Source organism: Daucus carota, chromosome 6 (assembly GCF_001625215.2).
Source record: "Daucus carota subsp. sativus chromosome 6, DH1 v3.0, whole genome shotgun sequence".
NCBI classification, from domain to species: domain Eukaryota; kingdom Viridiplantae; phylum Streptophyta; class Magnoliopsida; order Apiales; family Apiaceae; genus Daucus; species Daucus carota.
Genome location: NC_030386.2, coordinates 15,809,741 through 15,936,090, shown reverse-complemented (window position 1 = coordinate 15,936,090; position 126,350 = coordinate 15,809,741). Strand labels below are relative to the sequence as shown.

Below are 126,350 nucleotides of genomic sequence, written 5' to 3'. Positions count from 1 at the left end.
GCTGTGGAATTATCTTATATAATGATTCTGGATTTATGAAACTTATGAAATTATGTAAAATACTTGATCCATTAGCTTGTGTGATTGGTTATCTTGCTGGGCTTGTATAGCTCATTACTTACAAACTTTCAGGTGCCTAGCTTTTGGAATCGAGAGGGAATTGGCTTAGTTTGCTCCAAAGATTTGAATTTGCATAATTCTAGTATAGAGTTGTGTCACTTTATTTGAGATTATGTCAGACTATGATTTCTTTGATTTTAATTGTAATGTCGCTGCATTTGAATTTTATCATGTTAAATGACATTTGAGATTTGAGATTTAGCATTTGAGTATTGATTATTTGATTTAAAAAGTTGGGTCGTTACAGTTGCATCTGATGTTAATATTAAAGAAATTATGATATTGTTTTTTCTAAAAAGTAAATTGAACTCTTGATACCTTTTCATACGGAAATGCTAGCGGCCAAATTGATGCTGGTTTGAATTGCACGCAGTTATATTGAATTTTTTAGAATTCTTTTTGAAATATAATTTGAGACGCGGTTTGATATAGGAGGAATAAATGAGTCATATTTATGGTTAAAAACTTGTAGGCTGTAGCACTGTGTTAATCCTTACATACTTTTTAGCTAGATAAAATGTTGTTTCAGAAACTAAATATAAATGTCAATAATATTTTATAAACTAATGTACTGTGATATTTTCATTAACAGAATAATTTAGAACACAGTAGGCCTGTGCAAAGAGATTCGAGAATGGTTCCTTTCGATGTATGGGATATACCCGGAACCTTTGATATGGATATGGGATCAATAAAAGTCAAGCCAAGGCCCACATGTTTTCCATTGTATTTCAAACAATGTTCAAAAAATCTTCAATTTAATCGATTAATCCCCGATTAATCTTCTGCAAGATCGGTCACTGATCCGTTTTTTAAAATCCTATTAATCTTTATATATATTTCCCGATTAAAGTATATATGATAAATTATTAAAATTAAAATACTATATTAATTTAATTATGAATAATTATAGAGTTTATGAATATAGTATATATATTAGTTACTAAATAGCTAATATAATAATAAATAAATATTAAATAAAATTTTAATATTAAAATAAATCTGATTTTCACTCCGTTAATCCTTCCGATTGATCTCCGATTTCCGATTAATCTTTAAATCGGTAGCTCAACCGATTAGTCCCGATTCCCGATTTCTGTAACACTGATTTCAAACAATAATTAAATAATTATCTTATAAAATGATAGAATGCAACACAAACAACAATAATTAACTTATTATTCTCCGTATTTATATACTGCGCCATTTTCTACGTGTGTAAAAATTAATTATCCCTTTTTGCGCACTTAAAAATTTATTTATATAACGAATATCGAATTATGCAGCATGCGACATATTTCAGCCGGGGCATGTCACGAGATCAGTATGGATATGGGTCAGGGTCAGTTGACAAGTGCAAGAAGAATCGGCTGACAAATTACAAAGGGCGTGTTCGGGCAATTTTTATAATATAAGATAATTCTTTTTAAAATATATTTTTATAATTCTTTTAAATATAAATGTTAAGAAATTGTATTCGATATTTAACAAATAAATAAGATTTCAGCCGGGGCATGTCACGAGATCAGCATGGATATGGGTCAGGGTCAGTTGACAAGTGCAAGAAGAATCGGCTGACAAATTACAAAGGGCGTGTTCGGGCAATTTTTTATAATATAAGATAATTCTTTTTAAAATATATTTTTATAATTCTTTTAAATATAAATGTTAAGAAATTTTATTCGATATTTAACAAATAAATAAGTGTTTGTTTCAACAAAAAAAATCTATAATTTTTTCAAAAAATAAATCCTTATATTTAAAAAAGAGCTTATTACACTTTGTAACCTCACACTTTGGCTGATTAGCAAATCAGACCTCACACTTTGAAATGTGACAGTTTGTAACCCTAAGTTTCATTTAGCTTTCGGTTTATAACCCTGCCCACACATCCGTTAAAAACAGCTGTTAACTTTAACTGTTTAAGAGGTAACAATGTGTGTATTAATTTCTAACAGCTACTTTACACCACGTGATCCCACAAAATTTATGTATCATATTTGAAAATTATTTCTGAACACACACAACGATGTAAAACAATTTAAAATAATTTTTAAAATACGTATTTAGATTTAGAATCTGAAAATTTATTTATTTTTACATAAACGATGTAACTTATTTCAAAATTTTAAAATAAATACATATTCTAAAAATTATTTTTAATTTAACATAAATTATTGTGTGTGTTCAAAAATAATTTTAAAATATAATACATAAATTTTGAGAAGTCACAGGGGGTAAAGTAGCTGTTTGAAACTAATATACACACTGTTACCTCTCAAACAGTTAAAGTTAACGGTTGTTTTTAACGGATGTGTGGGCCAGGGTTACAAACCGAAAGCTAAATGAAACTTAAGGTTACAAACTGTCACGTTTCAAAGTGTGGGGTCTGATTTGCTAATCATCCAAAATATGAAGTTACAAAGTGCAAAAAGCTCTTTAAAAAATAACGTTAAATAACTAATTGTTATAAATAATATATTTATGTGGATGTCCTTTGGCTTTTCACTAGCCAAACCTTTGGCTTTTCACTAGCTAGTCATGTGGTTTACTTATAACTGATTTTGTAATCTTATATAAAGGACATGTGTGTAACACATATGATATATACAATGATATCTTCTCCTTTCTCTCTTTTCTAGCTCTCTCAACTTTCTCTTTACATATATTATTACATAACACGTTATCAGCACGATCCACTTTTTCATTTTGTTGTATGTTGAACGACTCACTCTTATGCTTTGTTTGTTAGACTACTCTCCTGCTTTATTCAACAAAGATCTTATTGTCTCACTTTATTCATCAAGTAAGTACACTTCTTATAGTTTACTTTGCTTCGCTTGCAATATGATCATCTTTACGTGTTTATTATGTGTCTGATTCTTGTAAATTTCGTATTTGATTCATTATCCATCAGAATTTATTGAGCTTAAACTCGTTGTAAAGGTCTTTTGATCATCTACAATTTTTCTTTTTCGCGTATTTCTAAAATCTGCGTATAAGTATGTCAAAATCTGCATTTTGTGTAATCTGATTATATGAGCTAAGTTGATTTACTATCACTTCTAAAATTCATAGTAAATTGAATATTTGTCCAAATATTATGAGCAATACCATTCTGGAAACCTCTTTTCGATATCTACGTTTTGTCTTTACATTCCATTATCATATTCTGTGATTTCGATATCTTAAATATCAAAATACTATCATAATCAGGAGCTGATTCTGCATCTACAGTCCACAAATATTTGTTTTCTGAATTCGTTACTTGTTCGTTTTTAACAAGCCTTACCATTCTGTAAAGGTCTCGGAATATCCTACGTTTTTCGTGTTTTATACTTTTCCAGATAAAATGATCTTCATAGAGTAAATTGGTATCTTTGAAACTGGTCAGTTTTGACTTTATCATAATTCTATGACTTTATCATAGAGTAAATTGATACTCTTAAAATTATGATATTGGATTAATATGTTTTGAGATTATTTTTGATAATGTATCAAGTATGATGACTCTCATTTGTGATCTCCTACATTATTTTATATTTGCCAAATAGGATATAAAGCAAGTTTAGATTGTATGCTTGTAATCAATTTGATGCAAAATGAATCCAAAAAATTATTAGTCATAACTCATAAGTTACTCTTCAATCCAAGAGTCCTGCCTAGTGATCAATAGATAATAAGTTGTCCTAATAATTAAAAGTCATTATCTACTTCAAAATGAGATCTGAATTGATACTAAGCTTAATTATCATAATAAGCAGATTGTGCATACTAATTAGTGGCATAGCTAATATCTTTATGAGGAATGCAAAAATTCTCTATCATTCTTATTTATGTAAATCATGTGTGACTTAATATCTTTATATGATATCTTGGTCAATGATAAAATCACTACGTGCCTTTGTGATTTTTTAAACTTAGGATTTTTAAAAGTGATTTTTATCCCACTTGAGCTAAATGATGTTGGTATTATCTACAACACCTATTTGACGTTGTTTTTAATAGATTGAGTATATGATTGCAACCAGAAGTTGCACGAAATAACAACCATAAGTTGTCTCTATATAATAAAATTAGTTTATTTTTTATCACACATTTTTATATGTTTAAATTTCTGAAGATGAAAGATGTCAACAGAGTATATATAATATGTTTAAACACTTGATTACATTCCATAAGAATGATATAGCAGTATAATATTCAATTTATGAGTTTATCCTAAATGATATAATACCCCTGAAGGATGGTTCTATATAAAGAATAGCATAATATTTGGATATAATAGATTTTAATTGAATAAATATTATATTGTATCCCGCAGATACAATATTATGAAATTGATGAAATATTTGGGTTGTTAAGTTCATGAGTTGATATCGTGACTAAATGTGGCTTACTAAATTTATTGATGAAAGGATTATGAATTGCAACAAATGATATCGTACCATAATGTGACAGTATTAGAAAATCAGAGGATATCAACCCTGATAGTAGCAATGGTCATGACATTACAAATACTTTAAGTCATATTCTTATTATGAGTATAAGAAATATTTCTCTCGATTGATATAAAGATGACTAGTATCAATACTTCGTATCTAAAATGAGTCATCCAAAGGGGAGGATTATGTAGGATGTCTCATTATAATTTTTCTAAATATAAGACTCGGGAAGAGAAAGTATAAATCTCCGGAAGAGCATATATAAGGCTCCTGAAGAGCATGCACAAGGCTCTCGAAGGGCATATATATTTATCTACTCTCTTAAGTAAATTTTACTCCAGAAGAGCATGTATAGCATTCATGCAATTATACTCTCCCAAGAAAATTGAAGAATGAAATTTAATATGATTATCGCATTGAGATATCAAGTGCCTTTAAATATTGAGTCTAATTCATTGCACTAAAAGTAATTTGGAGAAAAATTCTCCACTAATTTATAATAAGCATAACTGAAATTGATTTTGAAGTAAACCAGAAGTTTACTTATAAGGTTATAGTTTGGCCTGACTAGCTAAGCCATCTTAATGATAAAGATGCGAATAGTAATTAATATTTTATATGGACTTTTGTTGAAGAGCCTGTGGATTTTGAAATAAACCAGAAGTTTTTTCTTCTCAGTGATATATGTATTATTTATAGGCAAAATTGATCACCAGCAAAAATATAGTTGTGATTTTTCATCTTTGAGAATGAATAGATGAAGATATGACATGAGTTATAAATATCTTATTATTGAATAGTGAGATATGTGAAAAATATATGAAGTTATTATTAACTTGCATCCTAAAGTATGCAAGATTCGTTATTTGGAATATATGCTTATAATGCTGGTGAATCTCATAATGACTATTATCTCGTCCATAATAATTGTTGAGTATTTTGTATCACATATTTATCGATTCGCATCATATAAACAATTGTTCTTAATCTTCCCCCATCATAAATAAATTATTTGGTCATCATAGATTTTCCACCACGTTAGTAAGATCGATTCATATATTACATATGACTGCATTTGGAATCATCAATATGTATTTGTTATGACTTGATTTAATGAGTTGTTTTCTCAAAATCAGGGGAGAAAATAAATAGCCGGTGAAAATAGAAATATAAGAATGAATTATCATTGCCCCATCTTGATCCTCAAAATAAAAAATATGAACCAGAAGTTCATCAGATAATTCATTTTGATGACCAAAAATAGTGACTATGACACAAACACCGGCTACATATGCTCCTATGATATTAATGTAGAAGAAGGACAACCTTAAGATATTACTATGTCTAAATAACTCCTGAAGCGCGATAGGCAAGTTGGTTCCATATATATATCTTATACCAAAAAAGGTGAAAAGGAGCAATAATTGATGATGGCTGGATTGAGAAATCAATAATTTTTGAAGGATCTCCGGAAGAGATTATAGATATGACATTGAAGGATCTCCGGAAGAGATTATGGACATGAGAAATTAGAGAAAATAAAAGTAATGAAAACTATTAAGATCTCGATATACTATGTCTTGTCCAGAATAAAGTGGAATCATAAATCGAATCGATGTCGATGATATTTATAAAACTTGAGGTTATTGATAACAATGAGGATCATGAAGCAGAATCTGTTAGAAAATATTGATATAATTGGCCAAAGAATAAAGGATATAATTGAGGCAATTATAAAGAAAGATTATTTGGATCAGTAGTCCTCTCACACCTGAAGTTGTGAAAATAGTGCGCCCTACGAATCATTATCTCATAAAAATAGAGAAATATTTGAAATTGCAGTTAACACACCTAAAGGTGTCAAGTCAGTGGGATATGAATGATTTTTGTGTGAAAACAAAATGAAGTTTTAATAAATAAATAAATTATTATGTGAAACTCAAATATTTGTATGATGACCTTGTATTGGTCATGAAGAGTAAAGGTATTTGTGGTGGAAATAATTATTTGATTGTGAAATAGTCCCGCAATATGTGAAGGTTCGATTTAAGTTTTATACGACCTACTTGACAATAATCTATCTAGAAGGATCTTAATTGCTAGAATCAGTATAACATACTCTCGAGAACTACACCCTCTCAAATGGAACAGGGATTCGGACCGGCAGTCCAACACAAAATTATTTTGACAAATACATGTTATCATTATATATCAAATTATAGGAGACAACTCATAAAGTCTCTGGACAGAGCAGATGAAAACTAGAATGTGTTTCTAGTTAACATTGAATTGAGTTACACCTGATTAAAATACTATATGTGATAAAATGTTTCTTGGTGTATATATTGGAAGAAGAATTGCTCTTGGATGAATGATATATTGTCATATGTGAATCCCACAAGGATTATAAATACACGATAGTACACTAACTTTTGTGAACACTTAAAAGAAATTCTCGGTCCTGAATTACTGTATCTAAGTAAACTACAACATGTTTTATCATACACGTTTTGACATAATTATAAATTTATTAAAAGCGGGTTTTCCGCTTTTGATTAGTATTCATTGCTAAGTAATTGCTCGCTCTAAAGGCGTGTGAATACTGAGAATTTATTCAATCTCCACTAATCTATCTCATAAGGGTTTTAAGTTAATTTTGCAGGAGCAAAGTCCTCATTTCAATTATGATAACGGTGGATCAAAATTGAATAAATTATATTAGAGTTTTTCTTTTGGTATAAAATGAGTTTTTGCAGGAACTTCTTCCACAAAATTTTGACTTCGGCAATCTAAGATGGCTAAAGCTGGAGAAACAATGTAGCATGACAAGGATGAGAACTCCACTAACTATATATATGAAAGCTCCACTGACTGCTTATGATAGCTACAAAACACAATGAAGGCACTTTTAACATATATTTGAGAAGTTCTGGAACAGAGGAGCTCATCAACTCAAAGATATTATTTGATATAATCATGAGGGGAAGCAAATGCACGCTGCACTCTTTTTTCCTTATCCTTGATTTTTCCCACTGGGTTTTCCTGGAAAGGTTTTTAACGAGGCAGCATCACGTGCACATTATGAAATAAAATATTTTGTTTCTTCGCTTGGTTTTTCAACCACAAGGTTTTTCCAAGAAGGCTATAACGAGACATTATTTCGTTTGACGGACATCCAAGGGGGAGTGTTATAAATAATATATATATATATATATATATGGATGTCCTTTGGCTTTTCACTAGCCAAACCTTTGGCTTTTCACTAGCTAGTCCTTTGGTTTACTTATAACTGATTTTGTAATCTTATATAAAGTACATGTGTGTAACACATATGATATATACAATGATATCTTCTCCTTTCTCTCTATTCTAGCTCTCTCAACTTTCTCTTTACATATAGAGTTCATTATAGTTTGTAACCTCTAGGATTGCTCCAAACGCACTTAAGATCATGAACTATCAAACGTGACATAATGCACCCTGAACTTTACAAACCCGTGCAAGTTGTAACCCATAGTCACTATTCCGTCTAAATATGCCATTAACTTTGACTGTTTGAGAGGTAACAGTGTGTATATTAGTTTCTAACAGCTACTTTACCTCTTGTGACCCCTCAAAAATTATGTATTATATTTTGAAATTATTTCTGAACACACACAACGATGTAAAAAAATTTAAAATAAGTTTAAAAATATGTATCTAGATTTAGAATCTGAAAATTTATTATTATTTTTACATAAACGATATAACTTATTTTAAAATTTTAAAATAAAAACATATTTTAAAAATTATTTTAATATTTTTTACATCGTTGTGTGTGTTCAGAAATAATTTCAAAATATAATACATAAACTTTGAGGGGTCACAAAAGATAAAGTAGCTGTTAGAAACTAATATACACATTGTTACCTCTCAAACAGTTAAAGTTAACGGTATATTTGGACGGAATAGTGACTATGGGTTACAACTTGCACGGGAATGTAAAGTTCAGGGTGCATTATGTCACGTTTGATAGTTGAGGATCTTAAGTGCGTTTGGAGCAATTATTGGGGTTACAAACTGTAATTAACTCTTACATATATTATAACATAACACTAATCATATATGTTTTGTATAAGTAAAAGGAAATACTTAAAGTAGGTGGAAGTGTGGTGCACTTTGCTAAACGAAAACGAAACAGAGAAGAATTTGCAAACCGAGCATAATACATTCCGTATTATAGGCGAATCTCCTCTTTTCCAAAAAAGCAGCTAACTTTAACCAATAAAAGCTGTATATGCACGTGTTTGAAACCGATTTTGCTTTTCAACTATCAAAAAAAATCTTAAATTGTCCCGCATTTCGTTAGTTAAAGACATTAGAGCAAGTCCAGTAGGGTGTAGGGTACCTATATGATGTCCTAAACTCACATTTAGGTAATGTGTCAAAAAAATGCACTCCAACGCTATCCTAGTATTATCTAGATCACTAGCACTAATTTTAATTCTCCCAGCTATTACCTATTTATAGGTAACTCCTAACCATTATCTATTTAAAATTTATGAATAAAATAAGCATCTCTCTCTTTCTTTCATTGTCTATTCTCTCCTTTTTCCCCTTCTCTCTCAAATTTATTATTAAAATAATCTTAGGAGAACAAATATAGGGATTACTATTGGAGTTAGACATTAAAAATAAATTACCTAAATCACTACCTATTGGACTTGCTCTTAGACAACTAATCTAGCCTTCGCTCAGGGATGCTTTCAAACAGGAACGTCTCATCTATATTACAAAGTACAGGAGTCAGCGGCGAGCGGTTTGAATCTCGTCAAATATAAGATATATTTAAAATAACATTTGACAATGTTATGACACAACAATGTTCATATCTTTTAGCAATCAACATAGATTGCTTGTACAGTTAAGGTATAGCCTTGCACAGTCCCTAACAACCTGCAAACTACAAACGTGAGATTCTCTTCATTTTATTCCAATTTCGAAAAGTGGCTCCAACAAGATTTATGTCTTTCCATAGCATCATCTCGGCGCAAGACTTGAGCAATCCTATGATTACAGAGTTTGCGCTGTAGTTCGGTGAACACTGCTCTCCTTTGCAAGCTATTACACTTCCGATATCTCTGGCCAGACTTGTTGCTCTGCATTTGTATTTTAATTTTACGTGTTTGTGCTTGAAGTTATTCACATTCACATAGCCTTCTTGGCCTTGTTCCTAGAATGTGCTTGGTTACATTTAATGTAACGAAAAAATGCCATCACTTGACAAATTAAACTGAAACAAGGCTCCATTGATTCTACGTTTAAGGTGTCGTTTGAATCATGACATCTATGTGCTGATAATAACAATTAGAATGAAATTCTATCAATATTATGTATTAAAATTACATTCACATTCTCTGTTCCGTAGGAAACTTATGATCCAAACGACCTCTGTGCTACTTTTGTGAGTCTTTGGATCCAAGGAGATCACTGAAATAGATTTTCATGTAATTTTATGCATTATTCCGATTTCCGAGGGAAGCTTATCTATCTTGAGCCATGGCCCATGAGGTCGCCAGCCACATGCATTCAATAAGTATCATTACTGATTTATTGGGCTAGGCCCAATAAGTATAACTTAAGTTATCCACTGATACAGCCCAAGTTCAAATTGCTGGCTTCTTTATCTGGCAGGTGGACAGTGGGGAGCACGTGCAATAACGTGGTTCTCCCGCAGAAATTTGTTAGACAAAGAAGCAACACGTAATGATCATCACACCAGTCGTGGCTTTGTCTGACTAACAATGAGGATTTGGTAAGAAATCCTCTATACTTTTACTATTCCATGTTACAATTGTTCTCTTTCCATCTCTTTTTTTGTCCACACGGAGTATGGAGAAGAACAAACGTTATCTTCCTCCCCCATCTCTTTTGGTCCGCACAAAGTACAAACAGCATAGATGGCAAAATAATCTGATTCGAATAGCCAATACGAAATTTGAAATTTTGGATTTATCAAAAATCTGATTATTATTTTTTTTACTTGGAATTTCAATATGAATCTAATTTTTAAACTCAAAAATATTTAGAATTGGATTTGAATATTAGATATATTGATTCGAATTCTGAAACCCAAAAAATACCCGAATATAATATTATATATATGTAATATTATAAATATATATAATTTTAAAAATTATATATATAACTTTATATATTACACATTATATTAAATTATATATTATATACTTATATATTATTTTATATCTAGACATTATACAATATATTATCCTATAATTTTTAGAACATATATTCATCTTTTAGCTAAAAATTGACTAATAATAATATTAAATTATCGTATAATTTAAATGGGTGATACGATGAACAAAACATTTTCTAGTGAAAAATAATGTTAATCGGGTTGATTCTTAAAATATTAGTTATAAATATATAAACCAAACTTATATTGTGGTATATGGTTGAAGTTGAAACAATAAAATTAATCTCCTTTTAGTGCTTTATGTTACGTGTTCGATTCCAAGTGCTTGTAATATTTATAATTATAAATATTTTCAGATTTCGAGTTCAGGTTTCGGAAATCCGATCCAAAAAATTTGAGTTTCGGATATAACCCGAATCCGATTCGAAATTTATTGGATCGGGTTCGAGTATTTTTCGTGTTTGGATCAAATTTGAGTATGGATAAAAATTTTGAGTTTGGATATGAATTTTGTTACCCTCAACCCAATCCAACCCGATTGTCATCTTAATGTCGTTTTCTCTAACTTAATTGTTAAGGTATAAAAAAAGGGTATTTCTAGTGTGTGCCGGCACACATTATACACCAAATTTGATGAGATTGGTGGATTTTAATTGGTGGACTTGGTGTAAATGCAGGAGGGCCATCTTTATTTATGATTAGATGGCCAATAAGAATGCACCAAACTCATAAACTCATAGAATTTAGTGTCTATTGTGTGCCCATGGGCACACCATAGAAAAACCGATAAAAAAATTGTCTTCTTACGTAAACATATAAGCATGCATGCGTGGAAATGAAGAGTTACAATAATATTAATAAATAAATTAGGAAGCCAATGATATCTTTTACTTTATTTATATATAATATAAAAAAATGATTTGAAATTAATTAGAAAAACATATTATCATATATTAATATTAATATTAGAAAAATATTTATAGATAGTTAATAAAAATACTTATCATTTATACTATCATTTTGTAATATAAAAAATATTGTGAAAAATAAAATAAAATAAAATAAAATCAATTAGTTAATATAATCTAATAAAATTTTAGTTTACTAATATTAAAATACTAACAAAACAATAAATTTTAAATCACGTAGTCGTCCGTGTTTCATAGGTTAGTACTCCCTCTATCATATTTAATTTCTACGTTAATATTTGGCACGTTTTTTAAGATTCTTTTAAAATATATTTTTGTAATAGTTTTAAAATTTTCTTTTTCTAAAAAAATGTTTAATGTTTAAACTTTATTCAAAATAAAAAATAGAAAAAATATTATGAAACTATACTTTAGAGAACTCCTAAAATGCGTACAGCGAACGTGGATTAGGACAGAAGTAGTACTGTATGTAGGGCCTGTTTGTTTCGTAGAAACAGATGCTGCTTCTGAGTTTTGCTTTCTTGCCCAGTTTGTTTAAATATGTAGAAACATTTTTAAAAAATTGAGAATGTTATTTTTTTTCCTTAACATTTTATTAACTTATGTACTTCCCACTTCTACTCCACTTCTTTAGTTTAAATGAGAATTCACTTTTTTTTAAGTTAACTCAAAAGGCCCAATAATAACAGAGACCAGACGATTGGGTATATTAGTAACTTTCTTTACCGGAAAAGAAGCCAAATGGAGTGTCCGCTTTACCGTTGTTTTCGTGAAAACGCCGCAGTGGTAGGGTAGGTTAGGGAGGACACTTCCGCTTAATATCACCTTTCCCCCTATTTCGTTGCTTATTATTTGAACTTATCCCCAAAATTTATACTTCTAATAAAGAGCAGCATAAATTAGGAGTACTACATAAAAGCGGTGTTCTAAAAATCCCCGATTTAACTGATTAATCCCCGATTAATCTCCTACAAGGTCGGCCACCGATCCGATTTCTAAAATCCGATTAATCCTTATATATATTTCTTAATTAAATTATATATGATAAATTATTAGAATTAAAATACCATATTACTTTACATATGAGTAATTATAAAGTTTATAAATATAGTAAATATATTATTTACTAAATATTTAATATAATAATAACTAAATATTAAGTAATATTTTAATATTAAAATAAATCCGATTTTCACACCGATTAATCCTTCTAATTAATCCTCGATTTTCGATTAATCCCTGCATCAGTAGCTCAGCCGATTCGGTACGATTCCCGATTTCTGTAAGATAAAAATCGTATGCAACTGGACACAATTACGACGAAGTGAGTGGACCCCAAATAAGGCGAGGCCGCGAGGAGGGTAATTGTAATATTTAATTGATTAATTTGGGGATCCGTAAACATGTCACAATTTATCAATCTCCCGGGTGCCATGCGTCCTCTTTGAAAATTAAACATCAGAGGACTAAATTAGATGTTTTGATTAGTGATTGAAATAAATTTTTTGATTAAGAGATTGAATTAACAATTTTTTATAAAATTATTTGAGAAATAACTCTTTTATTAGTTTTTTTATGATACATAACAAACTTCTAACCCAAACAACTCTTCGAAATTAACTTTTTAAAAATTAATTTTTCTGAGTCTGAGCCTTTATTTCAATCCGCTATCTATCAAATACAAATATTAACAGATTGAAATAGTCAATCTTTAAAACATCTAAACTACCCCAAATTTCTTATTGCTACCTCTATCTCAACAATTTATTTAGAGTTTCTTTTTTTTTGGGATGTCTTATATAATTCTTAACATTTCAAAACTTACCAAAAATAGTCAATAAGTCCCAGCACTGCCTCAATTTTCTTCACTTTTCACACTGCTTTTACTCTATTATTATTCTTTTATGCATTAAAAATTAATGCGTCACACCACTTCACCCACTTTTTCTCTCTTTTTTCACTATTTTATACATATATTTCTTAACACCCTAAATCAAATAAAAACAATGTGAACCCTTTTTATTAACCTTAATATATTTTACCGAATTATACACTTTTTTTTCTCTCTCACGCACTTTTTCGATATCCATGTTAGATCGAAACATTAATAGTCGGATTACCCGACATTAAAAAATCTCCAGTTACTTAGTTATTTGAGTTTTAAATTGTAAAGAAGATGGGCGATGAATTCTAACATTATTTCATTGATTTCTTAAATCATTATGATCTAATTCATCCATTATTTATTTTCAGTTAACCTCCCTCCTCTATTTAACTCGAACTTTTTTATATATGTATTGGGAATAAACATTTTCTTAATATTCTATAATAATAATAATATCATTTTTAATGAGAAAAGATTATATAAGAAATGAATATTAAAAATGTTATTGAAGATTAGAATAATTATTGATATTTGGAGTTAACAAGATCCCATATTTCATATTAAATTTAAGAAATAAACCTAAATATTATTGTTAGGAGTTGGTCCGGTAAATTCAAAGTAAAACAAGTCCTCTCTGTATTTCTCCAAAAGTCTAACATACCAGGAGGAGACAGCACTAGCTTACTCCAGCATCCACGTTCACCTAAGTGCCCTTTCTCCTGGCTATGATTATGAGCAATATTCTATACTATTAGAGTATATAGACATTATGCGTAGAGTGTATAAATATGAATCATTCTAGTAAGGTTGCTTGTACTCGGCGTGCCAATTATTCTCCTCTCTTTATATTCTGAACGTGGAATGTGCTTGCGAGGCTCAACAATGCATATGGCAGTCATGATATGGGGAGTCGCATGCATGTTTTCTGAGGTTTCAGTGATTGTATGCGCAAGTACTTTGCTTACTTTCCGTCTACGTCAAATATATGTGAAATTTCACTGGAACTTGGCAGAGATCGAGTAAACAGTCGATATGACAAAATTTATTAGAACATTATTTGAATAGAATATTTTATTATAGTGAAAGTCTTTTTTTCATATTATCCATTAATTCATGACATGTTAGACATATTTATAGTTAAAAATTCGGCGTGTTTGAAAGTATGACCAATCCTATAGAAATCCTTAATTAAATAATATAGAGATTATGAAAAAAAAGACCAACTCCAATATAGCAATATAGCATTCCTCTTCACCCAACTCCAATATAGCATTACTCTTGTCCCCACTTTCCAGAGGCTTGTATCAAGATTTTACATAATTTATTATTATATTTTTTTGAAATAAAATATAGATTAATAATAAAAAGTTATACAACATCTACACCGATGATGGAATGGAACAAACCATGTAAGAGCATATTCAAGAGACTCTTCATTTAGGCTCTTAACTTGAAATTTGAGGAGGATAAGCAAAAAATTTGCTTCAAAAAACTCTTAGTGACTCTTAAATCACTAAAAGCCTTTTATTTCTCTCTCATCTGTCCTCAAAGTTAAGAGCCATCACATAACTCTTAACTTATTTTTCACAATAAAATTTTTTTTCCCTTCAATTCACCTCCACTTAAATTTGTTATAGTAGAGCCCAATATGAATAAAATATGAAATTGAAAAGAGATATAGAGTGTATCGTTGGAGTTTACACTCTTAGGGGGTGTTTGGTTTATGGTTAATGAGCCCGGTTAACGGGAATCGGAACCGTAATCCCATGACAAGTGTTTGGATTAGTTATTTGGTGCTATGGAATCGGAACCCCAATCCTCTTAGGTGGTTAAATCATACCCTTCGTGCCCCTTGGTTTACCATACCATTCTCATTCCCATTAAACCCCATTCTCGATTCTCATTCTCAACCTTAATCCAAACGCCCCCTTAACTTTATATTAAATTACTAAAAGTCACATGTTTATATTATATTTAGGAGCCAACTAAGAGGTTTTTGGAGATGCTCTAAATAATAGCTGTCTGTTATCATCAAAAGACAGTAAAATGATTTTTTTAAAAATAATGTATATATAAATACATATACCCACTTCACGCATCCTCGTTAAATTATTATTACACTTTTCATCATGTTTTGATGAGGTTATCGCTGAGCTATCACTGTACTATCAACTATAAGGAATTTTATGATCAAGATCCTGCTTACAATCAAGAAACGAAAACAAAACTCTTACCAAGAAGAGAAAATATCTAAAAATATAAATAAAAATTAAAATAAAAGCAAACTGAAAATAATTGAAAATAAAAGAAATTATATCTAATAGTCGAAATCACGATATAAGTGATTAACTCTGTAATCTGATAAGTCCCATTTGAATAAAAAAAAAAAAAAAGTAAACCGAACTAATCAAAAGGATAGAATCATTCACCAAAGAGGAAGTATATTGAAGGAAACAAAATAAACAAAAAAAAAAAATTAGAGTTTTTAATCGGATAAAATTGATGAAAACGTCGGCTATGAAATTTAAGAGGAAAGCGACACCGAAAAAAAAGAGTCGAAAGGCTTCCTAGACGGTTAGTGTTACTGGTACTATTCTTTGATTCTCTATATAATTTCTTGATAACAATGTTAGTATGTTACACTCATTAATATTTATCATCGTACTCAAAATAATACATTATATTATAATAATTTGGAATAATAATTATATAATATTTTTAAGATGTAATCAATAAACATAGTCAGTATTATTAAAGCATAATATTTTACAGCATAATGTCATATATGTCTAATTAATGAATCATCTATAATCAACATTGTTCGAGACGTTTTAAGAATATTCAGGCAGAGTAGAGGTTTGTAAATTTTGTTGGTTTGAGTCTGTCATTGAGATTTGAAATTTTCTAAATTATTCCCTAATTAGAGGTTGAAATTTCATATCATGATTAACTCATTTTCATACTTTTATTTTAATGCTCGTCGAATCGAATTTGAGGAGGAAAGTTACTATCTACACGGATTACATGATCAGAATTTGATCAAAGTAATAAAATCACCGGCCAGGAGGGTAATTATTTTTGGCCACCGGGTGGGATTCGTGGTCAACTTAAGCGTTGAGACAGTTTGGATTTTTGATACATGTACAAGGTATAAGTTAAGTGTGACGTGCTGAGAGGGAAAGTAACACATTTGTAAATGGAGTCCATTAGCTTAATTAGTGCCATCAGCAGCATGCTTGTAGGTTTGGACTTTCAGTGATTGTCCCTCAGGTTGGTCCATGAGTTCAGTTTTAGGTTGGGAAAATATCAAAATCCTCGCAAAATAAATCATAGATTAAGATAACATGACGTATGTATTTTTATCATTAGAGCAAGGTTTAATATATTTGCCTCTGCGGTCAAGAGTTTGAATTTTATAAAGAAACTAGCGTAGAAACCCGTGCAAGGCACCGGTCTCTGATTTAAAATCACATTCTAAATTTGTTATTTAATTTATTTAACAAATTTAAATTTTGATACTTTTTTATTTTTGAAATATATATTTATTAATTCATCTATTTTTTTTAATATATTTTTGTACTTGAAAAATGTAAATGATGCCAGATGTGAAATTATTGACAAAATTTATATATCGGTTAGACAAAAAAAGCTTGATGGTGTTCGACATGAGAAAATTAAACTTATATTTAATATCATATGTTACATCCACTTATGCTCTTTTTATTCAAGTGGTCGGACTATTTATTAATTTTAGATTGAAAATGAACATAAAGTTTTTATAATCGAATAATAATCAAATTCTCTTTCAAGTTGAGTGGACATTTTAAAATCATATAAGTGACATATTTCATCATGCACGTTAAGATATATTCATACACTCTTTTAAAGACGTTCTTGCGATCTTTGAAGAAGGATATTTCTAGTATCGATAATAGGCTTTTTACCAATGCTTCTACGCTGATCACGTTCTCTTTAATATCCACATCCTATTTATGAAAAAAAAAAAATTGTGCTCTTAGGGACAATTTTTATATTCTGTGTTATGAAGGTAATCGTACATGTCTTGTCCCTAACTTTTGACCAATATCGAAATGACATCTTCGATTTTCCTATGTTTGAAGATTTTAGACTTTTTAGTTGAAAAAAGAAGAAGAAGAAGAATGAAATTAGGACCGTAAACAAACACAAATGTTTGTCAGGAACTCGACTCGACTCGGTTCATTGTCGAGTTCAAACAACAAAAACTGTTCGTTAAGGAATTTGAGTAGAGTTTTATTATTGTGTAAATTCAAACTCAACCTTTAAACTCGTACTCGAGTTGGTTATTGATAAAAATAAATAATTTTTATTATATCTTTTTATATTTTTCTTGTACACTTTTTCCTTGCGATATTGGGTAATATTATATTGGAATTCATTTAATAAGTTTTTTTAAATTAATAATGTTAAATCAAAATTCTAGACGAATCAAAACTAAAAAAATAAAATAAAATATTGAAATTGTTTGAGGTGTTCACAAGTGATTCAAACTTGACTCATTTCGCATAAAACTTAAACTCAAACAACATAAGTCTAATAACAAAAATAACAAACTTAACTTCACAATTGAATTTACATCTATTATTTATATGTAATGTCATAATAAAAATTAAACTAATTTATATTATTTGAAAATTCTTACAACAAATAAAATTATAATATGATAAATAATGTGCATTTACGTAACAAAACATATTATATATATATATATAATAAAATCAAATTATATTATTCAATAATAATAATAATTAATATAAATACAATATATATTATGAGAGTGCTGTCTGATTTTAACAATCCCATAACAATAATATTTAATCTATTTTTAACAATAATCATAAAATATTATCATATTTATTATTTTTTTGTTAAATAAAGATATAACAATAATTTTCTATAGGTTACGTTTACCCATAGTCCTCTTTTAATATATAAAAGTAGGATAACCGTAATATTATTTAAAAGTTATAATAAAATCAAAAGCATCTTAAAAGATTTACTGATTTATTAAGTTATGATCTTGCATTAAATTCTCGAGGATAGAGGTTTGAATGCTCACTACAATAAAATTAATCAATTTTTGCATTTATGATAAAATGGTGGCATTTTTGTTTTTTTTGTTGAATAAGGATATGTTAGTCATTTCACAGCCATTTTATTGGCTCTTTTTGCCCCTTGTTCTCTTTTAATATATAGAAGTAGATAAATAAATAACATTACTCGTAGATATACTTGATTTATTTTGTTTAAACTCGTTTGAGTATCGCAGGGGTGAACTAACTCAGAATTATTTATTATGCAAATCAGGAGTAAACTCAACTCGAATTATTTATTAGCAAATCAGGTTTTATCAGAATTTTAATTTTACATATTTAAGTAAAGAGTTTAATTGTAAAACTCGAATCCGAATTCGTATTTATATGTAAAACTCGAGTTCATCGGTTAAAATTGGGGTTTTATATCAAACTGCCACCCATTGCGTCAAAATATCTCACTTGACTCACACATCTCAGCGGAGACTTATTTAAGTCACTATAACCAATTATATCTCATTTTACTCACATCACTATTCATACCTCTTTATTTAATCATTTATTAAAAATCAACCGTTTGTTTTTTTTTATTACAAAACCACTTCGAGAATTTCATAATTATCTCCAGTATTTATCAAAATAATTTGGGAATTTCAATCGCAACATAGCTATGTAGTTAAAAATATATATAGCTATAAATATATATATTTGTGTGATCACTCTAGTTGTGCTGCTTTAGAAATTCCCAAATTATTTTGATAAATACCTCAGACAATTATAAACGTACTCGAAGTGGTTTCGTATTAAAAAAACAAACGGTTGATATTTAATAAATGATTAAGTAAAGAGTTACGAATAGTGATATGAGTAAAATGATATATATATTTGGTTTATAATGGCTTAAATAAGTTTATGATGAAATGTGTGGATCAAATGAGATATTTTAACGCAACAGGCGGATAGTTTGATATAAAACCCGTTAAAATTGTACTACCTCCGTCCCAATCAATTCTATACAGTTTCCTTTTTGGGACGTCCCATCATTTCTATACATTCTAAATATGGTAACTTTTAATAATATAAAACACTATTACACCCACTTCTTTCTTCCACTATTTTCATTCTATAATAATATAAACACTATTACACCCACTATTTTCCTCCACTAACTCAAATCTATCATTAAATATGAATGGGTTTCACCACTTTACTCACTTTTCATCTCAATTTACTCATTTTTTACACTTTTTCTTAGTGCTTGTTTGGTTGATATTAATTGCGGAAGTGTAAGTTCCTTGGAATTTTAAATACAAAACATAGGAAGTTATTGACCTAGACTCTCCTTGGTAACTTGCACTTCCTGTGGGAAGTTAAAACCTATCTATCAACCAAACACAAATTTTAACTTCCCATTTATTATAATTTTCATAGTAATTTCAAATTTGAGAGGGAGAACTTTTCACTCTAATCACTTAATCGTGAGGCCTCTTTATGAAATAGAGTAGAAAATTGGGGCAGGAATTACTTTTTCCAAACGAGAACTTTCCGATTTAAACAAACTTCTTTAACACAAATTGCTATAACTTGTAGGTCTTGACAAAGTAAATGACCGGCAAGGGCATTTACGGCTACAACTTTAATTCCATTAAAGAGTATTCAGTAGTGTATAGACTATAGACATACTGCATTGACGCATTTTTTAATGTCCAAACGGCGAGTCTCATTATACAGACGTGAATGTAGAGTTCCAGTAGTAACCCCCTCTCTCCCTCCTTTCCATCCCTCTCTCTCCTGTGCATCTCTTTCTCTCTTCCCTCTCTCCTGTGCATCTCTCTCCCATCTCTCTCCTGTGCATCTCTCTCCCCCGGCGCCGATCAACTTCACACTGCAAGTGTTTGTTAAACAACTCCATACTTGATCTGGTAAATGCTTATCTAATTGCTCTTACAATGACTATTTTGTTATATATTCTCTCTCTCTGCTAGATAAAAGTATATATGTTCTTACAATGTGTACAAGACATTCTCAGATATACTGACAACTTTCTTTCTTACATATGTTTGTGTTTATTTGTTAGAAATAGATCTTGTAATATCTCTTATTTATTTAATTTAATTTTTATCTTTTTCAGACACTAAACAAAACAACAGGATTATAAATTCTTTTGGTTGAACTGGTGTACAAATTGCCTCTGAATGGACTGGATGCTTGGATAGTATAAATATTTTAGAAAGCGAAAAAAAGGACAGGGAGATGAAAGCCTTGTCATCAGGTCTGATAATCGGGGTATCGATAGGAGTTGTGATTGGTGTGCTTTTGGCAATATGTGCATTTTTCTGCTTTAGGATCCATAGTAAACGTTCCCAGATTGGAAACAGTAGTTCTCGCCGTGCTGCTACTCTTCCAATTCGAACAAATGGTGCTGATTCTTGCACTGTTTTATCCGACTCGTCTTTTGGAACAGCTGATTCGCCTAAAATTTCTGTGAATAATAATGGCATGTCTTCTTGGCTTGGAGGGCTTAAAAAGGCTAATGTGCTTTCTGCTTCGGGGATATTGGAGTACTCTTACAAGTATGTTTGCGATTTCGCCTGGTTTTTGATTATGTATGGTTTATCTGGATCAGGTGGTTTTGTAGGATGCAAGTAATTGATTTGGGATCTGTTAGGGAATTTGGTCTAGTTGTGCTCATAAATATAAGTTATGTGATTTTTACTGTGAATTTCGTGATGTGGATCAGGGATTTGCAGAAAGCGACATGTAATTTTACAGCTTTGATTGGCCAAGGGGCATTTGGTCCTGTTTACAAAGCTCAAATGTCAACTGGTGAGGTTGTTGCTGTTAAAATGCTTGCAACTGATTCTAAGCAAGGGGAAAAAGAGTTCCACACGGAGGTAATGGTGTTTTAGTAAAGGGCTTTAACTCATCTTCCTATTCTATATCACAAACCCCTGTAGATCAATTCGGTATCTGATTTGTTGTTTTGGTTTCTGATTCACAACTTTCTCAGACTGGTCTTTTTCAAATATCAATCATAGTTCTCTTAGCTAGTTTAAAAATTGTAGACATACTAGCTAAAAAAAATTTGTGGACATAACTATAGAGTAACATAGAAGCATGTACATGTTCTAATATAATGCAATGTTCTAACAATCTAACTAGCGTCTTGAAATTTGCTCAATTCACGTGATATGTACTTGTACAGTATTTTTTCATTACAACTGTTTCACCTGATCTCTTGCATTAAACCCTTTGTTCATCTATATTTCTTTCTAGGTTATATTATTGGGGAGACTACATCACAGAAACCTTGTCAATTTGATTGGATACTGTGCAGAAAAGGGGCAACATATGCTAATATATGTCTACATGAGTAAGGGTAGCCTGGCTTCTCACTTGTATGGTAAGCTACTTGCGAATTTTTTCAATATACTGTGGCATAGAAATGTCATAATATCCTTTTAGGTTTAAGGTGATATACATTTATATGTGCACTATTACTATTAAATGAGAGTTGCAATCTACAAGTTAGGTTTCCGTTTGAATTTAGCTATTATGATTTAACTTCATGTTTAGCGTTTAATTACAAGCATCTAGGTAAATTTTGTAATCCTCATTTTTCCATTTAAGAAGTCGTTTTTTTGGCAAGACTGCGATAGATTAATGTTCAATACTGCACGAGGGTTTTGCTTGACTCTTTATAAGTAAGGTTTTTCGTGCTTTAGGTGAGAAGCATGAACCATTAAGCTGGAATCTGAGGGTCCAAATTGCTCTGGACGTGGCAAGGGGGGTGGAGTATCTTCATGATGGGGTAAGCTCACTGTTTTTTACTGCTGAGTGCTTTAGAGGGAGGGAGGTTGTAGTATGAAATTATGTTTTGGTCCTATTTAATCTCCCTTTGAAATAATACAGGCAGTTCCTTCCGTGATACACCGGGATATCAAATCTTCCAATATCTTGTTGGATCAGTCCATGGGAGCCAGGGTATCGTAAATTCGCAATGTTTTGCCTTTCAAAGGGGACTTATAAGTCCCCTACTGCATTGTAATTTATGTCTTAATGTCTATAATGATTACTCATTTAACTGTCTACATAGGTAGCTGATTTTGGACTTTCAAGGGAAGATATGATAAACAGACATGCATCGAATGTACGTGGAACTTTTGGATATCTAGATCCAGAATATATATCATCTCGGACGTTCACCAAAAAGAGTGATGTTTACAGTTTTGGAGTATTACTCTTTGAACTTATTGCAGGAAGGAATCCACAACAGGGTTTAATGGAGTACGTTGAGCTTGTAAGCCCCCCTCTTTCATCATCATCATTGACAATTTTCTTATATAAAAATTTATATGTCATCATACGGAGACATACTCCACGACTCAGTGTTGACTTTAAGGACTTCTTCCTTCCTCTAAACTGCATTTTTGCCTTTTCTGCGATATTAGGGATTTGATTTGGCTGTTAATAAATCGTGTTTAGTTTCAAAGGAGTGGGTTAGTTCTATAGTTACAAAAAATTATAGTTGTCTGATTAACATTGATTTATGATGATGGACAGGCGGCAATGAACACTGACGGGAAAGTTGGGTGGGAGGAAATAGTTGATCCTAATCTTGGTGGGAAGTTTGATGATCAAGAACTGAACGATGTGGCGGCTCTTGCATATAAATGTGTTAACGCTGTATCTAAGAAACGGCCGTCAATGAGGGACAATGTTCAGGTTCTTTCACGGATTCTCAAACATAGGCATGGGAGAAATCATCTCAAACATTCATTATCCACTGCTGCCGATGAGCTTACAATCAATATGGACCAGTTAGAAAGTAGGAGTAAATTGACCCAACACCAACGAGATGAGTCTATGGACAGCAGCATAGCTGACTCTTGTGAACTCTAACGACAGTTTTTTCTCAATTGTTTATTATTTTTTTCCTTTGTTTTTGTTTTCCCTGTAATATATTCCCGGCTTTATAGGAAGTAGAAACACTTCATATCTTAATCATCCCGAGTTTGGATTTATGACAAGATGGGAGTTGGTTGAGTGTATCTTCTCATTCTAGTGTAATATTACAAATATCTGCTATTCCTCTTGCATTTGCTGTTATGTATCCTCCAGATTCTATGAATTTGTACATCACTAATTTCAAACGAGGCAAAACAACAATTTTCAGCCCCTTCCATCTTTGAGAATGGTAATTTGCCACAAAGATCTGGCTTTCTTACAGGTTGTAACTAGGCCTGTCAACGGATCGGGTTCGGATCGGCCTAAATCCATATCCATATCCATTTATTTTATCCATTTATTTTATCGGGACCAGATTCGCAGCTACTTGCCCTAATATGGATAGGGAGTTTTTAACAATATTTCCACCAAAAATTTACATTAATTAGATTACAAGTAAAATAGAGCTGCAACACCTTAGAAATCAGGAGTATAATTTTGCAACAATCAGTCAAGTAGTTAATAAAAACGAAACGGCTCTCCGGTCATACTCAACATCTAAATAATTTTCAATCTTGATTCCAAAAAAAAAAGTCTCGATTGCACTAAAAATGTTTAAACAAAACAGTATAAGCAACTTAAAAGTAATTACATAGCAGGACCTAGCGGAACTGCATGAAGAAGCTAACCTACATGCTACAGCAGCTGACTAATGTTAAAAATGATATTCCGAAAGAACTTCGATTTGGAAATATCATTAAAACATTTCCTTTCAAAATTTCAGGTTTTGCAGATCACCACAAAACAGGGAAGAAGAGCTCTGGGATTCAGCAAATAAAGTTCTTCGATATTAGAATGAAGACCAACCTTACCAGCCAACGAATCAAATCCCGACTGACCAGCTATATCTTGGATGTTCTCTAAAGGTTTGTGTACCCTCCCAGCTATAACTCTGCAAACTATCAAGGCTTTCCTCACGGTGTGATCATTTACATTAATTTCTATTGATTCCAAAGCTCTTTGACTGGTGGATGTCGTGAAAACACCTATTCCACCCTTGAATTCTCTTTTGCTGGATGATCCGTTTCTTATTATTCGACAAACGCAGCATTTGTCAGCTAAGCATAGACTGGTGCAGCCATTTATGCCAAGTGAGCATGCCACGGTTGTGCCGTAAAACCTCAAAAGTTCATTACCGTCTGCAATACAGCGAGGATGTTTTGTTTGGAGTTTGCTAGCCTGGATCTTTACCATTTCCCTATATTCTTCAAAGCGAGCCAGCATTTTTTGCATGTTGTGAACTTTCAATACCTTCTCAATTCGGCCACAATGATTTTCGGTCTTTAACCAGCTTGACCGGCAAATTATTTCTACAATTTTCCTAGATGAGTCTCCCTCCACAAGTTCAGTAACTGTGTAATAAAACATTTTGTAAGAATCCATCTTACTAAAACAATCTCAATTTATGACTTTTCATAATTATAATAATGAGCATCAAACAACATAGTAAAAAGATAAAGTGGTCATCCACTAAGCATAAGTAATCAAGAAACTACCTTTTGTATCTTCAAAAGCAAAAAGTGATAAAGATTATCATTTCAAAAATCAAATTTTAGGAGGCAATACCTTGTTTTTTCGACAGATAAGGTACTTCTGCATAACTTTCTCAAACAAATTCCAATATACAAAGAGCAGCTCCAAAGCAATTTACAATCATTTCAGTCTATATAGAGGTCAGGTCCTTTAAAGAACAATTGATTTGTAAAATGAAGAAAAACCAAAACAGATATACCTAGAAATTTAATTTAAATTCAACACAAACTCAAAGTAAAAATTGCTATCAATAATCAACCTAACTAATAAAGCCAACTGTGCACAAATTTAATACAAGTGAAGAACGAAATTTAAAATGCAAAATGAGGAATAAGGAATGTATACCAGCATGCTTTGACATATGATGAGCTTCAAGAGCTTTCCATTGCCCAAACACCTCTCCACACTTATGACATGTCATTGAGGATGTCAAACCATTAGTATCCGTCTCGACAAACGGCCTAGCTTTCACAGAATTCCCATGTCCGCCCCTCGAATTCAAAACCCCTCTTCTAGACCCTTCCAGTGCAGACAATCTTGGAGGGGTTGCTGTTGAGTTCCTGAATGAAGGATTAAAATTCTGCATTCCATGATGCCCTCCAGGCCCTGGCGTCCCTGGCCTTAAAGAACCAACACCACCATCATTACCAGCATCTTCTAGAACCCCACCAAACCCACTGATCTTAAGCTCAAATCTTGAATTACTCAAAATCACTTCATGGCTCATGGGGTTCACAAATTCACTACTCCCAATGGATCTTGGACTACAATTAACAGGATTTTCAGAGTGCAATTTACTCCCATGAATAACATCCTTAAGATTAGAAATAGACCTAGAACACCCTGATCTTCTTGATTTCTTAGTGAAAATGTTGCTTAATTCTCTCTTAGGTTTTGGTACATGAACATCAGTTGCCTCTTTGCAATGCAAAGATCTCTTCAAATTAAACCACACTGTCAGCATCTTCAAACAGAAAACCCCTTAAATAAAAATCAAAACTTTCTCAGAAATCAAAAGCTCCTTTACACAACCTTTCTGAAAAAGCACTTCCATCAAGCTAAAAGTGGTTGATATATATACTAAAGTTAAAAGCATGTGAGAATAAATGCAGCATAAAGAATGATATCTGAGATTTTAAAAAGATTACCAAATAAGTATAGGCAATCCATCAAGATTATAAATGTAGTTGCAAGATTTTGCTGAGGTGGTTGGGGGGTGAGAGTGAGAGTTGAGAGAGATGAATTCAAATTATTAATGTGGAATTTAAGAAAATGACAATTTTAAGAGAATGACAAGTGAGACAAGTAAACTGACCACTTCTCTTTTCCTCAAAAAAACATGTCCAGTTCTTGTTGCATTCATTGATTTATTTTTTTTCTTTGATATATATTTATGGTCAGTTGGTCACCGTAGATATAATTTTTAAGTTAATTTTGAAATCCCAAGTGTGTCATTATCTCAATATACGAGAATCAGTGTTACAGAAATCAGAAATCGGACTTTATCGGTTGAACTACCGATTCAGGGATTAATTGAAAATCGGGGATTAATCGGAAGGATTAATCGGAGTGAAAATCGGATTTATTTAATATTAAAATATTATTTAATATTGAGTTATTATTATAGCTATTTAGTAACTAATATATTTACTATATTCATAAACTCTATAATTATTCATATTTAAAGTGATATAGTATTTTAATTTTAATAATTTATCATATATAGTTCGATTAAGAAATATATACAAGGATTAATCGGATATCATAAATGAAATCAGTGGCCAACCGGAATTAATTGGTTAAATCGGGAATTTTTAGAACACTGATGAGAACAAATATTTGTAAAGGAATTCCTTTTAATTATTTTCAGAGCAATTGTGTTAGGATTGTTACTGCAGGTGTGTAAATTTAATACAAATAGTTCAAAAATAGGATAATAATAACTACTCTCTATTTTTTTACATTTATTGTATTGAAACGTGGATTTCACACGTATTTATGAGTTTTATACACGATTTGTCCGGTGTGTGCTCTTGTGCACATACTCTCTCTGCTCCATAATATAGGTCGTTTGATTTTTCACACGTAACTTTAGATGCTTTGACCACATAGCAAATATTAATATTTTTGTAATTTTCTTTTTCTAAATGAAAATATAAATGTATATTTTTATTTTGGAAAAAAAATTACAAAAATATTAATATTTGTTATGTGGTCAAAGCATTTAAAATTACGTGTGAAAAGTCAAACAATCTATATTATGGACCAGAGGGAATACTAAGCACAAAATTTTTATAGGTTTGGAACATTTTGATTGGTGGGATTGTTATATATAAAGAGTTGTTGCTAAATGCAATAAAATTTTACATTATTAAGAAACAAGTACAAATCAAAATTAATCAAATTTGTGGATGAATCAAATTACTTGTATGATTAAACTTTTTGTTTTTTGCCAAGAAGAAAATGAGTTTCATTCATTAATCAAATCATTCATCAAAATATTGATGAACTCCGGATGTGCTTGCATGATTAAACTTAAATTATTTAAACTCGGAATATGAGTTTGTTTGTTTTCGGCCCTGTCTGTCAATAGAAAAGCAAACTCACTTGCTCTAATTAATGCTCTAATTAATGCTTAGGAAAACATCAAAAACACTCCGTAAAGGATAGATACTACCACTTGATAAGTTTCAATAATGCGTACATAAAATCCAACTTAAATTAAAGACCACTCCGCTTCTTTTCTGTTTAAATGTTCAATTCATATGAAGTTGTACATCAGTACATCACACTGCCTGCGTATTTTATATCCGTGATTGAGATGAGACAGAATTGGCATAGTCTCTTACAGGGCTGGCCACGTGGTTCTTTGTTATTTTTTGTCTTAGAAAAATATTATAATTAAATTAAAAATAAGTCGGCCACCATTTTTAGTGGGGCAGGTCTGAATTCTCCTAGTTAAGAAATCAAAATTTTAGTGGTAAGAAAAGGAAGATGAGAGAGATGGAAATTTAAAATCATCTTCATGTTGGTTGTTAAATAGTCGATTAATTTACCATATTTAAAAGTTACTCTCTCCGTCCACCGAATTCTTCGCAATTTTTTTTCCGGATGTCACGCTCATTTTTTTATATTATAAAACTTTCATAGAATAGTTAATGAGTCTCGCCACTTTCTCATTTTTTCTCTCTTTTCACATTACTTTTACTCCACTCTCTTTTTCTTTTATATATTAAATGGTTTTTCTAGTGTGTGCCCGTGGCACACACTAAGCATCAAATTTTATAAGTTTTGTGGATTTTGATCGGCTCATCCATTTTTCTTTTCCACTATTTTATAAGTATTTCTTAACTTTCGTGGTTAACCCCAATATAATTGGGTGGGACAGAGGAAGTAACTTTTATGCTTTTTGTGGGGTATGCAACTTAGACTGATCGACTGGGTAAATAACGATATAAACACTCATTTGTTTAATACTAACTTCAAATACATCACGTTTTTTTTTTTTTTTTGATGTATTCAAATACATCACGTTGATCACTAATTATAAAAGTATTCAATTTAGTCGTTACTTTGAATTTGTATATCAGTTCAGGCCATTTCCAATCCTAATTTTATAAATAAAGGGGGCGTTTGGCTTAACTTAAAAGTGTGACTTATTGCTTAAAATAAAGAAGTGGATTATAATTGATAAGTGAACTTGACTTGTAAGTTATTAAAAGTGTTTGGATAACTTTTTCTTATAAGTCAATTGAGTGTCTGGTAATTTAAATGTATAAATTTTAAAAAAAATCAAATTATTAAAATATTAAAAACTTTATTAATAAATAAATTTTATTATATATTAAAATTTTTAAAACTTCATAATAAATGCAAATCACGGGAAAAGCTCAAAAAAAGCTAGCATGTCTAGCTTCCAGCTTCTGGCTTAAAAACCCAAAATAAGCACTTCTGCTTATTTTTACCAAACACCACGTAAAAAGTAGAAGCTGCTTAAAGTGCTAAAAGAAGCCCGGAAGCACTTATAAGAAGCTTAGCCAAACACCCTCAAAGTAACTTCATCTTTATTTTTCAACCTTTTCATTTTATATCTTTACTCCATCTCCAGTCATTACTTTATTTTATAAATAAAGCAACTTCATCTTCATTTTTCACCTTTTTCACTTTATATTTTTACTCCATCTCCAATCATTACTTTATTTTATAAATAAAGCAATTATTGCTTTATCTTCATAGTTCAGCTTTATATATAGAATAGGATAGTAAATGACTTTATATATAAAAATAAAGTAATGGATGATTGAAGATTGATTACTCTGTTTATAAAGTTAAAATGAAGAAAGATGAAGTTTGAAGTTGTGATTGAAGATGCCCTCAGTCACCAAAGACTTAAAAGTTGCAGTAGTTTAAATATTGACAAATACTTTTGATAAATTTTTTGAATTAATAACAAAATCAAGTCAATTTTTTAATACATTATTAATTTAATATGTTTAGATATAATGAATGATAATTTCTGAATATATCATATTATTGTTCAACATTGTGTAGAATCGCATATGTACCTGGCTGTACAATAAAATATAACTAAATAATTTATCTAAAATTATAAGATCTCATACAAAATTATACATTATTCAATATTTTTAATTTTATAGTTGCAATCTTTGATACTGTGACGTGATTAAATATAGATATATGAAACCGAAGGAGAAAGTAGCATTGGGCGTCGAGAGGATGGTTAAATCTGAATAGGTGGACGTTGGTACTCCGGGTATATATAGTCGTGTTATTTAACAATATAATTATTAGGAAAAAATTGTAAAAAAAGTTGATATAATTTTTTAGATATTTATGCAGATAAATAACTGTATTGATGAGGAATGGATAAAATCAAATGCTAAAATAAAATTCAAAATAAACAAAATCTTGGGGTTTTTCTTTTTCACATGAATAATTTTAAACTTCACATCGGTGGAGTCCTGAAATTCTCTCTATCTTTGAAGGAGCCGTCCTTTTATGTATGAGCAGTTTTATGTATGAGCAGTTTCCATCGGTTTTCACCAGTAGAAAACCTCAATCTTTTCTTCACATCATCACTTGGATTATTAAATCAAGTATATATCTCTTCAAAAAATCGTCCAGTTGCCTATCTAAGAAGGAAGGATTCAATATCGATATGATTATGCGTTTGTTTAATTTCGATTATATATGTAAATGTTGTATGACTTTTCATATTGAATTATTTTCCTTTTTCAAAAATAAAACTTTACAAGATATTTCTTTAGTGCACTAGGTTGCTCTTCTTCTCTAATATTATGAATATTTAAAAAAAAAGATATAGAGCTTGATAATATATCCAAGCGGACAAAAAAAATACACTAGAAATATAAAACTACAGTTCCAGAAAATAGCTACAAACCCTACTTCTTTTCTTGCTTGCACAAATCAAGAAACATTTGTCATCAGTCTTGACAGAATAGCTATGTTGAATATTTTCTTGTTTTGTAGCTTGAAATGGTAGGTTGTTATTCGACGTATGACTATGACCCTTTAAAGCATCTCCAATAGCCTCGTTAAACAAGTTTTTAACTCTAAACTTAAAGAGCCAAGTCAAGAATTAGAGCTCCAATGGGCTCTTAGAAACTCTTTAAAAATTTAAGAGTGTACTCTCTCTTCTTTCTTTTAAAGAGCATCTAGTAGCTCTTAACTCAACATAATATTAATTTCTTTCCAATCTTCTCTCTCTTTTAGTTAAATTTTTCCTCTCATTTATATAAAATAAATATATGTGAATAAAGAGCTAAGTATAAAAAGTAGCATTGGAGTTCACACGTGTTCCAATGTATTAACTTACTAGAGCCTCATTTTATATTATTGTTTAAGGAATGATTTAGGAGCACCCTTAGAGATGAATAACTTAGCTTCCACTATTGTTTGTACATTTTTTTGTTCAATCTATGTGATTGTTGTCCCTTTATTATGCTGTAGTTGTCCACTGATAATCTTCAAATGTGACAGATGATGAACCAATTAGTATTCATTGATAAGTTTATTGATTAAGCGTTGACGACTTCTTGAGTTATTAGTTGATTAAACAATCTCCATCAACCGTTGCTGGTTTCTGTAGCAGTTGATGCATCTGTTATTCCTCATCTGTTGATAGTTTGATTTAGTTGTGAATCTACATTTCACTCTTGCAATTTACATGACTTAGAATATTTATAATTTGACACCCTAACTACACATCCGTTGATAGATCAAAAAATATTAATCAGTCTATTTTATCAACTGCTAATAATGAAAAATACTAGTTTCGTTATAATAACTCATCATTCGTTAATGAATTATCTGATCAAAGGATACTGTAGATAGTATGCTATCCATTGATCATTTATATTTAAATACAAGTAAAGTTACATAAAGTATTTTGACTTTTCATCAGATTGATGTATCTAACAAGTCGCAGGGGGAGTGAATGGTGCTGAAAAATATTGGTACAAATCTCACATTGACAAGTCATATTTTGACTATTATGACTAAGAGATGAATGAGATAAGATAATGCAAAGATATTTTCTTAGTAGTGGAAATTATTAGGTTTGGACTTAAAGATTATGATACTCCCTCTGTTTCAATTTACATGTCCACTTTCAAGAAATTTTTTTGTTTCAAATTATCTGTCCACTTCAACTTTCAATGCAAAATCATATTTCCAAAACCAATTTTACTCCACATATCTCTAATTTATATTTACTAGATCAATCTCACTCCACATGTTTTGATTATTTAATGCAATTAATTTGTGAACATCTACTTTTCTTAAACTGTGTGAATTTTTTAAAGTGGACATCTAATTTGAAACGGAGGGAGTATAAAATAATATGATTTTCTTTTAGATTATTTGATATGATTTAAACTAATTCGATTTGAATTTATATTTGTTGTTTTCACCCGGAGGATGTTAGTACACATAAATATTAGTATGTAATTTAAAAGCTATGTATATGACGAGTTTTAGCATATTAAAAACTAATTATAAATTTCCTTACAAAAAAACTAATTATAATTTTTTATTAAATATATAAACTAATCTAAAATAATAAATTTCTCATTTTCAAAAATACCTTATTAATTCATTAATTCATCACGCGACGTGCGTCGTTATACATACTCTCTCTTAGGGGTGTACACGGTTCGGACTGGTCGGTTTACCTGAATTTAACAACCCAACCCAATTAAATCGGGTTTTCAAAATTTCAAACTAATCCGAACCATGTAAACTCTAAAACCAAACCAATTTGTAATGTTTCGGTTTGGATCGGTTAATCGATTTATTAAAAGGTATAAGTTTTGAAATGAATTCTGTTTACTCATCATAACACCACAAGTATATGAAGTTTTAAAGTTCATGTAATATATGAAGTTTTGAAATTTTGCTTATTTTTATTGTTGCAGCTTGTATGATCAGGTTTTCAAGCCTAATAAATAGTTCAGGCAAAAATAATGTTATCACCAGTGAGCTTATTAGCTTGCAAAACACTCGTGTTAACACAAAAGCACATTCATTTCCACCAACCCAAAAGCATATTAGCGATTATATATTTAATTTCTGATCGGGTTGGGTTTGTTGGATTAAAAAAAATTGAAATCCATATCCATCCCAATTAAATTGGGTTAATCATTTTTTAACCAAATACGTTTCAGTTTAAAAAATTTTAATTTGGATCAAATGAAAAGAGGTCGGTTTGGATCGGGTTAACCGACCCGTATACACCACTGCTCTCTCTCTAGTCTCTCTGCCTTTGGACTGAAAAACAGATCCGCGCACGGTGATTTATAATCCAATCTAACCATTAAAAAAAAGCTCATCCAACGGGGGAGACTATCGATCCGCGTGATCATCTCTTATTGGCCAGAATCTAAATCTCCCATTATAAATACAACACACTCACCAAACCAAAAACTCAAATCACAAAGCCGCCAATAATTCCCCCCTCTCAATTAGTCAATTGCATTCACATTTTTCCGAATCAATCTCAATCTAATGGCCGGCCGAGGAAAGTCACTAGGCGGCAGCAGTGCCGTCAAGAAATCGACATCTCGCAGCAGCAAAGCCGGCCTTCAATTCCCCGTTGGTCGCATTGCTCGCTTTCTCAAGGCCGGCAAGTACGCCGAGCGTGTTGGCGCTGGTGCTCCCGTTTATCTCGCTGCCGTTCTCGAGTACCTTGCTGCTGAGGTATGTGTGTAAATTATTATTCTCGGAACCGGATAATTTTGAAATTGTTAATTTACTGAGGATTGAATGAATTGTTTGAGTGTAGGTTCTGGAATTGGCTGGGAATGCGGCGAGAGATAACAAGAAGACGAGAGTTGTTCCCAGGCACATTCAGCTAGCTGTTCGGAATGATGAGGAGTTGAGTAAGCTATTGGGGACGGTTACTATTGCTAATGGTGGAGTCATGCCCAACATTCATGCTCATTTGTTGCCCAAGAAGGCTTCATCCGCTTCCTCCAAAATCGGTGCTGATGATGATTAGAAATCGTAGTTTGGATTCAGTTTAGGTTTATTGATTTGTGAGTTGTAATAGAGGGTAATGCAGTCTTGTTGCATATCAAAGGATAATCTTTTCTATTGAATGGTGAATGCAAAAGTGATGGTGGTTCTCTATGCATATAGCTCGTGTTCTATATATCCCTTCTGTTGTTTTGTTATTGGCTCTGATATGAGGTTTAACTTTAATTCTGAATGTGGATTGTTTGAATCATCAAAAATTTTATGGATGTCTCGATTGGCAATATAAACTTCTATCTCTAAGAAGTTGTGCTGGTGAATTATTATCAACAAAGCTGTTAGATTTTCCGATATCAGCTAGATTGTTGAAATATATACTATAGACAATAATATTGTCCCTGTGTTGCTTGGTTAAGGTTTGAGGTGTGGCATAACCCATTGCGTTAGTAGTTGGGACAATGATTTGTTGTTTATGGTTGCCTATTGTTCCTGCAATGCTTTATTGAGCATATATGTGTTAATTTATAGTGCAGTGAATTAGTGATAGTTGAATAGATAAGCTGCTTGCAGGGGTTCAACATATGTGTTAATTTATGAATATATTCTGATTAGTTACCAATTGTAAAATGGATGCTACATTGATAATACTAGCACCCTCAATTGCATCTCAATTTTCATATTGGCTAGTGTCTCAATCTTCATCATATTGGCTAGCGAAATTGGTCCGAGGGAGCAGTGCTGTGGACTTGTGGTGGCGTTCTTCAACTGCAACTCAATGATGGATCCCCATAATGAGACTAGCCAGATGATTGCAAAGCTTGGTGCTAAGTTCTTGATGAACTAGAGGTTCCCAGATTTGCATATGAGTGTTGGTTTTGGTTATGATTGTAAGTCCAGGTCCTAGAATATGATCAGGACATCGAGCTTGTTTTGGTTTAAGAAAAGGGGACTCCTTTAATTGCTGGGGAAGTAATCAAGAAGATGAGGCTTGAAATACCAAGTTTCTTTTTTGGCTTAATGATTGATACTAAATAATGAACAAAGATTACAACTTTACAACTCCAAAGGCCATTAGTGGCAAGTAGCAACACACCTAAACCAGATCCTCAAACAGATCATATATGCCTTATACACTTGGTTGTACAACCAGCACCTACTCCTAGAAAAATAGCTAATATACCATTTGATAAAGCAAGATCAGCATATGGTCCTGCTGTAAACTCTATCACAAACAATTTTTCTGATCAGAACACCAAGTTGTGCTACAGCATTTCTGTCCCCGTTATACAGTCATGCTTACGCTATGCCCAAATGTAACAAACCTGTGTTGATAAGAAGAGACAGAACATTGACCCTTATAATAGACAATTAGCGACCTCTGACAAATACTAATAATCATATCATCCCAATTTAAGATCTGTAGATGAGGCAATATAGCTAGAATGGGAGCAGAGAATGAGAAGAACAAGTGCTCAATATTTTCATCTGAACCATGGCAAAGGCTATACAACAGCCAAACCAAGTCCAATTCTCTGCACCCTTGACACTGCACTAAGTCTCTTAACGGCAACAAAAGAACAAAAGAATATCTGGGAACTTTGCAGATGCAAAACAAGTCTATACCAGCTGTAATTGTCACTTTCACAACAAACTGATCTCCAAATAGTACATATATACCTGATCTGTAGATGGAAATCATGGAATGCTCGGACACCCTCATGATTACAAGTAAATATCTATCCTTCAACTGCGACCCTTAGAACTTAGAAGGATTCAAAAGATGAAATTTCAATTTATTGCAAAGTAATTGAATCTAGGGTCCTCATTTAAGTGTTTGGATTTGGTTCAGACTGTATGTCCTTGTCCTGCAGAGGCCTAATCAGACCACGAACATGTAATTTAAGGTTTACTTCTACAAATAACTCTCAGAAGAGGTATCTTCCGACAATCCAAATGGAGCCGGTTGTGGTTTAATTTTGGTTCAACCCAACCAGCCACTGTGCAGTACCTGAATTTCTACCCTAGTGACTTGTTCAAGAACTTCAAAGCCTATTCTGCAGAAAGATTGTATTGTGCAGGAGGGTGATATCTCGTGGTGTGAATAAACAGAGAGTTGCATTGAAGGGAAGGATACAAATGCCACTAACAAAACAAAAGGCATAATATAGAGTCAAAATCCAACCGACCAACCCAAATAAGAAGAGCCACTCTTCAACTAATTTGCCAAGCAATAAGATTCATTAGTACCTAAACACCGAAATTTAACTTACTGTGTAATAATAACAAAATATGGAGACAAGAAAAAAAGAGAATACCGAGACAAAAACACCAAATGATATAACACTAAATATAATTTCATTCATTCATCCAATTGTGACAAAATCAGACAAGTTTGATTGATTCCTATGCACATACTACCAGATCAGAACCATACCCTATCTAATTAAACTAATCGACTACATAACAAAACATAAGCCACAAACCCTAATTCAACAGCACAGTAAATCCAGACAACAATTCCCAATCTCTAATCTTCATCAACAGACGGCTTTGATGAACCGGTCTTCTTGGGAAGCAACAGGTTGTGAATATTTGGCATCACACCTCCATTGGCAATCGTAACATCACCAAGAAGCTTGCTCAATTCCTCATCGTTCCTCACCGCCAATTGGATGTGCCTAGGCACAATTCGCGTTTTTTTGTTGTCCCTCGCCGCATTTCCCGCTAATTCAAGAACCTGTACGTACAAAATCACACAAAATTAGCATTTAATGGATTGAATTCAAGCAAACCCTAGAAATTGGGGGAATTGAAAAAAGGTCTGAAAATTGGGGGGGATTGCGTGGTGATGAAATTTGTACCTCGGCGGCCAGATATTCAAGAACGGCGGCGAGATAGACCGGAGCGCCGGCGCCGACACGCTCGGCGTACTTGCCGGCTTTGAGGAAACGAGCGATACGACCAACGGGGAATTGAAGGCCGGCCTTGCTGCTTCGAGATGTGGCCTTCTTGGCCGCTCCAGATCCGAGAGTTTTGCCCCGACCCGCCATTGATTTTGAACCGATGGAAAATTACGAGCCCAGAGTTTGTAACTAAAATGTGTTTGATACAGAATGGCGAGAGAGTTGTGTATGTGTGGGTTTATATAGTGGGTGGATGTGTAATATGGACCAATCAGATTAGAGTACTCGGATCGTGGTTTTTGACCGTGCGATTAGAGTTTTATCCAACGGTTCATTTTCGTTGTTGACTTGGCTGAGGTCATCATAGGCGATTTAGAGTCCGAAAACAGATTTTAATAATGTAGCAGGGGGATGTAGCTCAGATGGTAGAGCGCTCGCTTAGCATGCGAGAGGTACGGGGATCGATACCCCGCATCTCCAGTTTTGTTGTTAAACCCGCTTTTTGAATTCGTCGGAAGTGAACAAGGACGGGCCAGGCTTCGGATTTGGGCCACTTGGCAGTTTAGCCCGATAATTTTCAAATTAAAATAAGAATTCTTATAAAACTATTTTCATATAAATAGAAGAATTTATAAAAAATATTTAGAACAAGCTTAGAGGTCATAAAAAAGTGACTTTTTACTTAAATAAAGAGGCTGATTAGAAGTGAGAAGTAAATAAGTTAATAAATTGTTTGGAAAAAAAGTAGAACTTTTTAGAGAGAATTTAACATTCTCAACTATTTAAAAGTGTCTATACTTATTTACACAAATGAGTTAAGAAAGAGGAGAAGCTCAAAAGTGACTTTTCTAAAACGGGTTAAGAAAAGTAGAAGTACAGAACTCACTTCTACTTTTAAGGAACAAACAAGGGCTTAATGATGTCCTTTTTTTGTCACAAGGAAGATAATTTTAATAATAGAAAAATAATCGAAAATACAATATCAAAAAAAAAACAGAACTTTTTTTCATTCAAACAATGTAATAATTAATTGAAGGTAAGCAAGTACTTCTGGACATTTAGATGATATCGTCTTCAATGTCAGAAAAAATAACCCACCATAAAGGAACTCGATAAAACCTTCGAAGAATAAAATCTTATGAAAAAAATTCAAGAGGGAAAAAGAATGCCTTTAGGAAAAAAATATGCCGCTACAAACATACCAGAGATCTTTTGATAACTATATAAAATTTCTTTTATCAAAATTGTAGTTAAATCCTATTTGAAAATTTCTAAAATAAGATCAAATAAGATTATAGAAACACAAGTCAATATATAAATTTATACATATCATATAAGACAAGGAAAATATATTCGTGAATAAAGTATTATTGAAAACATGTTTGTATATATTTGATTAAAAGAAAATAACATAAAATCTAAGGGTTAATGCTCTATTTCATCACTGTACTGGACCAAAACTTTCACTTGGCCTACCGAGTAAAAAAAGTTTTCATTTAAATAATAAAGCATCTAAAAACTTACAATCACATAATTAAGCTTAAAAAATATTTCAGCGCCGTTAATCATATCATTGACTTTAACGGAAAACGTTAATTTTAACAGAATATCAAATATTTTTCAGATTTGCATGTTTAAATTAGGATTCTTAAGGTTAATTTGGGGCTGGATGATTGAGAAGAGGGATTGGAGGTTGAACAGGGTCGGAAAGGGAGGGGAGAGGTGTTTGGTCGCGTTACTGACAGCAACACCCCCTGCATTGCCTAAATTAAGAGTTGAGTGGTGAATTCTGTTAATAAAAATGGTTAGTGAAGTGAGATAAAAACACATGGAAATATAAAGGCACAACTGTTAACATCTCAACTGGGAACAACATTCTAAATTCAGGGCTTGTTGGATGATTTTTGCTTTGGTCGAAAATATCATACAGTTTCAGTAATAGTCTCCAGCTTCCTCTACATAATTTTCGATACGTATGTATTAACACCATAGTGAAAGGGGAGAAAAAACCAGAGAAGTGGAGGGAGGAGATTGCTTGTAAGTTGTCCTTTACTCGGTAGGGTAACTGAAAATTTTGCTCAAAAACAGTGATGAAATAGAGTATTAATACGTTAAGTTTTTAACGGAGGCCAACGGAATGACATTTTTGCAAGTTTTAAAGGGTACAATTAGTTGACTGAAAACTTTTTTCACTCGGTAGGCCAACTGAAAGTTTTGATTCAGTACAGTGATGAAATAGAGCATTAACCCTAAAATCTAATCAAGAGATTTTTTTTTAGTGAGATACTGTCAAACTAAAAAAAATAAATCATAATTTTAAAATGAAAACATAAAAAAACAACAACAAAGTAACACCTGATTGTACCTACAAGCCAAAGATATGATATCAATCGAGTCAACCATTAATTGTAGTATAAAACCTTCAATTAAGGTACAATTAATTCACTCGTTCTCAACTCTCCACTAGCACGATGGCTCAACTTCACTACTAGTGAAAAAATATCCACCTGAGATAAAATTCACTACTGTGTCTCATCTGCGCCATATAAACAACCACTAGCATATAAATATTTCATTATTTTCGACATTTTTCACGGCCCGGGACGACCATGATGTTGCACCCGCTCGACAAAACTACCACCACCGTCTCATTTCTTTTTCCCTCTCCCATCACTCTCCCAGCTAACCACCGCAGCTATTCATTTTCCCCGCCTCATAGTGTTGCCACCATTGCAACCACTCATTTTTTTTAATCCAAAACCACACTTGATCTTCCCATTCCCAGCCTCAATGATAAATCATCGATGTTTTTGAACCCCTGTCGCTTGAGAATTAACGAAACCATCTATTTGAAACCTTAATTTGCAATCATGTCACGGGAGAACTCTTTCAATTCACTGTCACCACCGCCAACTCAACTCACACAATCGTCTCAGACCCATTTGAATGTTTGATTATTGAAAAGTGTTTGTTTGGTCTTCAAGAGATATCAAGAATTGAAATCGAGTGGAAGAGATGAAAAAAGAGAGCGAGAAAAAGAGATATATAACTGATAACAATGTCATACTAGATACGTTATAAGTATAATGAAATATTGTCCCATCGTGATTTATATTTTTTTTTTTTGTATTAACAATAATAAGTCTTATAAGTATGACTTATAATTAATGTAATATTATATTTGAATTATAAATGGAGGCAAAGGAAAATATGAGAGATAAGAGATGTGTGAAAGGAGAGGAAAATAAATTTTTTATTGATAGAATTGAAATAGGGCATACCTTATAATGCCTCGAATGATGGATGTCTTGATATTTTACGACACCACTAAAATATTATTAGAACACTCGTTTATATAAAATGTCTTAATTCTAGTTTAAGATAATTTTGGAATAGTCTTTAATTTAAAAATACTCATAGTTCTAACTTATCAAGCTGATTTGATATTAGAAATTTAAACCCGTTAAAACTTTATAGATTATCTGCAGTTATTTTGAACTCGATAACCATATATTTAGCTACAAAATTCAAATAATGTTGTAATTTTAATTTTAATAACCCCCATCAACACTTTCTATATATCTATTTATATTATAAAGCCTGAAGGTTATTCTACTGCTTAATTACCACTACGTCCTCCCTAAAACAGTCGTATTTACAAACGTATGCCACTGGAAATTGTACAAAATACAAGTTGTTGCTTTGTTGATTCACCCGGTGAGCGACACGTGTTTATATTGTTTTTTTTGCTAATCGCATGTGTTTATATTCAAACAATACAGTTCTGAGATTAAAGTACTAAGCACAACTTCCCAGACTCCCACCATCTGAAATTTATTGTAGTATTTGAACATAAGTACTATTGTGCTACCTACTATTCTCTTTTTCTTTTTCTTCCTGAACAATTAAATCTGCTGCTTCTATAGCTTGAAATTGGGATTAAGGGCTTTGAAAGTAGGGGTATCAAACAGACAATACAGATACGGATATGTCTATATCCGTATTCGTAATTGTCGGATTCAAATAAGGATATTATCCGCTTTACTTCAAATATGGATAATATCCGTTTTTCTCAGATATGAATATGGATATATCGGATAGATGTCGGATTTTTTGATGTAACAATGATTTTAGATCATTTTTTTACGACTGAGCTCAAATGTTATTTTTATATATGTATAAAATATTTTGTACGATTATATAAATTTTTTATAAATGTATTATTTAATACATATACATACAATTACGGTGGCAATATTGGACCCGACCCAACAACCCGACACGAATTCGACCCGTAAAATACGAATTCGGGTTGGAGTTTTTTAGGTTCGGGTCGAATTCGGGCTAACCCAAAATAAACCCGAAAAAAAGGGGTCATTTTCGGTTTGAATTTGGGTTACCTGAAAATTAATATAATATAAATATTATATATATTTATATAAAATTCAAATTCAAATTTTCCTCACTTTCATCTCTTTCAAATTCAAATTTTGTATTTTGTATTACTTCTTCCCTTTCTTCACATATCAAACCTCATTCTTTCGCTACTCTCTTACCCTATCTTTTATGTATTGTTGGTGACACTGTTACTGTAACGACTCAGGTTTTTCGGCAATTATTTATTAGTTTGGTATTAATTCTTAAAAAGAGGAATAAAATTTTATATTTTATTCCAATTTATTGATTTTCAAAAATGATTTTATGAGTTACTGCAATTATGTGAATATTAATATTTTACATGCAAAATGTGAATTGATGCAATTATTTGGATTAATTGTGGTAACTGTTATATGTGCACTTTATTGTTTATTTTGTTCGAGCGATTATAAACTCGATTTATTTTATTATTTTAGTAAATCGAGACTGTCTTTTCATTTTTTAAAATCAATAGTATTTATTTATACCCAAAAATTTTATCCGATACAAATTACCAAAATATTCTAATTTTGATATTTTAATATTTCTGCGAGTTTTAAAAGTATTTGATAGTTTTGCAAGTGAATATTTTTATTATTTTTAATTTAGTGAAAAACTTCATTAATTATTTGAAAAATTAGAGGGTGTCTAAAAATTATTATTTTTGCACATTCTCTATATTTCGGATTTTTAAAGATTTTAAAAAATTTTATTTTTAGTTTTCGAAACTATTTTCGAGCTTCTAAATTTTATAAAAAGATTAAAATGGCATTCTTTTTCAAATTGGAGGCCAACAAATTTTAAAAATATATAAACAAACAAACCCTCTTTTCTTTTCATTCACCGACTCTGCAAGGAGCAACACAACAATCAATCGAGGGATTTGGGGGTTAGGGATTACAGTAGAGGCGATTACACGCGAAGACAAAGTAATCAACACCTATTCCTTCTTCCCTTTAATTGTTACATACGTGTTGATATGTGCGACTATAGTTATGTATATATATATGTTGGCTTGCGAACTTGGTTGGTGGAGATTGTATTGGAGGTCGAGGGAGAGGCTGTTGTGTGTGAAACTGGTGGCGCGAGTTTGAACAGAGAGGTAGCTGGTGTGGGAGCTTTGTGCGAGGTTACATAGTTGACAGGGGGGTGTGACTATTGTTTTATAGGCAACTGATGGGTGTGTGTATAGAGTTGATTAGAAGTCGGTGTTGCAGCAGGGCTGTATACCTGTGTATTGTTGTGTGTTTGTATAAATACAACAGGTGTGTGTGTGTCGTCGTGTCTGCGTGCGTGTGTAAAAAGTGTGTGCGTGCGTGTGTACCTGGTATGTGTATTAGCAGGGGTAGGCCAGAAATTCAACAAGGAGTATAAGGGGAGAGTTCGGCTAATACTGGTGGTTTGCAAGGTTGTTGCAGGCTTAGTAAAAGTAAAGGCTGGCTATAGGAAATAATCGAGTGAGGAATGCTGGTATGTACAGGGGTGTGACAACTGAGTAGAGCTCCTGGTTTTATTATATGCTTATGACTTGATTACTTGCTAGTTCTAGGATATCGGTTATTAAATTATATTAATATTATTGGTTATTATTATTATTACATTTACCGGTACTAATAATAGTAAATAATCATATTGATTAGATTAATAAACGATGTCTTGAATTAGAATGTTTTCCTTGGAATATATGACTGCAGGACATAGAATTTGATCATATATGCCTATTTAATTTGACTTGCTAGTATGAGTTGGATAATATGCTAATATAGTGGATTTATTGATAATAGTTCATGGTAGCTGTTTAATTATTTACTTGAATTCTTTGATTATCTGGAAATATTTATATGTGTTGGTGAAAGACGATAACTAATATTTAAAATATTGCAAGTTTATTATTTGATTAAAATGGTATAAATTATATGTTATAGAGGAGAGTTACTCTGCAAAGATTTGATTGGATTGATTTGATTTATTGTTAGTAAATGATATAGGTTTGTGACATTGCAAGTTTATTATTTGCACTGTTTCAGGGACTTGCATCTAGAATTAGATTTCAATAAGTGTTCTGATTGAAATATGTGGATATTGGTTGTGAGGTTATTTGAAATGATTGTTGGATTATAATTGTGCATTAGTTGATGCTAGTCAGTAATTGTCAATGTATTTCATTTGAGATTCGATTAGTTGGTTGTTGGTATTAGTTTAAAACAGGTGGATTGTCCAATAAACAGAGGATATGCTATCGAATTTTCTTTAGAAATTAAGTGTATTCTTTCGATAAATAGATATTTGATGGTTAATAGCATTATATTATAGTTGGATGGAATATGTATGTTTCTTGATTATGTGGTTATTTGTCTGACTGATCCGGTGTGTATATATTATTATGTGGATATCTCTCTCTCTCTCTCTCTCTCTCTCTCTCTCTATATATATATATATATATATATATATATATATATATTGCTTACTATATATGGATATGCGAAGGGTAGTTAGTTGCGAATTCTAATAGTATTTAGAAGTAATTAGTTTCGTATGATCCGACGATTGAAGTATTGTCTTGCTACCATACAGAGTCGACCAAGATGTGCATATAAAGGATGTTCAGAAGTAGTTGAATAGTACCGTGAAGCGAGGATGGAACAAACCAATAAAGCGAAGCTAGATAGTCTGTTAAGTCTGTCAGAAACTAAGTAGAAGGGAACAATTGTCAGTAGATATTGTTGTTAAAAATCTGAGAAGCAGGAGTTAAGGCAAGTACCTTTATCCTTCTCTTGCAGTTAACAAATAATTTTATTTGCAACCTATACATATACTGCAAGTAATTCTATTTGTCTCTTATAATTAAAGAGCAATTTTCCTATCATTCTCTTTTATTTAAAAATCAATTTCCCAGTTTCTTCTATTTATTCAAGATTGATTTTGAGACTTTTTGGAATTCTTTATTGGTAAATGTATTTCATGGTTTACTTTGTCCTAGTGGAAATTGGTTATTTTGTTCAATATTCTCTTGATATTATATCTTTTAAGAATGTTGAGCATAGCCAATTATATATGATTTCAAACTTGGTTAACAGTAAATTGTGGTATACAGAGGATTACTCTGCAGGTTTTGGATTTAAAAAGGTTGGATACCTTTTGAGTTTAGTAACATGAAAATGATGTTAAAAGACTTCTAATATAGAAGTACTATTTATAAACTGTTAACCAATCGGAATTCATTTGCTGGACCGTGGTGCCGGTCGTGAGTTACATGTTACATTATTTAAGGCCAATGTGTGCCTTGGGCCCCTTAGTCCTGGGATAGGTAGCGCCCTGTCCCGGTGCTTGATGCTCGGCTGATCACCGTGTCAGCACCACGCACCGTAGGCGAATGATTTTTCACAGAATAGTTTTAAATGATTTTATTTCTTGTAATTGCCATACTTTTATAGAATTACAACTGTTGTTCTCCATTGTTGAAAATACCTGGCAAGTTACATACAAAATTTGATATATTTCTTTCTCCTTTTATTTATTACAAATTTTCTTTTATATGCTTGCTGAGCATTATTGCTCACCCTTGCTATTCCTTTTAACCTTTTCAGCTAGGGATTTAGATGATTCATTTGTCAAGCTGCGCGTAGGAGTAATGCTAGGCGAGATTGCCATGGAGATGTTTGCAAGAATAGCTCCAGTTAGAACTACTCTATTTCAGTTTAGTTGTATAATAGATTTATTTATTGGTTATCAGTTATTCTTCTTATCGAGGTTTAGCTGATAATGTAGTTTAAGTTGTAATGAGATTGTAAGTTTTGGTTTCTGATTTCAGTGCTGTAACCAATTAGCGATCCTGTTTTTAGGGGGTCAAAGTGATTTTGATTTAAATCTCTTTTAAAAATGTCCAGATTTTCAAATATATGTTTTACCTTTTTTTTGAATAAATCTATTCACTATTTGATTATCGTGTTCTTTGTGATTTCATTTCAGGTTGATAATTTATGATTTTAAGTTCAAGTATTATGATACACCTCAACTGGATGGGTAAGCCTCATTCATTCTTATATATCTCATTGTTTCAAATTCTGGCGTGTAAGTGTTTGATTAAAGTTCTAAGAGAGGTTATTATCATTTTCTTCGCATTCGAAAACAGTGATGATCTAAACAATCGTGAGACTTGGGTTGACGATTTAGTTGAATAGAATCTTGATAGAGTTGTGATTATGTTGTCTAACTATATATTTTAATTGTAATAGAGTTGTGTTTATTTTTATGTTGTGATTTCATTTCAGGTTGATAATGGTGACTTTTGAGTTCATGTATTATGATACACCTCAAGTGGATGGGTTAGCCTTATTCATTCTTACATATCTCATTGTTTCAAATTCTCACGTGCAAGTGTTTGATTAAAATTCCAAGAGAGATTTTTAACATTTTTTTCGCATTCAAAAAATGTGATGATCTACATAATCTTATTTATGTGAGACCGGGTTGACGATTTAGTTGAAGAGAATCTTAATAGAGTTATGTTTATGTTATCTAACTATATATTTTAATCGTACACGATTTACTACATTAATTATGTCCACTATTTCAATGGTTAGAGATTGCTGAAAGCTTAATTTGTTTTTCTTTTTAATCACTAGGGATATGATTTTTTTTTCACTAGGAATACTTGAGGCTGAATACTAAACAGTTTTGTCGTAAATGTAGGTAAAATACACACATATATAGTACAATTTCAACTGTATTTACAGGTACGATCCATTACTAATTACACTTTCGTTATTTTTGAATTATGCAGTTTCAGATTCTGGCCAATGACAAAGACAGGTTGTATATGCATCAAAACACAGGTAGAATTGTCTATAAAGATTCTAGCGGTCTAATTGTTTGATCGAATATCTAAGTGAGCTTTGAATATTTTTGTAATGTTTAAATCTCTGATATTTTTTATTATATATCTGCTTCGCTCTTTATAATTTAATGTTAGTTTTCGAATAAAGATTTAGAATATCTTTGAAAAATAGTTTTTGTAGTTTTTAAACTGTTGTTTTAATTTTGATGTTTCTTAATTTATACTCCCTCCGTCCCTCCCATTTCTTATCAAATGGGTTGGGCACGGAGGTTAAGAAATATGTATAAAATAGTGGAAAAAAGGAAGAAAAGTGGGTGAAGTGGTGGGACCCATTGATTTTTAATGTATAAATAGAAGATAGTGGAGTAAAAGTAGTGTGAAAAGGAAAGAAAAGTAGAGAAGTGGTGGGACCCATTGACTATTTTTGGTAAGTTTTGAAATGTAAAGAATTGGATGGGACACCCCAAAAAGGAAAGTGTAAAGAAATGGGAGGGACGGATGGAGTATGATTTTACTGTTGTTATGATAAAGGGCATGTACCTATTTCGACAAAACATAGTTGGCTACTATGAATGTGACAGTTATCCAGGAATGTCAAGTATTTTGTGTAAATAATAAGCAGACAATAGAACGTGTTTGCACCGAATTGTAAGTTCAATGTTGTTTTTTTTATCTCAAAGTATCATTACCAATCGTCTATATTCTATGTTGTTAGATGCGGCCCAATTATTTTAGTTGCGTGTTGCTTGATTGACTAATGTCATCACAATGTATAATTGTTTATTATGCTCTTTTTTTTTTTTGCTAAAAAAAAGTCTATTACGTGTTAATATGTAATATAGTGCAAAGGATTTTTCTGAACCATAATTCATACCTTCTTTTGTGTGAACGGATGCTGAGTATGCAAGGTAGATCATCATCCTAAACAAATCCAATATTAACGATGCTGTAGCAAAATGTACTTATTAGATGATTATTTTTTATCAAGGTGTTAACTCATTTTATTAATATCCCTCTCAGTCTAATCTTTGGCAGGAAATTAAGCCTAAGAAAAAGGAAAATCACAGAGAAATGTTTTAGGAACATCTTAGACGATATGACCAGTACAAGTTGTTAGGTCCGATACGAGGTTAATTAAGCTAGAAGGGGGGGTTGAATAGCTTAATCACCAATTTAAAAATTGATGTGATGTAATAAAAAGTTTATCCCCTTTTTAAAACTTGTATCGAGAGTATGAGCAGTATATATGTGCGGAAGCAAAGAGTAAAGAAAGTAAAGTACCACACACAAGGATTTATCCTGGTTCGCGGTGGCTAACTCAACCTTTGGAGTCCACTCACCCCTACTCCAGTCCCCGAGCTCCTCCCCGGACTCGAGATTTTCTCTACTATAAAGAAACTCCTTTATAGCAGGCGGAGAAGCCTTTACAAATATATATCTTGGAGCGTAACTTCGTGTTACCTCCTCACTATAAATGTAAACTTACAAGACTCGTCTTGGAGCGTAACTCCCCGTCACCTCCTCAAAGTCGTTGTACCCCGGGTGTAGTCTTTGAACTTCTAAACTTTTGTGGGTCTTGGACAAAGGTCTTAGGTCTTGGGTCTTTCCTCTTCCTCACGGTGCGAAAACGAATAACTCCCCGTTACCCGTTTAGGACTTGGGTCTTGAAACGAAGATCACCTCACTTCACTTTTCCTCACTACAAAATTCAGAAAACAATATCTACGACAAATAACTTGGGTTTATAAAAAGAGTTTTGGACTAGAAATGTCTAGGCCGAGTGTAGTAATATTCAACAAAGAATATTTGTAACTTGTATACTTTTCGAGGAATAAATATTAAATCGAAGTATACGTTATATCTTACTCCAAATGAATAATATATGGGTGGAGTAAAAGTATTCTTTCTTTGATAAATATACGATCTTGAAAATCAAAGAATACTTGTATTTATAAACTCCGTGTAGATCGAATAAACTATATTCGGAGTTGTAAGTCTATTTAGGCTCGAAGGCACAAGACTTATATAATTACTTCTTTATATGAAAATACGTCTATTTTCGAAGTAATATAATATAACTCTTCTCTTTTATGTAGTCTTTCGAGACTAAATTAAATCACTTAAATTTCGTAGAGAGAGTCGAGAGTTTCTTTAACTTTAGCACAAGCCAATAATATTTCCGCAAAACCAACAATACAATATTTATACACTTATAATGATAACAACTATAAAGTGCACAAAGTATATAAATACGTATAGTAGGCCTATCCGGTTATTGTTCCCACGGAGCGCTAAAGGGGCTAGTAGGATGTTAACCAGGCAACAATAACAAGTTAAGTTAATTGCGGAAAGTTAGATTAAATGAGTTGGCGAGATAAGTGCTAAATAAAAGTTAAAGAAAATAAATAGCTTTTTAGATCGTTTCCTTCCCAACGGAACACAAGGTGCTAGTAGGGAATTTGATCAAGCTTTTCTAAAATTGATTTGACCGTCGTCAAATATAATCCTCTTTTTCGAGATGTATAACGAAACTTTAGTTCGTATACAAAATAGTACGAATCGATGTTCGTTTATATATTTGAGAGAATATTAGATCGTATGATATAAAGATTATTCTTGTAAATTAAAACTCAAATATAACGAATCTCTAGTTCGTTAGAATATTTCACGAAACTTTAGTTCGTGTTAATATATTTCGAATATTAATATATTCGAAACAAGAAATCTCTTTTATGAGAGGTATGAGATGAAGAGCTTTTGTAGAGAGTAGATCGATGATAATAACGAGCTCTTGTATAATAAAATGGTCGGTTAAGACACGGATTTATGAAGCTAAAATTATAACCACTTACGAGAACGATCGGAAAGTTCGCCGGAAAAATTCGCCGGAGGTTCGGTAGGACTATAAGCACACGGACGAATTTGGGCAGCCCTTCGGGAGGCAAGATGGTAGTGGTTGATGAGCTAAAGTGGTGAGACAAAGCTTGGTTGGATGAACAAAAGCTTGTATAACTAAAACCTTGTGTATATATGTATATATATATAAGAATGGAGGTTTTAGAGAAGAAGTATTTGTAGAGAGTGTTTGTAGATGAAAGAGAGAGTGTATACTTCAAAAATCTCAGCACTTCTATGGCTTTTAGCTTGAGAGAAATGGGTGGGGGTGGGGGTTTATTTATAGGAGGGGTTAGGTAGAATGGAGGGTTTAGATTAAATGTAAGTGTATGGTGAGATTGAGAGAGATGTGGCCAATTGTGAGCCAAGTTAGTTGGTTGGTGGGGAATTCAAGCATGTGCCTCAATTCTCATCAGATTTTGAATATATATTAAACAATAGAAACGCTTCGGTTTTAGCGATTAAATGCGTATCACGTATCGTTTAATAAATATGACGAATTTCCGAAAGTCTTCAATAAATTCAACCAAAAATATGATAAATCTCCAAATATTGGAAAATGAAATTCTGTGAAGTTTGGTGATTTTTGGTCAAATCTAGCTTGGTCAAACGCTCACTCGAAGTTCGAGACGACAGACAGAAAAACGCTACGAAACGAAAGTTCTCGAAAAATTACGAAACTTTTACCTAACATGCCTATACATATAAAAATGACATCCCCAAAGTTTCAAGTCATTCTAGCAAGTGGAAGTATTTTATCCGGAATTAAAACGATAAAAACCGCTTTTCGGAGTCCGATAAAATACGAAAATTCTTTTAATGATTTGTAAAAGGATTTAGACAAAACTTTTGACTTGAATAAATACTATAAATATATTCCCTTAAAGATAAAATAGTTTGGAGTGTTGGGAAGTATATTTGAGTATTTAAACTAATTTCCTTAGATAAGGAAATATATGAGAACCGGAAAAATTAGTATTTGGTCAAAACGAGTAGACCCTTGACTAATTTTTGAAACCAAAATACTTAGAATATTGAGATTCATGATAAATCATGATTTTGATAATTTTGGAAAGCATTCTAAGTATTAAAATATTTTTCTCCGAAAAATGGGTAATTTGAGAGACCGAAGAGAAAATATTTCGCAAGGTTATAAAAACAGATATTAATATTTGTAAGGCCAAATATTAATGAGATGAGAGGGTAAATCTTTCTTTTTGGATTAAAAAATGATTTTTGGAAAGAAAGATTTATTTTTGAGTAATTAAAGTCAATTTATCCTTAAAATAAGAAATTGATAAAGTAGGGAATAAATCACTTTAAATACTAGATTTTGAAAATAATGTTACATGAAGCTTTTAAAGAATATCAACATGTGAAAATCCTTTTTCCCATCTTCATGTCAATTTGATTTTGCAATAGTAAGAAAGAGAAAATCGTAGAGTAGCGATATTCCTCAGCATGGTTATTGCAAAAAAAACTTTTGAAAATATTTTTGACTTTGGAAATCATTTTTCAAATCACTTGCTAAAATTAACCTTTCACTTAGAAATAATCATTTAAATTAAATGTCCTATTGGGAGGATCTAAGTGATTTAAATTTTACGTTTATTTAATAAATACCAAAATAAATCAATATCGAAGATATCCTTTCAATCTTCCCCTTTTTGGTATTTATCAAACAAACCTAAAATTTAAATTTTACACGTGTGTGCTTCCCCTTGATGTATGCATGAATTTTTGAAAAATTTCACATAGCTCATAAAGAGTTTAGGAAGTATACTTGTAATCCTCGCAATAAGCGTATCAAGAAGTCCTTTGATTATTTCCTGAAACAAAATGATTAGTAGAATTTAATATTTGATTTGGATTGTGCAATCGAAATTTTTAATTTTTGATATGCACATCTCTTTCCTTTTTATATAGGAAAATTTTAATTTTGGATCGTGCAAAAGGAATTTTAAATTTTGGTACTTGCACGTCTTCTTCTTCCCCTTTTGGTTGATAAAAACCAAAAATGAATGTAGCTTCCCCTTAATTTAGTGTACTCCTTCTTAATTGATGAAGGATGAGTATAGAAATTTTTATAAACTTTATATTGTACCCATAGGTATATGATAAGCGGGAAGATGCCAACTGGCTTGCCAAATAAAAAACGAATCATACAATTTCTCAACTTTGATTGTCCTTTATGACCTTTTATTTGGTCTAGTTATGCAGTACTTAACGTATGCCTTCATTTTTCAAGATAATCGAGTTTGAAGTGTAATTCATACGCTAAAAGATTTCGGTGTAATGGCCGAATTTTCCTGTTTACTCAGTGAAATGAGTTTGCTTATTGCGTCTGAGTTTTTATACTCTATTTTTTTTTTTTCGCAAATAAATGATTTATGTGACCAAATAATTGGTACAACGATTTTAAGTACTTAAACTTGCACTGAAAAAAAATGAATTGCTTCGAGAGGTGGAAGACTCAGGACCTGCATCAAGTTGTTCACTTATATGATTTTAAGTGTAGAAACTGTAAAGCAAGTGGTGAAATGCAGGATTATATAGTTTCTCCAGATATCTAGCTCGAGCCCTACAGCAAGATAACAAGTTATCTCCAAGCTTAAATACCGAAAAAAAATTCCCTGTAATGCATAATTCACTGTCACAGAACATTTAATCAATTAACTGATTATATAACCTATTCAGATTAATAGTGTAGTGCAAATAGATTAACCAAGTAAGCAATAGGCATGGAAGGGCAGATTTTGTATTAACAAACAAAATTAGTTCATTTCAATCATTGTGGTTCAATGATTAATTTGAACTTTACATCTGCAAGTATTATTTGTTTACAAAAGGCCACTGGCCACCATGAAATCCATACCAGACAGAACCAGCAAAATACAAAAGGACCACAGACTAGTACAGTAAGCTGAAACCACCATCAAAACACAACATCAGCAAACTATTTTGAAGCCATTCTCCAGCATGATCATAAGTAACCACAGACTAAACCTTTTCAGGTTCATCAACCGCAACAAACCCAAGATCTTCAGATAGATCAACCAAAACAGGTAGCACATCTTTTTCAGGAACAGTAACACCAACTGAAACCATTTCATCAACCATTTCTTCATCAAACATCCTAGCAACCCTGTCATCTATCCCTTCCATTTTACCAACAGTTGAGTCATCCTTATCCTTATTCTCTAGCTGATCCAATCTAGCCAAAATACTAGTGTTGATTTCTTTTAACATCTTAACTTCATTCTTTAAGTTTTCAATGTCATTTTTAACCAACTGACTAGTACCAGTTAACACAACAGCAGGAGCAATTAGAATAGGATTTACCTCACATGGCTTACAAATACTTAAGGGAACTTGAGGTTTTTCTAAGCTAGCAACATCACAGTAATCAATCCTTTGTGCTACCATTCTAGGCATGGCAATGTGATATAATTCAAAAATGGAAGTAAGTAGCAATCCATAGGGTAGATACTCAACTTGATATGCCATAATCATGTTCAAGAGTAGCACATAATTGACATTGAATTCCACCTGATTAGTTACTAGTTGAAACATTACCTTAAGGTCAGTAAAATCAAAGTAATGAGCATTCTTTGGTTTTGGTAACACATTAGACCTCAGGATAATTGCAAGTTGCTGATAGATAGGAGTAAAATGAGTGTACTCAATCCCTTGATTTTTCTCACATAAACCAGCAGGTACATCACAATCACAGAAAAATCCAACAAATAATTCAAATTCCCTTTTGTTGAATTTAAACTCCTCATAGATATTGATGCATGGTTGATAAGGGGTTTTAGCTCCTAGTTTCAAAGCTCTGGTGATAGTGTGTGCATCAATCAACAGATTCTTGTTATTAACTACTGTGCTTATCTTAAGAGTGCCATCTAACCCTTTGTGAACTACCATATTAGCATAGAACTCACCTAGCAAATGAGTATAGTAGTTCTGACCTCTGTAAAATATCATATTATCCCACTTAGCAGCCATGAAAATACTATGAACCACACCCATTTGAGGCAGACAGACCATCATACCAGGTTGCACATTCTTGAGCATGTTATCAAGTTTTGGCAAGTTGGATAAATCTACAAGTGTGCTTTTAGGTGGTGAGACAGATGGCCTAGCCATTTGTGGTGGATAAACAGTGTTTCTTGGTGTGGGTGCATGCAAAGTAGGTGTAGAAGTTGCATTTCTTACTACAGGCAGATTAGAGTTAGATGCATACAAAGCAGATTGAAGATTGGAATGATTTTGTTTTTGCTTTTTGTGATAGGTTTTGAGAGGTTGATTTCGAATAGGTGAAGAAAGAGTGTTGTTGTAGTATCTTCTATCCATGGTTTCAAGTAAAGGAAGTGTTTGTGTAGGTTTGAAATCAGGGTTGGAAGGCAGTTTTTGAAAATCCATGCATGCAAGTAGTGTATATTTATAGAAAGAAAGATGAGTTCCTTTTTGAAAAAGTGAGTGCACACATATACATATATATACAGACAAACCGGGTGAAAGAATGCTAAGATTTAGATATATAATATACCTAGAGTATAAGCATTTAATGAAAATGACAAGTTGAAAAGATTGAGTGATATGTTGGTGTGTGTATCAGCATGCTTGTGTGCAAGTGTGTCATATAGATACAAAATAGCACAAGTAAGTTGATGTCATGTTATACACACAAGGGGACAGCAAGCCCACTCTATTCTAATAACATATAGATTATCATATATGTCAAAGCAACAAGTCACCTCATATTAATAAACTCAGTTTTTGTTTACTATAAACAACTAATTTTGCAAGGTTTCAAGAGATTAAACGGCTGATTGATACTGGTTTGTCAAAAAGAACAAGCAACTACAATTAATTCCAATCAAATCAGCAGCCAAGTACAGATACTTATATATATGCATTTTAATTATCTATCACACAAGGTACCTAAGTGTGACACTGGTAAGTGGATGTGTGTTGCTCAGCCATGTGGACACATAAGGGACACCTCACCAACACAAAGTTCAAAGCAGACAAGGTGCAGCCACAAGTACAAGTACATATTAACACAAAATTCAAATTCAGCTTTCACAAATACCGAGATATGATTATTTTAATACACACTAACCAATACCAACTATCAAATTACCTATTCAGTAGTTCTGTAAAACCACAAATTTTACCACACAAATATGAATTTATAAATATCAACAGTTCAACACAACCGAATGTAATTTTAGCCAAATACAGTCAAAGTTATTCAATAATCCAAACTCAATAAATTTCACACACATTCTTAAGTTTTAATAGTCATACTCACAACAACAGTCAAGCCAAGTATATGCCAACTGGATAAAATAGAGAGTTTAAAGCTTACATGTGCCCAAGGCATTAACATCTTCTTGGGTTCTTACCGTAGTATGTATATACATATATATACGCTGATACAGAACGCTTCCCAGCTTTCGTTCCCTCTTGTTCTCTCTTTCTTTCCTGCTCAACTCCTTACCACCTGCAAAAGTGCTCGAAAGCGTGTTAGTAGGTTTAATACAAACAAGCCATAAACAGAGTTTGATTCATACCTGAGCTCGAGGTAGCTATACACTTCGAGACTTACTGTAATACATAAATCGAAGCCTTGCATCACTTACACTTGATTCGATCAGTTCTTTTTGCCGTTGGCGAAACTCCAAATCGCCAATTACAGCTTCGATTCGCCATTATTCTGCAAATCACACTCTCGACCAACATCAAATCGACCAAAACTCATTATTCCAATTCGAGGGTTTTAAAATTATTAAACCAAATTTGGGGTTTTAATGTTAAATCAACTCCGATTGTTCAACAAAAGCATATTAAGCAGCTTTCGAGTTGATTCACCACAAAACACACGATTTTGAAGCAGGGGTTTTAAAATCGAAACATAAAAATGAAGCAAAAATCGATTGTAGCTTGTAAAACACTGTGGATTTCGTCCATTCTCTTGACATCAATTGATCGATGCCAAAATGGAGGATCGAAATCAGTTTTCTGTCTCAAACCCGGCATGCAATGTAATTCATTCTCAAAATCTATGAGATGAATACAGGAGAGTGCAATATCTGTGATAAAGGAATGGATTCCGGTGAAGAAATCAAAAGAAATCGCCGGAGAAAATTAGGGTTTTGAAGGAGAGCGAGAGGAGCCGAGAGAGATGCTGCGAGAGGAGAAGAGAGATTGTAATAAAAAATAATATTTCCTCTTATATATTCACAGCAATCAACGGCTCAGAGTTTGTTTGAAATAAGATGAATGGCTCTGATTAAATCAGGAGTGAGTCGGGTTTGACTAGTTAAAATGGGTTCGGAAAATAACCCGAGTTTTGACATAAAAAGGTTTTTGTAAAAATATGATAAATATTTGTAATATATTTGTAAAATAGTTTTAAGCAAAAGATTTTGTCCAAAATTCAAAAATGAATTTAGAATAATATTTTGGACTAAATTTGCATAAATATAAATAATTCGAATTTAATTCGAATATAAATGTTTGAATAAGTGATTTTTCAATAATTGGAGTTATTGAATATAATGGCTTATTTGGACATCTTTTGGCACTTATTCTATTTTAGTCTTGAATATAAATATTCAAAGTGACTAAAAAAAATTTACTTTCGAATTTATTATTCGAAAAGATCACAATATTATAAATTGTCCTTGTAGATAGATTTCTTGAAAATTTTGATGGACAAAAGATTAATATAATTATTTTGGCATAATATTTTAATGAATAATTCTCATATTTAGATATCTCACAAATATTAATATTTGCTTGTACAATGAATATAATTATAATTATGAACTCCCAAATTTTGACTCAGAAAAATCCGATCAATAAATTTCTTTATTGACAAATCTGAACTTTTAGAGTATACTTGAAAGATCCGAATTAATAACCATATTTAAAGTACATGAGATAACTGAAATAATGAGTATCACTCATTTATTTAATAATGAATTTGCCAAAATTATTATTTAGCCGGTTCCAACATTCCTAAATCCAATCGTAATTTAGCAAATCTTTCGGAACTCAATGGCTTGGTGAAAATGTCAGCGATATTAAACTCAGTTTCAACATGAGTCATTTTTATGTCGCCTTTATTGACATGATCACGCAAAAAGTGATGTCGGATATCTATGTGCTTTGACCTTGAGTGCAGTACAGGATTTTTACTTAAATCAATAGCACTTGTATTGTCACATAGAATTGACACAACATCAAATTTAATATTATAATCTGCCAAAGTTTGTTTCATCCATAATATTTGAGCACAACACTTTGCGGCAGCAATATATTCAGCTTCCGTAGTGGATATAGATACAGAATTTTGTTTCTTTGAAAACCACGAAACTAAACATCCACCAAGGAACTGACACGTACCACTAGTACTTTTTCTGTCTACTAAATGTCCGGCATAATCCGAATCAGAAAAACATACTAGGTTAAATGGTACACCTTTTGGATACCAAAGGCCAAGGTCAACGGTGCCTTTTAAATATCGCAAAATTCTTTTTACGGCGGATAAATGAGATTCCTTAGGGGCAACTTGGAATCTTGCACATTTACAAACACTATATTGAATATCGGGTCGGCTAGCAGTTATATATAGTAAACTTCCGATCATTCCACGATATTTCTTAGTGTCAACGGGTATTCCTTTAGGATCTTCCGTTAATTTATCCGATAAAGACATAGGAGTAGAAATGGGTTTAGCATTTTCCATTTCAAATTTCTTGAGCATTTCTTTACAATATTTTGATTGTGAAATATGAATGCCCTCATTGGATTGCTTTATTTGCAAACCCAAAAAGAAATTTAATTCTCCCATCATACTCATTTCGAATTCCTTACTCATATTTTCAGAGAATTCCTTGCAGAGATTATCATTTGTTGATCCAAAAATGATATCGTCTACGTATATTTGGACAAGTAATATATCATCTTTTTCTTGTCTCGTAAATAAGGTTTTATCGGCAGTTCCCATCTTAAAATTATTATCTAATAGGAATTTGCTTAACCTTTCATACCAAGCTCTTGGAGCTTGTTTTAATCCATATAGAGCCTTGTATAATTTATATACATACTCTGGATTAACAGAATCTTCAAAACCGGGAGGTTGTTTTACATAAACTTCTTCTTCAAGAATCCCGTTTAAGAAGGCGGATTTAACATCCATTTGATATACTTTGAAACCTTTATGACACGCAAATGCTAAAAGCATTCGAATTGATTCTATTCGTGCCACTGGGGCATAGGTTTCATCGAAGTCTATACCTTCCATTTGAGTATATCCTTGAGCGACTAATCTCGCTTTATTACGAACTACCGTTCCATTTTCATCTAATTTATTTCTAAAAACCCATTTAGTTCCAATTATGGAAGTATCTTCAGGTTTTGGAACGAGTTCCCACACTTTACTTCGAGTAAATTGATTTAATTCATCTTGCATTGCGGAAATCCAATCCTCGTCAAGTAAAGCTTCTTTAGCAGTCTTAGGTTCTATTTGAGATAGAAAGCTAAGATGATTCACAACGTTTTGAACTTGTGAACGCGTTTGAACTCCTTTGCTTAAATCACCCAACACATTATCTAATGGATGACTCCTTATTATAGGAATTTCTTTAGGGAGTTCTTCATCTTGATTTAATAATTCTAATGGATTATTAGGAGGGGAAATCCCAACGTCCAAATTTTCAAATTGTCGAATAACCTCTTCAATCCCATCTTGTTGTGCATCTTCTTTATCAACAAGATCAGTATACTTCGAGGGTGGTTTTGCTTCATCGAAAGCAACATTCATAGATTCTTCCACCACAAGAGTTTTGAGATTGAATACTCGGTATGCTTTACTATTAGTTGAATAACCGAGAAATATACCTTCGCTTGATTTAGGATCAAACTTAGTAAGGTAGTCTTTAGAGTTTAGAATAAAGCATTTACATCCAAAAACTCTAAAATAACTAAGTTTAGGAGTTTTGCCAAAATAAAGCTCATATGGAGTCTTTTTAGTTATAGGGCGTAACAAAACTCTATTTAGTATATGACAAGCAGTAGACATAGCTTCGGCCCAAAAATATTTAGGTCGTCGGTATTCATTAAGCATAGTACTTGCCATTTCTTGTAATGTTCTATTTTTCCTTTCAACAACTCCATTTGATTGAGGAGTATATGGAGCAGAAAAATTATGAGTAATTCCATTTTCTTCACAAAATTCAGTGAAGCTGGAATTTTCAAATTCTTTACCATGATCAGTTCTTATATAGACTATGGTATTGTTTTGTTGATTTTGAATCTTTTTGCATAAAGACGAGAAAGACTCGAAAGCATCACTTTTGGCTTTGAGAAATTCCGTCCACGTATATCGTGAAAAATCATCAACAATAACCAAAGTATAAGAACATCCTCCGAGACTTTGTACGGGTACCGGACCAACCAAGTCCATATGTAATAGCTCGAGGGGTCTAGAGGTAGATACCATGAATTTTGATTTGTGAGATGCCCTTATTTGCTTGCCAATTTCACAGGCCTCACAAGTATGATCTTTTTGATAATTCAATTTTGGTATACCTCGAACATGATCATTTGTTGATATATTCTTAATCAACTTCATATTAGCATGTCCTAATCTTCGATGCCATAACCATGGATCATCTTGAGTAGTGATTAGACATACATTATTGTGCTTGCTTATATCACAAGTATACACATTTTTACTACGAGGACAAGTAAGGACTAATTTTCCATCCTTATTAAGAATTGAACAATGAGATGGATAGAAAATTACCTTATAACCATTATCACACAATTGACTTATCGAAAGTAGGTTATACTTGAGTCCCGTAACTAGTTGCACATTGGCAATCTTAAAATGTTCATTTCCAATATCCCCAATGCCAATAATATTACCTTTGCTGCTATCTCCAAAAGTGACAACTCCAGCGGTTACCTTTTTAATGTCGTTCAAAAGAGATTTATTTCCCGTCATGTGCCTTGAACAACCACTATCGAGGTACCACATGTTTTGCTTAGCAACAAGGCATTCCTACAAAATAAATCAATTAAATTTATAGGTACCCTTTTGTCTTGAGGGTCCTGGGGTTAGTACTTCATAATAAAGATAAGGGTTTGAAGTAGGAAGAACATTTCTTGTAGCATATTCATTTCTAGATGCATTGTTCCTACCTTGATATCTTGAGTTATCATAGTACCGTGTATCTCTCGAATCATATTTATGAGAATTTGTATATTGATACACATGATTTCTATTATTTGGATGACGCATTGTATTTTGAGAATAGAAATCATAACTTGGCACATGATAATTTCTAGAGGATTGACCATTTGGAAATATGTTGTTCCTTGTAGTTCTATATTGAAACGGTATAGGCTTTTGATGATAATTAAATCTTGATTGCCTTTGCTCATTAGGAACATTTTTGTATGGTACATATTTTTCAACCTTGGGATTTTGTTTTGTTCCTTTACGAACCCATATATGCTTCCCCTTAAATTCACCATTCTTGAATTTGCAACTTTGAACGTCATGTCCATTTTTATTGCAATATGAACATTTTAGTGTTGGTGAACTAGAAGCTTTTTGAAAGATTCGTTCCTTTGGTTGAACATTGCTCTTTCTTTGAGCATTTTTATCATATCCCAATCCTTCATGATTATAGGATATTTTAGAATGTACCATTCTATCCAACATTTCATTGCCTTTTGTAAATCGTTGAATCGTTCGTTCAAGATCATTTTTATCATTGATTAAGGCATCAATCTTGGCATTTAAAATTCTTTCTTGATCTTTGCATTTTGCCAAGACGTTGGAATGTTCATCTTTGATTTTGTGAGTTTCTATTTTGAACTCTTTTTCTTTTTCTTCAAGGATTCGAGCAATTTCAGTTTCGAGACTATCTTTTAGATAACTCGTAGTTGATCTTTCTTGAGTTAGCGACTCATTTTGGATTTTCAAATTTAATAGATCAACATGAAGCTTTTGAATATTTTCATTTAATTGAAGCTTCTCATCTTTTATTTCTTCCGTTTCTAATATCAAGGAAACGTTCTCAATTTCCAATTTTGTAATTGCATCCTTGGATTTTATAAAGGAATCTTGAAGAGTTTTTATTTCTTCTTCAAGTTCAATATTTGATTCCTTTATCTGAGAAAACTCTTGTTGTTGAGTTTGATATATATCTTCGAGTTTTTCTTTCTCGGACCAAGTAGTGAGGAACAATTGATCAAGATAATCATAACGAGTATTAACTTCCACTAATAGCTTGATCAACTCACCTTTTTCCATATTTAATAAATTTAAACTAGAGAGTTTAAGAAAAGGAATATCAACCAAGGTTGGTGAAGAAGAACTTACCTCTTGGTTAGTAGTGGAGATATCCGTTGATGTAGAAGCATCCTCGATTGCCATCAAACATAGATTAACCACTTTTTCACTTGCTTCGGGAGATTCCTCATCTTCACTTAAATCCCAACCGTTTTCGGCCACGAGAATTCGACCCTTAGAGAGTTTAGGACATTCTCGTTTATAGTGACCCGGTTGTTTACACTCGAAACATACATCTTGTGTTTCCTCCGGATTTTGTTCTTTTGGTTTTGGAGGAGTGTAATTATTATTGTTGCTCGTGTTGGCATTATTATAGCCATTCGGACTTTGATTATTTTTGCCTTTATAGCCCGAGTTGGTAGGAAAATTACTCTTATAGTTAGGAGAATAATTTTGAGAGTAATTAGGCCTTCCATTAGAGTTAAAAACTCTTTGTTGATTATTCGATTTAAGGAAGCCTTTTCCGTACCTTTGAGCTTTGCTTTGAAGCACTCGACGAAGTTGTCTTGTTAGTAAAGCAATTTCGCTTTCATCAAGATTTTGAATTTCTTCGTTTAAATCTTCGTCATTTTCATCTTCATCGATTAATATGGACTTTAATGCCATATTTTTCTTCTTGTCTTCCACCTTGGGAACGACAATATCCGGAACATTATCTTCCTCGTAAGCACGAAGGTTTCCGAATAGATTATCGATGTGATAGTCATTGAGATTGTGCATCTCTTTAATAGTAGTGATTTTAACTTTCCAACTCGGAGGGAGAGATTTAAGAACCCGACGATTCTTTTCATTTTGAGTATAGTTCTTTCCGAGTTGAGATAATTCATCGATTATACGAGTAAATCTTGTTTCCATATCGATGATATTTTCTCCATCTTGGAGTTTAAAATTCTCGTATTCTTGGATCAAAGTATCCATTCGAGAATCTTTTATATCCGTAGTACCTTCATAGGTTACCACTAATTTGTTCCACATTTCTTGTGCCGACTTGCAATTGTTTACTCGTTTATATTCTTTTTCTGCAAGTGCACTTGTGAGAACCATTTCCGCTTTAGCGGCAATATTCATTCTATCTTCTTCTTCATGAGTATACTCACTTACTTTCTTTTCGATAGTAACATCGTCGACAATTTTAGTCGGAATAATAGTACCATCTTCTATGGCCATCCAAACTTTGACTCCTTGAGATCTTGCATATATTCTAAATCTCGTTTTCCAAGTAGCAAAGTTTGTACCATCAAATAGAGGAGGTCTAGAATTTGAGAGACCTTCACTACATCCGATGGCATTTATATAAGCCATACCGGATCTACTTTTTCTTGTGCTTGTAATTTCAAATAGCACGTTTAAAAGTAACTGCTCTGATACCAATTGTTAGGTCCGATACGAGGTTAATTAAGCTAGAAGGGGGGGTTGAATAGCTTAATCACCAATTTAAAAATTGATGTGATGTAATAAAAAGTTTATCCCCTTTTTAAAACTTGTATCGAGAGTATGAGCAGTATATATGTGCGGAAGCAAAGAGTAAAGAAAGTAAAGTACCACACACAAGGATTTATCCTGGTTCGCGGTGGCTAACTCAACCTTTGGAGTCCACTCACCCCTACTCCAGTCCCCGAGCTCCTCCCCGGACTCGAGATTTTCTCTACTATAAAGAAACTCCTTTATAGCAGGCGGAGAAGCCTTTACAAATATATATCTTGGAGCGTAACTTCGTGTTACCTCCTCACTATAAATGTAAACTTACAAGACTCGTCTTGGAGCGTAACTCCCCGTCACCTCCTCAAAGTCGTTGTACCCCGGGTGTAGTCTTTGAACTTCTAAACTTTTGTGGGTCTTGGACAAAGGTCTTAGGTCTTGGGTCTTTCCTCTTCCTCACGGTGCGAAAACGAATAACTCCCCGTTACCCGTTTAGGACTTGGGTCTTGAAACGAAGATCACCTCACTTCACTTTTCCTCACTACAAAATTCAGAAAACAATATCTACGACAAATAACTTGGGTTTATAAAAAGAGTTTTGGACTAGAAATGTCTAGGCCGAGTGTAGTAATATTCAACAAAGAATATTTGTAACTTGTATACTTTTCGAGGAATAAATATTAAATCGAAGTATACGTTATATCTTACTCCAAATGAATAATATATGGGTGGAGTAAAAGTATTCTTTCTTTGATAAATATACGATCTTGAAAATCAAAGAATACTTGTATTTATAAACTCCGTGTAGATCGAATAAACTATATTCGGAGTTGTAAGTCTATTTAGGCTCGAAGGCACAAGACTTATATAATTACTTCTTTATATGAAAATACGTCTATTTTCGAAGTAATATAATATAACTCTTCTCTTTTATGTAGTCTTTCGAGACTAAATTAAATCACTTAAATTTCGTAGAGAGAGTCGAGAGTTTCTTTAACTTTAGCACAAGCCAATAATATTTCCGCAAAACCAACAATACAATATTTATACACTTATAATGATAACAACTATAAAGTGCACAAAGTATATAAATACGTATAGTAGGCCTATCCGGTTATTGTTCCCACGGAGCGCTAAAGGGGCTAGTAGGATGTTAACCAGGCAACAATAACAAGTTAAGTTAATTGCGGAAAGTTAGATTAAATGAGTTGGCGAGATAAGTGCTAAATAAAAGTTAAAGAAAATAAATAGCTTTTTAGATCGTTTCCTTCCCAACGGAACACAAGGTGCTAGTAGGGAATTTGATCAAGCTTTTCTAAAATTGATTTGACCGTCGTCAAATATAATCCTCTTTTTCGAGATGTATAACGAAACTTTAGTTCGTATACAAAATAGTACGAATCGATGTTCGTTTATATATTTGAGAGAATATTAGATCGTATGATATAAAGATTATTCTTGTAAATTAAAACTCAAATATAACGAATCTCTAGTTCGTTAGAATATTTCACGAAACTTTAGTTCGTGTTAATATATTTCGAATATTAATATATTCGAAACAAGAAATCTCTTTTATGAGAGGTATGAGATGAAGAGCTTTTGTAGAGAGTAGATCGATGATAATAACGAGCTCTTGTATAATAAAATGGTCGGTTAAGACACGGATTTATGAAGCTAAAATTATAACCACTTACGAGAACGATCGGAAAGTTCGCCGGAAAAATTCGCCGGAGGTTCGGTAGGACTATAAGCACACGGACGAATTTGGGCAGCCCTTCGGGAGGCAAGATGGTAGTGGTTGATGAGCTAAAGTGGTGAGACAAAGCTTGGTTGGATGAACAAAAGCTTGTATAACTAAAACCTTGTGTATATATGTATATATATATAAGAATGGAGGTTTTAGAGAAGAAGTATTTGTAGAGAGTGTTTGTAGATGAAAGAGAGAGTGTATACTTCAAAAATCTCAGCACTTCTATGGCTTTTAGCTTGAGAGAAATGGGTGGGGGTGGGGGTTTATTTATAGGAGGGGTTAGGTAGAATGGAGGGTTTAGATTAAATGTAAGTGTATGGTGAGATTGAGAGAGATGTGGCCAATTGTGAGCCAAGTTAGTTGGTTGGTGGGGAATTCAAGCATGTGCCTCAATTCTCATCAGATTTTGAATATATATTAAACAATAGAAACGCTTCGGTTTTAGCGATTAAATGCGTATCACGTATCGTTTAATAAATATGACGAATTTCCGAAAGTCTTCAATAAATTCAACCAAAAATATGATAAATCTCCAAATATTGGAAAATGAAATTCTGTGAAGTTTGGTGATTTTTGGTCAAATCTAGCTTGGTCAAACGCTCACTCGAAGTTCGAGACGACAGACAGAAAAACGCTACGAAACGAAAGTTCTCGAAAAATTACGAAACTTTTACCTAACATGCCTATACATATAAAAATGACATCCCCAAAGTTTCAAGTCATTCTAGCAAGTGGAAGTATTTTATCCGGAATTAAAACGATAAAAACCGCTTTTCGGAGTCCGATAAAATACGAAAATTCTTTTAATGATTTGTAAAAGGATTTAGACAAAACTTTTGACTTGAATAAATACTATAAATATATTCCCTTAAAGATAAAATAGTTTGGAGTGTTGGGAAGTATATTTGAGTATTTAAACTAATTTCCTTAGATAAGGAAATATATGAGAACCGGAAAAATTAGTATTTGGTCAAAACGAGTAGACCCTTGACTAATTTTTGAAACCAAAATACTTAGAATATTGAGATTCATGATAAATCATGATTTTGATAATTTTGGAAAGCATTCTAAGTATTAAAATATTTTTCTCCGAAAAATGGGTAATTTGAGAGACCGAAGAGAAAATATTTCGCAAGGTTATAAAAACAGATATTAATATTTGTAAGGCCAAATATTAATGAGATGAGAGGGTAAATCTTTCTTTTTGGATTAAAAAATGATTTTTGGAAAGAAAGATTTATTTTTGAGTAATTAAAGTCAATTTATCCTTAAAATAAGAAATTGATAAAGTAGGGAATAAATCACTTTAAATACTAGATTTTGAAAATAATGTTACATGAAGCTTTTAAAGAATATCAACATGTGAAAATCCTTTTTCCCATCTTCATGTCAATTTGATTTTGCAATAGTAAGAAAGAGAAAATCGTAGAGTAGCGATATTCCTCAGCATGGTTATTGCAAAAAAAACTTTTGAAAATATTTTTGACTTTGGAAATCATTTTTCAAATCACTTGCTAAAATTAACCTTTCACTTAGAAATAATCATTTAAATTAAATGTCCTATTGGGAGGATCTAAGTGATTTAAATTTTACGTTTATTTAATAAATACCAAAATAAATCAATATCGAAGATATCCTTTCACAAGTGCGGCAAGGAGTTGATGAGGAGAATATAGTTCGCGGTCTTCCAAAGGATCTCAAAAGAGACATAAAATGATATCTTTGTAAAAATTTGGTTAAGATGGCTCCTCTTTTTGAAAAAAAATAGATGAGAAGTTATTTGATGTAATTTGTGAGCGGCTGAAACCATGTCTGTATATAGAATACACTTGCATAGTTCAAGAAGGAGATCCAGTTGATGAGATGCTCTTCATCATATGTGGTCGTCTTGAAAATGCTACCACTAATGGTGGAAGAACTTAAGAAATTGTTTAATAAAAATTCAAAATGAGCTCTTCTCGATATTAATGTTGCTCTATAAATCTATTTTAGAGGATTTTTTTATTATTATTTTTTGAGAAAATTAGTTGTTGTACATCTAACAACTGAGTCTACCACTTTCTTCATGCAGGTCATGAATTTAACAAACTTCAAACCCCATTTACAAGCTCGGTCTGTAAATTAAAAAATTATTCATACAATCTGCACAATCTATCATAATAATCATGTCAAGAGAAATGGAAGCCCAACAAATTTCATACCTAACGGACACAAGACAGAACCCTTGGGATTGATAAATTTGGGTAAAAGAGTTCCATTTCGTTTGTGTCAATTATCGATAAGCTCATACGCTTGAAAGAAGAGAACTCGAAAATCAGGACTCTCCGCCTTTAAGCTTGAGTGCGTCATAGACTTTCTTCATCCCCAGCAACACCTCCGAATGGCGACTAGCAACACCTCCGAATGACGACCGTACTTGATACTCGCCTCATAGGTATCACCAACATAACTTCAAACCTTCATATAACTTATGCCCGTATTTCCTACAGAACATAGGAGGAATTTCCTGTGAAACAAGGTTAAAATTATTATATCCGATCCTGACATTGTATACACATGCAACTTCGAAATTGTGGAGGACTTACCAGCGAGTCTAAAACACTGTCGACACGACTAAGCACTTTGATGAATTTCATTTCGGAAGCAGAGAACCGAGCCATTGGCGGTGAAGAAAACTACCAAAGTTACTTTTTATTAAAGCTGTACAAGAACTCACCCTTTTAGTTTTGCAATTTTACGATGGGGCGAATAGCACTTAACTACAATAGCATTTATTAGAAACAATAAGGGAATTAAGTTCTCTTCTTTTTAACTGCCCAAGGAGTTGATTCCCATCTCAAATAAAATGTACATCTTCTATAAAAAAAAAGGGTTTTATTAGTAAAATAAAAAAATAAAACAAACAGTATTTTCGAGAATTTGGTCACAATTAATTTTGGGGAAAAAAATCATCTCCTTCTCCATGCGTAGCGGGCAAAAAATCAATAATTTATATTTATTTACTCGAATATGTAAGACATAATATCGTATGCGGGCCTTGTAAAATACTAAGCCCAGTAAGAGCCCAAAGTCATATATACCTCGACACATACACGAGACTATACACACAAATCTAGGGTTTAGCTGCTCTCCCCTCCTGCATCTGCGTTCCATTGTCTTTCTGCCGCTGCGCTTGCTTTCTCCTCTCTCCAGAATATACACAAACATGGCCGACAAAAATGTGACGATCCGAACCAGGAAGTTCATGACCAACAGGCTTCTCTCCAGGAAGCAGTTCGTACGTCTCTCTCCCCCCTCTCTGTCTCTCTCCCTCCCCTCTCTCTCTCGCTCCCTCGCATCCACATGTATATGTTCTGTTTTATGCAGTTAGTTCAGTCAGTACAATTAAATTGGTAATTATAATTAGCAATAAAATAAAATGGTTCAGTGTAGCTCAATTGTTTTTTTTTTTTTTTAATTTATCAGTGCTGTAAATTAAATTGTGTTATTGCATAAACATATATAATGCTTTTAAAATCCAAATGGACTGAATGTAATGTGAATATAGTTTAGCCAATATAGTTTAGCCAATTCTACTTATTTGTAATTGTTTTTGCATTGTCTGGTGTTGTAGATCATTGATGTCCTTCATCCAGGGAAAGCTAATGTCTCAAAGGTAATTTTTTAAATGATTTAGGCTTTTGTTTTTGTTATGGATTTTTTGTTTGATTATTTGATTATGTTTATGAAGGCCGAGCTGAAGCAGAAATTGGCCGAGTTGTATTCAGTCAAGGACACACAAGCTATCTCTGTTTTTAAGTTCCGAACTCACTTTGGTGGTGGAAAGTCAACGGGGTTCGGGTTGATTTACGATTCTGTTGAGAGTGCCAAGAAATATGAACCTAAATATAGACTTATCAGGGTAAGCCTTTTTTTTTTTCACGAAAAAAATATCATCTCCTATATCTGGTTAGCCTCCTTAAAAAGTATAATTTTTGTTATCTTTGATCTTATTCTTTGTGATAGAACTGATCTTTTGTTAGTAAAGTAGATAATCACATATATATTCAGTCTGCACATTCCTCCTGTTCACCTGATGTAGTGGCAACAACATAGAATTTTTGCCCTGCTTGGTTAATTGCTAATTACAATCTAAGCTTTATGGCACTTTTTGTTCTTTATTTTGTCTATCATGTGAACCACTGCGAAATTTTCTTTGTCATAAAGCCTTTTGTAACGTGTGGATTAGGGTATAATAAGGGTTTTGCTTCTACATTTTTTTTGAGTAATTGAGCTTATAATGAGGTTTAGATATATTATTAATTACAAAACTTAGGGGTTAAATAATCAATAAGGTAATGGTCGGAAATCTGCTGTGATTAGACATTCAAACATCTGAAAGATATGATGCTTGCAATAATTCTATTAGATGGAAGCTAGTAGATTTTTTAGTTGAATTTTTTGGCCCTTGATTGTTGCAGATGAAATTATGTATGTAGCCTCAGTTTTTATCTGGAACTTCATTTGCAGTGGATCATTGAAGTGGTGTATTTATTTGTTTCCACTCATACAATGCTTGTTTTAACTGACATGAAACTGTTACCCTATTTACTTGGTACTTGTAATGTAAGATTTATGGCTCCATCTATGCACAATGAAATTAAAATAAATTCGTTGCTAGATGGACATGAAGCAGCAAACTTGTTATGGTTAGTCCGAGCAGCATTCCTCTGTAGTGTGTTGCGTGCCTCTTTTCCACATAATACTTATCATCTTTATTTACTTGTTGATCATTATCAATTGTTAATGAAGTTTTTTGCAAAACACAAAGTTGATGTGAGCTTTTGTTGGCAGAATGGACTTGATACCAAGGTTGAGAAGTCAAGGAAGCAACTTAAGGAGAGGAAGAATCGTGCAAAGAAAATCCGTGGTGTGAAGAAGGTAGGTTGTGTGGCACCTATGGTCCCTTCCCATCACTTTTTTCTCATCTATTTCCCCAAAATGTTCAGGCTTAAAGCTAACATTTGTTTACACTATTTTTGTTGCAGACCAAGGCTGGAGATGCTGCCAAGGGTGGGAAGAAGAAATGAGCAATACAATTTTCCTTTACAATCTTTATTGTACTAGAAGCTATTTCTTTTTGTCCAATATGATATTTGAGGTGAAGTACTTGTGACATTATTGGGAGATTATCATTTTGTTTTTGCTTGTCAGCTAAGATTGCACTGGTGTTACAAATATTGTTAGTAATAGTTTCACAAAAGGAGCTAACTATCGTTCGAATTTAAATCTCAATTTGTTAGCAAGATTTCATTGGCTTTGAATAGTCATAAAATAGGATTATATTCGCTTCAGTGTGGAAATATGATGTGAAAATGTTCTAGTACCCTGTATTCCATCATATGCAAAGCTATGCAGTTGCCTTTGGCCATAAACTTGCACTTTTGTGTATCTGTAACCCTGAGTGCAGTTGCGCCACAAATCACTTGTATATAACATGATTCCTTCGATAATCACTTGTATTTTTATTGGTTTCAACTATAAGAGGAAAAAGGAAAAGCAAGTGCCTATGTTTCCAACACGCAACAAGTCACTAGATGCTAAACAGCGAGCGCAAAATTGAAATTATGTTTAGTTTAAAATATTTAAGGATGGCGACGTCCACACTTTGATCCTTTTTAATTAATACTGTAGAAAGATGATGCTAATTGGCAATAAGTAATTGCTAGTGCAATTCAGAACATGTTCCCCGTTTTCCACTAGCCCAGAAATTTATTTTATTCGTTTCTTATTTTTCAAAGCTTTCTGTCTTTGAACTCTTGTGTAAAATTTAAAACATACAAAATCACAACGTTAAAGACATAGAAGAGTATTTAGATATTTAGATGTAATTATTCATTTATATTGATAATAGTTTTAGCAAAATAGATTCTACTCGGTAATCACAAGAGTAAATTTCAACCCATTTTCAATTTTTATAAAGTAATTTACTTTTTCAAGTAGCTAGTGTATGATAACTCAAAAACATCTTTATTATTACCGTGGGGAAAACTACTGAAACTACTAATATAGGATAAAAATAGAAGAAATAGCTCCACAAGTCAAAATCAAATCCAATTCTATTATTTTATAAAGTTCAAATTTTAAGAAGTTCTCATCTTTAAAATATAAATTAAAGTTGAATCTCGATAATTTAATAAATTCCAAACAGAATTGTTATTTATTAAAACCAAATATATTTAATTCACATTCGGCTGAATTAGTAACAATTTGTTAATTAATAAATTTTAATTAATTTAATTTATGCAGAATCTAACAAGATTGAGCTAAAATATAGTAAAATTGAAATAGAGTAGTTGGAATTTAGAATTTAAGTACAGCTTCAACATTTCATAGATTACATTTTTAAGTTACGGAGAGATCTTTAAAAATTTTACACATATTCAAAAATTTCATATACTTTTAAATTTCATCATATTTTGATGAAATTGAATATTACAAAATTAAAAATCTTGACTGATACCATCATAAATCCTAAATTTTAATTAGAATATTAAAATTCTTATTGAATATCATTAAGAGTCTAATATATCTTTATCCAAATTTAATACATATAACCGGAGATTGTTTTTATTTTAAAATTCAATCCAAAAATGTATGTACTAATCAAATAAATGTACTCCCTCTATTTTTTTTATATGACACTTTTGACTTGGGCACGTACGTGGGTTGACCGGATATTAAAAATTATTATTTTTGATTGATTTTTTTGGTGAATTAAAATTTCGATTATATATTTTTATTCAGAAAAAAAAAATTTCGAAAATAATAATTTTAACTACCCGATCAAAACACTTAAAAGTGTGTGCCAAAAAGTCAAACTGTCATATATTAAAAAACAGAGGGAGTATTCATTTATGAATATCAATATAAAATCAGTATTTAAGATTTCCTGATGCAGAGAGTAGAGGGCAAGGCTTAAAAACCCAGCTGTCGCGTGAATGTGCAAACCACGTCTCCTGTCTCTGACACACTCCTCTCTCTCTCTCTCGTCTCGACGATGGTCTCACCGGAAAACAACAATTGGCTAAATGGGTTTCTGGATGATATCTCTCTTCCCTATCCCAATTCCTCTCTTCAAGCTCCTGCCTTTAATTGGCCTATCATCGCTGCTTCATCAAACACCAGGTTACTTTCTATTCCTATTTCTCTCTATATATCAATTGCAATTAACCCCATTTCTCGTAAATTCCTAATCTTTCGGTTTAGTCTAAAACCCTTGGCTAAAATGTGAGTTGGCATACCTAAAATAAAAAAATTTAGCCAACAGCTCCAAAAACTCAACTCCAACCATGCTCACCTGTTGTCTATAAATTTAGCCAACCTCTTGTGGATGGCTAAATTTGTCGAACCTCTACAGATCTGTAGGAAAATCTGTAAGAAGATTGTACATCATTTATTACCATATTGAACTGATATATTCTATTTTAACAATTTAATAAGTAATAACATGCTATTTTTAAATTATAGCCAACCAATATAGCCAGTACCATTGAAGCAAAATGTCTTACAGGTTCAGCAAATTTTACATAATGTTTTACAGGTCCAATTTAACCAATGATTATAGCCAACGCCGTTGGAGATGCTCTAAGTAACTTATAAGTCAAAAAAATATGTGCGACGTTAATTTCTGCTCTGTCTATTATGTAGTTGCTCATTCTTTTGGGATTATATATATTTTTTCTTTGATTATTTTAATCATTAGGTCTATGTTGCATATCAAAAATGTCTGTTAGTGTAAAACTGTAAATATACGCCTCACTGGAAACTACTTTGGTTTATTTGCTATAATTTTGCTTTGTTTTTAAAGAGTGGAATTTAAATGTACTATGTTTGTATCAATAGTGTGGAGGGGTGTTGAGGTTGAAACTCAACGAAGATCACTTTGGTAAGAAGAGTTTTGGTGTTTTGTTAGGCTATGTATTCTCCCAGATTTTAATGAGGGCTGGATATGCTGGATATGTATTTTGACTGCTTATGTTAAATAGTCATAGATTGTTTTGTGTTGAGTTAATGATTTTATTGTTTTCGCAGTTCTTGCTTCCTCACTTTTATCTTATTTGTTTATAGTGTTGATGGTTCGAATTCAGACTCAGGCGTTGTTAAAGAAGCTGGCACGAAAAAGCGGTATAGCTTTCACTTTTTATTTGTTTATAGTGATATCACGAGTGCTGTAAATTATAATGTTACTGTCATAAATGATTCGCGCTCCCACCGTGGCTGGCCTTTGTTAATCAACAGGATTATGTTATAAACCCTGACAAATCTTTGGAAAATAATAGAATTTTCTTTTCCCCCAGCCAGCGTTCAAAATTTGATCATATAGGTCACTGAAAATCCTGGTTCAGCTATGTTAATATTTATTGGCAATCTTTTATCATGCAACAAATCAATATTTTCAATAATTGTATTTTCTAGAGGTAGTAAGCATTGAATGGCAGTTGGGTTTGGCTTTCCTGACTGATCATTCGTGCATCTGTGGGAATTGGCATTATAATACAGGGTAAGATCAGAAACATGCAGTGGCTCAAGTAGCAAAGCTTGCAGGGAAAAGATGCGACGGGATAAGCTTAATGACAAGTGTGTCTTTCTTCCTTTTTCCCATGAACGCATATACACCTGAACTTGAACATAATAAGCTTGGTATGTTATATCAGGTTTATGGAATTAGGTGCGATTCTTGAACCTGGGAGGCCTGTCAAGACAGACAAGGCAGCTATACTGATTGATGCTGCTCGAATGGTAACTCAGTTACGCTCTGAATCCCAAAAGTTGAGGGAGACAAATACAGAACTCCAAGAAAAGGTCAAAGAGCTGAAGGTATGATTCAAATGCTTTATCTTTATTGGTGCCCAAACATTCCTGTATGCTCTTTGTTTGGAATTCCCATCTATTCTGCAGTGTGACCATTCACTGCAATTACATTTCGAGGTACTGCAACATCTACCGTATTGTACACTTACTAACCAATTCGAAATCTTACTTTTCTAGACTGAGAAGAATGAGCTCCGAGAGGAAAAACAGAGGCTGAAGGTAGAGAAAGATAGGCTGGAGAACCAGTTAAAGACTATAAATGCACAACCAAGCTTCTTGCCTCCCTCGCCTGCTATCCCTGCTCCCTATCCTCAAGTCCCATATGCTTCCCCAGTCCCAGTTGCTGGCACTAAATATGTACCCATAATTAGTTACCCAGGTGTTGGCATGTGGCAATTCATGCCACCTGCCTCTGTTGATACCTCGCAGGACCATGTGCTTCGTCCTCCAGTCGCATGAGACGGCATCTGTGCTAACCATGTTTGAAGTTAGTTTGTCTTAATCAGTGGCCGGAATACTTTGATAGTTTATGCAGATGTAACTGGTTTAATCACTGAATCAACAGTTGGAAATGAAAACATTACTACTCCCTCCGTCTCATTTTAACTGCTTTTGACTTTTTTACACGTAGTTCAAAGTTTTACAAAAATCACCTCAAAACTTAATTATTCCTTACAAAATTTATATCAAATAAAAGTTTAGAATCTAAATTTTTATTTGGTATAAGATTTGAATTTTTTTATTGAGTGTAGATATTATTTTTTTATATCTCAATATACGTGTTAAAAAGTCAAACATCAGTTAAAATGGGACAGAGGGAGTAATATATTTGAAATTGTTGCCATTATTTGATAACTCTATTTACTGCTGGTTGGTACCTGTAAATATCATAAGAGGTGAGCATATTGTCTAGACTCTGGAGCTGCTTAATCTAATCCCCATGTAATATTCGAGAACTAAAAGGGTCATTTGGGAAGTTATTAGATTCTTCAATAGCATAAAATGGGAATAGTAAAGCAACTCATTTCCCTAGCCTCTCGAAAACTATTATGCCTCGTCCAACTTGAAAATTATTATTAGAACAAATACTAGTTGAACAAATACTAATTTTAAAAAGTTTATAAGCTTGCATGTTTAACTCCAGATACTAGTTTGTAAGCTCATAAGCTTGCTTGTTTAGCTGGAGAATTATTTAACTAATTTGTAAGCTTTTCGAAAGGAATCAAGAGTAAAACATGAAAAATATTGATAAATTTGAAGGTGGAAGAGGAGGTTGGAATCCAACCTGAGTGACTCAGAACTTTATGCTGTCTGACTGTAATTTAGTGTTCATTCTACTATGATCTTTCTCAGTGTAAGAACCAAACTTTCTATTTTGTCTATTAATTTTATATTAGATTCCACCTGATTCACTTGTATAGAATATCTTTTCGTGAATCTTACGTTCATCTTTATGCTAGATGTTAGGATGCCACAATCATGTAGAGGGATACAACACTCTGTTTGTTCAGCCATTTACCGGTGTTTACTGGGATCATAATCGGTTCATACCTTACTTTCGAGTGGGACATATTATATTGTGTTTGTTGGTCAGATTGGTTTCGTTGATTTATCATCTCTCTTGTGTCCTTAAATTCTCCTAGTATTTTGTTTCTTGTTTTCTCATGGTTTTAAAGTTCTTGATACAAGTTTTTAGGCAGAACCAGATCACAGAGACAAAATTTATTTGAAGGATTAGAGAAATTCTCTTGAACGTCAATAAAATAAATGAACAACGAAGAAATTTTGCTTAACAACTCTAAGCAAGTAGAGTCCAATACGTTTAAGGCCTGGCGCTGCCTCTGCCTTGGTGAAACATCTAGGGCTCGATACCTTGAAGAACTCTCTTCCTGTTCTTCTGTCAATGTACTTTAGGCTATCCACCATAGCCATTTCTGAATCATTTATATTAAGTCCTGATATGACAACTTTTGATAAACTTATCAGATGCGTCCACATACTTTGTCCAAAGTTTCTGCAGTTGTGGGAATGCTATATCTAGCCATGGTTTAGCACGACCGTTGAAATGGATGACACCAGCACTTTTAGCATCAGCAATGCTGGTGTTTTCCTGATAGCCAAGTCCCAGCATGTGCCAGAAGGGGTCGATGATTTTGACATGGCCATGGAAAGCTATTAAACCTGGCGGTAATGTTCCCAGTTGCCACAAACTTAGGTCTGATTTCAGGTTCTGCAATGGAATATTATTGAAGATTTTTAGTTGCCCTATGCAAGAATCTTCAGAAGATGTAATAATGTATTTGAGTAGAATTTATGACGCGAGTGATGTTGTTACCTCTTGAAGCCAGTAGTCGTATGTTTTGCTTATGTCTGTCTTCCTCCAAGCCTCTAGATCAAAGATGTTCATGCCATAGGCCCATGCACATTCGTCAGGATCGAAGTTTTGTGATATCAGGGGATGAGAAAAATTTAAATAGCTCTTCAAGCGCTTCGTCATAACAAACTTATCTCCTCCCCTGCATGTTTCTACTGCACCATTGACTTTGCCATTCATATCGATGTCCCATAGAGCGGTAAGATCAGTTTGAACCACAATGTCATCGTCCAGGAAGACGACTTTGTCAAGACTGGGAAATAACTGCAAGAAAATGCAGACAGAGACAGTTTATATTCAGAGACAATAAGAGGTAAAGTTCAGATCTCTGATGGCTTATTTGATTTACCTCTGGAAGATATATTCTTATGTGGTTCATTAGTGAATTGTACTTGGGACTAAGGGCTTGTAATTTTGATGCAATAACATAAGGCTTTTCGGTTTTATTGGCTACAATGGCTGATGACCCTCCTCTAAACTGTGATCTCACTCTTTGGTCCTTCTCCATAGCTTCCAAAACAGGAACTTTTCCCTTTGTCAGCCAATCAAAATGGTGTAATCCCTTGACCTCAATGATGGCTGGTGTCAAGGGGTGTAAAGAGAACCATGCCTGCATCGGAGAGTAAGTTTTCCTATCTGTAATGATGTGGAGAACAACTTTTTCAGGGTACAATGAGTTGAGAACAAGTGAGTTCGCGACAACAGAAGCTGCAAGGATGTTATCAGAGGCGAGGACAAAGTGGTAATACGAATTGTCAACCAAGGCAGGAACAAGTTCTGGCGAGGGGAGCTGAAGGCGTGCATTGGCATTCATGGCATGTTCATTTGCTAGCCTTAAAGCAAGGCAGTGGAGCTGTTTAGGTATGCTGCTGGACGCTACATGGCGATACAAATATTCCTGGATTTTCGCCTTTCTTGTTCTCTCTTCAAGTAATATAACCTGAAAAAACAGAACATCAGCAAGAATAGAAACTTTATCATATTCATCCCTGCAAATATTTAATGAAATTTGAAACAGCGTATGATTAATGTTACCATGGCTCTGAGCTTGACCGCGAAGGTCTTTGCATCTGATACACTTTCTTCCTTCAATTCAGCTACAAACTCTTCTAAAGTCTGTGGTATCTCGACATCTCCTTTGATTTCATTCAAGCTAGGCGTTTCTTCCAGAACTTGATAAATCACTTCCGGAACCTATTGAAGAAAGCAAATGAAGAGACGTGACACCCCTCATTGTCTCAGTATTAACATCATAGACATTAAAAACAAGTCAAAGATTATATGAAAACAGGGTTTCGCAAACTACCTTGGATTCAAGCCTCTGCCCCAAAATCCTAGGCCCTAATCGTTTACCCAAGCAACCTAGTATTAAATTGAAAATTGAAGATGAGCATAATGTTTCCTAACAGGGCAGTTATCAAGTCCATCGACGTGTTATAAGGAGATAATGTCTCGAGTAAAAACAGAGGCATGTGTTTGATCTATGCATGCATGATACTGAGTACTGACACTGCAACGCTATTAAACAAGAAAATTACCAAGGGTAGAGCATTTAGTCTGTCCATCAATGGTATTGACCGCGGTTAAAACAAAGATGAAGCGAAGAACAAAGGTAAGGAACAGCAGGGAGTAAAAAACCATGCGGTAAGATATCCTTCTTGAGCCAACCTTCACTTTAATAAATTCCCTCACTCCTTTCCCTGGCAGCACTGTTACATGCCTCAGACTTGGAGAGATGTGAAGCTGCATTTCGTATCGATCTTACGCAGCAAAATGCAGATCAACAGAAAGATCTCAGGAACAGAACTCAGCACTTGTTTCTTGTTTTTACCTGTTTTTGTTCCTGCGACATTGATGTATTTGGAAGAGATGGTGTTAAAAGAAGGCTTTCTCAACATCATATTGTGGTTCGAGGTTGTTATCAGTTACCTAACTTGTATTGCTTGCATTTTAGGTTATACAATGTGTGTAATAAACAATTGTGAGTTTTTCTTACATTGACCCTGGACGTACTAAGGCATATAAGTGACTCGCAATAGTCTTGATCGGTATTTTATTTTGTTTTTTTATTCTATACATTTTTCATGTAATTTATTTACGAGGTCTTCGTGTAGATAGTCTCTATATTCATTTAAACGAACGAAGATAAGGTCTGCGTACATCATATACTCCTGACACTATAACCGGTATATACCCGTCATGGATGTAAATGTACTTGAGAAGCTAAAAGAAGCTTGTACAAATAGTTGAATGTATGATGATGGTGGGTAATAGGAAAAAGACTTGAGGTCTGAACAGAACAACGTGTATTCTGCAATATTGATAACTTGAGGGGGAATTTGGGTTTGGTGATAAGAAAAATAGGAAATTGAAAATAGGGTGCATGTAAATAAAAAGTAGATGAGATGGCGTTGTTCATTGCAGTTGCTGCTTGCTTGGCTTTGCCTACACCTGAAACTTTTGAACACAACTGAAACGACCTAACGCGGGCTCAAACAGGGCAGGTCATAACACAGTGCGAATATATACTAATAATATGTTGATTCATTTTGAACAAGTAATAGACTTTGGTTTATGCTTATGATCATGCATTTTATCTATCAGTCTCGTATCCATCAACCTTCCAAACGTTGTCAATAGAAATTATAGAATAGAAAACATAGAGAAGTTCTTTTATGTCCGTAGGGATAAACTGATTTGAATTCGGGGCATTTTACACTTTTACTAGATCACTCGAAGACTAGATTAATACCCCTGACTGATCTCTTAAACTACAAGTGTGTCTCTTATGGCCCTTAATTTTTCAAGGTACCACTGAGTCCTTGATCAAATTTTTAATAATAAAAAGTTCATTTATGTTCCATACTTTTTTTGCACTACCATATGCGACCTTGATCAATTTTTATATATATAAAAAAATTTAATTTGAAATAAGGCACTACTATACAGGTTTTACCTGTACATCCAACATGTGTTGTCTTATTCTTAAGAACTACCATAGATCAATTTGTATTCACAGAACTAGTTGATTGTATAAATGCAAATTCAAGTATATATAATTATATATAAAATTTACATCCATTTTAAAATTTTAAAATCACTTGCAAGTTATCTACCCAACAGTCTATAAACCAAAGACCTTTGCAAAGAATACCTTGGAGAATGGGGTCAAATTTTTGGTCCCTTTAACAAATATGCTTTAGCCTGCAACTAAGCAATCCCAATTTTAAACAGGTTCACATGTGACAGCACATACAAAAATCTCAGACCCATATGTGTAACACCACATCACATAGCAAATCATTTAACAGGCAATACTTCAGGGTTTAACAAAGTGCAACTGCTTATTTGACATTCATTCAGAGCTCTTATTACATAATTGTCAAAAGACAACTAGAAAGAACAAAGTATCATAGTTAAAACCCACGACTCTCGTGTCCTTGACCCTTTCCGTGCCCCCTCCACAGCTTAATCACTGGTCGATGTTGCTCCAATGAAAAAAAACCCAACTTCACACCTGCCAAATACAACAAAGATGTACTACTCAAAACAGCAAACAGCAAAAACCATGACTCTACGGCATATCTAAATTTCTAAGGAACATTGTCATTGCCATAAAAGAGCAAGGCTTTACCTCAAACTCATCATCTCCATCACCAGACTGATTCCCCATTTTCTGGTCTTCTATGTGATTATCTACAAAGTTTTGTTTCCTATTCTTCACCGAGCTGTCTCTATTATTTACAAAGTCAGGCCGGGCACTTGCCTTTGGACTTGTCCTATTATTTACAAAGCCCTCAGTCCAAAGACCATCAGATATAACATTTTCAGTGCCATCTGGATGTTCACCCATGGAAGCATCTGCAGAATCAAGAGAATCACAGTTTCTTTGAGGAATATCATCCTCACTATACGCAATTCCAGAGCTTTCGTGAGACAGTTGCCCATCATTATCGTCTGAAAGACCCCTGCACAAAGAAAGAACTGCATCATTCACCAAGCCCTTAAAGTTAAAAGTACTATAACCATGCAACTAGGTATTAGCATCATTTATGCCTAACAAGAACCTCTCATATAAACATAACCCATTCCCCCCCAGAAAATTGAAGAAAAGAATATCACCAGTTAAAAAAATAACCACCCAGCCCAGATTTAGAACTACGATAACATTACTGGAAAACTTAGAATGGAAGCACATACCGTGCAATTTGAGAGAGAGGCATTTTATCGTAGTCAAAAACTGGAACCAGATTTTTTAACCTAGCTTCAACCATGCGAGCTGGAAACCTTTCAATCTGAATTTCGCCTCCCAAAGTGTCTTCCTCGTCTACGACGGAATCATCTTTGATCATTGTTTGAAAATAAATCTGCCAAACAGCCAAAAAAAACAAAAAGAACAGAAGTAACTCATAATAGCAATGAGGCTCACAACATTTCACCAGAAAAGAAATGCCAGATACAGCATATATAATACCTCAGATCTAGCCCATAATGGAGCCCTGGGTAGATGCATATGCAGTTCAGCCTCAGAAATATACATGTGATATCTTTCCTCAGAACTGATCCTTAATTTTGTGTCCTTCACTTCAGGAAAAACAACTTCTTCCTTGCTCATTTCTTCAGGATATATTTTACTGCCGTCTGAACACCCATTTTCTCCATAAATATCAGAATTGTTCTCTCGTTCCCTTCTGTTCTGCTTCTGACAGATATTCCACTTCTGGATTGCTTCAACTACTAATCTAGGATCACACTCATTAGTCTGATCATATGTGTTGCTTACTCCAGAAACACCTGCCAAACCACCTAACCCAGATGACATGCGCAAAGCATATTGTATCACACACCCAGATGGCGAAAAAACCAAGAGGTCATACTTTGGCTTCAAATGGCTGCTATCCATCAGAAGATCATTTTCCTTGCAGTGGTGAAACACTGAAGTAATAATCCCGCAGAAGGTACCCGTCCTACCAGTTGCAGTTGCTGCAGCACCAGTTACCGCACTTCTCCAACCGTTATTGCTACTCCTAACCCTGCTAACTGGAGAGAGTGCAACTGGAGGACCATAATCACAGAGCTTCTGTCGATTGAGCACCTGCAAACTAGAAGTTGCTGCACCACTACCAACTGACGGTTTGCTTGTAGCACCAGGACCACTAGTTTTGGTAGTAAAACGAGAATGAGAATAAGGAAAGTTAACTTTTCCCCCTGATGGTGAAATGGCAAACAAGTGTCCAGTTCCCCTTGATGAACTTATCATAATCCAGTTGCTATCATCACTAAAACTTATGTCTGCGATGACCTAGATATTGAGCAGAAACAAACTATGTCAGCCATTTGTTCACTTCGGGGCATATTTGAAGTAAAAGGAACAATTAGTCCAGAGTTCTTACCGCATTAGTGAGACCACGTTGTAACCTGTAAAGATGTACATAAGCTGCACTAGAATCAGATCCTGATGAACTTCCTGAAGGTTCCGGGGTTATCTTGTAGACATTAATATTATGACCCTGAACTGAGGCTGTGACCAGGAGAGTCCCACTAGGATCAAAACTCAAAGATGAAATAGGACTTTTATGGGCTCTAAACTGAGCAATAACAGATTTACTCGGTACATCTCGCACGATAACCTGACAGCACAGAATAGTACAAACTTAATTTAATTCCAACACTATATAATGAAAAGAAAGATATGGCAAACACTTGCGAAAATATGCAGTCTCTTTGCACATACTCAGAATAAACCTCAACATTTACTTTGTGAGTAATGTTTAAAAACAAAATGTGGACTTAAGAAAAATATCATAAATTACATCCACCGCAGTCTGTAATGTATGTGCATTTCAAAACAATTATAATGATATTTTACCATTCCTATATTTTCGGCATCAGGTAGATGACCATTATCAGTTCCCCAATTATTCCAACCAGGATTCCCTGCATTGCTGCTATCAGGTAGGAGCTCAGAGTAGTATCTGGAAATTTTCTTATAACTTTTGTCCCCAAGAGTCACAATCCCAGCGGCAAGTTGCTTGCTTGATTCTTTGGCATAATGTGCAACCAAACTCCCACTCGAAGCAGGACTCTGAGAACTTGCAGGAGTCAAGTGCTGTGGGTCAACACGCCCAGAATTAGATATTGCTACAGAAGGTCCACTATAAGCCATCCACCTGGGACCCACTGCAAGAGGTCCCAAGCCTATAGCACCATTAATAAAACCATTGGTAACTATAGGATTTGTGAGAATATTGTATTCCTTCTCTAACGTTGCAGCATCAAAACAGTGTATCTGTAGAACATACCAAACTCAGTCTCAACAATAATTACATGAGTTCAATTTAATGCAAAAGCCTACATACCTGAGCTGCTTGTAATACAAAGACAACCCGAGGACTGCACCTTACGGAATATACAACTGATCTAAATTTCAGCACTTGGACATAAGACTGAGATGTGAATGAGTAAAACCAAACAACAGTGGGCAAAAAACCACCACTGAATTGATCATAACAGTTCTGGAGATTCCCATTACAGGGACCTACTGTACCTTCATGAATGCCTCCACTAAAGGATCCATCTGCACAAAAGGCCAATAATGGTCGGCTGTCTGCAAATTTGTCGCCGGACTGCTTTGATGCTTCCAGTTTCGGTAATATTTGCATAGAAGACACAGGGCCATCATATCTGCAAATCACTTCCCTCACATTATTCGCATCTTCAACATCCCAAACCTGGAAACCAAACCGATATCCCAACAACAGAACCCTGCGGGCAGCATTCCCTTCAAATTCTAATTTGTCAAAACCAGCCCAGTTAACCTGTATTGATAAAGAAAACCGAAAATTAATAAGACATCATAATTACAGCCTGATATATTTACATAAAAATGCCAAAGATAAATATTTTATATTTATGTCTCATTTGCAAAGCTTAGAAACATTAATTGCAATCGCAGAATTGAATTTTATCCAAAACTACAACAAGAAGTTAATGCATTCTACACCAGAAGCCAAAACTGATAGAACGCCGGGTAACACAACAATACCAAGCCAAAAAACTTTGCTTATCCGAACACAGCAAGTACAAAATGGTTGAATATATATTAACAATGTCAAGCATCAGGGCAAAAAGCATAAACATATAAATGAAAACTGTATACAAATGAACCTCAATAAAAGACCTTCTAATAATAATGTTTTCTTTATTGACTTCTTCACAATTTAGTATGTTTTCAAGTTTTACAGATGTTCTAACAATGCTAAAGTAATATGAATTGTTTTCCTATCTGGCTTACTGACACGGTAAATGCACACGCAAAAAAGGAATTCATATACTAGGTATAAATTTCCGTAAAAATAGAAAACAACTGCTGACGCACCAAAACCAACTTCCAGTGGCAGCGCCAAATACAGCATGTTTGAAGGACATTTGTCGATATACGGCATCGCCGCAATTTGCACGTATTTAAATAATTCCGTAATTGTTGGAACAATAAATCCCCAGTTTATCATAACTGAAAAAGTCTGAACCCTCATCTATTAGTACAAATAATAGTCAACTACTCTAGTAAACCTTACGTAACCAAGAATATTGTCGGATTGCGGAATTAGTCACGTAACAGAAAATTTGCACACGTGCGTTTATCTTTCATTATCAAAACATCAAGGAAGTACAAACTTTTACATGACTAGCAAATCCAACATATAAGATTCAACCAATCAGATATATCATACAAATTTGACATATAAATTATGTACATAAAGTTTGTTGGTGAAATCACAATTCCATGACAATACGGACACAACATAGATATCCAAATATATCGTTAGCAACTAATACATATTACACAAGCCCTTGCCTTATACCACATAATTGATATTATATTGTCAATTTTAGAGGATAATTCTGCCAAAACAAAACCCTAAGCAATAAAGTTAAGACCCCCAGTAAACTTACAATCATATAGGGATAAATTAAGTAAACTTAAAAACTTTAACCCCGCATATATTTTACTATAGATTCCATTAATTTTTGCCAGTTCTATCTTTGTTAACTCATTTAAAATGTTTTGCAATTCTAACCATGTTAAGTTATATATCTAGCCACGCTGCTAAAAGCAATTTATATGATGTTTTCAAAACCCTAAATTTATATTAACTAATAACAACTCCTAACCAAACAAACTACCAAAAAACGAAACTATCAATCAACAAACAGCAACTAAATCACTCAAGATGCTTTAATAAAACCAAATAAAGATTACAAGCAAAGCAAGTACATAATAGATACAAACAATCAAAATTCCTAAGCAGTTCCACAACCTGATCATTAGGTGCATCACTCTCCCTCTCTGCAATCGCATTAGAAGCAGCAGAAGCAGCAGACTTCACCACCGTGGAGGCACCACTCGAAACAGCCTTAAAATATGTCGAGAAAGTCCTAATAGAGTTCTGAAGCAAACTATTATTCCTCCCTCCCCTCTGATTCTGATCATTATTCCTCATCCCCAAACTTATCGAGATCCCGAAAACTCAAAAACTGTTCTGAATTCTCCAAATTCACTCTCTGTTCTGATCATAACCCCAACCTTCACAACCTCAGCCTATTTATTATACACAACTCAAGTTCCACACAACCACGCAACTCCGCCTCGCGTCACACACATATACACACAATTATTAATTATATAAACACACCGACTCAATTCACCATCGTCATCTTCTATTCTTAGCACAAGTATTTATTTACTTTTCACAGCACAAAAACAAGTGAAAATGAAAATTAAAATAAAAAATTTAGGAATATATACACAACACGATCTTATGTACTTGCTATATACATACAGTTTGAGAAGTGCGTGTGATTGATTGGAATAAAATGAAGAAAATAAAATGAATTTTGTTAGGGTTTAGAGCTGAATTGAACAAATAAATGTGGAATTAGTTTCTATATATACATAGATGATTAAGAACACATAGGAAAAGAAAAGATAGGTATAAGTATAGAGAGATGAGGATGATGATGGAGGGAGAGAGAGAACCAAATATGTCTCTGCGATTACGTAATTAGAGAGTTTTAGAGAGAGAGAGAGAGAGAGAGAGTAAACGAGAGAGATTGAAACTGTGAAACTTCTCCACACGTCTACTCGTCTCTCTCCCACCCCCCGATGGTAAAAGCGTAATTTTACTTGTCATTTAATTTTTAAATCATTTCATGATGATGGATAATTAGAGTCTGCTGCAATAGTTTTAAGAGAAAAGTGCACTTTGTGTACCTGTACTATGACCTATACAGCACTTGCAATACTGTAGTTTCAATTCCTGCACCCGTGGTACTAGACTATCTAATTTAATGCAGTTAGTGTGCCACCGTCAGTTTAACACTGACGCCGTGAGTTTAATTTCTAATTAGCAGGGTAATTAACTTCGTAACGGCTATTTTGCTGCTCTATAAAGTCTTTCCCCCAACATCTCCCTTTCACAGAACAAACCCTAAATCTCTCTCTCTCTCTCTCTACCCTAAATCTCTCTCTCTGTACCCTAAATCTTCTTCTCTCTATCGCCTCTTTGGACAAATGGCCGCAGCAAACAGCAGCAACGCCAATTCTGGAGACTCTCGTGAGATTCCAGATCTCGATTTGTGTTTCTGTGACCTGCGTGTTGTTGAGAGCTACTGTTGGTTTGAGGAAAATGCAGGTAGGAAGCAGGTTGTGTGCCCCAAGGGGTGGAAGGGCTGTGCATACTCCAGGTGGATCGAGCCACCGCACGAGGAGCGTTCTGTGGCTGTTATTCAGAAGGTGTTGAAAGAGCTGAACGACAACAAAATCAGGCACTCTCTGCAGGTGAGTCGGATTCATGGAAAGCACGCCAAAAAAATCAAGCATATCAAGTCTATGATTCAAGCTGTGCACACTGATGATGATGATTCTGATGGCGAGGAGTAGGCCATGGTTTAATGTTTGGTGTACTTTGCAAGAAGGATGTGGTGTGATGTAGTAGTTTGTAGTTGCATTTGATGTAGTAGTTTGTTTAGTTTGGTTGAAAAATGGTTTGTTTTGTCTGGTTTGATGGTGTAATGTTTCACTTGTCTGTAATGCAATTTCAGTTTTTCCATCCAACTCCATAATCTATCATTTGAAGTGACTCACAGCAAAGTAAAGCTAAGTAGAAGAAGTGTAAAGCAAACAAAGCAAAGATTTCCATAACATAAAATTGTACCAAATAGTTACATCCACATTCCACCAAAATATGGTTTCCATAAGTTCAGAGCAGAAGACTAAGTTATGGTTTACATCCCACCAAAATATACCTTCCAAATTCATGTTACCACAGTTGACATGAATTACAGTTGACCACAAAATCCATACATTACACCACAAAATCCATACATTACACCACAAAAGTAAATTAAGCAGCAAACCACAAAATCCATAGTTTACTATCTTAAATTTTCCAAGCAGCAGCCTGAGCAAATTTCTTCCTATTGTCCTGCTTTGCCTTTCTTGCTACCTCTAGTTTCCTCAGACTGGTGACAGGGGCACTCCTGCCATCTCCAAAATCCTCTGCTTCTATGCCATTACTGTGTTCTTTGCAGATGTTGTCTTCTTTTTCTTTGTGAAAATGCCACCTTGACTGGCATCTCCCATTGCAGGAGTTTTGGATGTTAAACTCACGGCGTCAGTGTTAAACTGACGGTGGCACACTAACTGCATTAAATTAGATAGTCTAGTACCACGGGTGCAGGAATTGAAACTACAGTATTGCAAGTGCTGTATAGGCCATAATACAGGTACACAAAGTGCACTTTTCTCTAGTTTTAATCGAACTCAACCGACCGGTAACAGAACATGTTCAAATTATTCAAAACTGAAAACATGTCCGTCCCGATCGATTAGCTTCCGTTAAATATAGGAGTATTATTGAAAGAAATTGATTTATCCGAAACAAATTTGATTAAAAATATAATTACAAATATGTATTCAGTTGAGATTTATGAAAAATTTCTTTTAATTCATGAAATTTAAATATATTCAAATCAAATAATAAGAAATATATCAGGATTTCCACAATTAGAATTTTAAATTATTCTATAATATTTAATGATACAGGATTTTAAATAAAAATAGAAATATTTAATTATAATTATTTAAAATCTATTAAAGTACGATAGTATTCAAATATCCAAGAAATCTTTCCAGACTTCCGGTTCATAAAACGATGAATTTTATAAAATTGTTCAATATGTTCTATTTTTTGTTTTTGAATCTCATTATCATTCATGAGATTATGAAGTATTGCATTTGAGTTCTAAAGATTCTTTACTGACTCTACGATATTTTATCTAGAATTCACAAAAATTAATATCAGATATAATTTATTAAAACTATAAATAGTTATTAATAAATTAAAATTTAGTAAAATATGGTTAAATATACCCCGTAGTCTATTATCTGGTTGTCATATCTCGTTTCAAGGAATCTTATTTGTAATTTTAAATATAGTTCTTGATCATTTTAAAATTTATTAAATTAAGATGAATTTATATAAATTTATGAATAAAAAAGATATAGTTGAATTTATTCAACTTCACATATTCTACGGTCTTTAAAAAGAAGGTAAGATACTCGTAGAATTAGAAGCAATGGACTAAAATCAATCCTTAGTTTGCCAAGTTATGTAGATGTTTATTCGTACCCTCGCGTGTACGTTAAAAGCTGCGTACTCGCTTTGGTTTCAAGCCTGGCCATTTTATTTAGGTGAGTAAGATAAGTTTAAAAAAAGTGTAAAATTACGTTACTATTAAATTGCATGCAAATTACTCCATAATATGATACGCACCATGTTTATCAGTTGCCATGGTTTATCGTCGACGAAATAAATAAATAAATAAATATGATAATATATGATTGAAAACCTTCAAAACTGTTGTGGGTATGGCACGAGACTTCCTGTGTGATGAAATGCTCAAATATATTATCACTCAATAATATCGTCAAATCTAAATGTTTCATTTGTCAAAATTCTGAAAATTTTGTGTACAAACGACTAACAATGCAAAAGAAAAAAAATGTGTACACACCGTGACAACACTATAACACCCTTCCCTGGCCGGACACTTTTATTTGCATATCGAATTTTTCGTATATGTCGAAATTTGATCTGATTTTCGGAAAGGGTTCTCGAACCAACACTACAATATTTTTGAAAAAAAAATCAATTTTCATTTACAAAATTAAATTCGGGGACGTTAAAGACGGGATGACCGTCCACGATCAGGCTAGGCTTATCCAGAAATACACTCTGGCATATTAATATGCAGCAGTTATATGTGCAGCAAGACTTGACCAAAACGTCAAAAATTAAATATTTTTTATGTATTGGGAGCAATTTGCAAACGAGTGACTTGTTATTGTTAAGTTTTGATGGCGTACACAGAAATTTGTGAGTATATATGGTTGGGCCTGTTGGCTTGGAGCTAACTTGGAACCTCATATCACCCACCTTTACAAGAACTACACAATTAAGACTTGGAGTTGGAGGCTTGAGGCTTTATTAGTCACTTTCAGTGTCTCCTTCATTAATTTCTCAGACCACAGAACAAGGATCCCTTTGGACAGACACATACATTGGTACACCGCACTTGATGGTAGGAGAAGCGTGAATCAACAAAGTTGTTTAGGAACAAAATTCTTTGGCTTGAGTTTTATTTGGTTTGGCAAATTGTCGTCATTTTAATATTAAAAAGGAGTGTGTTCAACTAAATTAATGCATTATATGTATTTTATAGATTGTAATGAATTTTACATATGATTTTGATTTTATGTCGATTGCACATAAATACGAAGGATTTTTTAGACTTAAACACAATATTTTAAGATATCATGGATTATCATAACTTAACTTCTCGAAAAAGGTCAAAATACATCCGTCATCATTTGAATATTATCAGTAAACCTTAAATAATCTCAGTTAAATATTATCATATTTTTAAATATAATTTAAATTAATTAAACATTACCTAATTTTATAATATTATTTAAAATCTTAATTAAATAATCCAAGATTTCAATACATTTCTCAAAACCTCCTTAAATGTCATAATTTAAATTTTTAAGATTTTTTTTTCTATATATTCAAAAGTAAAATGATGGCTTTTCTTTTGAAAATTTAGAAAATTTAGAAAAGAATAGATCAGAGCTATTTTAGAAACGGAATCTCAATCACTTCTCCCTTGCATAAGTATTTTGATGATTTAATTATTAAAATGATTTTATTTATAATTTATCTAAATTATTAAATTAAGGATTATGTTGCATGATTTCTTGCCTATCAAATCCTTAATATATACTGTCTTTTCACATATTTTATATAAATATATTTTTATTGGGGGCTGTTATACAGCCATCGTTGGATAGGGAACCACCAGATCTAAGGCTTTGGATGAGAAGAATTCCCCGCAATGTTTTATTACGGGGTTCAATATTTCATTACGGAAAGTCTCTTTTTCAACAGTAGAATCACAACAACGAGTGATTATGATTTGGTGGCTGGAAACCGGTCCTTATCCACGTGGTTGTGGACCGGTTTCCATCTTTATTTGTATTAAAAATGTTTTATGTTTTTGTAACTCCATTTATCATTTCGATTAAATTTTGTCTAATGAATTAATCACCAAAAAATAGAATATCTCCACCATCTAACGCATTTTCTAAAACCGCATATAACCAAAAGTAGTCGAATAATGGGGAAGGAATATTCATCAGAACAAGCATATCAACTTTGACATTATTACCTCAAAGAGTCCCATTTACTGAAAAAACGCAAAACATTTCACTACCAACTACAATTAAATAACCTAATAAGGGCCAGACCAATTTGTTTTTACCAAATAGATGAACAAAAACATTCCCCCCAGCATAATTAACATTACTATTAACAATAATTACCACCTAATTAGCCAGCTAATCATAATTAGCCTCGTTTTATGCTTCTGCTAATAATTGTGACTCTATTTTGTTTAGGGTCACATGTTTCATTTGAGCCTTGAGCACGAAGGGTCTTTATCCATCAATCGAAATATAAAGTTTACATGAATGTATTGTAATTGTACTATTTACATTTGCACTGTACTATTTATAGATATGGGCTTCTAATTTCACACAAACAATGATGGGTCATATGGGCCCAATAAACAATATAGCTTAGCGGTGACCCAAGATACATGATAAATCCCTGAAAAAATAAACCATTACGAGTGCAAGTCCATCTACTTTTCACGTGAAACAGACTCATTTCGCAAGCTCCCTCCATTGCAAAATCTTTAAAATTATGCATATTTCTTAAAAAAGTATTTTATATAAAAATATGTCTTTGCAAATTTATGTATGCAGAATGTTGATCATCTTTATTGTTTTCTTTGGATGATTTTAAAATTTTAATTAATATAATAATATAGAATATAATTACAAAATAATATATTTTACAACGGTTTCTTTGTCTATTTTATCCAATAAAATAAAGCCTTTATAAAACTGGACTGTAATCGTGTAAATCGTAGTTAATGTGCTTGTACTACATATGACTCCTCATTTCGTCCTTTGGGTAAAGAAGTTTTTTTTTTTTTTTTTTTTACTAATCTGGCTTATAGCCTTACAATTTGAGTAGAGTCGAACTCAGACCTGGGCCAACAACTTAATCACTTGGGCTATCCAATACAAGTGAAGGGTAATTGAGGACTCGAACTTATGATGACATTGTTGGAGCAAGAGACTTTTGCCTAGGTTATTTCTGAATCCTTAAGATTTACTGTAACATTTATAAATTGAAGTCGTCTAGGCTGACATGAAGCAATGATAAATTATTTTTCACTGAGCAAGGGTGTCGAATATCATCCATTATGCGAGTTTAGCCAGCTATCATGTTTTGTTTCTGACCTTTTACGTTCTGTTTGATTCTGCAGTTATTTCTGAATTTCGGTTAGATAGTAAAAATCTTGAGTGTTAGGGGCTGTTTGGATAAACCTAAAAAGAAATATTTCTTCCTTAAAATAAAGAAGTAGACTAAAGTTGAGAAGTGAATTAAGACTTACAAGTGATTAAACTGTCTGGGACATAAGTAGAAATTCTAAAACAAAAGTTAGCATGCTCAGTTTTTTATAAGTGATCCTGAACTTTTACACAAACAGGTCAAAAAAAGTAGATTCCAGTTTCTTATAAAAAAGTCAGAAGTAGTGTCAGCCAAACATCACTTAGTTTTGATAGCATCTAAATTTAGGAAGCATGAGTGTGGAGTGTGGACATGATAGTTCGCGGTACGGTGATACGAGAATCCGGCAAATTTGAAAATATGGTGATTCGGGTGTCGGGATTTGGCCAATATTAATATATTAAAATATATATTATGCATTGTATTCTAAGAGCTACATTTATAATCCTAACAAAAAAAAAGAGTTACATTTATATCTAAATTAAATAATCAAATAAATAATATTGACACACTTAAGAATTTACAATATAACTATTTTTAATACACAATTATTATATTATAAAGTAGTTACGTGATAGAGTATCCAACTAAATCACACAATTAGTTGTTAACAAGAATCTCCGAAAATCCTCGAGCACTCAATAATCGAACACGGTACAACGGGTGAGCGAAAGGTATGTGCTTTCTGGATTTAAATTCTTTACTCGGACAATATTCAATGACACCTCTTGTTTTTGATCCTGCTCCTACTTTTTTTTCCAAACTATAACTTTCTAGCTAGTCCTGTTTTAAGTTGTTAAATTCGTTCGGTAATTTGCTTGTCTTTGAGTAGAAAGTTAAACCAGATGCTTCGTCAATATCAGGCCAAGCACTAAAATAAACATAGATTTGTCAACGCAGTGCATGATGCTATGTGCATTCCAGGCCAAACACCAAGTAAAACTACATATACAAGATTTGCAGGCGAAAGATTCCAAGTTGAGAGGCGACTGAAAGATTAATTAAACTAAGTGGTGTTGGCCTTAAAGAAACAGACGTTTTGATTCCACAATAACACCAGCTACATGTTAAGTGAAATTCTGGACTAAGATAGCGACCTTACTTGCTGTGGACATAACGTTATCATTCCGATGGCATCTTCTTGGTTTCGCTATGTCCGCAGATCCTAAGGCCAAGAAGACGATAAAGAGAATTATTGTTTTGATGAGAATCTGTTGCAGGTGTTTATTTATGCAACTGGAGCCAGCATTACAATATTGCAAATGTCGAAATATAAAACAGGGGTCATGAGAGACAAAAGAATGAAATGAATGAAGTTTGATGCAACAGACAAACAAGAATGCCGGCTAAGATTATAAAATTTAGAAGTATAGCGATATTCATGGAATAAAATTTAAGTCACTAGGAAAGCTTAGTATAAAACAATAACAACATTCGTATTCTGCAAGGATATGTTCATATTTCTTGCAACTATATTTATAGTAGTAGTACAAAGCATAAAGAGAGGTTCAAGTTGTTGGTAGTATAAACAATAGACTGAGGCAGTGATCGTGTTTTCTGGTTTTGTGATTCCCTCTTAAAAGGGTAGTAAAAATGGAAAGCAAACAGGGGATGTTCAGTTATGCAGATGGGAAAGACAAGTTGTTAATGCTTGCAGGAACATTAGGAAGCATCGGAGATGGACTGCAGGTTCCTCTGATGATGTTTGTTCTTAGCGATGTCATTAATAGCTATGCTAACCCGGATGCACGCGTCTCCCTTGCTACTGTTAACAAGGTCAGTGTGTTTACTTAAATAGTACTTGTGAAAGGTACTTGATTAGTTAAAATTTGATAAATTTAAGTTGTCAAGACTCAACAGTATCTATAATTTTCCAGTTTTCACTGAGGCTGCTCTATGTTGCGATTGGAGTTGGACTATCCGCTTTTGTTGGTCAGTTTCTGTTAATTTGAAAACTAATTTGTTAATGAGAATACTTAAGTGCACAATTGGGTTGTCAGTAGAGAATGAATACCATATACGTTTAATATTGCAGAAGGGCTATGTTGGGCCAGGACTGCAGACAGACAGACTTCTCGGATGAGAGTGGAATACCTGAAATCTGTTCTCAGACAAGATGTTGGCTTCTTTGATACCGAAGCAGCTGATTCCTCAATTACTTTCCAAGTTGTATCGACCATATCTTCTGATTCCAATACAATTCAAATTGCTATCGGTGAGAAGGTACTTGCAGTTCCATCTTTTCTTACACAAAAAAATCAGATACTAGAGCACAAGAAGGCAATCAGAACATCCATATAAGTAGATAATAGTTAACATCTTAAACCAGAAAACCGTTTTTCATAAGTATCCTTTTTCATCATGTTTTCTAATTTGTTAAAGAATATTGTTTTTGTTCTTGAATGATTGCAGATACCTGATTGCCTAGCATACATGGGATCTTTCTTCTTCTGTCTCATATTTGCCTTCACATTGTCATGGAGGCTTACGTTGGCTGCTATTCCGTTCTCTTTAATGTTCATTATTCCTGGTCTTGGATTTGGTAAAATGATGATGGATGTGGCAATGAAGAGTATCGAATCTTATGGGGTTGCTGGTGGGATTGCAGAACAAGCAATTTCTTCAATAAGAACTGTCTATTCCTATGTGGGCGAGAACCAAACGCTAGAGAGATTTAGCCAGGCACTTCAAACAACACTGGAACTGGGAATAAAACAAGGTTTTGCGCGAGGATTGATGATGGGAAGCATGGGAATGATTTATATCAGCTGGGCTTTTCAAGCATGGATAGGGTCAATTCTAGTTACTAGCAGAAATGAAAAGGGAGGAAACATCTTTGTTTCTGGCTTTCTTGTTCTCATGGGAGGATTGTGAGTAAATTCTTTAGAGAACTCTTCTTGCTTTATAATCTTAAATATTTAAATGCATGCACAATGATATAAGGCTTCCTCAATTAAATTTAGGACCTCACTATTTCTTTACTGCAGGAATATTTTGACAGCCCTTCCCAATCTCACAGCTATTAGTGAAGGAAAATCTGCAGCCATTCGAATTGGTGAGATGATCAACCGAACGCCTTCCATTGACAATGAAGACAAGAAAGGGAAAGCTTTATCCTATGTGAGAGGAGAGATTGAATTTAAAGGCATCTACTTTAGTTACCCTTCAAGGTCTGATTCACCAATCCTACAAGGGTTGAACCTTAAAGTACCTGCTGGCAAAACTGTGGGTCTTGTGGGAGGAAGTGGTTCCGGAAAATCAACTACTATTGCATTGCTTCAAAGATTTTATGACCCCATTGAAGGAGAGATTCTTTTGGATGGATACAAGACAAAAACACTTCATCTTAAATGGTTAAGGTCCCAAATGGGCTTGGTTAATCAAGAGCCAATACTTTTTGCAACTTCTATTAAAGAAAATATACTTTTTGGGAAGGAAGGAGCATCTGAGGAAAATGTGGTGGAAGCGGCAAAGGGCGCAAATGCACATGATTTCATTTCAAAACTGCCTGATGGATATGAAACACAAGTGAGTGAACTTTTACCTCAACTTGTCTGTTGCATTTTAACCTATTATAGTACATGTGAAGTATTCAGTGCTACAAGTACACGGCCTACTTTTCCTTAATTGTGTGAAACTGAGTTTTTCTTTGAACATATAGGTTGGGCAATTTGGTTTTCAGCTATCTGGAGGACAGAAGCAGAGAATTGCCATAGCAAGGGCTTTAATTCGAGACCCCAAAATTATGCTGCTTGATGAAGCTACAAGTGCATTGGATGCAGAGTCTGAACAAATTGTACAGGAGGCTATCGATAAGGCATCAGCAGGGAGGACAACAATTGTCATTGCCCATCGCCTCTCAACAATTAGAAGGGCTAATCTGATATTTGTTCTTCAATCAGGGAAAGTGGCCGAATCAGGCACACATGAAGAACTTTTGCGAAATAATAATGGAGAATATTTCCAGATGGTGCAGTTGCAGCAATCAGCAACACAAAATGAATTTACCGGTAACTCAATTAATTCATTGAGTGGAAGAAGCCAATACAGAACGAGTGTCCCGCCTAGCCCTCTGAGTATTAGATCAAGCGCACCAAGCACTCCAGCATTAAACCCTTTCAGCCCAGCATTATCCATGAGTGCACCTTACTCTGTGCAGTATGATGATGGTTATGACAGCGACATGGATTATTTTGAAAAAGCATATCCTACTCCTTCACAGTTACGCCTATTGAAGATGAATGCTCCAGAATATGGAAGAGCGTTACTTGGATGCATAGGAGCAATAGGCTCTGGTGCAGTGCAACCAGTAAACGCTTACTGTGTGGGTGCTCTTTTATCAGTATACTTCAACCCTGATAAATCATCCATCAAATCTGATGCAAGAACCTACTCATTTGCTTTCTTAGGAGTAGGACTTCTGAACTTTGTGACTAGTGTCGTGCAACACTACAACTTTGCAGTCATGGGAGAATATTTGACGAAAAGAGTGAGGGAAAAACTTCTTGAGAAGTTAATGACTTTTGAAATTGGTTGGTTTGATCAAGATGAGAATACAAGTGCAGCCATTTGTGCTCGAATATCAACTGAAGCCAACATGGTTCGCTCCCTTGTTGGGGACCGCATGTCATTGTTAACTCAAGCAATTTTTGGTTCTGCATTTGCTTATATTCTTGGACTTGTGCTCACTTGGAGGCTAGCACTTGTAATGATGGCTGCACAGCCGTTTCTTATCGGGAGTTTTTATGCTAGAAGTGTGCTGTTAAAGAGTTTATCTGAAAAAACCCAAAGGGCACAAAAGGAAGGAAGTCAACTAGCAAGTGAAGCTGTTATCAACCATAGGACTATAACTGCTTTCTCTTCTCAAAAGAGAATACTCGGGCTCTTTAAAGCAAGCTTGGAAGCCCCGAGAAAGGAGAGTATCAAACAGTCTTATTATTCAGGTATTGGCCTGTTTAGCACCCAATTTCTGGCAGCAGCTTCTACGGCTTTGGCATACTGGTATGGGGGGAGGCTGCTAGAACAAAACCTGATAAAAGCTAAGGAACTTTTCCAAGCTTTTCTGGTATTGCTTTTTACTGCATACACAATTGCAGAGGCAGGGAGCATGACAAAAGATATATCCAGAGGAAACAATGCAGTTCGTTCACTTTTTTCAGTTTTAGACAGGTACACTGAAATAGATCCGCTCAAACCTGGAGTCGATGCAGGGAAAAAAAGTATGAAGGGCCGCGTAGAACTGAAAAATGTTTTCTTTGCCTATCCAGCAAGACCTGATCAAATGATCTTTAATGGCTTGAACCTTAAGATCAGAGCTGGAAATACAGTAGCACTAGTGGGGCAGAGTGGTTCTGGAAAATCCACTATTATTGGACTCATTGAGAGATTTTATGACCCGCTAAAAGGGTCAGTACATATCGATGAACGTGACATAAAGGACTACAGCTTGAGGACACTGAGGGCACAAATTGCATTAGTCAGTCAAGAGCCAACCCTTTTCGCAGGAAGCATCTATGACAACATTGCTTATGGGACTCCGGATGCTACAGACTCGGAGATAAGAGATGCTGCAAAGCTTGCCAATGCACATGAATTTATAAGGTAAGAATTGTTCCACTGACCTTTTTTCTCTTCCAAAAGAAAGTATTTGCAATATTGTTCACAAATTTGAATATCAAATGCTGTGCATCTAACCTCTTGTATTAAATTTCAGTGGAATGAAAGATGGATACAATACATATTGCGGAGACAGAGGAGCTCAGCTATCTGGAGGTCAGAAACAAAGAGTGGCATTAGCACGTGCAATATTAAAGAACCCGTCCATCCTGTTGCTAGATGAAGCAACCAGCGCTCTTGATAGCGTCTCAGAGAGTTTAGTCCAAGAAGCGCTTGAGAAGATGATGAATGGTCGTACATGTATCGTGGTGGCTCATCGTCTGTCCACAATACAGAAATCTAATTCGATTGCTGTGATCAAGGAAGGCAAAGTGGTAGAGGAAGGTTCACATTCTGATCTTCTGTCAATTCGCGGTGGAGCATATCACGCTTTGGTTCAACTACAAGGTAACAATGCCTCCAACAGGTAAAGTAGTTTACATTGGGTGTAAGTATGTTGTTACTCTGCTCATGCATCCTTTATGTAATGTATATCAATTGAATTTTTGTAAAGTAGAAAAGAGAACTGGCTATAACACGACGTGTTCATGAAATGCCAGAGCTATGCTTAATTTGTATTTGTATTTGTAATCATTCTAGCATCACCAATGTATGAATACTAGGTGACTGTCATGATTTTGATAACAGGTTGCAGTGTAAGATAAGAACTTGCATAGTTGCATAAATAATATTCCATTATGCAGATCCCGAAAGTCCCTGCCTTTAGAGAAAACTTTTTTAGCAGGATCATTGAGGCCGTTTGGATTAGCTTAAGTACTTCTTGATTAAAGTAAGGAAGTGGATTAGAAGTAAGAAGTAAGGGGGCGTTTGGTTGATGGTTAATGAGCCCGGTTAACGGGAATCGGAACCTAATACCCATACATTGTGTTTGGATTAGTAAAATTTTTGTTTGGAATGAGAACCTCATTCCCTCTTGAAGGGTAAATCAATACCTCCACGGGTTACCATTTCCCATACCCTCCATTCCCATACCCCTCATTCCCATTCCCCATTCCCATTCCCACCAATCATCCAAACACCCCCTAAGTTAAGACTTATAATTTGTTAAAGTGTCTGGGAAAGAAGTAGAATTCCTCAAACAAAAACTAACATTCTCAGTTTCTTACAAGTGTTTCTGACTTTTTACACAAACAGGTTAAGAAAAATAGAAGCAACTTCTTAAAAAAGAAGTGCTTCTGTGCGGTTCCCAAACGCCACCGTTATATTCTAACAAGACAACAATATCATGACGGAAAAAACAACAAATTACAACAATCATGAAATTCAAGATAGTATTAAATAGGAAACAACAAAATAATGAGCAAGCTAAATGCAACAGACGCTCCTGTGCTCCGACCGGTCTCTGTTGCGCCAGACGTGAGCCTAATAGATTTTTTCTTGATTTTGAGGCCAGTAGTATCATTAACTTGCACAACAGCTCGAATGCGAACTTGCCTCTTCTTACCCTTAAAAAACATCTGATGATACCTCACCTTAGTTGCTAAAGCCACCCGAAAATCCACTTTCGACCCGTTTTGAGCAATCGTGTTCCAGGGCACACCTTTAACTGCAACTGAATCACCAGAGTAAGTATTTTCATTAGCATGCTGGTGAAACCCGTCCAACTTGTAGCTCCCAATTTCGAGACTTTTGTCACTGCCATAAGAAAATGTCACGTTGAGATCATCATAGTATATTCCGATGTTATTAAGTGTGTTACGAATGTTGAAGACAAAGCTAATCGATGTCGTGTTATCAGCCGTGTAATTTCCACCGGCTGTACTATTGAGAGCCGGCACGTAAAACTTTTGAACGTAAAACGAAGCTCCGGATTTCTGAGTAATTACAGTAACCCAAGAGAAGAAAAAGACTACACCAAATACAAATGCCAAGATGCCTATGCACAACAAATATAAGATAAACCAGACATAACACCTTGACATCGCCCCCATTCGATATATCCAAGTTGAAGGTGATATTGATTTATAGTGTACATCCAAGTTGTAACATGCTGCTACGTAGCATTCCTCATCTGACAAGTTATGTATAATGTTGTGAAACTTCACAAGTCATGTGTAAGTTTCCTGGCCGGCTAAGATTATCATTTTAGTTCTCCATGTTTAAAAAAAGAAAGATTCATTTCTCCGGAATCCGACTATGACATCATTTCATATATAGGAGTATAGTTTATGGAAAACTTGCACAAAGAAATTACGAGAAAAGAAAGTCAAATATATTCTTAATTAGTTCCAGGGTCTGTGTATTAAGCTAAGGATGTTCAAGGTAAGTTCTGTTGTAATTTCTCATCAGAGTTCATTAGCTCGGACCTTCTGTGACGATGTCTCGCTAAATGATATTTAACAGGTCATCCTATATAATATTACACCCCACAGACAATGATACAAATTATAAAATTATGCAATAAAATGACAGATTCCTGTATTATTCTTTTCTTATCAATTTTATTCTTTATACTGTGACCTGCACTTTCGAATGCTGAATCAGTTTATTATTGGAAATAATACTGGTAACTGCTAGTTGCCACATCAGTGCAAGCTGGATAACTAACTTGCACAGCTCAGCACAATCCAGAACCTTCCATTCTGTTGTTCTGTTAGCTTGGTTACTGCATAGTAGTTTTCATTCATTTTGTATCTTCAACACAATACAGAGACACATAATGTAGTAGTTAGATCTTTGAGTTCATCAATGGAGTTTCTACATTCATAGTGATGGTTTGTTCATCTCGTTCCAAGTCTTTGATTGCAAATACGAATTTATCACTTATTGTTCAGTAAAGGTTGCAAATAATAATATCCATATTGAGACAATTTTCGTAGAGTAGAAACGAAAACTGGCTCGGAGAGTTCATGCAATGCCAGAACCATGAATGATTTGTAATCTTTTTAGCATCACCAATGTATGAGTACTAGAATTACTACCAGATAGGTGACTGTCACGATTTTCTTTGACTGAGTTGATTGCTTCATAAACTCTAAAGCTTCAACTTAAAAGATGCACAAATTTTATTATCACGAAAATAAACTAGCACCCAAGCAGCAATCTAAGAGTGAAATTATTATACTTTACATTGCATTCCTTTGCAAATGCATGTTTCATCAACAGAAAACAACATATTAACAACAAATAACAATCATCAAGAGATCGACAAGTTTAAAATATTACATTTGGAACAACAAAACCATGAGCAGGCTAAATGCAACAGACACTCTCCAACCAGTCTTTGTTGCACCAGACTTGAGCCTAATAGATTTCTTCTTGATTTTAAGGCCAGTAGTATCATTAACTTCCACAATAGCTCGAACGCGAACTCGCCTCCTCTTCCCCATAAAAAACATCTCACTATACCTCACCTTAGTCGCCATATCCACCCGAAAATCCACCTTCGACCCGTTCCTAGCCATCGTGTTCCATGGCACACCCTTAACTTCAACTGAACCCCTCGAGTAAGAATTTTCCTCTCCATGCTGGTGAAACCCGGACAACTTGAGGCTCCCAATTTCGAGACTTTTGTTACGGCCATAATAAAATGTCACGTTGAGATCATCATAGTATATTCCTATGTGCTCACGTCTATTAAAAAAATTAAAAACAAAGTTGATCGCCGTCGTGTTATCAACCGTGTAGTTACCACCAGCAGTACTATTGAGTGCCGGCACGTAAAATTTCTCGACGTAAAACGAAGCTCCGGATTTCTCAGTACGCACGTTAACCCAAGAGAAAAATATGCTTACCACAAATATAAATGCGAACTTGATGAGTATGCACAAGAAACATATGATGGTCCAGCGACAGCACCTTGATGTTGCTCCCATTAATTTAATATTTATTTACTTATAGAGATCTGATATGTAGATAAGTTGAAGGTGATGAACTGAAGGTCATATTATATAGTGTCATGTAAGCTGCGACATCCTGTTTAGTAGCATTACTCAGCTTACAAGTTATGTATGTAGAACTTTACAAGTTATATGCAACTTCCTGGCCGGTTGAGATATTAAAAATCATTGCATGATTTTGTTCTCCATGTTAAAAAAAGAAGAGAAGATTCTGTCCGGAATCTGATGACATCATTTCATATTATTTAGGTAAAACCTACCCAAGGAAAATCAGATAAAAGAAAGTCAAATAAAATTTTAGTTATAGAATTTGACTTTAAGTATGTTCTAGGCAATGGCGCTGCAATTACTTGCTGAATTTCTTCCTGGTGTTTTTCTTTCGAAGGTTGCGTGCATATATTAATATTTATGAGGGTCATCCTGTGTATACCCTGGTTTCTGGTTTTTCCTGCGTCCGGTTACTATATGTCCGCACCTTCTGACATTTTCCGACCTATAGTGCCAGTTCATGCCTTCCGTCCAATCTAGTCTAACCTTGCCCATCTTATCTTGGTTTTTCGGAACCCCTGGTACAAAATTACTAATACTAGCATTTAACCCGTGCGAAGCACGTGCGGATATATAGTTCGTAATTTATTATTTACTAGATTTTTTTACCCGCGCTCCGCGCACGGGTGTCCTGATATTATAGTTGTTTTTTTTTGGCGTTGTGAAATAATTTTTAGGATTAAGAACAGAATATCAAACCATCAAATAACCCCAAATTAAAAATTAAATTTAATAAAATAAAATGTCATTTTAAATCAACATAGCCCGGATGAAAAGCTCCTAGTCTATAAAGGATTTGAGCATAATTTGAAATACTTTATTACATTATTGTTCCATAAAAATTTAAATATTGTAGTACGTTTATTCAACTATCTTGGAGATGTTATAATCAGAGATATAGCAGTGATACATATATATCACGATTAAGCCTAGAATGACATAATTTATTTTAAAATTATTCTCGTATTGTTTTATATATTGTCACCAAATAGATTTAGAAATTAAATGTATTTATATGTGTATATTATTGAGCCGAGTGAAAATTTTGATCTAACCTTCACACATTTGAACCTTCATATATACTTGCTAGATACAAGATCACCGGTGTTTCTAAGTCGTCTTGATAAATATGAATCGCAGATATAACTTGATATCTAAAGGGTGATGCAGTAATTCATCAATATATTTCACAGGAATATAAGATGCAAATATTGTGATATACTAAAATGGAAGAGCACACATGGATTAGCAAACTTCGTTCAAAGAAACCAGATGAATATACTTCATCCATGATATAACACTTATCGAATCAATGCTTACATATTAGTTAAAACAGTTAAAAACAAAAGTTAGAATGAATGCATAATTTGTGGGATTGTGCTAGAATCAATGCTTTGAATTATCGTTTGAAAATATTTTAAATCCTTTTTGCTATGAATTATAGCAGTCTATATCCATGTATCAGAAAATATAAAAAATTAATATATAAAAATTTCATTATCAAGAGCTAAATTGAGTTGTTAAAAAGTGTTCCATTGTTTAGGAAGTATAACAAAAAGTCTTGATTTGGAAATTAAATGTATTGAATATGGAAACCAGTATATATTATACAAAAAATTATTGTAATAATAACGATCAAATCAGTTAAATCAAATAAATTTTGACTATTTTTCCTTATTTACATATGGGTTATAGCAGGCTAGACCTATGTATCAAAAAAATTAATCATATATATATATATATATATATATATATATATATATATATTAGGATTTTAGTACGTTTAATCCGAATTTAGTACACGTAGATTTAAAAATAAAAAAAATCATAAAATTCTAATCTTTTCCAAACATAGCCGATCATGTAATACCTTTGAAAGATTCAGTAATCTAATCAATCGAATTTCAACGTAATTTTGTGATCTTGGTTTTTTTTACAACAATAACTTTTAATATTAGATTTAGAAAGGGTTATGTAATGGTTATATTGAAATAGAACACGTTAAAATTAAAAAAAGTTATACGAAAGTTCTTGTTAAAAAAAGATATTCAAAATTGTATATTTATAATTTTATTTATAACATCATTATAATTTTTTTGATGAAATATTATATGATAATGTATTGGTATGAGTGTTTTTAGTATTTGAAACTGTTTATAATACTACTAGACTCCATATTTGTAGACTTGTAGTACCAAAAGGAGAGTACCAAACCAAAAAATATAACTAAAACCTTGGACTACAAATTATACCTATGTTGGCTTATTATAGTATAGTATAGATGATAAAAGAAAGACTTAATTGCAGGAGGATGGACTCAACTATTTTTTTTGGCACAAAAGTGACCCAAATATAAAACCGGACAGTGTGATGGCCTAACTATTTTTTTAAACACATGAGTGTATTCAATTTATGATTTAATTACAACATGATGGTCGAATAATGTTTTTTTAACACAAAAATGGCCCAAAAATATAAATAAACAACATTTTTTAAACTAATTTAGACGGAATGCAATCATCTGCTTAGGAAAATATCTGAGCCATTTTTGTGAGAAAAAATAAAAGTTCTTCCTGCAATTAAGTCTAAAAGAAATCGCTCAAAAGAAATCTTCTGCTTTAAATGAGTGGATACTTAATTATAGTAAGCTCAATTTTTTTTTAAGAATGGTCCCTTGGAAGATAGAAACCTCTTTTTCAAAATACATTATTCTATATGACAGAAAAAAAAATACATGATTCTTATCTTAGAAAAGGTCTAATAAAATAAAGAAACTCTTATTTATATAAATGATTAGTTTTTCAAAGTAGCCTTACTTCTCTAAGAAGAGAATTCTAAGAAAAGAAATCTCTTTATTCATACAAATGATTATCTAACCGGAATTATATCATTATTTATTAAATTATATTATAGAAGAGACCTCTTTAATTAAAACAAACTTCCTTTATTTCGTTTATTGGAATGGGCATAAATTTATCAAAATAATTTAAACAAAACATTTTATACTATTAGTTTATTAATTGAATTTGTGACAAGAAATTATTAATTGAAATTTAAGAGGATAACTCAACTGCTCGATCTCATTAATCCTAGCAGTTATAATGTTGAATGCTACTTCCTCTAGTGCGTTTGCTGGCGGAGGATTCTCAAACTTCTCCTTTAACTTTTCAAATGAAGTAAGATGTTTCATTTTCTTCAACTTTTTGAAAGACATTTCAAGTTCCATACCTTTAATTGCAGTGATGATCTGGGATGGATGACCACGTATTCTCGAGATATTGTGCATTGTTTCCATAATCTTTTTCAGCTTCAGAAGTTCTAAGAGAGGTTTTAGAACTTATTTATCTTCTTTAACACACGAAACCTTAACTCTTCGGATTGCCTTCATAATATCCTTAGATGATAGATCTTCAATCTCTTCAAGATATAATGTAACGGTTTTAGCATACTTTTTCCTCCAGAAAATGATAGTGTTTGGATTGAACGACACAACAGCAGATTCTTCTTTAGTGATTTGAAGGGTCTAAAGGTGAAAGTGGATATGGTGGTTGAGAGTTGATACCAACCAGGCTGAGATTTCTAATAGAGCGAAATTTAGACGATAGACTTAGAGAATCTCAACAGTAATCTACTTTGTCGCGTGTTAGAGCACTTGTTCCGCAGCTCAACTTCAAGACATTTTAGAAAATTAAGTAACTAGATAGACTTTCATCTTTCGGGCTTATATTCCGAATCATTCTATTCTTGAAGCACTTGATGACATAAGGTTTGTTGTGTACCTCCAAGCCAATGTTAGTTATCCATCCTTGGACCCTATCCCTGAGAATTTATACAACACTTTCTGATTTGAATCATTTTTGCAATATATATAAATATTTGCACACATTAATATATGAGTTTAAACACTTGGGTGCCATGACTTAATATAACCTTTTTTTTGGGAATCTGTCTTCAGCTAATAGCTCTTTAACGAATTTTGGAACTCTCTGCTTAACTTGACCAGTTCTTTGTTAGATTAATATAAACGATCATCCTCGTACGTGTTGACGTTTTATACACTGGTCTGAATCACAAATGATTAACACTGATTTTAATCTTCGCATCTTCTTCTAATAAATGACATTGACCAGTACACGTTTGGTTGTATTTGCTTCATTTTTTATCACAGATAATCAGAGAGTTGACAATGGAATTTTTTGGTATTTGATACTAAATCATCAAACAATTCTATTTCTCATAAACGTCTTGTACTTTATTCTTCATTGAGACTTGAACATATTAATGAACTTTTTTTAGTAGACGGGTGTTCGCTTCAGTTTGCTAGCTTGTCTATTTCTGCACATCTCCGATATTCTACATGTTGATTCCTGTAACATACTTACGTTTTTTTTTTCATGTTTTAATTTTTACAGTGTTGAATTATCTATATTACATTATATGTTACACATTTCATCACATATCTCTTGATGTTCGATACATATAGTCGCTATAATTATAGACAAAAATCTTGTATCATCAAAGTTTTGCAATTTACACATATCATCTTAAAAAAATTTATTTTTAGCATGTGACCAAAACTTTTAGATAAGGATTTTTGTAAGGTTGGAGATGTTGAGTGCTGTGCACATATCACTATATCAGTTTTTTTTCTTTTTCCAAATTTTATGAATAACTCATTTGCTATGAGCTAGTCTCACTGTTTTTTCTGACATCAAAGTTTTGAAACATGCTTACTTTTTTGTCGTCAATTATATCTAATTAATATTTTATGAATTAACATTTTGATATATCATTTTATTTAGAAAATATTTTAAATATAATAACCGTAGTTTAATACTTTCTTTTTTGTTTAATACTTAAAATATAAAGATGTGTATATAAAAGAAAGTTTAAACCGAAAAAGGCATATATCGAATTTCAGACAAGAATGATATAAAAGGGGATTAAACGCAAAATTACATTTATTTTGCGGTATATATTTCACCACGTGGCAAAAAGTTTAGATTCCATCCGGAGCACTAACGAAAATATCATGTTGCGCCAAACTTGGTCGCAATTAACGCGCTAGCAGCAACTGCAAAGAATTTTCTTCTAGTCTACACTTTACAGGTTACACTTCACGCTTTATTAGTTTACGTTCATGTCCGATGTTTCATATTTCCGAGCACGGTTAGATAGCTCAAGTGGTTAAGAGGGTAAGAGCATCTCCAATCATTTAAAACTTTTCGCTAAAAAGTGAATTGGCATATTTAAAATAAAAAAATTTAGTCAACAGCTTCAAAAACTCAACTCCAACCATGATCAGCTGTTATCTATAAATTTAGCCAACCTCCTATAGATCGCTAAATTTGTCGAACCTCTACTGGTCTGTAAGAAAATTTTTAGGAAGATTATACATCATTTATTACCATATTACATATTGAACTGATATATTCTATTTTAATAATTTAAAATATTAATAACATATTATTTTTAAATTATAGCCAACCAATATAGCCAATACCATTGAAGCAAAATGTCTTATAGGTTCAGCAAATTTTACATAATGTCTTACATGTCCAATTTAGCCAACGATTATAGCCAACGTCATTGGAGATGCCAACGTCATTGGAGATGCTCTAACGAGCCGGTAATTGACTACTCTATGTTAGAGAAGATGTTATTATATTTAATAATTATAAATTATGATTTGGATTTTTTAATATATCTTTAAAGATTCGATAAATACAACAAAAAAATTTAGTAAAAATTATGAACAGAATAAATTTCCTGTCGGAACAGATTACTTTATATAATGTATATTACCTTATCTACAATATAGTTTAATTAATATTACTAAAAATTCCGGATGTATGGATGGGAGTAATTTGTTTGGCTAAATAAATTTTCATTTCCTACTTTCTGACAATATAGTTTAATTAATATCACTAAAAATTCCGGATGTATGGATGGGAGTAATTTGTTTGGCTAAATAAATTTTCATTTCCTACTTTCTGACAATATTCAAATCCATCCGCTTGCGTAAATGAAGTGAAAGAACTACTTCCAAGTCAACCATGAGTCTTCTTCAAATAATGCAAAAACGACACACATAACTCTTGACTCTTCCATTCTTCGTTTAACATCTCGTTCTTCGTTCTAGGCTTCTAGCTCAATACAAACACCCGAATATAAATCATTCAATTTAAAAACAATAGTTGAAATTTTCGAGTTCACTCAAAACAATCCATGTCCAGGGGAGCAGATCGGAGCTGCTGCAACTTCTGCTGTACCTTCCTATTCACCTCCGGCCTCACCGCTCTCTTCTTATGGTTAAGTCTGCGTGCCTCAAACCCTACATGCTCCATCCAGCAATTTGACGTTCATGCCCTCAACAAAACCGCGAACGCCACCTCAAACCACACAATCTACTTCGATCTCAAACTAGATAACAAAAACAAAGACAAGGGAATTTACTACGATGCCCTCAACCTCACGTTTTATTACGGCACCAACAAGAGTCAACGTATTGGTAACTTTACCATCAAGGGCTTTTACCAGGGGCATCATAAGAATACCCATAGGGAAAATAACGTGACTTTTGATGCGGTTTCGGTTTCGGGTTCGGTTTTTCGGGTGGATTTGGAAACGAAGGTGAGGTTCAAGATCATGGGGTTTAAGACTAAGAGACATAGGATAGCTGTGTGGGCTCAAGTAGAGGTGAATGATAATGGTCAGAAAAAGAAGAAGAAGGGGATCAAGTTGAAATCCGGAGCACCGGAGTTTCAACGCTATCGTGCAAGGGGACTATTGTTTTTAGTTGTCTTTAGTTCTACATTGGTCTTGTTGTCTATTCTTTAGACTTTGTTTATTTGTATTTTGTTGGTACTTTAATTTTTAAAGTTTTATTTTGTGCCGATAGAATTCAATGTCATTGCTGTAATTGTTAGGCTATTTAAGAGCATCTCCAAGAGCCTCCTTGTTGGCTTCTAAATATAATATAAAAAATGTGGCTCTTAGTAATTTAGGACAAAGTTAAGAGTGTAAACTCCAACAATACTCTCTACATCTCTTCTCTATTTCATATTTTATTCATATATTGGGCTCCACTATAACAAAAGAGAGGGAAAGATGGAGGTTGATTGGAGGGAAGGATTTTTTTATTGTAAAAAAATAAGTTAGGAGCCATGTGGTGGCTCTTAACTTTGAGGAGAGAGGAGAGAGAAACAAGAGACTCTTAAGATTTAAGAGCCACTTAAGAGTCTCTTGGAGCAACATTTTGCTTCTCCCTCCTCAAATCTCAAGTTAGGAGCCTAAATGAAGAGTCTCTTGGAGATGCTCTAAAGTAGAAAACGGGAGGTTCGGTCCGTGCTGTGCTTTCGGTCCGCTGTGCCGGTTCATTGACGGGTCGTACTCGTTCTGTGGGCATGAACCAGGATTTTTAAACTGGCAAACCGGGCTCGTGCCGGAAAGAAGGTAGTCAGTAACCGGTACAAGGTTTGGTGGGGTTTTTTGCGGGTTCCCCATTTTTTCCCCCAGTTTTTATACATTATTTTAATAAAAATTCATTTATAAAATCTAATTATAATTTAAAAAATATCTATTTAATTTATAAACGAAAAAAAAAAATTTGTCAATGTCTCATTTTAAACAAAAAAAATCTATTTAATAATTAACCTACTTTAATTTTCACAGAAATTAAACTTTGTACATAATGGGCCTATTTGTTTACAAGAAATGGTTTCTGCTTCTGGTCTTTATTTTTCTTGATCCGTTTGTATAAATAAGTAGAAGCACTTTCGAGAAGTTGAGAATGTTTAGTTTCTCTATTACAACTTCTACTTCTTTTCCAAGCACTTTATTAAGTTATATGATTTTTGTTTATTTCAGGAACCTGGAGAGTCCAAACTTGATTCTGGTAGATTCGACATCCTTTTGAATTTGTTTTCGGTACTCGCCAAAACTGAATTCCCTGTATAAAGAAGGTTTACAGTAACTCTGTATCACCGTCTCATATGTAGGGCACAAGAAGTAGGCTATTGAGAGTCTTTCTGCTGCAGGATTGGTCACCACTTTGTGTGTGATACTTTTGTAAACACCATTGCTCCACGCCTATAATATGACGAAAGAAAAAAAATAATAGCATGATATCAGAAAAAATAAAAAATAATAACATATGTTCGTTTAAATATATGTAATATTTGGATCGCCCATAAATGGATTTGGTTACAGGGATCGGACATGGTTTACGGTAGCAGTTGAATCGAGACCAAACCAAATGACATCGAAAAATTTAAACTTTGAAAAATCTGATTTGTTTTGAAAAAATTACAGTTTCTAAAAAGTTTCACTTTTTTTGAAAACTTTTCAATAAATACTGTATATTTCCAAAATACCGTATATTTTGAAAATTACCGTTTATTCCGTTGTGGCAGTTACCTAAATGCAAAATTTTATCAATTCAGTTAGTTGACTGAAAATTAAATCTAATTATATGTTTCGTTTACAAATTTTTTGAGTTTGGTTACCAAACTACAAGTTGGTAATGAATTCAGTGATTTTTTGTGTATTGACCTGTTCTTATTGCTTAGAATTGATATGCATATAATTACCGGTCGGTCGTAAGTGCCACTTCCATAACATTTATAAATAAGGCTTAATGACCTTTTAGCCCTCGAAGTTTAGGTGGAGGTTCTGATGCGGCTTCGATGTTTAAAGTCGTTCGATTCGACCTTCCAAATTTTTCAAATGTATCTTTTAGCCCTTATGGCGTATACCGATATATAACGAGGTGGACAAAGCTGACATTTCACACATGAGGGTAAAAAGAGGCATTAAACATCGAGAGTTAAAAGGAACATCTAATGTATTTTAATGTATTCTTTAGTGGTTAAAAAGAACGAGATGTATACTTTAGGGGTTAAAAGGTACGTCCAAACTTTACCCTGAATATGAATTGTCAAGTTTACCCTCGATTTATACCGGTATTTAAAAAAGGGCTAAAAGGTACAACATAGAAACTTGGAGGGTCGAATCGAACGACTTTAAACATCGAGCCCGCATCGGAAATTCCACCCAAATTTCGAGGGCTAAAAGATCATTAAACCTATAAATAAACAACGCAAATCTGTATAAGCATAGAGGATGTTATTAAATACCTCAAACAAATCCCCGACGTTAACAATCAAAGCATCTTGATTAGGGTTGACACTGATCCACTCTCCATTTTTAAGCAATTGCAGCCCTCCTAACTGATCTTGGTACAGTACTGTTAGGAAGTCACTGTCCGTATGTGGTACTAATCCATAGGCTTTTCGAAAATTTGGACATGGCGGATATCTATTTAACCGGACATAACTTGAATTTTCCCCGTAATTTTCTGCAAACAAAGTCGAATTGCAACCAAGGCTCTCTGCTAATGTCTCTGCTATTCTCTTTGCAATCTTGCTCACTTGTTCCGAAAACTCCTGGAGTACTCCACTGGAGCTGAAAATGTAATTCGAGATGTAGCAGATTAGTTTCAAATAACCAGGCAATATTGAACAATATTGTGGTTATATTTATATGAGTAAACTTCAAAGTTGTGGACAAAATTTATACCGATTTCCAAAAAGTTGGTCAGAGTTCCAAATTCTCAGAAAGGTGGCCAAACTTTCTCTCCGCTTTTTAAAAGTGTGGCTTCTGTTAAATGTCACTGACGGAATAACGGACAGAAGGGTAAAAATGAGTTCCAAATTCTCACAAAGATGGCCAAACTTTGGCTCTGTTTCTAAAAGTGTGGCTCCCGTTAAGTGACATTCAACGGGAGCCACACTTTTAAAAAGCGAGGCCAAAATTTGGCCACTTTTTTGAGAATTTAAAATTCTGACCAACTTTTTGAAAATCAGTGTAAACTTTGGTCATAACTCTGAAGTTTACTCTATTTACATAGACTGCGAAACTGGAATATGATCACGAGCTGGCTTAAACCACTAAAAATCAAAAACTGCACTGTATAAAAATCTGAATAAAGCGAAATCATTGTACGGTTCACTATTTTTGGTTTAAATTTTGATGGAAACATCCAATTCGGTTTTAACTTTAGTGCAATGTATCCTCTCTCCATGCAGTATGTAATATGAGTTGATTTTCTGAATTATGAATTATCATATAACTATTATATACCTTAATGAAGAGATGTCACATAGAGGCAATTGGAACGCTTCTGACCAGGAGAAGTCTTGCAGAGACATTGCAGTTGGATTTCCCCAACGATAACAGCTGGGAGATGAGCTAGAAATCTTGTGATTAGCCTTTTCTTCAAATGGTTTGTCGAAAAGTTTCCTTTGTTCACTTTGCATTCTTATCAAAACCTCTGTAGAGATTCCATGATTGATAATCTGAAAAAATCCCCACTCTTTTGCAGCATCAGAAATTCTTCTCTTGCATGTTTCAATATTTCTGTAGTCCTTATGGTCTAGATTGCTGAAATCAATGAGGGGCAGTTGGCAATCTTTGCGGCAAGTGGTGTTCAAAGACTCTTCAGATGGCTTATTTCTTTCCTCTAATTGGTGGAGTTTTGCTGGAAATTTGTTGCAGATGGACTCGAGTGGAGGAGTTGATTCCATATTTTAGTGTTGGGGATATTTGAAATTTATAACTAAAAGCTCTCGTGGTGCAAGTGTATACCAGGGTTTTAAACCAACTTTTGCAAGTAAGATGAATAAGAGGTTCTCTCGCTTCCTCTATATATATATATATGCTTTTAAGCGGAAGCATTTTTATCACAAGAAAAAGGACCGATTGATTTTCTCATACATGTTCCCCAAAACATTTTACCACAAGGAAAGGGATTGATTGATTTCATGATACATGTTAGTTAAATTGGTCCTCTAATACATTAGATAAAATTTGCGGAATTTGTAAAACATTTTACATCGACGGTACTAATTATATATATAGGGTAGCACTCCATAGCATACCCTCTTATATGGAGTTACGTAGCACACCATTATAAATATACACATAATATATATTTTATTATATTTTTAATGAAATATAATTGCAAATTTTGATTTTTAAACCGAAAACAAAGTTATACAATTTTTTAATTCCAAAGATCATCTAAAATTATGCAATATCTCAACATGATTCTATAACAGAATAATAATCATCCAGAATTATTCTGTTGTAGAATCAGTTTCGAAAATATACTTTTTTATCAAATTTTAAGTGTTAAATTACTTAAAATAGATATATTTTATAGTATTCTATATTAGATTCACGTTTTATATGTATTCTATAACAGAATTTATAATAAAATTGATGATTTATAGTGGCGCACTATGTAACTTCATATAAGGAGTCTCTCTCTGGAATGTTGGCCTATATATATATATATTGATCATTTATATTTTTAAAAATAGTATTTTATTATTATTTTAAGTTATTGTCAAAGCTGACCATATTTCTACAGCAAAGATATCTATCTATATATAACCTAACGTTCCTGTGGCATAGCTACTGGACTGATGCAAGTTAATAAAATTTGTCGCCCTTTTGTTTATCGAAAAAAGAAAATGCCGATTTTGAAACTGAACCATGAATGCAGCGTGTGGCTTGCTCTCCCCGAACCCTACATACTAGCTAGGGTTAGTCTGCGTTAAGCCAAGTCCAGTGTCCTATTTGAAGTCTTAAATATAATATAAAAATGATGTCCTAGTAATCTAGAACATATTAAAATAATTCAACTCCATTAGTAATGTGTCACATCCTTAAATATGTTTAATATTTTATTATTAAAACACAATATAAAATATTTGTGTTTAAGAATTTATAATAAAATATAGGATAGGTGAAAGAGAAAGGTGCTCCTAAATAAGGTTTGAAAAGGTTTTCTTAGTAATTTAAGGCATCATTAGGACATCGTAGAATCAGCATTTTTAATCAAATATCCCAAATTATAATTTAGAACATGTTATAAGGTATTTTTCGGACTTGCTCTACGAAATACATATGTCTTATTGTCCACCGTTCGAGTTGAAGGATGAACAAAACAGGGTATTCACGATAGAAATTAAGCTTTAAATTTGTCGTAAGTTATCGATCATAAATACCGTGTTTTGTTGTAGTGGAAATAGTCTTTTTTGTTAAATTATCAAAAATAATGTTGTCCAAATATATATAACATTAAAGGGTCGTGCTCAGTGGAGAACAGTTTTTAGCGTGAGAACACTGAGAACACTATTGTTCTATTGCTAAACAAAACAACATTCTGAAAATTTTCCAAAATAATTATTTTGTATTTTTTAAAAAATGCAGAACAATTATTTTTACTATTCTCATAAACAAAATATCCTCATCTCAATTATTGCCTAACATTAAAACATCTTATTTCGTCTAGTTTTTCAAAAATAGACTACTAAATTTGTGAGGCTAGGTTGGAGGCTGAGGCCCGAGGGAGCACGAAAGGCCGCTTCACGTGGGTAAACACAGGAACTCATGTGATCTTCAGCTGCAGCATCACTTTTCACTGCCAACATGGACACCTTACATTAGTCTCATTCAACTAACAACGAAATCCTATCCTAGATATTTTGAAAAACAAGTCAATCAGTGTGAAATGAGAGATGCGATACTTAGATTTTGCAATCACTCATCTAGAAAAGGCCACGTAACCTGAATTTGTCTGAAGCCAAAAAAACATGTCTAAAAATATCTTTGTTCCAACAGAGTGCTAGCTACATGGTTAGTTTTAGTACACAATCTCTGTGTGGGTGGCTGAGTATTGAACCCCATGTTACTGTACATCGTGCAGACTTAAGCAGATGATGTTCGAAAATGCACGTGTACCCCCTCACCCCCTTTCCGTCGTGTACTGAATTTTTGCTGTTGGTTACCACAGATGAGACTCTATCCCACATGGCCTGCCTCTCCCACACAGATCACAGATGTGCTCATCGTTGTCACTGCCGCAAACGAAATATCAGTGTAGGTGGCCGGGGAAGTTGGGCCAATTTAAAGTTATGAGAATGGGAGAGATTCACATATATCACTACACGGAAACAGGTCAAAACCGACCACACAAAATTGTCGGTTATAAATGTTATCGGTCGGTTATAGGGATAAAACCGACCGTCGGCCGTGGTCGGTTAAAACGTGGTCGGTTAAAACCTAGTCGGTTATGCAAATTGGTCGTGTTTAACACTTTTATAACTGACCGTAGAGATGGTCACTTATGTCATTTTGGATTCTCAGAAATATGGTCCCACATTGTGACACCTGTCACCACGTGGAAACAGGTGTCACACCACGTCAGAAACGAACGTTAAAACCGAACACTGGAAATGGTCAGTTATGTCCCTTTTATATTCTGTTGACCAGATATAAAACCGAACGTGGTCAAATTTTCACCCACGGTCGGTTATGTGTCGGTCGGGTTTTGCCCAATACGGTTTCCTAATATGTATTACCGACCGGCATATAACCGACCGTCTCTTAATGAAGACGGTCAGTTTTCTAGATTTTATATAAATTGAACGGTCGGTTTTATTTGAACGTGGTCGGTTTTCAGGTAATAATATGGTAATAAACGGTCGATTATGAGTCCAAGCGGTCGATTTTCTTGGTTATTTTTTAAAAAAATTGCAGATTCTTCTGCTGTTTCCATACCATTCCTGTACCAAAACCAATTACCAACCAAACTAATCATCCTACACACAATTACCAACCAAACCAAGCATCCTAAACAACCAAACATCACAGAACAACCAAACACAAATATTAAACGAAAACAAGTTCTACCATTCTAATTAAGCAAAAATATATTACAAAACTCAAACATTCAAAATTATGCCAACATTGTCTTCATATATACCATCCGTTAAACCAAATTACATTATCAAATTAAACTAGTTGGACAAAGAAACATCGGATGATCCATCATCGTCTTCGCCACCGCCTTCACCACCACCTTCACCTTCACCTTCAAGCTCATCATCCGTGTTTTCATCCGTGTCCTCGTCCACATCAGTGTAATCTTTCTCTCCCTCTTGCGCATTTGCCTACAAAAACATGTGAACCAATTAGAAAACCATTTTCACATATCAATCAAAACAAAAAAACAAACCATAATTTCATAAGTATATTATCATTTAAACACGAGCATCCATTTTTTGGAGGACATCCTCGAGCAACGTCCCTACAATATGAACAACCTCGCCTTGGGGAACCTCCATTGCTTCCATCTACCAATCCCAAAGCTCATCCCGCTCCCCCGTTTGAGTAACCTCCACCGGCATACGCTCAAGAATGGAGGCATATCGTTCCTACACATTTAGCACAATTAATTAGCATTCATGGTTATGATATAAACATATGTATTTGTATTCTAAAAAACACAAAGTGCTAAAATTAGAAGATTACCGCAATGCGCATAGCGGCGGGGTAGTATATATTCGGTTCTCGGGAGTGGAGCCGACCCTAGTGAGGCATTCATCCCACACCTCAAGCTTTGTCGGACTCTTAGCGAATTTCTTTTTCATGTTCTTGAATTATACCACAAAGTAATTATAAGGTATTAGCATTTGCATTAGCATATTATATATTAGCATTTGGATTTGGATATTATATATTATATAATTATAAGGTAAAAACAAAATTTTTGTGTGTGTGTGCGCGCGCGCATATTAAAAATAGTATTACCTCACGCACACGGTTGAAGGAGCGAGCACCCGCGCTATGCAACCTTTCCACGCGTTGCCGATTAGCAGCTCCAACTTCCGACCTATGCAAATGGCCTTCATCCGTGTCCCAACACTTGAGAAGATCTTTCCAAAAAATGATATTCTAATATTCCGGTTTCAAAGCCAACTTTGAAACCCCTTCCTCCCTTGATTTTCTCTCGACTCTCCTCTTCAATTCATTCATGGTCCTTTTGATTATGAACTTTATGTGATCTTCAATGATAGATTTGGCTATTGAACGGCTTTGACCTTTCAATTGCCTATAATATTTCTACATAATATCAACAAGTACAAGGATTATCATTGAATAATCAAACCAATTACCAACAAAATATAAGAATATTATAAATATAATTGGTCAACAAATTATTAATAACTAACGCACGCTACACAGATTTAACACTAAAAATCATTACAAATCACTACAAAACACTACATATAAAACAATATACTTACTGTCCATCGGAGATATTGATCCGTCGAGGTCTTGTTGGTATTTTAGCTCCAAAAATTCCGCATCAATGTGACCGCGGTCTCCTCACTACTCTTGTTTCCAGTTCCGCCTCCATTGTATTTTGCTCGGGCTCCGATTCGGTATCCGAATCCGTTGGCTCGTCACGCAACACCAACGAGCTCTTTCCCTTTTCTCCTCGCTTGCCCTTGCCTTTTCCCTTCCTTTTGCCTGTACTATTACCATCGGACTTTCCCTTGCCTTTATAGGTGTCCTTGTCGGTTGCTTTTCTTTTCCTTGCCATGATAAATATGGTCATTGTAATCATGACCACTATCATTACCCAACAAAAGAGCCCCTACAATAGAATTTATTAAAATCAAGTTAAATCCAAAAAAACGCATACACATACACACTTATCCCCTTAACACAAACACATACACGCTTAACACTTACACATACACACACACACACACAAACTTATTCCCTTATCCCCTTAACACAAACACAAACACATACACATACAAACCTCTTTGTAATCGAAAAATTATACAAATTATACAAAACAAATTATACAAATTATACAAATCTAACATCATCGATATTTAACCAATTCAAATTTCTTTAACGTTTACAAGGACAGTTCATTGTACCATCTTCTCCCATTCCATTTTCACTTACATCAAATGTTTGCAAGCTAAAGTGATTTAAAAGCTGCAGGTTAAAAGCTAGCTAACAAGGAATATATGCTACAACAATCGTAGAGCAATCGACAAGTCAAGCACTATGCAATTAAGTGGAGTTATTGGCAACATAGTGAAGTCAAACCCTCCAGACAAGAACGTAGTGGAATGGAGCAGACAAAATGGACCACCGCTACTGTTTTCAAAGATTTATTTTTTCTTGGAGAATAGGTGAAAAGTCTACAATCAAAGTTTGAAGCTTACATCAGAAATTAATGATCAAGATGAAAGATGGTCAAGACAAATGATAGAGAAGACTTTGTAGTCCAAACTGCAGGTCGCTAATTAATTCAAGCTAACAATCGTGCTAGGTTTCTTGCTAGCTTTTTAGGCAATTTTGCACAATTACATGTGTTATTCAATAAATCCAGGACCTCTAGTTTCATTTTTTGTATCCATTGAAGTGCTAAATTCAAGAACTTATCCCTATAAGTTTCAAATTCGCAGTTGAGAAATTCTCATAAACAACCTAGATTGTAGCATAATTCAAAACTAATAATACATTAGTTTAGAATTAACTATGTTTGCAATTTTATTTTTATTTCATGAATACTTTAAGTGATGCAGTTGTTTATTATCTGTGCCTCCACCCTTCATAAGATCTTCTTGTTTTGAATGTTTGTGTTCATAGATTTATCAAGAAAAATTGAAAATCTTCCAATAACACATATATATTCAACCTCACTTCTGTGTTTTATTCTCGCTTTCAGAGTAGAAAGCTAAAAGTAAACTGTTAAAGATCATATTAAAATTAGTTCACATAAATTGAGCAGCATCAAGATTCCTCCATTTGAAAAAGCCAATTATACTTTATGGAAGAAGAAAGTGATGATGTTCATATAAATAGCAAATCTTCTCTACCCTAAAATCTTAAATAACAATTCCTTCGCTCCCACGAACCTTGTTCCAACAGCTACAAAAGAAGATGAGGTCATTCCCACATATTATGTGTCTAAGGAAACACCTCAATTCACAAGTTCTAAGAAGGAAAAGGTATTGCTGGATAGTGGGCTACAATAGATACTGATTGAAGCTCTTAATAATGTCATGTACAATAACATGATCAATAATTGTGAGATTGCTAAGAAAATGTGGAGAAAATACCGAAAATAAAGTGGGTATTAGTATAATAATATCTTGATTGTAGTTTAATCTCCTTGTTCTTCATCAGCTTCTTCTTTAATCTTTCTTTCTTTTCTCTTCCCCTTTTCTTCTCCTTCTCTATTGCTTCTCTCACTACTAATTATAATTATGATTAATTGATGATGTCTTTATAAAGAGATAATTTTCTCCATTTGCATCCAAGGACCTTTAATTTGATACTTAGTTCTTCACTAATGCCCTTAAGGATAAATATCTATTCATACAAGTATAAAGGTTAAAACTATTATTATTGTTTTTGTTGTTCTTGTTGTTGTTCTTGTTGTTGTTGTTTCTCTCCCTACTTATTATCCATAATCCTTTCAATAATTATTTGTCCTCTAATGCTCTCGATTTTCTTTATATTATTTGTTATAATTACCCTACTAAAATAATGATTTGTTAAAAAATTCTTATCTCTAATCAATCTCATCAAAAAAATTATTTAATATAGTGTATGTTTGGCAATTTATAAGAAGTATTTTTCTCCAAAAAGTTGGCTTATACTTTTGTTAACCCGTTTGAGTAAAAAAACAGAAGCAATATTTAGAAGTTACAAATGCTAGTTTTTCTCTCACAGTTTCTGCTTTTTTCCCAAACACTTTAATCACTTATAAGTCTTAACTTATTTCTAACTTCTACATCATTTTTTTTATTTTAGTCAAGAAAGATTTATTTTAACCTCACCTAGGTCCCATAATACAGTTAAACCTCTTTAAATTAATACCCCTCGGACCGGGAAAAAATATTACTTTACCGAATTTATTACTTTATCGATATAATAATATTTTATTACTTTATTGATAAAGTAATATTTAATTATTTTACAGATTTTCTATATGTTTACAAATAATAATTCATTATTTTTAAAAACAAGAATCAGTCACATGCAATAATTAATCATATGTGAAAACTAAATTCATGCTTGCACTAGATAGAGTATACATGTACTGTAACATGTGCAGTGTACGTATTGTACATCATCCCAAGCGTGTCATCAAAAGAAGCACTTCAAGCAATCAACACTTTAAACAATTACTTGTTACAACATGATCAAAACATTCCGGGAGTTATTTATGATTTACATAAAGTCAAGGATGGGGTTAATTTTGGCCTAGGGGAAAGAAGAAACAAGCTACTATAGATTCATATTTTAAAAATAAATGAAATTTATAATTCATATACATTATATATATAGAGAAAAGTTATTTGGAGTCCCACTTTTTTTGGAGTTCTCGGAGTCCCAACCTGACCTTCCATTATATCCTCATCCAAGGGCTGCAGTTTAATCAATTTTTCAATTTGTTTAAAGTAGTAATTGTAACAATTATCCAAACTGAGCGAGAGTGTAGCGGCGGTTACATATGGTTGCTGACTTTGTGGGAAAAGAAAATATCCTGCTTTTGTTCTGCATCTTGTCGATTATTTTTTGTATGTGGATTTTCGCAACTACATATCTCGAAGGAATCGTTTAACCATGAGGAAGATGCAGTATGTTCATCTCGTGCTAATCATAATTTATCATATATTCATTAAATGTGCTCCATTTTCAATTTTTGATTTCTTACACAGATTAGCAAGACTTGGAGAAGTTAGATAATGAAGGGTCTATTTTGCAGGATATTGATTCCAAATTGCAGAATAATTTGCAAAAAGAATTGTGTTCCTCGCTCCATTCACTAGTACAAAAATGACTTTTAGCTACGGTTAAATTAGGCCTTTAGCGTCGGCAGTCCAGCGTAGTATATGAACCCGACGCTATAGGGTAGTATCAATTGCGTCGGTTAAAAACACCGACGCTTAAGTGTATATTGCCACGGTTAACTGCCGACGCAATAGACCTGTCAACCGACGCCTAAAGTTAGTTTTGTGCGTCGGGTGTGTAAAATGCCGTAGCCTAAAGTTTAGTTTTATGCGTCGCAGGTCAAAGACCCGACGCAAGAAGTCGTACCTTAAGCGTCGGTGGTCATATAGGCGTTGCTTAAATTCATTTTTTTGGCCTGTATCTTATGCGTCGGTAGTCAAATAGGCGACGCTAAAGATTACACCTATAGCGTCGGCTTACAAACTGCCGTGGCCTAAAGTTTTTTTTTTAATTTATATATATTTTTCTGCTTCTGACCCTTTTTTATATATATATTAACCCTGTGCATCATTCAGTAATGTAAATGAATCCAACACCAAATGCCCAAAGTCAATAGCACTAATAAACTAAAATTACACAAACTTAACTTGGAATTAATCAATGTACATTAAAATTAAATGTATTACAACCCATAGTTCTTCTTGTCAAAGTACATGTCCACACTAAAAATTATGAAATCAATACGTAGTAATAAGTCAGTTGCCTCAGTCTTCGCTCTCGTCCTTACCACTAAAAAGCTTGTAGTGGCCATTAAAGTCTGTCAACTATCTGTACATATGAACAAGTAAAGCAAGTTAGTAGTCATATGATTACAAATCAATACATATAATTTAATTAATGGAAGTTGTTTTCAAACCTCATTATAGACATTCAACTGTAAAAAACTCAGCCCACAGTTCCCGAACCTCATTGAGTTCCTTCTTTAAATACCTTCTTGAACCAAGGCCCTTGAAAATGCAAATGATGATATTAACATATTTAGACAAAATAATGAGTTCAATATTCCTATAAGAATCATTAACTATATATTTTGCTCTTACCTCTTTCCAATTGGTATTAGGATTTTTTTGAGAAAGCAGGAATATTTCATGCATGTACCTCATAACAAATAAACCGCACTCTGTACCTCCTTGTTGTTGAGGACACTATACAAAGAAACCAAGAATATTATCAGAATGAATAATGTCAGAGAACAAAATTATATTAATCAACAAGTACCACCTGAACATCTGCATGACACCAAAGAAATTCCTTTCGGTTATTCTTCCTGCCACCTTGTGCTACATACAGTTTATATGCCCTATACAATAAGAATAGGTTACATAATCCGCATCGTTTATATCATGTACTTCTTCAAATTAACATCAAATATGACTTACGTTCGTGTAGGTGTTGTCAACCGAATATCCCGCTCCCTTCTCAATGAATCAAACACGTAAATGACACTTTCATCCAAACAGAATAGAAGCAACATCCAATGATCACTACAACAATGCACACATAAATTTTAAACATATATAGAAATTATAATGTCAATGAAAATACTCAAATAATTTTATTTTGTTCTTACTCTTGGATGTATGGTGCAAAGATAAAACGCTTATCTTTGTTTGTAACTAAAAACTATGTCATATACTGAGTGACTTCCTCAATACGGTTATATTCACGCTTGTGATTTATCACCGGTCTAGATGGTGACATAAATGCAAATCTATCATCATTCATCTCGTTGCACAATTTCGCAATGTACCTGCAACATTATACATCATATCACAATAAACATGCATAGTAATAAACAACTCGAGAGCAGATTTTTAGAAAAAGGAGTACTCTTACTTCGAATAGATTTCCAAGATGGGTATATTTAACCAACTCTTTTTCAAGAATTGATCAACATCTTCGTATGTCACATATATGGTAATTGTTCCATCTTCAAAAGTAAAGGTTGCATCTTTTGAACCACGTTGCTCAAGCAAGTAGCGTAAAGATCTACAATTCTGAGTTGAATTTTCATCACTCACGCCTTTCTTCAACTGAGTCGCTGAACCTTTACTCCCAGGCTTTGTGACAACTTTTTCTGGGCTTTTTTCATGACCTTTTTTCTTCTCCAACGATACGGGATCCTAATAAATCACAGTTAGAGGCACAAAAAGAAAAAGCAATTGAATGTGAAAAAAATTCAGTGCCTTAATATAAATTATGTACCTGTCCCAAGATCACGAGCTCCTTAGGCCACTGCACAAAACTACCCTCAGCATTTCCTATCGTTTCATGTTCAGAAGTCACTGGAAGGGGAGTCAGTTGAAATTCTGGTACAACATCATCAATTGAAACTCTAACATTTTGAGCAATAATTGGATTATTATGAATCATGTTACTCCCTTCATTGTTTGATGGAAATACAGTGCCCCTAGCCACAATAACTCTATCTTTTACCTTATCTACCACACAAAGCCGACAAAGAGTTGGTGTCTGCATTTTCATACAAGTAGAATAGCATTAGAAGATTAAATAAAGATAATGTAGACAATGATAGTATATAAACTAACTAGAAAATTGTTATACCCTCAGCTCTGATATATGATCATTTCCTCCTACTGACTGGCAGCTGCTTCGAACAATACCAGGACTTGGGTTTCCGATATCATTCATGAAATTATCCTCCGGAAGTGAGAGACCCATCTGTTTTAAATGCTGAAACATCCCATGAAGTTTTGTGTTCATCATCTCGATCTTTTTGAATTTTCTTGGTGATTTATTGTGTGATCATGGCCAATTCATCCATCGAGACGACCCCACTCTGTTTGTTTTTTCCCGATCCAAAGACATCTTTGATTTTTGCTCCTCCTCCAACACCTCTAACACGTCCTCCATGCTCCTTACGTCCAAGTGCCCGTGAAAGTATATCATCATGACCCTGTGGTGTCCAACTTCCCTCTGTAACTTGCTTCTGCAACTCTCCCTGCATGAGGGGATATATTATTAATAAACAGTTTACTAAATAATGATGTCTAGGGTACATAGAAAGGGTAATTACAATTTACTAAAGAGCAAAATTAAATAATTTACCATTTTAACAAATACTTCCTTTGTCTTACTATTTGGGATGTAATAACTGCCGTCCTCGTTCTTTTTACGTGCTCTAACCCAGTCATAACTCCGGTTGCCTCGATCACTTGATAAAATTGACGAGTCAACTGATTCTGAGTTTTCTAGACTAGTTAGGGGGTCCTCAATGCACCACTTAGCCCTTTTTGCTTTATATCCACTCGGTCCAAGAAAATGTACATGCTCATTATGTTTCTGGCTTTCTTTTGCCTTCTCACTAATTGCCTGTTAAAGAAAATGAACAAAGTACTGTCAATATTTAAAATCTTATTAATATCAAGATATTTTGCAGGACTTAGTTCATTTCAGTTTAACTAAGATATTGTGTGCACAAAAGATATTTCATTCTGAATGCGCTCTGCACTTATGTACATGAACAGGATCTGACTGTGCAGTTTTTTATATACTATGTTATCGGACTAAAGATTACACAAATGATAAGAATCTACAGCTCACATTAGTAATTCAGTACCTTAAATTCTTCACTTTCGCGTCTCTTTTTGTATGTTTGCCATTGCTCCTGGCTGATGAAATGATAAACTTCACATGGATCCTTTCCAGCTCGCAAAAAATTCCTTGTCAGCTTACCCTTGAAATCCCGCCATTGCTTGGCTGCTTTCTCCAACACAATCTTCCTTCGTGAATCATCAAGATTCCAACGATTCTGTAAATAGTGACACTAACAGTTTTACAGTTAGAATCTGTATAAGAGCCTAAAAAATGAGTATCACATGGTCCTGGCAAAAAAGCTGCCTGAACAGGACTGTTAGAAATATACATATTTTATCGGTTTGTCAAAAAACGGGGGCTGGTTTAAGTCAGATTGAATCAGAATTTTAAATCAGAAATATACAACAGAGTTGCCTTCAGCTTCTGTTTGTCCTCTGACTTATTTTGTTCAAAGATGCTGTGTTTGTATGATAGACGTGTTTGTAAGATACTCAATATAAAGTAGAAATAGAAGACAAGTACCGCTAACTAAAGACAGGAAGTCTATGTTATGTCACTGCTAGCTTATAGTATCGCATTCTTAACACCAACCATTTAGTACATCATCATCTATTTCCTTTTCTTGGATAAATCTAGGGATATAAATTGGCAATACATAAATAATTGTCACGCTAGTGGTTCTGTCATCCCATCAACAGTTGCAAAAGGAATGTATAGTGCATAAAACAAATCAGGAGTCCTTAAAACATAATTTGTAATAAAAAGCATTTTCATATAAAAAGCATACCTTAATATCATCCCAAATTACATCCTTTAAGCCTGGACTTACTGCATCCCAACTCTCCAAATTTATATCAACTTGAAATCAGACAACCGATCCTAAATAAATGGTGAAATCTTTAAGCATGTCCCCACATGGCTGACCATATTCATCAAAATTAATCGTACACTCCAAAGTCTGCTTTTCAAGTCTTTTTTTCAGTTTTTTGCAGACCGTAGGACCCCTGGTCTTTTTGTTGCTTGCTGAACCAGAACCTGATGTTGCATTATCCTCTTCATCCATGACTATTACCTGCAACAAAAATGAATAAGTAACTATTCTGCTATTTCTGGCCAAATGAAAGCAATCCATATATGTATCCACAAGTTTAGAAGAATATTAGAACAACCAGAAAGCAAGGTAATAGTTCTACAAAATTAGTTCATCTAGAAAACTGAATACACAGGTACAAGTGACTGAATACAAAGTAATACTTGTGATTTGTGAATATATATATATATATATATATATATATATATATATATGCATTTTTCTAGAGGGTTTTACTGAATGAGTCTTATTTTTCAAGACCAGATCTTTTTATTTTTAATTATTTACAGGTTTTGAGGATACTTGGAGTTTGATATCTGTGCAAGGGGATACAGAAATAACTAACCAGGGAGCGTAGGCAAAGCATTTATAATAGTCAGAACCAGAACAAATTACTGGTAATTAAGCTTAATGGTTGCAAACCAATATATAGAGATTTACTAGAAAATTAATATAGTTGAAAGTCGTTAGTTGTTCTATGAGTACTGAAAGAAAGCTGGGCTGCCTTTTCACTTAATCAGGCATCTTAATAAACATAGCAGCCTAATAATATCAAGGTTTCAAGATCATTTAACTGACAAAAATTGGGGCACTCAAGGCAGACCAAATATCAATTTTAGGGAAGTTGCTAGATTAAAGCACGCATTCCTGCCTTGTATAAAAAAATCCATATCAAGAAATCACATACAAGTAGAGCGCACACACAAGCACAACAGATGGAAAAAAATGTACACATACATAGAAGTAACTAAACAATAAAAGTGCATATAAAGGAGCACTTACGAAAGTGTCAAAGCACAAACTTCTAAGCTCTAGAAAAGAAGCGGTCTTTAACAATGCTCGCAGAGGCAGATTAAACTAAGGGGCAAAGATCAAAATACTGCTCTAAATAAAGCATATTACACAAATTTAGTAACTCAACGGCTCTTCCTTCTAATAATTGGCAACATTACAACATAACTTTTCTGTTAGCTCTAGAAAAGAAGTGGTCTTTAACAATGCTCGCAGAGGCAGATTAAACTAAGGGGCAAAGATCAAAATACTGCTCTAAATAAAGCATATTTATTTAATTTTAACCAACTTCTCCAAGTATTTGAATGATTTAACACTTATTACCTTTCCGGGCAGGAACTTGAGGAATTCATCGTTGACCCTCAATCCATACACCTTCGTCATGGTCATTGCGTGCGTAATTTATACATAAATTTTCTTCCTTCAATGTGGTCATTTGCATACCACTGGAGAAAGGGGGATTATCGTCAAATTGATTATACTCCTCCTCGTCTTCCACATTATCAATTCCAACGATGCGTCGCTTACTTTGAAGAACAATGGACCACTTAGCATCAGCGGGGTCTCGAACATAGAAAACCTGGTTAACCTGTGTGGCGAATATGAATGGGTCATCCTCATGGCTAAATCGAGCAAGGTCTACTAAAGTGAAACCCGAGTCATCCACCCGGACACCACGCTTGATATCAAACCATTTACATCTAAATAGAGCAACCTTGAATTCTCTGTAGTCAAGCTCCCAAATTTCTTCAATCACCCCATAGTATGACTTCTTTATATCTCGTGATGTCATGGAATTGCCTCTATCAAATTCTGTGGAAGAAGCTTCAACACATACTCCACTGTTCTGCATAATGCTCTTTTGATCTTGACATTGTGTATAGAAACTATACCCATTAACATCATATGCTTGGTAAGATCTCACTGGCATGTCAGGACCATATGATAGCCATTTAACCGTATTAGAAACGGAAGAATGACTTGATGAATATCGAAACATCACTCGATCTCTAAACCATTTAACAAATGATCGATTGTGTTCATTTGTAACCCATTTCCCACTCTTAGAAGGATGCTGTTGTTGAATCTCAGCCAAGTGCTCTTGTAAGTAGGGATGAACATCAGTCATGTGCTGCAATACGAATAAATGGGCTCTGTCAAGCATTTCAGCACTAGGAGATATCATTTTATGTCCCAACGTACCCTGACCTTGAAGTCTTCCTTCATGACGAGATGTTGGAATTCCAACTCGATCTGTGGATGCTAGATAGTCCGTGCAAAATCCAATAGTTTCTTCAACCGTATAGCCTTCAACTATACTGGCTTCAGGTAGACGTCGGTTTCTCACATATGCTTTTAAGAAACACAAGAATCTCTCGAAAGGATACATTTGGCGCATGTACAAAGGACCACAAATTTTAACCTCTCTCACAAGATGAATTACCAAATGCACCATTATGTCAAAGAATGAGGGCAGAAAATACATTTCTAATTCACAAAGTGTGACAATAATGTCAGCTTGCAGTTTGTCTAAAGTCATGGGATCAATGACCTTACTGCATATAGCATCGAAGAAGAAGCATAGTTTCGTGATAGCTAGTCTCACGTGCTTGGGCAATATGCCTCGTATTGCAACTGGAAGCAGATGCTGCATTAAGACGTGACAATCATGTGACTTCATACCTACCAGCTTCAAATCTTTCATTGAGACAAAATTTTTAGGGTTCGAGGAATATCCAGATGGAACTTTCACAGTAGATAAACACTCACACAAGCTTATTTTCTCTTTTCTGGACAGAGTGAAGCATGCCGGAGGTAGATATGTACGTTTACCAGATTGTTGCGGTGCTAACTCTACTCGAACACCCATCTCCTGTAAGTCTAATCTCGCTTTCATGCCATCCTTTGTCTTGCCAGGTACATTCAACAAAGTTCCAATAATGCTTTCACAAACATTTTTTTCAATATGCATAAGGTCAAGACAATGCCTAACTTGCAAGTGCTCCCAATATGGAAGATCCCAGAAAATAGATTTCTTCTTCCAAATGTTACTTGATGCTGTCTTTTTATATAACTTCCCAAGCACAACATCAATATCTTTGACTCGTTGAAAAACCTCCTTCCCGGTTAAAGGTAAACGAGCCACTCGAGTCTCGATAGTGCCATCAAAAGAATTTTTCCTCTTACGATAAGGGTGGTTAAGGGGAAGAAATGTACGATGACCCATATATATATATTTTTACAATTGTGTAAGCGAATGTCGATCGTAGAATCTTCACAAATCGGGCATGCTTTAGCTCCTTTGACACTGTACCCTGAAAGGTTTCCATAGCCAGGAAAGTCGCTTATGGTGCAAAAAATCATGGCACGCAAGGTGAAGTTTGTTTGGCTGTATGCATCATATATCCTCTCACCTTCATTCCACAATAACAGTAGATCTTCAATAAGTGGCTGAAGATAAACATCTATGTTATTTCCTGCCTCCTTAGGACCGCGGATTAGCAACGTCAACATAATGTACTTGCGCTTCATGCATAACCAAGGGGGCAAGTTATAAATTGTTAAAAGAACCGGCCAGGTACTGTGTTTAGAGTTTAGAGTTCGATATGGATTCATGCTGTTATTTTACACCAACTATAAGAAAGATTGTAGAAGGGGGGTTGAATACAATCTTTTACAAATTAAAAGATTCAAGAAACAATACACTTAATCACAGTAAAACAGGAAACACCAAGTATTTAAAAATACGGGTGGATTGAATGATCCACCCGTGAGATTTTATATAGAAGAATCTGTGGATTGATTACAATTCGCACAGCTGCTGGTTCATCACTCAAACAAGTTCTAACTCTCAGATTTTTCTCTCAAGTAATTTGAACAAGTTCAACTGATGCTTCTAACTTGGTTATATACTCCAAGTTTTACAAAGCTTTTAGCTAGATTACAAAATGCACTCTAATCTAAAAACAATGCTGCACAACTTTGTCTTATGCATGCTTTCTGAGATGTCTTCATCTTTGACTATCATCTTGATTTGATCCAGATTGTATTGCATGAGATAAGTATGTTTCTGCTTCTTCTTTATTTTCCTAATTAGGCTTCCATGTCTATTTTAGTGTAATTCGATCCATGTGATTTGTCAGACTTAATC

General features: G+C 33.6%; 14 protein-coding genes, 1 long non-coding RNA gene and 1 other non-coding gene across 16 annotated transcripts; 7 read left to right on the top strand and 9 right to left on the bottom strand.

The window, feature by feature from the left end:
- The first annotated feature begins 20,316 nt into the window (after nucleotides 1-20,316).
- LOC108224681 (calcium/calmodulin-regulated receptor-like kinase 1) lies at nucleotides 20,317-23,738 on the top strand. Its single transcript, XM_017399367.2, has 8 exons — nucleotides 20,317-20,572; nucleotides 20,782-21,223; nucleotides 21,391-21,544; nucleotides 21,927-22,053; nucleotides 22,376-22,461; nucleotides 22,563-22,634; nucleotides 22,747-22,950; nucleotides 23,214-23,738. Exons 2-8 carry the CDS (start codon nucleotides 20,904-20,906, stop codon nucleotides 23,550-23,552), a joined length of 1,302 nt encoding a protein of 433 aa, XP_017254856.1. The 5' UTR covers nucleotides 20,317-20,572; nucleotides 20,782-20,903; the 3' UTR covers nucleotides 23,553-23,738.
- A 416-nt stretch (nucleotides 23,739-24,154) lies between these two features.
- On the bottom strand, nucleotides 24,155-26,414 carry LOC108225145 (uncharacterized). The gene is made up of 2 exons (XM_017399963.2): nucleotides 25,536-26,414; nucleotides 24,155-25,009 (listed from the first exon to the last, which is right to left on the bottom strand). Exons 1-2 carry the CDS (start codon nucleotides 26,152-26,154, stop codon nucleotides 24,378-24,380), a joined length of 1,251 nt encoding a protein of 416 aa, XP_017255452.1. The 5' UTR covers nucleotides 26,155-26,414; the 3' UTR covers nucleotides 24,155-24,377.
- A 6,735-nt stretch (nucleotides 26,415-33,149) lies between these two features.
- Nucleotides 33,150-33,864, top strand: LOC108226451 (probable histone H2A.3). The gene is made up of 2 exons (XM_017401415.2): nucleotides 33,150-33,428; nucleotides 33,514-33,864. The coding sequence occupies exons 1-2, from the start codon at nucleotides 33,237-33,239 to the stop codon at nucleotides 33,727-33,729; spliced, it is 408 nt and encodes a 135-aa protein (XP_017256904.1). The 5' UTR covers nucleotides 33,150-33,236; the 3' UTR covers nucleotides 33,730-33,864.
- Nucleotides 33,865-36,042: 2,178 nt separating this feature from the next.
- Nucleotides 36,043-36,831, bottom strand: LOC108225176 (probable histone H2A.1). The gene is made up of 2 exons (XM_017399996.2): nucleotides 36,566-36,831; nucleotides 36,043-36,441 (listed from the first exon to the last, which is right to left on the bottom strand). The coding sequence occupies exons 1-2, from the start codon at nucleotides 36,752-36,754 to the stop codon at nucleotides 36,232-36,234; spliced, it is 399 nt and encodes a 132-aa protein (XP_017255485.1). The 5' UTR covers nucleotides 36,755-36,831; the 3' UTR covers nucleotides 36,043-36,231.
- A 183-nt stretch (nucleotides 36,832-37,014) lies between these two features.
- On the top strand, nucleotides 37,015-37,087 carry TRNAA-AGC (transfer RNA alanine (anticodon AGC)). Its single transcript has one exon. It is a non-coding gene; the product is annotated as a tRNA-Ala (tRNA).
- A 29,314-nt stretch (nucleotides 37,088-66,401) lies between these two features.
- On the top strand, nucleotides 66,402-68,496 carry LOC108225061 (small ribosomal subunit protein eS24z). The gene is made up of 5 exons (XM_017399871.2): nucleotides 66,402-66,581; nucleotides 66,918-66,959; nucleotides 67,035-67,205; nucleotides 68,138-68,224; nucleotides 68,332-68,496. The coding sequence occupies exons 1-5, from the start codon at nucleotides 66,510-66,512 to the stop codon at nucleotides 68,371-68,373; spliced, it is 414 nt and encodes a 137-aa protein (XP_017255360.1). The 5' UTR covers nucleotides 66,402-66,509; the 3' UTR covers nucleotides 68,374-68,496.
- Nucleotides 68,497-70,204: 1,708 nt separating this feature from the next.
- LOC108225258 (transcription factor ILR3) lies at nucleotides 70,205-72,746 on the top strand. The gene is made up of 5 exons (XM_017400086.2): nucleotides 70,205-70,471; nucleotides 71,414-71,470; nucleotides 71,846-71,923; nucleotides 72,001-72,163; nucleotides 72,335-72,746. Exons 1-5 carry the CDS (start codon nucleotides 70,344-70,346, stop codon nucleotides 72,614-72,616), a joined length of 708 nt encoding a protein of 235 aa, XP_017255575.1. The 5' UTR covers nucleotides 70,205-70,343; the 3' UTR covers nucleotides 72,617-72,746.
- Nucleotides 72,747-73,866: 1,120 nt separating this feature from the next.
- On the bottom strand, nucleotides 73,867-76,386 carry LOC108225521 (probable galacturonosyltransferase 12). The gene is made up of 6 exons (XM_017400408.2): nucleotides 76,070-76,386; nucleotides 75,838-75,893; nucleotides 75,567-75,725; nucleotides 74,881-75,471; nucleotides 74,493-74,795; nucleotides 73,867-74,387 (listed from the first exon to the last, which is right to left on the bottom strand). The coding sequence occupies exons 1-6, from the start codon at nucleotides 76,278-76,280 to the stop codon at nucleotides 74,106-74,108; spliced, it is 1,602 nt and encodes a 533-aa protein (XP_017255897.1). The 5' UTR covers nucleotides 76,281-76,386; the 3' UTR covers nucleotides 73,867-74,105.
- A 1,419-nt stretch (nucleotides 76,387-77,805) lies between these two features.
- Nucleotides 77,806-83,667, bottom strand: LOC108227644 (autophagy-related protein 18f). The gene is made up of 8 exons (XM_017402916.2): nucleotides 82,853-83,667; nucleotides 80,891-81,349; nucleotides 80,401-80,820; nucleotides 79,925-80,161; nucleotides 79,006-79,833; nucleotides 78,732-78,898; nucleotides 78,166-78,499; nucleotides 77,806-78,048 (listed from the first exon to the last, which is right to left on the bottom strand). Exons 1-8 carry the CDS (start codon nucleotides 83,033-83,035, stop codon nucleotides 78,043-78,045), a joined length of 2,634 nt encoding a protein of 877 aa, XP_017258405.1. The 5' UTR covers nucleotides 83,036-83,667; the 3' UTR covers nucleotides 77,806-78,042.
- A 7,298-nt stretch (nucleotides 83,668-90,965) lies between these two features.
- On the top strand, nucleotides 90,966-95,859 carry LOC108226667 (putative multidrug resistance protein). The gene is made up of 7 exons (XM_017401659.2): nucleotides 90,966-91,291; nucleotides 91,393-91,447; nucleotides 91,551-91,738; nucleotides 91,928-92,385; nucleotides 92,503-93,043; nucleotides 93,177-95,116; nucleotides 95,229-95,859. Exons 1-7 carry the CDS (start codon nucleotides 91,109-91,111, stop codon nucleotides 95,599-95,601), a joined length of 3,738 nt encoding a protein of 1,245 aa, XP_017257148.1. The 5' UTR covers nucleotides 90,966-91,108; the 3' UTR covers nucleotides 95,602-95,859.
- A 606-nt stretch (nucleotides 95,860-96,465) lies between these two features.
- Nucleotides 96,466-97,818, bottom strand: LOC135147221 (uncharacterized). The gene is made up of 2 exons (XM_064080092.1): nucleotides 97,740-97,818; nucleotides 96,466-97,067 (listed from the first exon to the last, which is right to left on the bottom strand). The coding sequence occupies exons 1-2, from the start codon at nucleotides 97,816-97,818 to the stop codon at nucleotides 96,466-96,468; spliced, it is 681 nt and encodes a 226-aa protein (XP_063936162.1).
- A 376-nt stretch (nucleotides 97,819-98,194) lies between these two features.
- On the bottom strand, nucleotides 98,195-99,114 carry LOC135147329 (NDR1/HIN1-like protein 2). Its single transcript, XM_064080413.1, has one exon. It carries the CDS (start codon nucleotides 99,004-99,006, stop codon nucleotides 98,353-98,355), a length of 654 nt encoding a protein of 217 aa, XP_063936483.1. The 5' UTR covers nucleotides 99,007-99,114; the 3' UTR covers nucleotides 98,195-98,352.
- Nucleotides 99,115-104,999: 5,885 nt separating this feature from the next.
- LOC108225157 (protein NDR1) lies at nucleotides 105,000-105,981 on the top strand. The gene has a single exon (XM_017399975.2). It carries the CDS (start codon nucleotides 105,307-105,309, stop codon nucleotides 105,916-105,918), a length of 612 nt encoding a protein of 203 aa, XP_017255464.1. The 5' UTR covers nucleotides 105,000-105,306; the 3' UTR covers nucleotides 105,919-105,981.
- A 774-nt stretch (nucleotides 105,982-106,755) lies between these two features.
- LOC108225942 (gibberellin 2-beta-dioxygenase 8) lies at nucleotides 106,756-109,770 on the bottom strand. Its single transcript, XM_017400892.2, has 3 exons — nucleotides 109,222-109,770; nucleotides 108,216-108,543; nucleotides 106,756-107,169 (listed from the first exon to the last, which is right to left on the bottom strand). The coding sequence occupies exons 1-3, from the start codon at nucleotides 109,662-109,664 to the stop codon at nucleotides 106,939-106,941; spliced, it is 1,002 nt and encodes a 333-aa protein (XP_017256381.1). The 5' UTR covers nucleotides 109,665-109,770; the 3' UTR covers nucleotides 106,756-106,938.
- Nucleotides 109,771-118,459: 8,689 nt separating this feature from the next.
- LOC108227112 (uncharacterized) lies at nucleotides 118,460-119,238 on the bottom strand. Its single transcript, XR_010284470.1, has 4 exons — nucleotides 119,139-119,238; nucleotides 118,981-119,059; nucleotides 118,616-118,904; nucleotides 118,460-118,527 (listed from the first exon to the last, which is right to left on the bottom strand). It is a non-coding gene; the product is annotated as an uncharacterized LOC108227112 (long non-coding RNA).
- A 4,310-nt stretch (nucleotides 119,239-123,548) lies between these two features.
- Nucleotides 123,549-125,426, bottom strand: LOC108225941 (uncharacterized). Its single transcript, XM_017400891.2, has one exon. It carries the CDS (start codon nucleotides 125,424-125,426, stop codon nucleotides 123,549-123,551), a length of 1,878 nt encoding a protein of 625 aa, XP_017256380.2.
- Nucleotides 125,427-126,350: the final 924 nt, after the last annotated feature.

Coding starts and splice junctions, on each gene's coding strand:
- LOC108224681 (XM_017399367.2), top strand. CDS start 20,904: ATGAAAGCCTTGTCATCAGGTCTGATAATCGGGGTATCGATAGGAGTT. Junction 21,224..21,390: donor ATATTGGAGTACTCTTACAA/GTATGTTTGCGA, acceptor GATGTGGATCAG/GGATTTGCAGAAAGCGACAT. Junction 21,545..21,926: donor AAAAAGAGTTCCACACGGAG/GTAATGGTGTTT, acceptor ATTTCTTTCTAG/GTTATATTATTGGGGAGACT.
- LOC108225145 (XM_017399963.2), bottom strand. CDS start 26,154: ATGCTGACAGTGTGGTTTAATTTGAAGAGATCTTTGCATTGCAAAGAG. Junction 25,010..25,535: donor TCATATGTCAAAGCATGCTG/GTATACATTCCT, acceptor TTTATTACACAG/TTACTGAACTTGTGGAGGGA.
- LOC108226451 (XM_017401415.2), top strand. CDS start 33,237: ATGGCCGGCCGAGGAAAGTCACTAGGCGGCAGCAGTGCCGTCAAGAAA. Junction 33,429..33,513: donor TCGAGTACCTTGCTGCTGAG/GTATGTGTGTAA, acceptor GTTTGAGTGTAG/GTTCTGGAATTGGCTGGGAA.
- LOC108225176 (XM_017399996.2), bottom strand. CDS start 36,754: ATGGCGGGTCGGGGCAAAACTCTCGGATCTGGAGCGGCCAAGAAGGCC. Junction 36,442..36,565: donor TTGAATATCTGGCCGCCGAG/GTACAAATTTCA, acceptor TTGTACGTACAG/GTTCTTGAATTAGCGGGAAA.
- LOC108225061 (XM_017399871.2), top strand. CDS start 66,510: ATGGCCGACAAAAATGTGACGATCCGAACCAGGAAGTTCATGACCAAC. Junction 66,582..66,917: donor TTCTCTCCAGGAAGCAGTTC/GTACGTCTCTCT, acceptor CTGGTGTTGTAG/ATCATTGATGTCCTTCATCC. Junction 66,960..67,034: donor GGAAAGCTAATGTCTCAAAG/GTAATTTTTTAA, acceptor ATGTTTATGAAG/GCCGAGCTGAAGCAGAAATT.
- LOC108225258 (XM_017400086.2), top strand. CDS start 70,344: ATGGTCTCACCGGAAAACAACAATTGGCTAAATGGGTTTCTGGATGAT. Junction 70,472..71,413: donor GCTGCTTCATCAAACACCAG/GTTACTTTCTAT, acceptor ATTTGTTTATAG/TGTTGATGGTTCGAATTCAG. Junction 72,164..72,334: donor AAAAGGTCAAAGAGCTGAAG/GTATGATTCAAA, acceptor TTACTTTTCTAG/ACTGAGAAGAATGAGCTCCG.
- LOC108225521 (XM_017400408.2), bottom strand. CDS start 76,280: ATGCAGCTTCACATCTCTCCAAGTCTGAGGCATGTAACAGTGCTGCCA. Junction 75,894..76,069: donor GACTAAATGCTCTACCCTTG/GTAATTTTCTTG, acceptor ATTTAATACTAG/GTTGCTTGGGTAAACGATTA. Junction 75,472..75,566: donor CGGTCAAGCTCAGAGCCATG/GTAACATTAATC, acceptor CTGTTTTTTCAG/GTTATATTACTTGAAGAGAG.
- LOC108227644 (XM_017402916.2), bottom strand. CDS start 83,035: ATGAGGAATAATGATCAGAATCAGAGGGGAGGGAGGAATAATAGTTTG. Junction 81,350..82,852: donor GTGATGCACCTAATGATCAG/GTTGTGGAACTG, acceptor TTATCAATACAG/GTTAACTGGGCTGGTTTTGA. Junction 78,500..78,731: donor CCTCTCTCTCAAATTGCACG/GTATGTGCTTCC, acceptor TTCTTTGTGCAG/GGGTCTTTCAGACGATAATG.
- LOC108226667 (XM_017401659.2), top strand. CDS start 91,109: ATGGAAAGCAAACAGGGGATGTTCAGTTATGCAGATGGGAAAGACAAG. Junction 91,448..91,550: donor TGGACTATCCGCTTTTGTTG/GTCAGTTTCTGT, acceptor TTAATATTGCAG/AAGGGCTATGTTGGGCCAGG. Junction 91,739..91,927: donor AAATTGCTATCGGTGAGAAG/GTACTTGCAGTT, acceptor GAATGATTGCAG/ATACCTGATTGCCTAGCATA.
- LOC135147221 (XM_064080092.1), bottom strand. CDS start 97,818: ATGAATGAAAACTACTATGCAGTAACCAAGCTAACAGAACAACAGAAT. Junction 97,068..97,739: donor GATTGTGCTGAGCTGTGCAA/GTTAGTTATCCA, acceptor TGTTGTGCATAG/GCATCTTGGCATTTGTATTT.
- LOC135147329 (XM_064080413.1), bottom strand. CDS start 99,006: ATGGGAGCAACATCAAGGTGCTGTCGCTGGACCATCATATGTTTCTTG.
- LOC108225157 (XM_017399975.2), top strand. CDS start 105,307: ATGTCCAGGGGAGCAGATCGGAGCTGCTGCAACTTCTGCTGTACCTTC.
- LOC108225942 (XM_017400892.2), bottom strand. CDS start 109,664: ATGGAATCAACTCCTCCACTCGAGTCCATCTGCAACAAATTTCCAGCA. Junction 108,544..109,221: donor TGTGACATCTCTTCATTAAG/GTATATAATAGT, acceptor TTACATTTTCAG/CTCCAGTGGAGTACTCCAGG. Junction 107,170..108,215: donor ACGTCGGGGATTTGTTTGAG/GTATTTAATAAC, acceptor GTCATATTATAG/GCGTGGAGCAATGGTGTTTA.
- LOC108225941 (XM_017400891.2), bottom strand. CDS start 125,426: ATGGGTCATCGTACATTTCTTCCCCTTAACCACCCTTATCGTAAGAGG.